Raw genomic sequence first — 144,179 nt, 5'->3', positions numbered from 1 at the left:
AGGTCTGGTACATTTAGAAGCACAGGTACTACCGACCTTCTCAGAAAGAAATAGCACTGCTCTAACCACTAGGCCAACACTCCCCATAGGGAAGTGTTTTGACATCCAAGGGAGTCACTATTTTTTTCCCAAGAGTTTTTCACAATCTGTTGACTGAATTGATAATTATCCACTGAATGATTGGTTGTCTCTTGATGTCTATAGCTGCAAACTCTCACCAGTAGGCGCTGTTCACTTTGTTTATGGTGCTAAGGTATATACGTACAAATGTTTGGCTGACAACTATTAGCTAGTGCCCGCCTTCCATAATACTCTTTAAGCCAATCGTAGACACGATAATCACAGTAAGATTCATCTTCAGCTTCTTGATTGTTTTCATAAGAGAAACTGTCGCTATTTTAGCTAAAACCATGTCAATTGCTAAATCGATAGGAGAGTCCTCCAGTGTACCCATGTTTGTAATGATCCAGCAATGCCCTTCTGATTGTCATCATTCCTACATGTCCCGCCCCAAAAAACACTGCTGGCATGTCATTGGTCTGACTCGCTGGTTGCTACAAGACGGACGTCTTAGCAGGAGTCTTTTAAGATAGATTTGTTGTGAGACTGAAAACTCAGATCTTGCAGCGATCCAAGTTGCAGAGCAAGGGTATTTACTGGTAGCTGCTGACGAGTGATGTGTTGAAGACCCCAGATCTAGAGGCTTCCTTCTAAAGAATTGATCACATATCATCCTAAAAGTATTAAACACTTTTTTGTCTGGACTTATTTGACTGCTTAGCGACAGGCTGATTTGAATAAGAGCAGCAAGAAATTTTTGGTTTTCAAGTCAGTAGATTTAACAGTCAGTAGAACATTAAAACTGAAATATGGCTGGAGTTGACGTCTGTCATCTCAGCCTTTCATTATGTGACACCAATGAGTAACAGAAATTTAAAAAATATATATTTTGCCACATTAACATTAACATTAACATTTTTAATGTTATTTAGACTCTAATTACTTTACACTAATTATTGTGTATTTCTAAAATGATACCATTTGTCATTCCTGTGTGACACAGCTTGAAAAAGCTTTAGGAAAACAAATAAAAGCGCTATTGTTGCACACACACCAAGTATCCCTTTGAAGTGTTTAAAGGGAGGTCTAAATTGTGCTAATATGCTGTGTCACATTTCAAAGACAAATTCTTATAATAATGGCTCACTGAAACACAGCCATTCGTGCACATTAGGATACATTTCTAATGACACAAAGCTACTGTTTGAATGTAATACTTTCTCAAGTGAGCGTATTGACCCCGCAAGGATTTGAGGATTAAGGAAAGTTATACCCATGTTGCACACAAACATGAACATAAAACTATTATTTACATAATGAAACCTAATTATTAGGCTGTGTTGTTTACAACGGACAGATGACAAATAAAAAATGACTTTTTACTTATATATGCCAGCCTGTAAAATGATTTAAAACCTGTGAATGCAATCTGATGGCTATCAATCCTACTGATTAAATTGAGACTCATATTTAATGCTTCTTTCCAGTTCCCAAGTTTTATAACAAGCAAAATAGATTTGACAGAAATGTGAGATAAGAAGAGTTTGAGATATATATCGTTACTTATTGGGTGCACCATTTCAGGATCCTCTGGTGCCTGAATATAATTAATTCCAAACATATGGCTAATAATGTTAATGTCAGCAGAATGAGGCAAAGCTTAGAAAATGAAGAAATAATAATTATAATTTTCATACCCAATTTCCCTAGCCAATCATTGCTGTCTTCTACAGGCTGCTCTGCCATTCAAGAATTATTCCCAAAGTGTTGCGCATACGATTGTCTAGGATGATTGATAGCTCTAATTTACCTCCATGAAACATCTAATATGAAAGTCTGAATAATGCATAATTCAGTTAGCAGAACTGGGAGCCGGGAATGGTATATGGTGCATGCATGAGGCAAATTCACATTGACAAACATGCCAAGTGCATGACATGTTCTGATGCAAAAGGTGTTATGAAATGGGATGGTGTGGATAAAAATAACCTGACCTGTTACTCTGTTGTAGATATTTTTAGTGCCTCTGAACAATTTAGAGATTGTGTGGGGTCATTTTTTTCCCAATGGATAGATGGCCTTAAATGAAGAACAGCTTCATACAAAATGGATTTGAAAACATAAATTTGTGATTGGGGAAAGATATATTCCAATTTTCTCTTTTTTTTGTCCTGTTATCTAGCTGGGGAATTAAATGTGAAAAAAGGTAACTTGTCAACCTGACATATGTTATTCTGAGATGTGTTCTGATTTAATAAAATTCTGTATAATGTCTTAGAAACATTGGATTCTTTAAAAAAGCAAATAACTATAAAATGTGTTATAGAACAGGAGCTGCTGAGGTGGGTGTGGCTCCAGTCTTCTGTAGCCTCCGTGATTCACAAGGCTGGTCACAAACATCTGTGATCTGATGCCTGAGGCCTTTTTTGCAGGCTTTGAAAAAGACCCTATAGTGCAAGCCCTCAACAGAGACAGTAACATTGATTCTTTCAATCGATTCCCTTAACTATTCCTGCTTTAGCATTTCTCTCATTCATATTGCCATTTCAACCAAATATTTATTACAAAGTCTTCTATAGAAAATATAAATATGCAATAGCTTACTCTTAAAAGAAAAAAAATATACAGTATAGATCTTCCAGAGTTTGCTGTGGATACAGTCTGTGTGTACATGCCAATACACACATATGCATGGAGGAGTTCAGTCAAGCAGCTGGGAAGCAGTGCGATGGTTGACCTAGATTGGGTGCTGGGTTTGAAGGCAGAAGAAACCATATGCATACAAAGTCAGAAATCTCTACACCAACAGTCTATGAAACCAAGGGAACAGACTGAAATAATACTGCTTTTGATTTTCCAGTTTCTGAATATGTTTTTTTTTTAATGATGTTTTTTGCAGAGTTTAATAAGGCAGTAAGAATAACAAGACTGGAAACTGTCTTATTATTATTGTAGTAGAATATTCCAAATATATTGTCTGTACATCCAGCACACTATTATTTGGCAATTTGACATGAATAACTAAACTTAAATACTCTTAATTCTTGGTGGTGCTTCCCTTGACTTTAATGAACCTTCCGACTCTGCTGATTATCCAGAAGATCAACAAAGACAAGTACGACCACTGGCGATAACAAATGCAATAACAAGCTGTGTATAGATAATGAAGTTTCATAATCTAGTTTCATCACTTTTACTGGAAAGCTATTATATTCCTGGGCTTATTAACACATCTGAAATGATGCTGTCACCTCCCAAAGCCGCAGCTGTCGGCAGGAAGCCAGTTTACCACAGATTTCACTCTCACTTTTCAAATCAAGGATGTGAGACACAGGAAGTTGAAGGAACTCAACCCCCACAACAATAAAGACGAATCAGATTAAACACTGTGCAAAAAAACAAAACAACTTTATATTGCTGTGGAAGCCTGGAGATGTACCGGCAGCCTGCTGTGTAACCCCAACTTTTATTCAGGTTCTGCAGGGATCTCATCTCCACCCTCCCGCGGCACTCTCGAGGATAAAGCGGGCGTAGCTAATGGATAAATGAATGGGCAGACGAGGCCAAGTGCTAAAGAGGATAAGAACTCCAGTTAACCAGGAATTAAACAAGCAGACAGAGGATGAGAATGAGCCTGGAAACAAGAAACCAGGAGAGATTGTGGGAAGAAATCAAACATTAATTCTTAAACCTCTCTTCTCTCTTTTCTCCCTCTTCCCTTTTATCTTTTTCCACCTGTCAAAGTAACATCCACTTCAAAATGTCTTTTAAACAGTTTTACACAATTTATTGATGTTGTTAAAAAGATTGGAATCTTGAAGAAGGTATCAAAAACTGTTAAGAATGCTTTTAAAAAAGACACAGGATTAACATATTTTAAGGTTTTCTTTAAAACATAAGTTGCAAATAGGACTCATGCAGTTTTTAAACCATTGAGATTTATTTAGGGCTGTAACTAAAGATTATTTTGATAATCGATTAATCTTTAATTAATAAGAAGACTTTTTACCAATTTGAACGAGGTTAAACTACAACATATCTACTTGAGAAGTTATGGATAGAGCATATTGACAGAAATTTTTTTTTTGATTTTTTATCTTAAAGTCAAAATATATATATATTTTTAAAAATTTTATTATAAAGGAATTACTGCTTTAAGTGGGTCACTCTCTCAGAAAAAGGCATGTTTTGAAGTCTCTATACTTCAGTTAACTATTAATTGATTACTAAATTAGTAAATGATTATTTCGATAATCGCTTAATCATGATTAATCCACTTAAATGAAGTGTTGGTCCTTTTGCAATTTACCTAAAAATAACTTTAGGGCCGAAATAATTAACAAAATCCGTATTTTTTGTTCAAAATCAAAATATCCCATACATGTTGAGAATGAATAGCTTGCTAAAAACTGAGTGATTCTTTAGTTACCTTTACAGCCTAAATCCAAAGACAAAAATTTACAAAAACAGAAATATATTCAGTCCTATTACCAGACACATAAACAATATTTATAATATTTTATTATCCATACACCTGTGACAAAATTATTTAAAAAAAATGATATACTTGAGTCCCAGTATTCTCTGGCATAGGTACATATTGAATCAACATCCCCAAAATTTGCATGTAAAATGTTATTTTCAGTCACTAATATAAAAGCCTTGAGACCAACTGGCAGAACAGAACTTATAATAACACAAAGCATGAGCTAAACCTTATTTTAGTAGCAAAAAAAGGCCAGTCCCCCTAAGCATAGCCATGCAATAATGTAGTGACTTTCTCTATAACGAATATAAACCCAAAATAGGTATATTGTAGTCTTATCTTATTAGAAGAGTAGGAACGAATAAATAAATCAGCTGCATGAGGGAAGGCTTCTAAGAGACTAAAGCAATTTACATTTCGCAGCTTTTTCAAATAGTTTCGCATTTCAGAAACGCATTGGGCCGGATTTATCAAGATCCAATTTTGCGTGCAGTAATTTGCGCTCGCAAAGTGGAATTTTGCGCGAGGGGCTGAACCATGGTTTGCGGGTGATTTAACAAGAGCGATTGCGTAACTGGTGGAAGGTGCAAAACTGTTGGAGACGCCCTATTTAAATGATGGTTTTGCGCGTTTTGTGGTTTGCGGCAAAGTAGTTTGTAGTTTGTGCAAACTAGTGCATTAAGAAATTTTAATCTTACAGTGACACCACCCCCTCCAAAAAAATAAATATATATATATATATATAAACTTTGGCAACCTTTATTCCCTAAGGTGGTATGTGGCTGAATTTCTACTTCACCGCAGTAAGAAAAAAACACACAAACAAAAATAAAACAGGTGTTTTTTATCGGCCTGTAGAAAAATGCACATACCAAATGGCTCACAAGAAGTGACTGTGGATAAGATGACTGCATTGGCATGTTGCTCCACAGGCGCAGGGTGTCGGGGTTCTCCGGTAGGGCGTCAGGGCGACATGGCATTTAGAACGTCGGACAGCACTTCTGAAAAACGAGATTGGGAGATCAAATGTTGCAAGGAGTTTTGTGATATCTGGTATTGCGTGGGTCCTCCTTGTGGCTGGCTCCAAATCCATTCGGAGTTCCCCCAACAGCTCCAAAATGGCAATGCTGGATAAACGATATGTTTTGATGATCGTTTCCTCGTTCATTCCAAAAATATTCACACGGAGTGAAAAAATGCGTTCTCTGCGTCTCCTTGCTTCATTTCGATTTCTCCTTCTTGCGACAATAACCGCTGCCATGTGTGCGCAATTACGCATACAGACCATTTGCACCTTCTTTTGAAACGTGTTAAATATAGAGTCAGATACCGTTAGCAAAATTGCTTTCAGGTTTGATAAATCACTTTGCGAGTGCTAAATTAATATATTTACATGTTATCCTCCCACAAGACGCACTTTTGCGTGTAAACGCCCTATATTGAATATTCATTGCAGAAAAAGTACTAAATGGATAAGACACGCTATTTAGCACGTTTTAAAGACCAAATCCTTTTAGCACGCTGTTGATAGATCAGTTTGTACATTTTTTTGCGTGCGCAGTGAAATAGCTCACGTTTTAATACACGCAAACCTTTGATAAATCCGGCCCATTGTTTTTTGTTATTGATGTGACTTTGAGAAACGTTTTTATGAAACAAAACACCATTTGGATGTAATATGGTCCTTAGGGGAAAAACAACCAAGGTTTGTTTTTAGTTTTTATCCTCTTTTCTTCAAAACATCCATCAACAAAGGTTTGTTCCCTGTCCTTGCTGGCAATGATGCTGACAAACAGCAAAATAAAAAAGATCTATTAAAGCAGCTTTTCTGTTAATATAAAAAAAAAACATTTAAAACCACTAGATTTTCATTTTACTAATGAAGAGTGTAGCACTTAGACAGAAAGTAAAGTTAATCACTTTTGTACAAAGAAATAATCAAATAATTCACTAGTGCTTTTGTCTTGACACATGATTATCAAGCAAGTGCTAATGGCGAAATTCTGCATCAGTATTCATTCTTCCAAAATAACAGTGCAGTGCAGCTCTGGGTTAGGGCACTTTAGCAGTTCACTATCCTGTGTTAATGTGAATATGAATACTTAAATACTAAAAAATAACTTAGTTATTTGTTTACAGAAATATTATGTTCTTGTTTTAGAAAAATAGATCATTCTGGCTTGTGCATTAAATAAATAGCTAAATACAAAAGCTCAAGGCCTTTGATTCTGCTCTCTGTTTCTACAGTGTATCCATGGTTATAAAAAAGGCCGGGCTTTTTCCCCAGCTGCATTTTCTTTTCCCACTAATATGTTTTCTCCCTAATACTATCTGATTTCTCCTTAAAGGATAAAAGCAAGAAGAGGTCTTTGACACAGCCAGGGCAAAGTGTTCAGATTAACTAAAACAAACTTTGCACACAAGCAAAAGATAACTTATGGTCTATTACAAGTAGAATTTGTTTATCGTATTCAATACCTTCTTCTCAGGGTCCATTGTGTGATCATTGTGCACATTGATATCTATGAAATGTCAGAATACATTACTCTTCAATCATTTCTCACTTATCCTGCCAACATTATCATTCAAGTGACTTTTGCAGAGGCCTAATCTGCTAAAGCCAAAGATGACAAGCATTCAGAGCAAACCCCAGCGAATGGAAAGGATAGTTTGACAAAAGTGAGGGAAGTGATTCTAGCTACATTATACTGTATATCAAAAATGTGGATAGAAAAGGCGAGGGAAGATGAAACTATATGAAGGAAGACTTGGATGAGGAGCAAGGAGCATATGCTGTGGTTCATTTGATAACTTTGACCATAGCTTTCATTATGCGCTTTCCTGTATGTGGAGATATGACTGACATTCAAAGGGAATAAGGAGCAACATTTACCTGGGTGTTATCTCTGAGACAGCAGACATGAGTCGACTTGTGATCTAATAAAACTCTGTGATGGCAAAAAGAAGATGAGAAGGGAAAAACAACCGTAGAGTAAAATGGGTGGTCATTTCCTATCTGGATGGGTTTATTTTATTATTATTATTATTATGGCCTCTATTTTCTTAAAGGTTGAACATTACTTACTTTTTCAACAATTCTGCAGGATATTTTGTCTTGTTTTGTTCTTACAAAAAGATAAACAACTAAAATCAGCCAAAAGCAGCAGCTCAAAGTAATCATGAGTAAAGGTACATGAGTAAAACAATCCTATAATTTTTTTTTTTTTATTTAGACAACAAAATCAAGCAGTTTTTATACATGAAACTAATACCCACGAGTGGTTTAAATCCATACTTTTCTGTGAATGTGTGGTAGAGATCACTCTTTTTATTCAACTTAATCGAAATCAGGAGGTTCTCATGTCAGTGTTTGTAAACCTGTTCAACCTAATTGTACAATTTTTTATATTAAAAAAATAAATGTCCACCTTATGAATTAAACCACTCAAAAGACCTCATTTTGAAATACAAATTGAAATACACCCAACTTCCTATTCAAACAATATTGTGAACATGCAGCTGCTTCAAAAGTGACTGAAAAGCTGGCCGAACTGTTTCTATTCCCTCCTCTGGGACTATTTTCCATTTATGGTGCTCCCACAACTTACCGCAATATAAAAATTTACAACTCCCATCCAGAGTAGTGGCCTCTGTCGGCTGTAAAACTCACCAGACGTAAAACATGTTATGTATAAAACCTGAGTGCCGGGGCTGTAAGGTGGCATGACAGGATATCCCCCTGAGACCTGAATAAGTGAGATTGGAGGTGTGGACATCAACACATCAGATCTCTCATATAGGCATTAACTGTCATGACAGTTAATGCATATTTAATTCATGAGAAGTGGCAGCTTAAGCAGACACAGATCTACATCTCTTTTGCATAAAGCATTTCTAAGCTCTTTACTTCGACTTGAGTAATTATAACTGAAGTCTAACCTTAGACTAAAAGTACAGATAAGTATTCAGCTCCTGAATGGCCTTCATTCTGTATGACACATTTTCAAAAATGGTTTTGTGCATATCACAACTTTTGCAATTTTATATTTATTTGATACATTTCTGAATAGCCTTTTCACATTTGTCTGATACTAATAACAAAAAAGCAGAGCGCTACTTTATTAAGGTAAGCTTTTGATATCAAAATTCAGAGTAATCGTTTGCAGATTATTCCCTATTGTCAACTTGAGAGTTAAAACGTTTTATTGCAGCTGACTGATGAGGTTAAAAGTCATATTTTAATTCTATCAACTAGTTTTTGTCGGATTAAAAATAACATCTATGTGCTGGAGTGGCCCAGCCAGAGTCATGACTTGAATCTAAATTAGAATCTGCAGACGGAGCTAAAGATTAGGGTGTTGGAAAGGAGGCCATCCAACCTCAAAGACATAGAGCGGATCCCCAAAGTGAAGTTGTCAAAATACCAGCAGAAAGAAAAGGTTGGAAAGCAGTGATAAGAGATTGGATATGGGGGACCTAGTTTTGAATCCTGTTAGCAGGAGATGTTAACGGCCAGATCTGTGTGCAAAATGTAATGACTTACTGTGGTGCCTCCTGAGGGGGGCAGCTGTAAGGATATGGGAAGAGCACAAATGAGTTTCAAATTCTTTTTGTATTTTTTTTTTGTGTGTGGCTGTTTTTTTTTATCTGTAGAGCAAAATCTTTTTTGATGCAAGTTCTGTGGAGAAAAAAAAAGGATGACCTGATATCTGAACAACCTAAAGTCACACTTTGTAATGCAGAGGAGACTGGATGATCAAACCCCTAGAATGATGCAACATAGACTGGTAAATCCAAACTAAATTCCAGACTAATCTCCATAACTGTTGCATCTTCTCATATAAACAGATACTTCAAAATTATTCTACACCTGGAGGAAACGGCAAACCTTTTCTTGTTTTTGGTTGTTTTTTTTTTGTTTTTGTTTTTTTGTGTGGAGAGCAATGGCCTTAGAGAAGATTGCTCCTGTGCATTTTAAAGATAATGGATTAAAAATGTCACATCGCCTACAACAAACAACTTTACAATGGTAAAGATCTGGTCCATCGATCCTTGACTAAGATGAACGCCACAGTGTTTCTCAAAGATATAAAGTTTTACAACCCACGAGCTTCACTCAGAGAGGCCAAAAATAGTATAGTCTCCTGTTCCCCCTTCAGAAAATATATAACCCCAGCTTCCCATTAGGAAAGAAGCCATATTAAATACACTGGAGGGTACATTTTATGAGCATAGACATCCAGTGGATATGGTAAGTATATTCTGAAGTATTTGTATCCAAGACATAGAATACAATTTAAAGTCATGGCAGCAATGGAATAAACAGACTGATAAGAAAAGCTTGGATGTTAATTTCATGCTCCCCCAGCTGCGTTGAGCTGAAGTCTGCCTGCTGGTTGCGTTTGATCCCAGTGAGATGCTACACATCTGTCAAAGGCAGGGAGATCCCTCTTGGACCCTGTAGTCCCACTCATATCAGCATGATGTCATCCTACTGCACTTCCTCACTCCCTCCTTTCTTTTACTCCCAAAACACTCCCCACCCCCAATTCGGTCGCTTGTACCACTTTCTATCCACAGTTTCCTTTGTCTTCATGCACAAAATACAGACAGGTAATTGTGCCATCCTCTGAGGCCTTATCTCTAGTTCAAAGAATAGGTCTGTTCATTTAGTTGATGTGCACTGCTTACAGTAACGTACCTCATCAGTTTCTTTGTTTTGCTTTTTTTTTCCAGAGCTGCCACGCCCATCTAACCAAATATTGTCAGTAAATTTACCCCCTCTTAAAATGACAATTTACGTTCAATAATCACTTTTAAGAAACACTTTGCAGCAAGCTGAATAGAAGATCTGTGTACATTTGTAATAAATGTGCATGTGCATATCTGCATGCTTTGTTCAAACATGTGCATCAGGTGTGTGTTTGTGACAAAAGTGCTGCTGTGCTAGCATTTCTGCTCTGATGTCATTGTCCTATTCTCCGTCTTATCAGCCGCTAAACACATTCTTCCAAACCAGTGCAAAATCCTGAAAATGTATGTGTGTCTGTTTGAAACACGTTCAGCCATAATGGTGACTGTTTGTCTGGCGAGGCTTGAATAAGTCTGTGCGTTACATTATGGGTAAGTATGTGTGTAGAGAGCGGGAAATAGGAGGAGATGGGATAGGAGGGGAAGAGAGAGGAAGAGGAGAGGGAGAGAGATAAAGGCATTTAGTGCAAACTCTCTTTGGATCCAAAAGCCCCTGGGTGGCACAGAGGAGTTTCCCAGTGTTAATCTCTGTGTAATAACTGAATCAGAGAGAAAACAATGGCCCAAATTCACAAGCCAAAAGGCCTTGGGGCAGCTGGTTAGTCTGTCTAAATGTGTGGGGGGGCAAAAAAAAAAGGAAAGAAATAGCTGTTTACAGAGGCATTTGAAATTACATATGTTTGATTAAATATGGCAATATAAAACTATTTGCCTGGTCCAGTGAGGAAATGTTTAAATATGACTTTAAAAGAAGGCGTGTCAAATCCAGGCCTTTTTTCATCCCTTAAAGCATTTTTTTCTCTCACATTCCTTCCAGGCAGTTGTTAAAGTGATCAGACTCATAACATGTCTAGGTCAAAGAGGTATTTGTTTAATGCATATCCATTATGGCATTTTCTTTTCCTTTTGTTTTAATGGCAATTTCCAATTCCACAAGATCCAACTGGGTCCTCTGTTGTATTGTGATCTATAGACTTTAGATGCCACTCGAGAACAGTGAGCTCCCTGAATATCAGTGTTTCATGACGTGGCACTTTATACTGATTGATGTTGAAGCTACAATACAAAAAACCCAGAGGAAATAATTAACAATGTGAAACTCGACAAAAAACTCTAGACCAGGGGTCACCAACCTTTTTAAGGCGTAAGAGATGCTTTATGGGTACTGAGTCATAGGACTCAGTACTGGTGCTGTCAAGGTAGGGTGGAGATTGGTTGAGGTCCCAAATGAGGAGATGAGGAGGCAGAGATGTGATTTGCTGATTGAATGAAGGAACACATGGCAACAGAAGCGTCAATCCAAAAACAATAAACAGGAAACCAAAAAAAAAAAAACTGGAGCCGCCAGGAAGAAACACATATAAGGAGCAGGTAATGGAGAGACACCAGCACTGATGAACTACATATAAGGGAGACAGAACCAAGAGGGGAGTAATCCGGAAATTGAGAGCAGGTGTGGACAGAAGAAGCTAGATAGGAGCGAAGGGGAAAGAAAAATGGCACCAGGAGGCAACAAATAGCAACCAGCGAAAACAGGGCCTACCTTTAGCTAGAAAGGAACCAGCAATGAGAAACTGCATAAGAGAGATATAAATTGGAGACTGAACAAAGAGTAGGCTAATCAGCAAACGAGGAGCAGGTGTGGATGGAAGAATTTAGAAGAGAGCTACTGTAGGGGAAGGAGACTGAAACAAGGGGGCAACATAGGGTAAAAAGAATACATAAAAACTCAAATACAACCATAAAACAACACAAAATGGAAATGAAACCAATGAAAACTCAAAAGGAAAACTTAAACAGAGCCAAAACCTTGACACAAATTAATGAATTTCAACAAAAAACGGGTCTAAAAAGGCATGTTTTTAGTTAGCCTGTAAATACACCGACACTTCACACAAGCTACAGTACCACAATATAATACTTTGTTCTGCTTTCTGATACTTGAGCTACCATAGTAACCAAACACAATCCAGCTAATAGTTACCATGGTTTCTCTACAAATAGAGCTTGTTTGCACCATAGACTTTCTTTGGTAACCCTACTGACCCATAATGTGTCCTGTGGTGCATCCAATACAGATACTGCCTTTTGTCAAATGATTGGACCAAGATACATTTAGTTTTTGTATCTCTGTGTTTGTGTATATCATCTCCACCCACAATATTTTTATCAGCAGCACACACAGCTGGAAGCTATCTCGTTGAGCCACACCAGTCAGCTAACAAAGAGTATCCACTGCTGAGCGGGCAGCTGAGGGCAGCGGGCCTCTGCTGGCGGAGACCCTGGCTGCCTCTGACCTCCTGCTGTTGTAGTGAATGTACCATAATGGAAGAAAAAGGAACACTGCCTGATGTTCAACGAGAAAACGGAAAATCAATTGGCCACACAGCAGGATAGCCCAGCATCCCATGCTGTATAGGAAACAGAAAAAAGTAGGTTTATTTACTTGTCATACATCTGTATGTGGTCACAGTGCTTGTTCCAGTGCTGGACACGCAAGTGTCTACGTCTCCTCCTTCACCTCAATGACCTATCCAAATAATGTTTTATGGAAGAAAAAAATAAATTGGTTTGTTCTTAAAAAAGGCTGGAGCAGTTGTAAGTATTGTTCTTATGTAAACACGTAACTCACCAGAATTAGCCTGCCATTCTCACCTTTTAAACTCTAAACATTTAAGGGGGAGGGTGGACTGTAAATTTTTTGTCTTTATATACTCTAATAATGCCAGAGGGAAATTACTTCTCTGCATTTAACCCATCCCCTTGGGGATGCAGTGGGCTGCCATTGTGCGGCGCCCGGGGAGCAGTGTGGGGTTAAGAGTCTTGCTCAGGGAGCCAGAGTGGCAGTATGTGGGAGTGGGGGATCAAACTCCCAATCTCAGGATTCAAAGCACTATGCCCTAACCACTAGGCCGCCACTCCCCCTCGAAAAATCAGTCAGGAATCTAACTATGTCAACACTTCCTTATACCTTTTGATCCTTAATAATTCATTAGCTTGATCAGCTAATATCAGCTTGTTTTTAGACTTTTGTTTTGAAGATAAATCATCCTCGCAGTGTCAGGGTGTGTCAGGGTGGATCCAACTTCTTCTTTTTACAGTAGCTACTTAAGGGTCATGAAGACTCAAGTCCAAATGTTAATGTTTGGGGCCATAAGATTCTGTTTTGCTCTCCGAAACTTTAAAGTCTTTCTCTGTGATCTTTGGCATATTATAAGCAGGCTAAAATGGCTTTATTCTCATGACTCGACCTGAAGCCCTTTTTTTTATTACAGCACCTCATAACCTTAAGAGAAACAGCACTCTGTGTCAGCTAAGTTGTTTTTTTTTTGTTTTTTTTTGCTCCATGAACAATTTCTCTGACAGTTGCGGCTAACACTTTCATTTTTATTGATTCAGTTTCAAAAGAGTGTATTACTTTCCAAGTATTAATTTAATAATTAATGATTGCCATTTTCAATTACCGGTACCTTGAAATATCAAACCTTTTTCCTGTCTGAAAAAGTTCAAATACATATTTTCCTGCCCATCAATTGATTATTAATTTGCCTTTTCCAATAGCTTTGAATCCCACACCATTAGTGCATCACTGGATGAAACATCAGGGGTCTGTCAAGTGCTTGGGTACCCACTGACACTAATATCACTAACAATAGTCAAGGACCATTTAAGTAGTTTCTGATGTCAGTGTGAATCAAAAATAGCAAACAAAGCTGTTTGATAATCAACATATTTCCCAATCCACCACAGAAAGCCTTTTTTATTTCATTTCATCTCTCGCATTCTGTTGAAAACTTGCACAAATAACATCTCTGTTAAGATATGGCACAGTCAGACTAATCACTACAATTGAAACATTAAGAATATATTGAATGGAAAAAAGACTTGAGTAAAGTAGTACAGATAGCTGTTTCCATCCAGTTCACAGAGCAATCCTCTGAAGAGGTCTATGACTTGAGCAAGTGCAGTAAAACGCTGGTGAAAAATGTCTCGCTTTGAAGCAGTCTCTGACCGAGCACCCAATGGGATTCATAAATGGCAAAAGCCACACACTGAAAATTACTGTCATTTAAAAGTGAGCTTTTGTGGAAAAACACTAATACTGACCATCCACAGAGAGCAGTGGTACAGATTAGGTAGCCTACCTGCAATAAAAGTAATCCCCAGGCTTTCTTGCTGTGTCTGTGAAATCAATATCATTTTATTTACATCTAATGGAGAAACATATACAGTCCACTGGAGGATAAAGAAAAGCTCTCTGGGCCAGAGGCCGCACTATGAAAACATCTTCCATCATCTTAAATCTGCAGAATAGATCTGATTATAAGAACTATGTGCATGTCACACAGGACAACCTCCAGAAGTGAGCAAAACTCTCTGCTTCCATAAATTAGGCTAAATTATACAGAAAAAGTTCGCAAAAAAAGTTATCCCAGATACCCTAAAAGAAAAAGAAACCAGTTCCAATTTAAATCCAGCTGAGTACAGTCCAAATCAGTCCAGCTCAGCTTTCTGGTTCTTTGAGTTATGTCTCGGAGCATGTGTCTGCGCATGATGTCTCGGCTGCCCGGCGGATTTTATGTGGCTCTTATGATCAATTGTTTGCCTCTTGGTTTTTTGAGTTAGTATCAGCTTGTCTGTCTGCAATCCACAGAGAAAACGCTGGAGGAGAAAAAGAGACAACAGAGTGACAGAAATGGTGCGCATGTGTCTGTGTCTGGGCTTTGCAATTTCTCAGCTTTTTTTTTTTTGTTATCCCTTTGAAAGCCTTTCTTTGACGGATAGAGACTTTCACTCCAAACTCTGGCACAGGCCCAAGTACAGCAGATTTTGAGCCTAATTGGTCTAAACGACAGCATGGGGCAACTTGACTTATCAAATGACTAAAACTATTCAGTTTGAGTCTGTTTATCTCGTTTTATCTGGAACAAATTCAAAAGTAAGAAATCATAAAGTCATAAAGGTTACACATGCAGATGTGCCAACTATTCCACAAGCAAATCAGATTTAACAATTATCACTATTTCATGCAACCAGTCTTTGGCTGTAACCATCAAATCCCTTTATTTCTATTCTTAGCTGAATCAGCAGAGCCTCTGTCAAGTACTTGTCTTCAATCCGATCAAACATTGAAGACAGACATACCTTTCCAGACCCTTTTTTTTCTTCCTTGGGTATCTGCTACAAACGGTTTAAAACAAGTGGTCTATGCATCAATATGTAGAAGTTCTGTATGACAATAACAAAACCAAAAAAATGCTTGGTTTTATTTATATTTTTCTGACAGTTTAATTATTAAATGTATTTCAAAGCACATTTCTCACATGTAAGAGACAACTGAACTGGTGCACATCTATCGTGTTGTCATGTATATACATTGTAAGAAATTCATGAGCTGCACACAAGTTAATTTATATGCAGATAATATCAACACAGTGTTACTTGATGAATTATACACTCCACATGCAGCCCATAGAACTTAGATGAGTGAGGTCAATGTGAGCTTATCCTTTTATAGTCTGGCCCTGATTTAAATCTGCATGACTAACTAACACAAAACAACTAAGGAGTCGTACAAAGCAACAAGACAATGGTACTTCTAAGCTGTTTGGTGCCAAAAGAGTATGCCTGATGTTCTGAGTTCTGTACATCCTTTTAAAAGCTACACATTTTGAAGGAAACTGCATTTGAGAGCAATCTGGTGGGGGGAAAAAATAGGTCAGCTCAAGAAGAAATTTCATCTGACAGTCATCATAGTTTGACTTGTTTCACCTCTTTTAACATTCCATACTCTTAATTAAACAATTCAGCACTGTGAATATTTAATTTCAAGCAGAGTCTGACAAGGTCATTTGGGACCTTAAAGGTACACTATGCAACCGGTGTTGATTTTCCAGCAAGGCGAAAGTAAAAGTGCACTGTCGTAAATATGCACAGCTGTTCTCCTGGTTTCTCCGTCAAGCCAGGCGCGGTTGTTTTGAGCTTAGCAGACAGGCGAACGCAATGAATGACTAATGCTGCATTCACACCGCAGCTGGCGCGACAGAAGCAGCGAGTTTACATGCAAAGTCAATGGTTGACGCGCGTCAAGGCGTAGCAAAAGGTCCCGCGGCGCGTTTTGAGCAGCAGGCCCAGCGCGTCTGAGCAGCTGAAGCAGCGCGTCGGGTGCGTTTAAGCATCTGACGGAGGGAGAGAGACACAGCGCTGATGATCACTCCTCTTAAACAGTTTATTGACGCCTAAATTAACTTAAAATGCAGAAATCTGCCGGCAGAATATGCAGTTTGGATTATTTAGATGAAAACCACCTACCAGCTGCCGTGGTGAACCGCGAGGAGGCGACCCGGCCAGAGGCTGCTGATGAAGGGGTTCCTTCTGTCGGCGCACCGCTGGTATGTGGGGGTCTGAGCGGCTCCGACAGAAAAAATATTGAAGGCAGGATAATAATCTGAATGAACTGACTGCACTGATTACGTTTTCAGGTGTATTTTCTCATTTAAACACATATTAAAACTACTTTATTCCAAATGATCACAGCAAATATAGCTGCAAGGCAGAGAAAGGATAGTGAAGCTCCGCCCAACGCGCGTCAGACACACTTTTGCACCGCGCAGCCAGAGCAGCAAAGCTGCTTCAGCCGCGCGTCAGAACTAACTGGTACAAGCAGCAAAAATTAAGCAGCAGACGCGATTTTGCTGCTTTGCTGCGTGAACGTAGCATAACTGCACAAAGATCGCCACTGTGCTAGCAACGAGAATGCTTTTAACTGGGGGCGTGTAGCAGTTCTCGCCGTAAAGCAAGACTGACTCTCACGAGACTTCTGAGCCTGTGGGTGTGGGTCGGTGCTCCTGCAATTGCAAGTGCAGTATTTCCCCCACAGACCACCAGGGCGGCCGAGAATACCTTTGTTCAACCTGAAATGACTCATTTAATCATCCAAAACGTTATGGAACACATTACTTAACTGAAAAATGTTGCATAGTGTGCCTTTAAGCAGAAGTTGGTTGTGGGGCCCTTCAGTTTTGAAAATCCTCATTATAAATACTGCTTTATTATAGATTCATGAACTCTTAGTTTGAAAGAAAACTTGAAAGTAGGGGTGTGGCCTGATACAATATAGAATTTTTCAGTTCCTAATATTGCATTTGAAAAATAATTTTTTTGTACCTAAAACAATGTGGGAAAATGAGCTACCTCTGCACCCCCACTCTGTCAGATAGCACGGTTGAGCCCTTTGGCTGCGCGGTGCAGTGCCATATCTGTTGTTGAGGCAGTCACATAGGAAGATGTGGACTGACTCAAACGGCAAACAACATGAATACCAAAATAACTAAATCATCAATATCTTCTGATGAACATACACTATATTGCCAAAAGTATTTGCTCACCTGCCTTGACTCACATATGAGCTTAAGTGACATCCCGTTCCTAATCCATAGGGTTCAATATGACGTCGGTCCACCCTTTGCAGCTAGAACAGCTTCAACTCTTCTGGGAAGGCTGTCCACAAGGTTTAGGAGTGTGTTTATGGGAATTTTTGACCATTCTTCCAGAAGCGCATTTGTGAGGTCGCACACTGATGTTGGACGAGAAGGCCTGGCTCTCAGTCTCCGCTCTAATTCATCCCAAAGGTGTTCTATCGGGTTGAGGTCAGGACTCTGTGCAGGCCAGTCAAGTTCATCCACACCAGACTCTGTCATCCATGTCTTTATGGACCTTGCTTTGTGCACTGGTGCACAGTCATGTTGGAAGAGGAAGGGGCCAGCTCCAAACTGTTCCCACAAAGTTGGGAGCATGGAATTGTCCAAAATGTCTTGGTATGCTGAAGCATTCAGAGTTCCTTTCACTGGAACTAAGGGGCCAAGCCCAGCTCCTGAAAAACAACCCCACACCATAATCCCCCCTCCACCAAACTTTACACTTGGCACAATGCAGTCAGACAAGTACCGTTCTCCTGGCAACCGCCAAACCCAGACCCGTCCATCAGATTGCCAGATGGAGAAGCGCGATTCGTCACTCCAGAGAACGCGTCTCCACTGCTCTAGAGTCCAGTGGCGGCGTGCTTTACACCACCGCATCCGACGCTTTGCATTGCACTTGGTGATGTATGGCTTGGATGCAGCTGCTCGCCCATGGAAACCCATTCCATGAAGCTCTCTGCGCACTGTTCTTGAGCTACATGAAGTTTGGAGGTCTGTAGTGATTGACTCTGCAGAAAGTTGGCGACCTCTTCGCACTATGCGCGTCAGCATCCGCTGACCCCGCTCCGTCAGTTTACGTGGCCTACCTCTTCGTGGCTGAGTTGCTGTCGTTCCCAAACACTTCCATTTTCTTATAATACAGCTTACAGTTCACTGTGGAATATTTAGGAGCGAGGAAATTTCACGACTGGATTTGTTGCACAGGTGGCATCCTATCACAGTTCCACGCTGGAATTCACTGAGCTCCTGAGAGCGACCCATTCTTTCACAAATGTTTGTAAAAACAGTCTGCATGCCTAGGTGCTTGAATTTATACACCTGTGGCCATGGAAGTGATTGGAACACCTGATTCCAATAATTTGGATGGGTGAGCAAATACTTTTGGCAATATAGTGTATATAGCACTAGCTTTTTATCTATACATTTAATTTTGATAGCTGAGAACAATATATCACAATACATGATGATATTGCAATATTATGGTAATATTGAGCCATGACCCAGGTATCGTAACATGTATTGTATCGCAACACCCATGCCGATACTCCCCCTACTTGAAAGCGTGGTTAAATGAAAATTTTAAAAGATTAAACTATGCTTAACCTGACATTTTTTTCTGTTTTATTATTCTTGATAAAACTAATAGAACAAAAAAATATATGTTGTTAACCTAACCTAACCTATCAGAGCCATGTCTTAGTAGTGGGATAGTTAGCTTATGACTTGGCCTAACTCTAATTTTAAGCTTTCAAAGATTATTGCTAATCTTTACAGGGTCTTTGTTGTTTTACTGGTTATGTTCAAGAGCTAAATAAAATCCTGGGTAACTCTAAGATGAGGCAGGTGTGAATATTATGCTTACAAGAAGAACAAATTGCAGTTTCTTAAAATATCTATCTCTAGCCCCTTGTTTGGGGCTAGAGACAAGGGGCTAGAGACAGAGCCATGGAGATTGGAGGATTCTGAAAACGCAATTGTTGACAATATGGTCAATATTCCAAAGAGCAATGGCAATGCGTGGAGCTTCAACGGTTCAAAGCTTAACACCTATTATTTTAGTAGAAGATGATATTTAAGTTATTCTACTCATCTTTGATGATGCAAACAAAAAGTAAACACCCATAAATGGTACATATGAGTCAATTGAATATGATTAAAACCGGCTGTATAGTAAAAAGAAAAAGACATTTCACACGGGTAAAAACAGAACTATAATATGAAGTACAACTTCTCAATCAGTGAGGGTTTTTTTTTTTGTAATGGTTATGTATTTTGGTGAAATAATTACAAAAATATCGGATCTGCCTGTATTTTGAATGAGCTGCTGAGCACTTTCACTGAACCAATAGACACCATAGCAACCTACAGTAACATGATTGGTGCAACTGTCCTATCTCTATGGCTCTTCGATTAGCACAATGCTTTGAATGTAAATGTTTCAGAACAACAGGGTTGATTAGAAAGAAACTCTTCTTTCTTTTAAACATGAAAGTACAAACAAAATAAGGAAATTTATTCTATTAATCTGTAGGACTTTATTTAGTTGCGGGATAATACTTATATATTTTTATGTGGGTTTTTTTTTGTCTTTTGGAAATTTGTCTAGGGATAATGATTCAAATGTTATAAAATGAAATGGTTACAAATATGTAGTTTGTACCCAATATTTTGTTTAAATGAAAGATAAATCTCAGTCGGCGAGTCTAGATTGTTTTAGAACTCAGAACTTGATGTCCTGAGATCCTACAAAGACAATGCCAAATTATTTCTTATGCATTGGTAACATATTATTACACAAATCTGTCCATGTGGACATGAAATCCATGTGAGATGCAGTTACGTTTAAACCTAAATGACACCAATCTAACAGTGCACAGGTAGAAGAGCATGTTTTGTTGACAGGTAAGCAGCTGTATATAACAAAGGATGCCCCAGGAGGAGTGGAGAATAAATAAAAAAGCTGAATGCCAGGACGGAGTATATGCAGCTTACACTGACATGAGCTTTGCACTCAACAAGCACATTGTGTAGCTGAAGAGAAAAGCTGCCTTTGTTAGCTCAGGGACTGTGAAATGAAATCGAATAATGTGGACAGCAGGAGCAGAGGCTCGGCTGCGGGTGTATCTCTCCACTGTCAACACACATCAATAAGCGAACTAATAAAACACCCCATGGTCAAAACATTATTTCAGCCGCTGTTCTTCTTTCAGACCCGCTGTAACTCTTGCAGCTAAATCCTCATTCCCCTTCTCTCTCAGATCCCTGCTTCACATGTGGATGTGGTTCCCTTCATGCATCCACTCTTATTTTCAAGAGCAGGTGAGCTTACTACCTGACATTGTCATTTTTTTCACCAGGTGACTACTTCCTTTCTGTTTCTCATTTATCCCTGTAAATCCCATTGGACACATATCTAAGCACACATAGATCCATTAGAACACAAAGAGCGATACAATGAAACCTTTTAATCCATAAATGTGCTCTTGCTTCTCTCTTTTTTTTTTTCTGCTGGCCTTTCAGTTATTTCCATCATATCTGTTTCTCCAAATGTGAGAAACAATTTGATTGACAATAGATGTAGCCACAGCTGACAAGGATCTGAGAGTGCTGCTGATGGATTGCTGATTTAATCACAGGTATCTGGTTGGGCATTTATCCCACTTGGCTGACCTGAAGCTTTTAAGACAGAAAGATCACTGTGAGCGTGTTTATCAGGGGATAATAGAGGTTGTAGATAATTTGTGATGATGATTTTTGTTTTACTTAAATGTTCTGTATCATGTTTTTTTTTTTTTTGCTTTCAAAAGATAACTACAGCCATGAAAAGTATTTGATTAAATATATCACATTTGCACTACAGAGTATTCACAATTATTTTTTCTGTCGTTTTCAATCTAAAATATTAGTGGATTATGTGGAGTTAAGAAACAACAGTTGAACTTTGGGGTGGCTTTCCTTCTTCAGACCCTAAAGGATTCTTTGTAATTAATTAAAGTAACATTTGCGCAAAATACCATGTAAGAGTACCTCTGGGCACTAGTTTATAACCATAAAAGCAGTTGCACTTGAGATCTTAAAAAGAAAATTCACTGCTGTGTAAAAAAATCTCTTGTCAATGAGACTGGAATCAAATGCAAAGACTCTGAACTTTATATTTCTCTACCTCTTGATAGTTAAAACCAGTAAATGCAACAGTTTTAAATAACCAATAACTTCAGAAAGGTACTTTCATTAACTACAGAAAACTTGGCTTTCAGGACTTGTCTATCATCGAAAAAGATGAGCCATAACTTCTATAAATTATAAAAATGTAGTCAAGGAAGAAACCCAACAAATAACAAAATCAACTATTAACTGTTAGTATACTGTCTTGAATAAAGAGTTTAAGACCAGCACACAGTCACTATTATTCTTAGCCTTCAGTGTTCCTTATATACTGAATATTACAGTACACTGTTAATCATAGTTGAGCAGTGAGCAGACCTATATATCAAGTTTATGTTCAATGCCAGTCAGTGACATTTGGTCAAGTCTAAAACTAAAGAAGAAAAGAAAAAGAAATCATAAAAAGCTAATTTCTTTAGAGGCATCGATTTGTGTTAGCTTACCTGTCCTGGACATCTCCAACTCACACACCCCATATGTAAAACTTGCATGATTACAATAACAACAAGAGGATAAATTACATTATCACTCAATATTATTAATCTCTACCTCCAGGAGTCTAGCACAAATGCTTTCCAGGTAGCCCTTGTGAGCTGAAGGTTCAGAAACATATAGGTCTGAGTGCCAAATGTGTTTCCACATGGGAAGCAGACTGTTCTTACTTGATATAATTTTGTTTTGCCCTTGTTTAGCTAGAGTCTGCAGTAAAGTGTGGGTCAAAAGAAAAGACAGGAAAAGAAGCATGCACATGCTCACCCACTCGCACTCAGGCACAGGTGTTCATACACTATATTGCCAAAAGTATTTGCTCACCCATCCAAATTATTGGAATCAGGTGTTCCAATCACTTCCATGGCCACAGGTGTATAAATTCAAGCACCTAGGCATGCAGACTGTTTTTACAAACATTTGTGAAAGAATGGGTCGCTCTCAGGAGCTCAGTGAATTCCAGCGTGGAACTGTGATAGGATGCCACCTGTGCAACAAATCCAGTCGTGAAATTTCCTCGCTCCTAAATATTCCACAGTCAACTGTCAGCTGTATTATAAGAAAATGGAAGTGTTTGGGAACGACAGCAACTCAGCCACGAAGTGGTAGGCCACGTAAACTGACGGAGCGGGGTCAGCGGATGCTGACGCGCATAGTGCGAAGAGGTCGCCAACTTTCTGCAGAGTCAATCACTACAGACCTCCAAACTTCATGTGGCCTTCAGATTAGCTCAAGAACAGTGCGCAGAGAGCTTCATGGAATGGGTTTCCATGGGCGAGCAGCTGCATCCAAGCCATACATCACCAAGTGCAATGCAAAGCGTCGGATGCGGTGGTGTAAAGCACGCCGCCACTGGACTCTAGAGCAGTGGAGACGCGTTCTCTGGAGTGACGAATCGCGCTTCTCCATCTGGCAATCTGATGGACGGGTCTGGGTTTGGCGGTTGCCAGGAGAACGGTACTTGTCTGACTGCATTGTGCCAAGTGTAAAGTTTGGTGGAGGGGGGATTATGGTGTGGGGTTGTTTTTCAGGAGCTGGGCTTGGCCCCTTAGTTCCAGTGAAAGGAACTCTGAATGCTTCAGCATACCAAGACATTTTGGACAATTCCATGCTCCCAACTTTGTGGGAACAGTTTGGAGCTGGCCCCTTCCTCTTCCAACATGACTGTGCACCAGTGCACAAAGCAAGGTCCATAAAGACATGGATGACAGAGTCTGGTGTGGATGAACTTGACTGGCCTGCACAGAGTCCTGACCTCAACCCGATAGAACACCTTTGGGATGAATTAGAGCGGAGACTGAGAGCCAGGCCTTCTCGTCCAACATCAGTGTGCGACCTCACAAATGCGCTTCTGGAAGAATGGTCAAAAATTCCCATAAACACACTCCTAAACCTTGTGGACAGCCTTCCCAGAAGAGTTGAAGCTGTTCTAGCTGCAAAGGGTGGACCGACGTCATATTGAACCCTATGGATTAGGAACGGGATGTCACTTAAGCTCATATGTGAGTCAAGGCAGGTGAGCAAATACTTTTGGCAATATAGTGTATCTCATCAAACATATCATTACTCACTTGACCAGACAGCGAGATAATACCACGTTGCCGTTCCATCAACTAGGGATGAGGCTGACAACAATACACCCAGGCTGCTTTTTGCCATGTAACATGTCATTATGCCAAGTCTGGCTTGTCTTTCCCACAGACATCAGCTCCAGCTTTTTTTCTCTAATTAGCAAACATATAAGGTCCTTTCAACTCTTTTTTTTTTTCAAAACCAATTGAAAATTAGAGCACACTAGCCACAGCGAGGAAGCTTCCTAATTACTTTCTCACAAATAGATTTCATCTGATGGGTCAAAGAGGTGAGTAATACTGAAAGAGAAGGCATAATCATGCTCCAGAAATGAACAGATGGGCAGCCAGGACATAAGTAAGACAACTTTGTACAAAGTATGAAAAAAATACTGAACTACATGCAGCAACACACATTTCCACATTATGTCATGTATGAAACATTAGAACACGTCATTCATATATGATAGATCACAAAAAATGTTTTGCTTCCGCTTCAGATTTTTTAAGATAAAGGAAAATGATACATGGTGTAGTTTGCATAGGCTTTCAGCTATTCTTAACTGTGATATACCTGAATAAGCAGTAAAAATCTTCTGCATCCTTAGACTTAGACCGACCTTATTGGTCATTTTGTACACACAAGTGTAAAAAAAGCACAAGAGAGTGTTAGTGCAGATCCTTCTTCAATTGTGCTTATAGACTTTATATCCTTTGCTGCTACATCCATGCGGCTATTTTTTTCTTCTTCTCATTTTTTCAATGAATTGTGTTTTTATTTGTTTCTAATATACATCCAGATATGTCTATTTGGGGAGTTTTCTAGTCAGTTGTCCATGTTAATTTAATTTATTGTGATTATGGCAATTTGGCACCCACACAGTATATATCTTCTGTGTTGTGGGTTTTTCTTTGCCATTCAGTCTATTCTTATCTTTGATTCATGCTTTTTAATTGAATTTCCTTTTTTTTGTTTGCATCTAGCATGCCTCAACTTCCCCCCTGTAGAACAATAAGGATATTTCTCCTCTTTTTTTCCAAGTTCACTGAAACCAATCACCAGTGACTTCATTAGAAAATAGGATCCACCTGTGTGTAATGTTATAGCCAAAATGAGCAAACCAAAAGAAAACACAGAAACATTGAATTGATGCTCAACGTACAAATGCATAGTGTTCGTGTGATTTATAGGGAATAAAAATATTTACTTGGATAAAAAGAAAAAAAAAAAAAAAGAAAAAGAATTAATCAGTTTTAAAAACCAAGACTTCAACCAAAGTATTAATAAGATCTCACTAGCACTACCTACTCTGGATATCTTACTCTTCAAAACGACACTTGAATGCAACTCATTAGATTTTCTTCATGATAAACAAAAATTGGTTCAATATTGTGGGACTTAAATGAGACAATTTTCAATTCAAATCGGAAAAGATCTGTTAATACACTTTTGACTGATTGACTGACTGATTGATTTATAAAGGGGAAAGCATAACCTTTATAAGGCTCTATGTGCACAGCACTCAAATACACACAGGCTCCAACCTTAGACTACATTTGAAATCCAATTACAGATCTCAGCGCACATAAAAAGGTCACAACCATGAATATTCATATCAGTAAAACTAACAAATGTGTCACCACCCAAGTCACACACTCACAAGCCAACTCTTAGGCTACATCCCACGACATGCCCAGAAAATAAACTTGATCTATGCTCCAGCAACCATCTCTCTTTGATGCTCAATTAATTATTATAATTATTTCTGAAATAGTCCTAATCTGACCCTACTGAATACTTTTGGATTATGTTAGAAAGCTGAATTATTTTACTGGTTGACACTGTACACACACAACAACATGATGTCACAATTTCTACAGCCTGACATTCATTTTTAATCATGTCATTAATCATACGATTCTGATTCTAGGAGCACAAAATGTGTGAATTATCTCTATTTGAAACTTCATGTACAATTTCAGCCTTGATTAAACAAGAGTAAATCTACCATAGCCTCAAACTCCTTGAGTCAGGTTCTTTTATTCTATATAGAATAAATGCATAGTTTAAAGCTGAAAATAAGTGACATGATAGGTATATTTAAACATCTGAAAAAAAAACTGCAAATGTCATTGGTGTTTGTCTTTAAATATCACCACCCTTATCTCAATGTGCGTTTAACGATTAAACCCACAATCTGTGCATTAATACTGAAGGAAATATTAAGTTGTGTTATCAGTGACCCATATGGACAAATTTGATTGAAATACCTAAATACCTGATCAGACTGAAAAAAAAAACATAATTTGCAAATGTTATCCGAATGTACATTGGTGTAAAAGTATGAATGTAACATTTCAATACTTCATGTTTCCGTGACTACTAATCAAGCTCTTTAGACACCCATCACTAACCTTTGTAACAGCTAGTATGATTAAAGATCACTTTGTGGCTGCCAGTTAGCATCCAGCATAGTGCCACGAATCTGCAATCAATAAAGTCCAAGGTGTCGATTAACTGTCAGATAACTGCCTGAGGCTCGAAAACATTGCACAAAGAGATTCATTGAAAGAAAGATGAAAGTAAAAAAACAGATAATTTAAGTTTATTAGCATCAAAATGTTAACCATTCAGTATTCTGTAAGATGCATCTATTTATGCTCGTAATGTAAAAGTTATACAGAAATTTTGACGCAATGAAATCATCTGGCTTCATTTTCTGATTCATTTAAATGGATCTAATCATTTATAATTCATTTAAGTTAATTATTTCCTGAATATTCCCAAATCAAATTATGCTAAAGTGAAGCTTTCTTGCATCTGTGATGGTGATACAAATTAAAACAGCAACACAGCTTCTTTGATTTCTGGTTAAAGGCTAGGCCTCAGTAAATAACAGAAGTTATGGATTTAGTGAAATGTTATCAGTTAGACATATTTAGATCATCTGAATGGTATCTGGAAAGTTAGGAAGCCCTATGTAGAATGATTAAATTATTAAAAAAAATAAAATAAAGTTGCTGTTTTCTAATCCTTCAGGGCAAAAACCAAGGCTAAAATAATGAATATCTCTATGTGCACTGACTACGACAAATAGTTAGCCTTGAAGACTTGAATCTAGTTTAAGAACAGAAAAAAGCTTGGCCATTATCAGTGCGATACACCAAACTTCACTTTGACTTCTCTGATGATTAAATATTTCCATGTTCACGACAGAAGCAGCATCTTCTAAATCCTCTCTGACCCTGTTCTGGAGGACGACTATGATTCAAACTCTTTCACCAACATCAACATTATTCAGTGTGTAAAAGCAACTGCCTGGCCAGCTCATCACTGTGGCTCGTTGGACTGTCGTCAGCACTCCATCCCGTGGTCGCCTGACAGTATCCCCTCCGTCCGATCAATAGGCACTGGCGGCCAGCCTTGCTCCCCTCTTTTACTCTCCCCCCCTTTCCCTGGCAGCCACAGTAGAAAGACTGCTCTGTTCTGCAGGCGCAGCATAGTGATTAGGCATTAGGCCTGCGCTGCTGTGTGAATTAGCCTAATCTGTGTCCGTGATGAAGGACGAGGCTTTTCATGCCCACTGGAGACATTTACGGGACATAAAAGAAGCTAATCTTTAGGAAATTTGGAGAACGGGTGAAGAAGGAGAGAGGTTGCACAAGAATAGTTGAGATAGTTCCCACATTGATAACTCCTTTGCAATGCTCTTTATCTGTTAACAATAAAAAAAATCTGAAGTTTCTTGAAGATATGTTGCTTGGAAAGTATTAAATTAACCATTAAAGTACTTGAAAAGTGCTGTTTTTAAGCAGGATGAGTATCTGTGTCCCCTTATACCATCACCAGAGGTCAGTTTGAGGAGAGTCACATGTAATTGCAGTCTCCTTGTCTAGCATTTGCTTACCTTGCAGGTGGAAAGTTGCTTTACCTGCAGATCTTGGCCCAAAGTTTATAGTAACAGGAGAGAGAAAAAAGTGAGGGGGTGGGGGGGCTGATCCTACAGAGCATGCACTTCAGCAGCACAGATTTTGCTCCTCTCATATCTGTGCATCAGCTGTCAATCACTCTCTACCCCAGGATGTGACAAGCATCAGTCTGAACATGGACCTACGCCATGCCCTCACAGCAGCTGAACCCCCCCTCCCCCACATCATCTTTAAGATATATTGTGTGCCCTTGACAAACTGCCAGAACTCAGTCTCTGCTCCTGGAGATGTCTATTGATCAAAGCATCAAGCAAATTGGTTAAAGGTACAGATTCTTCGCTCTATACTTTAAATTTCAGCAAAAACTTTTTCTGCCATGAGGATTTCCAGTTGTGCAATTGTCTTAATGAATTAAATGGAAGAGGATAAATGTGCTGATCTTTTTTGTTTACATTGTGTTGCACTTTTTACCACAACCAGCTGTAGATTTAGGTCAGCAGTCATGAGAATCTTGTCTCTTGGACAATCTGAGCACATTTGGAAGCATTTCACCGAAAGATGCTTCACAGCAAAGCTGCAGCAAAAACAATGATAAGAATAAAAACAATGAGCACCATGCACACATAAACAGTCTCTAAACTGTGTCCAGCAAATAATCCCAAATTTCCAGTGCATTTCCTGGCTGCATAGAAGAACCAAAGAGCAGACTTTAAAGACACGCGTTTGGTGAGCTGACAGCTTCTTTCTAGTTAATCTCATTCAGGATACAACTGGAAGATGAGAGCAACGACTTACCCAAATGAGATTTTGGCCGCTTTCAATCTTCTCCTCGCTCCCCTGCTGCCTCTGATCCGCCCCTCTTCCAAGTCAATCCGCAGTGAGCTTAGATCAGATCAAAAAGGAAAGGTGCGCCTCTTCGCTGCGCCCTGCGTCCAGAGTTGCCGTGTGGATGGAAGGAGGACCATTTGCCGGGATGCTGTGTGCGGGTTAGTGGGGGTGCAAGGATAAAGGCATCCGCAGGGAGGATGAGGGAGGGGGGGTGCGGAGGACGCAGGTGAGAAAAGAAAAAACAAATGAGGCTTTGAGTAAAAGCGGGGAAAGAAAGAAGACGGATAGGCAGGGGCGCAGCAAAGCACTGCAGCGACACGGAGAAGCGGCACCGGAGAGGGTGCAGACAGAGGCGCTCCGTCTCACCCTCGACTGTCACTCGCGCACATGCGCGCGCGCAGCATCGATTTAATAGAAGGACGCAGAGCGACATCTTCAGGTTGGAAGTAAGAAGAATAGGGAGACGCCTAACGCTCATTACGCCCTCTGAAATCCCTTTATGTGTGAATCGTGAAAGCATTTTTTTAATAAAACAAACAAACAGGCAAACCAAATACTGTTTCTTTGCTTCAGAGTAAAACACAAGTAGCCTATCTATATGTGTCTTATTAGTAATCCTAATAATAATTTTCTTTTTGACTGACTCAAATATTCCTGATCCAAGATTAAAACTTAAACAAATTTTAAAATCTTTTGTTAAATGCTGATTAAAACAGATGGATCCCATGATAGGATTTTTGAGGGGGATCCTCTACACAAAATACTACATCACAATTGCATCCAGACCAGCCCCCAGTTTTGGCATCCTCTCATTTCCCAACCCCCCTCCTACACACTCCATGGCAACCAGATCCCAGGTGGGGTTGTAACTATGATAATATCTCCTGACCCACTCCATCATCTCTCTACAGCCCCAGTCCACCTCTGGATTTCTGGACTTCTCTGTAATTCACACCTCCACCTTCCATCTCAAGGCCAGCATTTGCTGAGCGTTTCAGTTATGTGTGGCTATATCATGTCAATGCTGCTGACTCAGATGGGTTAAGGGTGGACTTTTTTTTCCCATTCGTCCTTCCCTTTTGTTTTCCTTTTGCTTGAGTCAGTGGCGGATCTAGGGGGCGGCTACTTGGGCTGCAGCCCCGGATGTTTCCCCCAGAGCCCCGGATCTCGCTTCTGAGCTGATCTGAGTAAAATGTGCAGTACTGGAATTCACCAGATGGTGGCAGCATGCACAGCAAAGCAGCCTGTAGCATTCCCGTGCAGAAGAAGAAGTTCTCACCAATGGCTGTTGCTAAACAGACTGATGTTCCATGGATGTGAAACTCTGACTGTCCAACATTAGAGGTGCTTAAACCTGGATGGGAAAAGGAAAAGAAACAATTAAAGAGCTTTGGATGGGTAATAAACACTAAAGTTAATGAAATTAATTTAAATCAGTTAGATATATGTCAGACAGTTCCAATAACAGCAATTCCACCTTGGATACTTCCTGATGCTAAAGTTGATCTCTCATTATTAGAAAAGAAGGAAAAAGATAAATATCATATTATGAATAAATATATAGTACAAGAACACTTAAATGACTATTATAATTATATACAAATATATACAGATGCATCAAAAAATACTGCTAATAGGGTAGGGATAGCATTTATTATACCACAGTTTCATATTAATGTTGGAAAAAGGATTAGTGATGGAGTTTCAGTATATACCGGTGAAATGCTAGCTTTGCTTTTAGCAGTTCAATGGGTGGAAGAGGTAAGACCATTAAAATCTATCATTTGCTCAGATTCCAGTTCGTCATTAGTCAGTTTGCAAAATAATCAGTCAGTCAGTAGACCAGATATATTACTTGAAATACAACAAACACTTTACAGAATAAATATGATGGGGCTAGTGGTAAATTTTGTTTGGGTTCCGGCACATAACGAGATAAAAGGAAATGAAAGGGCAGACAGGATGGCTAAGGAGAGTACCAATAAGTCAAGGGTAGACATTAATGTTAGTTTTGGTATAACAGAAATAAAGGGTATAATTAAACAAAAAGCAAAAGAGAGGTGGCAAAAGTTATGGAATGAAGAAAAGAAAGGAAGGTGGCTTTATAAAATACAAAAGAGAATTGGACCAATGAGAAGATCAGAAAGGAACAGGAGAGAAGAGATTATTATTTCTCGACTTAGAATAGGACACACTGGATTGAATAGATCGTTATTTTTGATAGGGAAACATCAGACAGGGAAATGTGACTGTGGGGAAGATGAGACTGTGGAACATGTCATTTTAAATTGTAGTAAATATTCGATACAGAGAAACAGGTTAATAAGGAAACTTAGTGACATGAAAATGAAACTTGACATTGTCGATTTATTGCAGAAGGAATCAGGAAGCAGAGGATATCGGGTTATATTTGAATTTTTGAAACAGATTAGGTTGTATAATAGGGTATAGTTTTATTTTTTTTTTATTTATTTTTTTTTTATTTTTTCTGCCATGTAGTCCACACTCCATACCAGTTGGTGGCGGTAATGCTCACCTAACGTTTTTTGCCAACCGCCAATAAAAATCATTAAGAAGAAGAAGAAGAAGAAACTCTGACTGACTTCCAGACGTTGTTTGTCCCGGTGTTCTATGGAATTCTGTTCCCCTTGTGTCGGGAGCGCATTGAAGCCAGAGAGGCGGACATGGCGGATGGGACCATTTTCACGACGGGTCTGATCGATTTCTCGCTAAAATCAGCTATAATTATGTCACGGTTGTAAGATCCAGTTGTTGTTTACAAAATTGTAAAATAAATAAATAGACGAGGACATTTTAAGCTATTTTGTGTTATTTTAAACGCCAAGAAAATCGTCTTTTTCCAACTTTTGTAACTTAAACCTGACAGAAATAAAAGTCAGTCACCAAACACAGTTTTCTAACAAGTAGTGAGTATTTATCATTTTTCATTGCTGATATCAGAGGACGGAAACCGGCTGATAGCAGGACACAAATATTAAGAGCTCCTGAAAAGATGAGAGTTTAGACTTTCTGATTTATCCCCTTCTAATGTAAAATATGACAGATTACTGGATTAAGGACATTCCTAGTATACTACATGATATCACACAAACAATTTTTGAGAATCTGGAAACAGATGCTTTTTACTTCCCAAAGATACGGGAGGAGGAGAGACTTGATGTTTCAGCTGCCTGAAATAATCCGTTCCTCCTCCATAACATGGGAAGAAATTAATTTACCTGCAGGACTTCAACTGTGTTTATTCATTTATTCATATTCCTCTGGATTTGGTGACATTTGATAATTATTTGCCAAAGTTATGAGAGGGGATTCGTATATTTTAGCCACCTGATATAATCAATCCCCCCTTTGATGATCTTTATGAAATATATTTTCTGTTTAAATGTTTATCTAACAATTCACATATATTCCAAAAAAAAAGTTCAAACCAAAACCACTGGACTTTGTTTTCCAAGTTTGAAGATGTTTCTCAATTCAAAATGTCTGGAGCAATGCTACTGCAGACATTTGGAATTGAGAATTAAAGTACATTAAGTAAAGATAATCAAACCAACAACTATTTTGGATTTTAAAACATAAAATAATAAATGTTTTAAACATATATGAAAAATAAATGACAGTTTCAAAGGATTTGTCTATTTTTTTCCCATGTTATGGGGAAACAGATCAGGTGGCTAAAATATATTATTTCCCTCTGATAACTTTGGCAAATAATGATCAAATGTGACCAAATCCACAGAGTTAGTTGTTGATGAAGAGAGGAATAAACACAGTTAAAGACTTGCAGGTGAATTCATTTATTCCCATGTAATGGAGGGGGAATTGTTATGTGTGATAGCATGTAGTATAGTAGAAATTTCTTTAATCCAGTAATCTGTCATATTTTACATTAGAACGGGATTTAGAAGAAAGTCTACTCTCTCATCTTCACCCTCGGGGCTAAGCCCCTGATCTCCTAGAATCCTAGATCCTCCCCTGGCTTGAGTGTTTTTTTCATATTTCTTTTTTTTATCAAAACATTCTCAAAAAATAACTGCATGATTTTCAACCTCCAACATCATATTAATGTGTCAATCCAGACCGATAAATAGCCTATTATTGGTATGAGATTCCTGCGCCATTCAACATTTCTTGAATTTAGTTTTCAATACAGGCTGTCTGTGCCAGCAAGCAATTCAGAAAATGAAACGGAATGTCTTCTGGCTTGTTCTAAAAGTAGAACACCAACTTAAATTTGGTCAGCTAAGAGTGTCTTACGCAGTGTTGGGATCTGGAGATCTGCCACCTGTCTCCAGCAGAGAGCGCTGTGGGCTTCCTGAGCTGGAGTCCTCACCACACCTGAGGATCATCAGCTCATCAGAAGTCCACCCTTCATAAGCAGCAGTCAGACCTTCCTTCGACGCCGCAGTGTTGACCAAATTTAGTTAGCGAACCTGAGCCTCTAAGAATCTAGGAATACTTGTAGACTCTAGAGAGAAACAAGCATTTCTAATCTGTCTCTGTCTTCTTTGATCACAGGAAACCCCTCCGACGTCTGAAGCTCTGGATAAGATTAATCTGAGAACCTGCCTGCCTGCCCAAGTAAGCCAAACCTGAAGATCTCAATCTGGATTCCTCCATTAGCTTTCAGAGGAAGAGCTTGGACACAAACCCAAGATTGAAAACTCTCCAGCTCGAAGCGAGACGCTGCTGCTGCTTAACTCTCTGCCTCTCCAACCATCTCCGGACCCAACCGGTTCCCTCTCTCATTGGATCTGTCAGAACCTCTTCAGGTACATTAAAGAATTCAACTCTGTCATCAAATCATCAAGCCACAAAGCTAATCAAACTCTCATCTCTCCAGATAAGAATTAAGACCAGTCCCGGACCTGCACCTGAACCTGTCTTTATATTCTCTGTGTGTTTCTCAATAAACATTGTTCAAACTTTTACTCAGTCTCTAGTAGTGTTCTGCGTATGGGTCAAGTCCTTAGCCCATCATGACAGAACACTGCGGCCAAACACAAGACCCAGCAGAGCACCTCCGAAGGCGACTTGGGGAACAGGATGCCCAAATCCAGGGACAAGCTCAAACCCTTCGTGAGTTGAATGCTTATGTTGAACATCAAAATCAGACTTTACAAAGATACGCTAGCTATGTGAGAACCGCTAACACCGCACCAGCAGTGCTTCCTGTTTCTGAACAACGTCCGCCTCAAAGGTCAGAGACGATGACGTCATTTCCTGAACTCCGTCCGAGTTTACCTGAAAGATTTTCAGGTATCCAGTCTAAATGTAAGGGATTTTTGTTTCAGTGTTGTTTACTGTTTGAGAATTCACCTACCAGTTTTCCTAACGACAAAAATAAGATTTCTTTTATTCTCTCTCAATTCTCAGGACGAGCTCTTGAATGGGAGGAGGCCAGATTTTCATCTGAAAATAGTTTTTCATGCACTTTTTCTGAATTTTTGACTGAATTTTCCCAAATTTTTAACCAGGATTCAGATCAAACCATAGATTCATGAGCTTTGCTTAGTCTGAAGCAAGGAAATCAGACAGTAGCAGAGTTCTCCATCAACTTCCGGGTTAAAGCCGCTGCTTCCGGTTGGAACGAATGCGCACTTAAAAGTGCCTTTTTTCAGGCTCTAAACGATAACATCAAGGACGAACTAGCCACAATTGACGAGCCAACTAGTTTGGAGGATCTGATCCGGCTAACTATAAGATTGGATAACAGACTCCGAATTAGAAATAACTCTAGGCAAAGAGACCTAGGATTGTCTGCTTCCACTCCTGCATCTAACCACACTCCTGTTTCTGTTAGACCCCCAGAGTCCAGTTCCAGACCAAGGATTAAGAATCAGTCACCCCCAGCTCCTGCTAAAATCACTCAATTTTCCTCCTCATCTGCAGAAGGGGCGGAATTTGAACCCATGCAGATTGGACATACAAGACTGTCACCTGAAGAGAGACAACGGAGATTCAAGGGAAATCTTTGTCTGTACTGTGGTGAGCCTGGACACTTTATTGCTTCCTGCCCGGCTAAATCAAAAGCCAGGGTCCGTCAGAGGATGTGAGAAGTCTGACGGACCATCTAAAGACTGATAAATTTCCTCGTTTACTGTTACCTGCAACCCTGTTTGTTTCCAACCAGACTCTAACTTTATCTGCCTTCATTGATTCTGGGTGCGAGAAGAACCTCATAAACTCGAATCTGGTCCAGCAACTGAGGATTGAAACTGTTCCTTTGGAAAGACCCCTCAGAGTTGCTGCTATTGATGGAAAAAGATTACACCAAGTAACTCATCAGACCCAGCCATTAGAGCTTCTCATTTCTGGAAACCATCGTGAGACTCTAACCTTTTTTGTTTTTCCCTCAGCGTGTTCCTCCCTGGTGCTCGGATTTGAGTGGTTGGAACGTCACAATCCCCACATCAACTGGGTTGAACGCAGGGGCGTCTCTAGGTTTAAGACACAAGGGTGGCTCAGCCCCTAGAAGATAATGCGCGCGCACAGCGCGCGCCGAATTTTTTCAGTGCACCTGCTAAGGCGTTGTCTAAGACAAGGGTGTAACTTTGTGTTGAAAGTTGGTGGGGACGGCTCATAAGGAAAGGGAGCTACCTGCGCGACGCCTTTTTTTTTTTGTTGGAAAGGATAAAGCCAAAAAAATGCGAATAACATTTATCAATTTAATGCTTACAGTTGAAAACATAACTGTTACAATATTCACTTATATATTTTGTGCAAAAAATATCACATAAATCTAAACAGACAGTACAAATCAAATAAATATATCAATTTTGTAGAACATTTATTGACAGTCAATTTTGGGTCACTTTTTAAAATTAATTTACTTTTAAACCAGGACTCGGACAAGATCTTATGGGACCTTAAGCAGAATATGATTTAGCAACTCCGTCTTTCTGTCAAGAACATCCACCAGCAGGGTATCCAGGGGGGGATTTACCATTAGGCAATACTAGGCAGTTGCCCAGGGCCCCAAGTTCTGGGGGCCCCATAAAACTCTGTTTCCATGTATGGTTAATACAACTAATCCTTATTTGTGCACATTAATTATGTTTTTGATAAAAATCCTTTGGCTAAAATGCCATCAGAACGCTGATAAATAGAGAGAAAAAAGGGACAAGAAGAGAGGGACAAAACCTAGAACAGATAATGGATGTCTATTCTATTAACATTTCTCTATCTGTAGAATGGGTCTGTTTTATGGGTTTTCTTCTCAGGGGGCCCCCTGCCTGTCTTTGCCTAGGGCCCCAAATTTCCTAAATCCGCCCCTGAGGGTATCAATACTGATTTGATAGAATCTGGGAGAGTGGACTATGTTCAACCATCCATTTTCTTTAACCTTATCCCTCAGTGGGATCAGGAGGTGCTGGTGCATATCTCTAGCCACGTTCTGGGTGAGAGGTGGGATCACCCTGGACAGGTCACCAGTCTGTCGCAGTATGTTCAACCAGCTTAAAAGTAATCGGTAATCAGATTTATTATTTGCACTTTTACTAAGTGAACTTTCTAACTCCCTTAAATCTGAAATGCCAATGCCAAAATTGTTTAAATCTTTTATCTTTGGACCCCCTGCAGAGTGACGTCACACCTGCAAGATCCTATCCTTACCTTCCTGCTAGATTGCAAAAAGCAGCTTGCTCATGAGTTGTTAACATAACACGCTAAATCTTAAATGTACGTGTACATATAAAAGAAAAAGGGGCGCAGTGCTTGCAACTGAATGGCAACACTATCAAAGTCAGGAAAAAGTTTTAAGTAAAGCCGGGATTAAAACAGTAGCTACAAGAAGCTTCAAATAAAAGGTGTTCTTTATGTTCAACCTAAACACCAACTCCGATAGACCATCAGTAGAGCAGGTGTTTAAATTAATCAATCACTGCTGCGAAAGCTTATAGCAGTGAAAGCTAATATACCACAGCCATCACTTAATAAACGCAAAATAAACAACCCTCTAAAAACGGAAAACTGTAATGGACTGAAAGTCCTGTTTTTTATGTGGGAAATTATTTGCGTGTGTTTTAGTATAATTCTGATATATTGGCGCTGTTGTCTGTTTCTATGGCAACGATACTGATTGTAGTGTAGCTTAGAGACCTGCATGGGTCGAGTTTTACCAACCCGCACCCGCCCGAACCCGTTAGGATGACTACCGAACCCGACCCGTCACCCGCGGATATCTTCAATTCAAATGTTATGGGGAGAGGGCGGAGGGGGGTGATGGGGAGAAAGCGAGAGGCAACAGATTCTTTTTTCTGAGTTTTTTTGTCGGGGTTTGTGGACGGTGAGCAGCGGGGAGAACTTTTTTTATTTTCTTTCTGAGGAGCGGCATGAATGGGGTTTTAATCAGATATACACAGCACCGAAAGCAAAATACGTGTACAAAATATTGGTGGGGACATGTCCACACCAGTCCTTAAGGAAGTTACGCCTATGATTGTTCAGATTAACTTGTCTTCTTTATGGCTTTTATTCGGTGCTTTACTGCATTTGTTTTGGGAAAATATGAGGAAAAAATAAATACTGAAAAAAAATATATATTTTTTAAAATCGCAAAATAATTATAGGGTGGCTAATGCCAAAGAAAGGGTGGCTGAAGCCACCCTTAAATAGGTCTAACGACGCTTATGGTTGAACGCCATATCGAGTCTTGGTCCACTTCCTGCCACAAGTCATGTCTTTGTTCTGCAGCTCCTGCTGTTCAGTCCCCTGGAGGTAGGGGGGAGATGGATTCTCCTGACCTTTCTTCTGTCCCTTCCGAGTATCATGATCTGGCACCAGTCTTCAGTAAGGTCAGTACGACATCTCTTCCACCCCACAGACCATATGATTGTGCAATAGACTTATTACCAGGAGCCCCTCTTCCCAGCAGCAGATTATTTAATATCTCCAAGCCTGAACGTGAAACGATGGAGAAATACATAAATGAATCTCTAGCTGCTGGTATTATCAGACCATCTTCATCTCCTCTCGGTGCTGTTTTTTTTTTTTTTTTTTCGTGGGAAAGAAAGACGGTTCCCTTGACCCTGTATTGACTACAGAGGACTTAATCAAATAACCGTAAAAAATAAGTACCCACTTCCACTACTGGCATCAGCCTTAGAACCAGTTCAAGGAGCTACGGTGTTCACCAAGCTTGATTTAAGAAACGCCTATCATCTCCTTAGGATAAGAGAAGGAGATGAATGGAAGACAGCCTTTAAGACCCCCATTGGCCAATTTGAGTATTTGGTCATGCCTTTTGGTCTTACTAACGCTCCTGCCTTTTTCCAAGCCCTGGTCAACGATGTCCTCAGAGATTTTCTAAACGTTTTTGTTTACATCGATGACATTCTGATCTATTCCAGGAACCTCTCAGATCACAAAAAACACGTCCGCCTGGTTCTTCAGAGGCTGCTCGAAAACAAGCTCTTCGTTAAGGCTGAGAAATGTGAATTTCACCAACCATCGGTTACATTTTTTGGGTTTGTGCTTGAAGGCGGCAGGTGAAGCCATCCGAAGAAAAGATAAAGGCAGTTCTGGATTGGCCTACTCCAGAAAATCGCAAGCAACTTCAAAGGTTCCTAGGGTTCGCTAATTTCTACAAACGATTCATTAGAAATTATAGCCAAACTGCTCTACCCCTCACAGCCTTGACTTCAGTTAAAAAGACCTTCCAATGGACACCTGAGGCTGACACAGCATTTAAGAAACTTAAGACTCTTTTTTCCAGTGCACCTATCCTGGTCCAGCCTGATCCCGCTAAGCAATTCATTCTTGAGGTGGATGCATCTGACTCCGGTGTTGGAGCAGTTCTTTCACAACAATCTGACTCTGATCATAAAACTCACCCCTGTGCTTTTTTTTCACGTAGACTCTCCCCGGCTGAGCAAAATTATGATGTTGGAGACAGAGAACTACTCGCCATCAAACTCGCTTTGGAGGAATGGAGGCACTGGCTCGAAGGCGCCGAACATCCAGTATTAGTGTGGACTGATCACAAGAACCTGGCATATCTCCAATCAGCCAAAAGATCCAATCCTCGTCACTCCAGATGGTCTCTGTTCTTCTCCCGTTTCAATCTCATCATCTCTTACAGACCCGGTTCCAAGAACGTGAAACCTGATTATCTCTCTCGTCTGTATTCCTCTGATCGACCTGAGACACCTGAGCCTGTTCTTCCCTCTTCGTGTACTGTTGGAGCCGTCTCCTGGGAAATCACCGATCTCATCAACTTAGCCCTGGCCTCCTAACCTGACCCAGGTAACGGTCCTCCAAATAAGACTTATGTTCCTTCTTCAGTGAGATCCCGCCTCATCCAGTGGATGCACACATCCAAATTCTCAGCTCATGCTGGCGTAAGCAGAACTGTTGCTTTGATCACACGTCATTTTTGGTGGCCGTCCCTTCACAAGGACGTGAAGGAGTACGTACTGGCCTGTTCCATCTGTGCCAGAAACAAACCCACCCACCAACCACCCTCTGGATTGCTCCGTCCTCTACCTGTTCCTACCCGTCCAGGGTCCCACATAGCTGTGGATTTTGTTACCGGTCTTCCCATATCCCGAGGTATGTCCACTATTCTCACGATTGCAAGGTCTCCCTCACTTCAGGTTACCACCCTCAAACCAATGGACAGACGGAGAGGATGAACCAGCAACTCGAGTCCACTCTCCGCTGTCTTACATCTAATAATCCTACTGACTGGAGTCAGTTTCTGACTTGGACCGAGTATGCTCATAATACTCAAAGATCTGCTGCAACCGGTCTGTCCCCTTTCCAAGTGTCTCTAGGTTACCAGCCCCCGCTCTTTCCCGCAGATGAGAGGGAGATATCAGTCAGGTCCGTTCACCACCATATCCGCCGCTGTCAACGTACCTGGAACGAAACCATCGCCGCCCTCAACCGTTCATCCGCCAACAAAAAAAGATTTGCTGACTCTAGGCGTCGCCCTGCTCCTGATTATACCATTGGACAAGAGGTATGGTTATCCACTAGAGATATTCCACTAAAGTCCATGTCCAGAAAACTCTCTCCAAGGTTTATCGGTCCGTCCAAGATTGCCCAAATAATCAACCCATCTGCTGTCCGCCTGCACCTGCCATCATCTCTGCATATCCACCCCACCTCATGTGTCTCAAATAAAACCTGTCATCACCAGTCCACTTTTTTCATTATGATATCACTTATTTATGGCGGCACAAACTTAAGATGTATTTTATTTTCTGTAGCAGTGATGTACAGGAGTTTGAAGACAACAATGTAGTCCAGAAGGTTTTATTTTTCTAAATCCCTTTATAATACATACTAATTCGTTTTACTTGGCTATAAATTTGTAATAGATTAACAGCCTAAACGTCTTTAAAGATAGATAGATAGATAGATGATAGGGTCATTACTTTTTATTTTATGTATATCTTACTAATTAAACTTACAAGTCTCCAATTCGTGCTTCATTTAGAAATGTCCACCACTAGATGGCGCCACATAGCCTAGTGATTTTTACATAGTACATGCAAATGAATCTCTAAATAAATGCACCTTTTTTCTTGTGCACAGCTGTTGATGTGAAAAAAAACACTGACAATACCCTTAGATATAAACAGACACCAACAGATTAAAGTTTTATCATTTCATAAATAGGGGTTACAAAATAACAGAAATATTAAGTCACAAGGATCTGGTCCAAAATTATCTGGTCATTTATCCTGAAGCATATCCCAAGTGAAACTAAATGTTCCTTTAGAAATATTTGATTTCATTCATGCAGAACACATTCACATACCACTTCCTCAGTTACTCACAAGTTATAGAAACAGCTTAATACAACTCAAACATGAAGGTATAACTAAGATGAAGAATGAGGAACATGTTTTTTTTTTTTTTTTTGCTTAGACGAGAGACTTGCGCAAACTTGGCAAGTCAAGTATGATTTCTACACCCTTTAATCAGATATTGGTCAAATTTGGGTTGGATGTGTGCAGAAGGAGCTGCAAAAAAAGAGGTTTGCAAACAATATCAGCAAACATAAACCAGTCGATGAGCTCTTTGCAGAGACCAGCATCATTAGACTGGGTAAAGAGGCATGCAGTACATGCATGACATTGCTTTATTCAGGAGATTCCTCAAGAGGCAGGTATGCAGGCTTCCTTCAAGTGCAATGTCGCAAGTCCACTTGAACTTTTCACCACGACATGCTCTGCATCTACAGCAGAAAGTTACAGTTTTGCTAATAAATTGAACATAAACCGTAAAGTGTATAAACCTTTAGCTCCCGAAGAGCAAAGGTATGTTTATCTTCCAAGCTAAACACATAGCAGATAACCTTTCGGTAAAATTCTTTTGTAATTGAGTATTTGTTCCAATTAAGTTTTGTCTTGTAAAAACCTACAATAAAAGTGTGAGACCTCTCATTCATAAAATATGTTGCACCACAGCTTACGGGAAATGGTCACAGAGATGTATTTTCATTTGAAAATTTGGGCAACAATGCATTCCAGTAAAGTCACGCCCTCATATCTCTCACCATCAAAGCTGCAGAAAGTCTGTCTTTCGCACACCAGGGATATAGCAAAAATCAAGAAACATTACTTCCCCTTTGGTTGCAATTTTATTGAATATTAATCAAATAAGTTAACATTCAGACACAGAAAATGTTTGTATTGTAAATGACAAAAAAATAGGGATAGTCACTCTGCATTAACAGCAGTGAAATTCTGACCTTAATGCAAAACTCAGCAAAAGTAAACAGTTTTTGTTTATTGAAGATATTATAATCAGTATTTGGGTTGTTTAGCATTTCAAGTCTGCAGGACAGATGTTGCTCAGAGAGAGGCTGCAGTCTGATTTGGTGCGTGCAGACACGTGAAAACAGGGGAGATGTCCAGGAAGTCCCATGGAGAGCCTGAATATGGCTAAGAAATGTAAGCACATGTGTTCTGCAATATCAGGTGAGTCTTTCCATAGGGCTTTTGCTCTGAAAAACATAAAGAACAGGACATTAGATTGCTAAAAATTACCGTTAGAAGAGGCTTGATTTATAACTAGTACAGTTGGACATCCTGTGGTCTTCAAACAGCTCAATATATAATACTCAGAGCTGCATTAGGAATTTGCAAACAGGTGCGACTGCAGCACTCTGCACTGGCCACACCCCCAGTAGGAAGCTCTGCAACTGTGGCAACAGGTAAACAAACACATCTAGTATAATCACTCTTCAAAACCATGACACAGTCTCAGTGCTGAATTACTGGAAATGGAAACAGGTTTAAAGATGACCTAAATCACAAAATAAATAAATTCATTACTTAAAAGTATAGTGGAGGATGTTCTTTGTCCGGGTGAATCATCAAAATAAGTGGTCCTCCTAATTGTCAATCATTCTGGTGATATGTTTACGTAAGGCCGACCTACGTGCTCATCCCCATTTTCACTTACCGGTGTTGAGTGGAAAAATTGCAAAGCTTCTTTTGGAAAGTGAGCTTGTATCAGTGATGCAAACAGCAACTTTTAAACAGAGCGTGCACAAAGAGAAATTGGCTCGTGCATGCTCTTGCTCATTTTAAATAGGCGTTCCCTCTCTGGAGCAGGTACAGGGGTGTGCATGTACATTTTATTTTAAAGTGGAGAGGCGGGTCTTTTCAAAAATCCTCCAGTATGCATTTATGCATGGACTGTGTGCTGTTTAACATTTTTCATTAAAGACTGATGAGGTCATATACACTGGCCACCAACCTGGCCTTTACCGTACAGCATATAGAACAAAAAGACTGCAGTGAATAGGTGAGATGTTGTTGTTACAGTAGATAGGATTTTTATACACAGCAGTTTCTTTTTTGTAATTAAGAAAATGAGAGCAAGAGAAGCCTTTCTGAAACATGAACTACCTATATCGTCAAACAGGAGGTAAATAGAACTGGTACAGCAGAATATAGAATGGAAGAAAATATTTCAACAAAAAAAAACTAACAAATTGCAGCATACTATAATACAGTGGTGGTTTCTCACCCAAGGCAAAACCCACTCCGTGAATTTCATTAAATGGATAGTCAAAAATGCATCGTCTTAATAAACTTGATAAAAGCAGTTATTAAACTGCATCAAATATGCGCAAAAATGTGCATCAATTAATGAGCATTTTGCACATTAATCAGCTGTTGAGCCGCTCTGGTACGCAATCTTCTCCCCGGTCTGGAGCAGCAGCTGCCTTCAGTCTCTAGGAGAAATCCCTGTTGAGGTTTCAACCTCGGTCTAGTGAGGTAAGCAGCAATAAAGTAGAGCTCTGATTGGATAATACGCCAAAATACGTCACTTCCAGTGAGGATAAAGCTCTTAGGCTGTGTCAGAATGTCCACCCTCACCCCTAAATCCCTCTATCACTATATAGAGCAGGGAATATATAGTGGACTTGGACTGACCATTCGGAGGGATGATCACTACTTTTCCCTTGCCATTGGTCACGTTACTCCAGCTTCCTGCAAGGTGAATGTGCCATCTTTTTTCTTTGTCACCACCTTCGCTACCCGACAGCGCAGCCACTGTTACAACAAATCCCATGAGAGCTCTCGCAAAGCGATCTTGGATATACTGTATCTGTTTGTCTAGTAACCATGGATGAGCAGTACTTTTCAAGATGCATTGTAGGAAATTTCGAGTCCACAATTTTTTCATCCGCTAGACCTTAGGACACTAATTTAAAATGCCGTAACCGCTATATAGGCGGACATTCAGACACACCTTTAGAGGGTCTAGGGAACAGGACTGGGTCGTGAAGCTGGTTGCTCGATGCTGATTGGCTAACCTGATTAAGGATTTTTGACTGGCAGTTTCCAGACAGTGAGAAGGTTTTCCTCATGAGTTGGGAGGGAAAAGTGATAATTCAGTCATCGTGCTGAACTCTTGCTGTGGTTTCATGAGTTTATTATTTCAGAGCGCTTCACAACAGCTATTTTCACCTTTTGTACTGATGTGTTTTTTGTATTTCAACAACTGTCAAAGCAATATGTGATGTTTAGATTTAATTAACACCATCAAGCCTCTCCTGAGACTAGCAGCTGCCATTACTTCAATAAGCCAGTCGTTATCTCTGCTCTCTGTAACCTCATGACTCTTCAACATAATATGAAGAATCTGGAGATTTTGAACTGGAGATGAACCAACACAGTATTTTTAAGGCCGATACCGATGCCGATAATTTTGACATCAGTCTAACTGATCCCTGCACTGCAAAGAATTAAAATCTTTCTTGAAAAATAACTGGGGGGTTACTAAGCAGGTAAAAGTGAGACACTTTGCCACTGAATTAGACAATTTATATTTAAAATAAGAAAATAAATTGCATTGCCTTATTTCAAGTTCATAATGTTTTATCTTATTTTAAGAGTAATATGACTAATTCCATTTTCAGATCATTTTATTTACCTGCTCAAATTAAGGGTAATTACACTTATGTTAAGACATTTTGGCACATTTTAAGACAGTTTTGCAGTGTGATATTTACTGACGACTTTTAGGGGCCAATTTTTGATGCCGGTTTGTTTTTTTCTTCCTCCATTTACATGGTAGAAATGACCTAAGATAAGACTGGTTACACAAGTCTCAATTCAAAGAAAAAAAAACATTATTAACAAACCAAAAAAAAAAAAAACATTAGCACTGGATAGCAATTTGTGGGAGGGGCAATGCATGAGTTTCACTGCTCAAAGCAATAATGAATCAGCAAACTCATGCATGATTTGGCTGATGCAGATACAAAAAAAAATGCTAATCCTTAAAAATAATCCTGACTAACTCTTATTAATGTTTTTGTTTTCTGAAACCTGAAGGGTTACTTTACTCAAAGATTTTTCAGCGCGTTACCTATTAGAGTTTTCACCCTAAATGCAACAGGATCCATGTAACTTCATAGTAGATTTTTTTCTTATAGTAGTAATACAGCAATAATATCATCTTATATGTATCAATAAAATATTAGTCTGCCAAGTAAACTAATATTCTATATTTAAACGTAAGAAAATGCATCTTTGCTCCACCAACTGGTAGAAAGGGGTTTGTTTGACCTGATTGTTAAGACAAATTATAGGGAATTTGTACCCAACAGGCAATGGTGCTGGTAAGGTGGGTCGCAACTCATTGGTTTTTCTTAAAATTCCAAGCTAAATAATGAGATTTTAAAAATGTTTGACTTCGTAAATAGCATGTGTTAAAGCGCTTCCCTCTTTGCTTTTAATCCACGTGGACAATTTTACGAGCAGCAATATGCCTTAGGTGTTGGAAGGCAACAGCAAAATGTGTGTGGCAAGATTGGATAAAAACCAGCCAGAAACTTCAGCTTGTTTACTCTATAAAAGCCTTCATAACAATTACCGGCCACATTTAACTGTGGGCTATAAAGTTTGATTTCACTTTAAGACCAAATTGAAATATTTAGAAAAAATATATATTGCTTAGATTGAAATTACTTTTCTATACCTATTATTCTAGGATTTTTTCTCCTTCTTCAGATGCTGTTATAGTGAAAATGACTTAGCACTCTGGTCAGTCAGCAGGGAACTACTGATTGTTTTCAGGTGTTTGGTCTTTGTTTGCATTTGAGCAAACAGTTTAGTTAAGTTGTTGATCCACTATATGAAGCTGTTGCTTATAAGGACAATCTGGAATTGTTCAGAATGAAGAAATCTCTCTGAGAAAAGATGAAAAATTTCAGCTAAGAACAATTATTTTTTTCTTTTAATCCACCTATCAGTCCCTTAGTCATTATATTACAATTATTGAGAAACATGTTGTAGTTACTGTAAAAACTTCTTCTGAAACCAGTTGAACATGAACACTGACAGATAAACAAGAAACAAACTGGAACACAACAAATAACCCGCAAAAAAAAGAAAAATCTAAAGAACAAATCCACTGCATACTTTCTAGATATATAAAGAAAAAATATTCTCAGCGTAACATTTCCTTCCTTTCTCAAATCTGTTGTCCAACATTTAATTGAAGGGCTTCCATGTCCGTCAACATCTCTGAAAAGTGAAATCAAAGCCTTTCCTCTCATAAGGTTTAATAAAAGTAGATAAGCACTGTGAAATGCCCCAAGCTCAGATCAGTTTTGATTACAGTTTGTTTTCATATTAGTTATTTCCAAGAATTATGGCTTTACTGAGGAGAAAATAGGCACTGAGCCAAAATGTATTTACAACACGAATTAGATATGCTTTCACTGTGGATAGTTTTTTTTTCTTTATTGCGTTTCAACAAAAAAAATTTTGTTTCTTTACAAGTATCCCCAACATAAACAGCCTGAGTGTACATTCTGTGCAGATGCTGATTAACAGAAATCCAGAAAGCCAACATGTAGGGCAGCTCTTATGGCAATGTGTAAACCATCAACAACTCTCCATTCATTGTACATCCAACATGTATGTGTCTAAAACATGACTGTGTCCACAACAAACAATAACAGATAGCTAAAGTTCTTGAAATTCTTACAACAATGTTCTCTATACAAACTCAGCTGTGCACACTGATAAAACTGAATGTAACAAGAGAGAATGTAAAGAGTCAAAATAATCGCAGAGCAATTTTCAGCATCTTTGAAATCCAGCATCACTCAGTAAATCCCACACATACTTTCTAAATGAATCACGACACACAAGGAAACAAGAAATTTCTTTCAGGGGAACATCTTCAGGTCGTGTCTGCTGTCTTGATTAAGCCCGTCACGTTTCAGATCCCACAATGCACTGCTCCCTAGCAACTCTGTCATAATCTGATGGATGTCTTTAATTAGTGCCGATTTCGACACCGTAACTCACATCAAAATAAAAAAAGGAAAAGAACTCCCTGCCTCACACAGGCATGTGTGTCCACAAACACACTTTAATAACGCTGTTTATTGAGGATCAGCAGAATCTAATCAGTAGGGACCAATGCTGATATGTTAATAGGTCATAATAGATTCATATGTCTAAAGAAGTAGGTAGAAAATAATATTCTGCAAAATAATCTAGTCCTTTTTGTCAAACTGTATGGTTTTTTTTTTCTGTAAACCAATACGCTAAATAAATACTCTCTTTGAAGAAAGCTGGCAGACAATTACATAGAAAGTAGCACCAGCTAATCAGTAGTTCCTCCAACTGATTAGTTTGAGAGCTTGTAGGTAATTTTTTAATAGCCCCAGACAAACATAGCAGGAAACAGAAAGTCCGCAGCCTTGAAATAACTTCCCAGCAGTCATAGCCCCAGCTAGGGTTGAATCCATACAGCTTCCCACCTGTTTGAAATTGGAAGCCAAAACATTGTGTTCTTCAGAATACTGAAACCTCTCACTGTCTTTGTTGGAGAGAAAAAAAAGGATGTCTCTGATCTACGCCATAATGTCTGTCCTGATTGTAGTCAAAACTTGAGAAATATATAACAGTTTAACAATACTCTGAAACCTCGTTTCTAGATGTTATGCTTGGCTGGAGAACTTACATTCTCAAACCAGATAACACATTTCCCGTCTGCGAAAAAAATTTTGTCGAATTCAGCTCTCATCCATCATTAGTGACACTGAAGTTAATAACAGTTGGGAGGGTGAATGATTTATCAGATCAGCACTCATGGCTCTTAACATTTAAGTTCTACATCTCTAAAAATGTCAGATGTTAAAGCATATTCTCATTAATATTAAAGTTGCAAAAAAATATCAGCTAATCTTTTTAGACTGCTATTTAAAGTTGGTCAGCTGTGACAAGTCTAAATGGATGATACTAAAATGTTGGCAATCGCAATGTACTACAACTGAACTGTTTTTTTGTCAACACGTAAACAGCAGTGGTCTTCCAACTAGATTCATGAGCCAAAACCACGTCAAACCACAGCGAATGATGCCACTGACATGTATGCATATTACAACCTTTATTATATAAACACACTTATTGTCATGCATTATTGCCATTTATTGCTTTATATTTTTTATGGCTGTTATCTGCTTAGGTCCACCAGGCTTGCTGTACACCGGTGTTTTATTATTTGTATTGCTCCAAAGGACAAATTAGTGACCTCAGGAGACTAGATCAAAGGTTAAGTTTTATTACATTTTAAGGAAAAAAACAGAAACATTTTATGTGTTTAAAGGTTATCCTTTGGTCATATTCAAGATGCCTTATTGTATTTTTTTATTTTAAAGTCCTCAAGTCAGAAGTATTTCACTATTTCCTCATTGATGAAGTCTTAGTGAATATTATAATTGATTCTAAGAGCTAGAGGTGTAGACTTAGGTCATGTGACTTTTAGAATCAAGGCGGTCTCAAGTTACAAATTCAGTGACTTTAGACGTATCATATAAAAATAAATCAAGCAGACTTTGAACCTGGCTCAGACTTTCACACTAATGTCTCTTGACTTCCCTTTTTTCTTGAACCCTTTGACTTAAAAAAAAAATGAATGAAGAGAATGTGTGTAAAAAACAAAATTTCAGCCACACATCAATGAAATCATGCCATGTTATCCCTCCCCCCTCCCTTAATTTCCCAGTATTTACTCCTTTTGTTGGTACTATCACCATGCTGGATTTACTGTTCTGTTTACCTGCTCTTCTCCTAATGACAGAAAGGACTCAGGCCATGGAAGAGACATCCCGTCATCCAGCACTATCAGGGAGATCTGTGCAAAGATTGAAAAGAAAAGAACAGCTGCATGTGGCTTCAACCAAACAAACAATGCAGCAAAATTCAGTACCATGTTAACTCCCTTTCAGTTACATTTTAAACCCAGGTTCACTGGTCTATTACAGCTACTTTGTATTTAAAGGTTTGCCACAAAAATCACCTAAAAATCCCAGAATACCATGTACCGAGGCCTTAGTCCTCGACGTGGCCGACCCAGTTTCGACTCCGGCCTGTGGTCCTTTGCAGCTTGTCACTCCCCCTCTCTCATACCGCCTTTCCTATCAGCCTCCTGTCCACAAAAAAATGAGCCACTACTGCCATAAAAACTCAAAACTAAATCCCAGAATGCACCTCTGTTCCTGCTGCTGCATCATACAAACAACACCATAGCCACTGGTTTTAAACATTTTTCATATTTCTGTCATGTAGAACTCAGAATGTATGTCAACCATAATTTTCTCTGTTTATGATAAAGTTTTGATCTAATCTTTTCACTTTTTTTTTAGACTCACTAATTGGTAACTTAGGCAATGAATCAAAGCAGAGAATTGAGGCGCACATTACCTTGTGGAGAGTATTTATACTCTCATCTTGGCAGCCAAAGGTGATGCTAACTTATTTGAATGTCTTATCTATTAAAGCTGTGTGTGTGTGTGCTGCAGAGATCTGCAGCTTAGGTGGGATAATCTATTGACAACTCAAGTATTAGTTCAGCTCTGCAAAAGTGTGGTCATTTTGAGAATGAAAGAAAGTCCTTAGTCCTTAAAACCCTGAATTTATACACTTGTGTTTTGCTGTCAATTAGGTGATAGATTAAATAGTTTTTTTTTTTTTTCAAATCAACATTGCACCTTTAATTAGTGTGAATTTGTTTAAGAAGCTAATGACTAAACTCTAAGGACTGACATGAAACATTTCATCTTGACATTTCAAATAAACCTAATTCATGCAAAAGTTGACTTGCTACACAGTGTCGTGACTTGTAAGGCCTTTCTTTGCAATAAGAAATCAGTGTTAGGAATTGGATGACAACATGTGTTCTTGAATAGTTAGTGTTTTATTTATTAAGGTGTTTTAATTTAACTAAATTCTTTAAAATGTGTTTGCTGCACCTTCCCATAATTTGCTATCTCATTGTTTGGACAAAACAAAACTGTATTAGAATTATAATTCAAAAATTTCTTTTGGACAACCATTGCTTTTCTTTTATTTTGAAAGGTCAATATATTAAGTATTGAAACATTATCTTACTTTACAGAACTGGAAGCTTTTGTCTGCAATGTTTCATTATTTAATCTTGTATTAAGATATGAAAATATATGGTTAATTATTTATATAATTTTACATAAATAATTAATAATTATTTATATAATTAACCATATATGGTTAATTATTTATACTTTATGGGCTGCTCAGTGGAGCAGTGGGTAGCACTGCCTTGCAGCAAGAAGGTTCTGTGTTCGATTCCCGGCCCGGGGTCTTAACCGCATGGAGTTTGCATGTTCTCCCTGAGCATGCGTGGGTTCTCTCTGGGTACTCCGGCTTCCTCCCACAGTCCAAAAACAAGATTGTTAGGTTAATTGGCTTCTCTAACTTCTCCTTAGTTGTGAGTGTGTGAGTGAATGGTTGTTTATCCTGTTTGTCTCTGTGTTGCCCTGTGATGGACTGGTGAAGATGGATGGATGGATGGATGGATGGATGGATGGATGGATGGATGGATGGATGGATGGATGGATGGATGGAAAAAAGCCTTAAACTGACATTGTACTCAAATTAATCAGATTACAAATTTTACTTATCAGCTGTAGCCAATGAAGAAGACAGTTATCCAACCATCCACAAAGAAAACTGCAATAGATGTAATAAAAACACTCTAGCACTTTCCAGGTCACTATATAGTAGAGTAAATAGGGCACCGGGACACTGACCTGCCAATCAATTTTAAACCATTACATTAAAACAATGAAAGACTCAGAACAGTTGTTAAATTTAAAAAAACTCAAATAAACCAGCAACAATGCTGTATCCTGAGAGCTTAAACTACAATCATGTATGTCTTGTTTAATTTAATTTTAAGTTTTAATGTAATAAAGAGCTTACCAGAATCTCTTTCACAACTGGCCTCCACTGACTTTCAATGGGATAAAACCGTCAGATCATTTGCATAAACAAAGAAAAGGACAACCATATTTCCTATGCATGAGCTCCAAAGGAAACATATACACAGCGAAAAGTGAGGGCCTTCAGAGGAGCAAAATCCAGCCAGTTGTAAGGAAAAACCTCTGCTAGAGAAACAATTTAAGTACTGCGCCCTTAAACCCAAAAGACTGACCCAAGCATCATGGTCCACCGTGTCAAGAAAGCAGGATTATAACACAAAAATCTCTTGAGTCTCCAGGTAATAGCAGACCACTAAAACTCTAAGGCAAGCTGTTTTTAAACTTGGACGTAAATTTGTATTTTCTATGAGGGACAATAGATGCATTTATATTCTCTGCTACATTTTTACAAAAGATCCAATATATATCGGTATTGTATGGTTATTGGCCAATATTGATTTAAGAATATCAAGATTGGCCCAATATGTAAAACTAGACCAATATTATCAACCAATGTTTATTTCTGCTGTCAGTTTTTCATTGTGTTCAAAGGGTAGAGAAACATATGATATATGGTGAATATTGTTTATTGGTCATAATGGCAAAAATAATATTGTTATTGGTTTAGACTTTAATATTGGTGCATCCTTACTTTTTTTAGAATATTTCTCCCTAACTGGGTCAGATCAGTTTTTCTAAAAATAAAATATATATATATATATGATGGCTTCATACTGTAATTCCTTGAAGAACTTCTTATAATTCAGGATTGCATCTAGTATCGGAGCAGACCTGTGCTTTAAGATTTTCAAGCTTTTTGGACCATTTGTCAAATACCTATGTGTGAACGTGTGTGTCTGTGCCCAAGTAAGTTACCTTGTGAGGACAGTGCAAGGCTAATTTCCCAGGAACATGCAACTTTTTGGAGACTTACAGGTACTCAACAGTAATACTTTTTGACACAGCTGGTCAATGCCACAACCCGACCTTCCCAGCAGCAGAACCACCTAGCACCAGGCAGGAAAAACCTCACAAGTGTTCCAAACCTGATAGGCAGCCATTAGCAGAGGCAAATGGCTTCCCCTCAGACAGGTCATGGGAGCAAAGACACAACTAAATTGTGGGTCCACCTCTGTTGCCAAAGCAAAGGAAACCTTAAAACCTAGTTTACCACCAATGAATCCACAATGTTACAACATAACCCAAGCACCCTGCAAAATCACCACCCCATCAGGCTTCCCTCCTTTAACCGCATTAGAGCCAAAATACCTAAGCTGAACCAACATTCTCCTCTGAGTCATTGCGGGTGTGTAGGGAAGTTCAAAATTAAATTCTCAGGGAGTTCATTTTGAAGCTGGAAGGCTGTTTGCTTTGTATCTGAAGCTGGAAGGCTGTTTGCTGTGTATCTCTTGGAATTTGGTATGGAATTTCAACAATCCCAAAAAACGACCTTGATGAAAGATTAAAGATCTTTGAACAAAAAAAAAAATGAACAAAAACAACCAAAAGTGAATTTTCAAAAGTGAATTAGGTGTTTGTTGACACCTAAACATTTGTGTTCGGTTTGCCTGGGTTCATCAGAGTTCTCTGTGTCAATCCTTCATCTTCCTGCAAAACTATCTTCATCATTCCGCAGCAAATTTCAACACTTCTCTGACTGAATGCTCAAAAGCGCGTCTACAATAAATATCAATTGAGATTCTATGTATTTATTGTTTATTTTATAATTATTGGTGAGAATATTAAATGTTTTAATGTCATTTTTGAGTTAAGTTCTACAAAGTGACACAGCAAAAAATGTTGAGGAAAATCTCTAGGCCAAATAAGAACGCGATGGACCTGCACATGCCGATAACTAACCCTGCATGCTATTTTGTAAAATGGCCTAAAACATGGAAGTGGCAGCATCATGATGCATGAATGTTTTTCATTATCATTAATAGATGGAGCTGAACACAGGGTAATCTTGACTGTGAGCCTGTAAGATGCTTATCTTATGTTATACAAAAACCTTTCAATCTGAAAAACTCACACGGAAAGAAAAGACAATTAGAAGAGTTTTATTGATACTATTACTTAAGTCTTTGGTGCTCATACCTCGGAAGGAAACACTAGCGCAGAATTTGCTTTGTTATGCATAAACAGGAGTGGAGAGGATAAAGTTGGTCAGTCCATGATTGCTGGCTGGCGAGACTGTGTGGGCTGCATGAGCTGATACTAGTGCATCACTCTGGGATCTGGAAGTCCATCTTGGATAACACTGGAAGGTAAACCTATCCATGATTAGCAAGCATGAAGTGACAGTGGAGAGGAAAAACTCCCCTTTGGGAAGAAACCTCTGGCAGAACCAGGCTGCCTTTTGTGAAATTGAGTCCTTTTAAGATGAACTATGGATGCTGGCTGATCTGTGACAAAGGTGAATAGTAATGGTTTCCGCCTAGGCTCCATTTTTAAAAACTCCAGACATAAATTCAATAAGCGATCTCTACCGGTGCCCTTTCAAGATACTCTCCATATTATTAGTCTGGGCTTCAGCTATTTTGTAAAGAAGAATGGGCAAAGATTGCCGTTTCCAGATATGTCAAGCTTGTAAATACATCTCCAATAAGACTTGTAACCAAAATTGTGGCAGTAGATGATCAATATAGATGAACAACAGCCTGCCCCACTATCGACTAAGGGCAGACTATTGAGTTTTCTGAGTTGAAATTTGGTAACATTGTGTTATTTTTGTTTCACTACTATGTAATAGTTTAACAATTTGTGAAGTTTTTCTTTTCTTTTTTTTTTTTACAATACTACATTTTATGATTAATGGTGTAATCATAGCAAATAGTATAAACAGCTGCACTGAAAAAATGACCCAGAAATAAGTCAACATTTCTTAAATTAAGTGTATTTACCCTACCTTTGGGCAGGTAAATAAGATGATCTGCCAATGGAATGAGCATTTTTACCCTTAAAATAAGATAATTAGATAATATGCACTTGAAATAAGACAATGCAATTGTTTTTTCCCCTCATTTTAAATGTAAATTGTCTTTTTCCATTGGCAAAGTTTCACAATTACCTCCTCACTTCAAGAAAAAAACGCACTTATTTTAGGAAAACAATGACTTGTTGAGATTTACATTTTTTACCAGTGTCATGTTGTGAGATGTAGAAAAAAAAAAATAGGATAACATCAAAGCTTCATGCACAGTGTAAGCATGACAACCTTAAGCAATTACGCAATGCATAAATGACATTTGACCAAAAGGCAATAACACTGATGGTTTTATAATCCTGTATCAGTGCAGGATCACACTAGTGCTTGAATCCACTACTCCCAGAGAGATTTATGAAGTCTGCAGCTCCCGTTCAGTGCGCAGTGCATCAGCAGAGCGCCAGCAGCTGGCTCAAAGGACGAACAGCAGGTTGCCAGACTGAGCCTCAGAGCTATTTTAAACCGATTTCTCTCGTTCAAAAAAACGGTGATGTCAGCAGAGACTGGTCTACTTGTTGGATGAATCTCATTCATGTGGTAGTAAAGTCCTCTCTTTGCGAGGACGGAAGTTAAGTCACATGCGCATTGACAAGCTGGAGGGCTGCGTAATGGAGATCGTGGGAAAGGACAATAATTTGTGAACTGCGTACGGGAATGTCAGGAGGGAAGCGTTCGTTTGATACCCCGTGAGGGCACCCAGGTGAATCATCTGAGCAGCAATGAAGACGCACCTAGCAGCGTCTGTTTCCAGCTTTAGCGCGCACGGACTATGAATGAGGAATGACCAATGGTAAGTAAACCTGGGCTTCTTAAGCGCTCTAAAAACCAATCCGTCGGTGACGCACAACAGAAATTTACCCCAATTTAAATGCTAGGATAATTTTAACACCCAAGATTACGAAAAAAATGTAGTTTAGATAAAAGGCGTTCATTAAAAGGAAGGTGGAATGCAACATTACAGTGAAACTTACCCGCAGCCACAAGCGTGCGCAACCGTCTCTCTGCCTTCTCAGCCGAGCGACTGGCGCAGTTGCTTTAGGTTGTGGACTTAAATGGCTTTCCAAACAGGGGAATTCCGTATGAATTACTTCCCATCTGCCAGTCAGAAGGAAACTGATAGTTTCGGGATTTAGTCTAGTTAGGAAAGTTGTTATCAGGTTTAGAGGACGCGCCTAATAATCCTCGCCAGCTGAGATTTACGACAGTGGAGTTAAGAGATAATCACAGGTAGACATTTATATGAAAATAACCTGTAAGAAAAAAAAAACGTGTAATGCAAAAGCGTGGGAAGAATGACACTTATTTCTAAATACATTACATAAGAGCCTACTAGTTCTGGTGAATACCTTTTATCAGATTTTAGGTTTAAGCCTGGTTAAAACCTCATTTGGTAACTCCAGCCTTTACAACTGGAAAAGTGTATCAGTAAAATTGAATGGTTGTAGCTTTGTTAATGTTAAGCAAAACAAATGTTTTCATTAAATGCATCAGATGACCTACCTTTACATACTGTAGGCTATAGAGCTGGAGCGGTGCGACCTATCTCTCTTTGAAGTGCGCTAAAATATTGCTAAATTATTGTAAGTAGGTGTACTAAATACAGGAACTTACAGCTATGCTGATGCACATTCTAAAGTAGCTGCATCCCATTCATTTTCCCCCATTGTTTAAAAGAAAGCCTTAACATTAGTTGCTAAATATATTACAGCAGTTTTTTGTTTGTTTTTTTCGTTTTTTTACAAGGATGTTCTTTTTTTTTAAGGTGACTAAAAGTTGAGTTTGTAAACCTTCCAGGTTCTGTGTGATAAGTAAAAGCTTCATATTCCTAATAACTGGTTTTGCCACCCTTGGTAGGATATGATGTTTGCAAAAACTTGTGAATTGTGAAGGAAGTTTGGTCCACTTTTTTTTTTGCAGAGCTTCCCTGATTCAGCTCCCCTGTTGTTGTTTTTTGTATAAACAGCCTGTTAAAGGTCGTGCTACAGCATCACATAAGTATACGGGACTTTGACTAGAGCACTGATTCCCAAAGTTGGGATACACACTTATATTAAACTGGACAATATAAACGATAACTGTTTTTTGCTTATATAGATAAAATATCACAGCCATCACCTTGATTAATGCTGTTTTTGTTACTATGGGTACCTGATGAAATATTTGTATACTGATCTATATTTTTATGTCCATTCCAGTATAGCATTCCAGTATTATTTTGTAGGTCAGAACCCTTAATGTTTGGAAACCACACTGTTCCAAAACCTTAACGTGATGTTGTTTCCTACAATTCAAAGCAGAAATGTCCTAAATGTTTTGGCACACTGTCCTTTCTTTGTAGCCAAACTAATTATTACTGGATATTCTCCTTCAATTGATGCTTCCAGTGTTTATGATAAATTATCTATGTCCTGAAACAGCAATCTAGACTGTCACGCCATGTTGTTTAAAGGCCTTGCTAGTTTTACACCAGCTGTAGAGGAATATGCAGATTCAACAAGGTTAGAATTATGTCTTCCCGGTCCGCAGAGTTTTTCTTTAAAGGCCTCAGGTATCATCAAGATGATGTATCGCATACTGTATTTGACTCAGAGCCTTTTTTTTGTAATTTTCGGTCAGTATTATTAATCATTGTGAAACTCCCTGTTTTGTGGCATTTTTGACTTTTTTTTCCCACAGTTTTCACAGTGCTGCCCAAACTAGCAGATAGTGTCCACTTCCTATAGCACGTTTTGGAAGTTTTTAAGTGGTATTATAAAATACAAACAAAGTCTTTTGTTCTTTAGATTGAGACTGAGTTAAATGTTGCTTAAACTACAATATGAAGTAAAACATGAAAAAGAAGGCTTGCCTAAAGATGAATGTTGTATCAGCACTGAATCATGGCTCTGCAGACATGATTGAATAAATAAGAATTATACTTTACTTGATTATATCTCTTAATTGAGTTTTGTATGTAACAACAGTGTGAAAAGTACGCTTTGTGTTTTTAATAATATTTGTGCAGATGTGAAGTTCTTAATGCAGCCCTGTCTTGAAACTAATAAGGTTTTATTGCAGCTCTATGCAATATTTCAGTTTCTTTTTTTTGTTTGTTTGTTTGATTGTTTTTTGTTTTTTTCAAATTGCAATTTAAATATATTGAATTGAGTAGTGAAGTTTTATCCCCAGTTGATCAAGCTGGAAGCTAAGAGTGTTTCATTCATCTGTGCATTGCCAGATAAAGGAAGTGAGATACTAAGGACACAAAATATCCTGGCATTTCAGCACTTACTGGGGTTTAATGTTGCAAAGAGCTTGCTCCAATTTTACATGCATGTCATTTGATTACTCCAACATTTTAAGGTCATGCCAATTTCGATAAAGTACCTTACTAGTTTATGCATCAATGTCTCTGAATTTTCTGTTTGCATTATAGATTAAAAACTAGTTTACTAACTTTTCTTTATTATTCTCTTCTCCATTTTCCCCACATATATTGAAGCCTCTTCTTTGCATCAGTCTCCTTGTTCTTGTGCTTCTACCACTGTCACTCTGCTGTGACAAAAACTTATCGGCATTTCAAGACCTTAGTATGATTTTACCAGCACAAATGGAAAATATCGTAAGTATCAATGAGTTCAAAGAATTTTTGGATGTTGTCTATGAAAGAGGGACAAAAATCTCACTGAACAAGCAAAATATATTTCAATTAGTTAAGAATTTTGTGTCAGTTTGTTTATTTTGAGATTAGGTAATTAAACTTTCCAGAAAGATACAAACGAATCATCCTTTTTTTGATATTGCAAATTGGAAGATTTATTGCTAAATCTCCGAAAGTAATATCTATTTTTTTATTATTACTGCATATTTATTATTTTTTGTAAAAACCCTGGGTTAAAACACAGTGATGGTTATAATTAGTAATTGTTGTTTTTCTAATGAAATAAAACGAAAATGAAATTTCCAAGACCCAGTTAGAAAAACTCTAAATACAAGTAGAGACGTTGGAACAAATTTGCTAAAACTGAAGATGAGACTCTAACAACAGCATAGGTAACCTAATATTAGAAGAGTCTAGGGTGTGTGTGTGTGTGTGTGTGTGTGTGTGTGTGTGTGTGTGTGTGTGTGTGTGTGTGTGTGTGTGTGTGTGTGTGTGTGTGTGTTTGTGGGGTGGGGGGGTCCCCCGATATAGTGACTAGTTACCTGTTATGAAAGCGAGTAAACCAAGACAAGGTAAGAAAACAAACTAACTGTTACTTTTTAATTTATTTAAGAGGAAAAATCTGACAAAGGAACTGAAAGACATATCCTGCCAAGAGCTGAAAAACAAAGTGCCAAACTGTACGGTGCAAACAGAGGAAGCTGTGAGTATAACTTGAGTTAGAGATTTGGGCACACCTTCTATCCTCCTTCAGGCGTGCCTGATCTTTTCACTGTGACACTACAACCCAGTTTTTGTAATTCCTTTTTTTTCCTTCCTCCTTAAAGAATGCAGACCTTTAGAAACAGAAACAATTTGTACAAAGGAGCCCTGTTTCTGTAATACAAGCGGAAAGTTTTTTAGTGAAGTTGCTGATATATAATTGAATGCAAGTGTCCAAACCATCATCTTCTACACAGTTACTTTTTTCTATTTATTGTAGGTTAACATAAAGTGGGGACTCTAGCAAAATGAATGCAGATCCCACTTTCTTGCAGAAATATTAGCAGTGACTCACATATGATTTTCCTGCAGGATATCATGGAAACCTTGTTCTTGCAAGCCTGTGATATGCTTCGTCTTCAACCGATGAAACAAATGGCTGGAGATATCCTGACGTCATTAAAGCGCCATTGTCCTGTAAGTGCCCAAAGAGGAAATCAAACATGAGAATGTTTTTTTTTTTGTTTTTTTTCCTATGTGTTGATCTCTTCATGAGATGTGGAATTTATAATATTCAAACGAATGTTGGCAGGCTATTCTGTTTCCTTTTGTCAGGTAGAGGGTGACTCATCGTTCCTTAGTCATATGTTACTGGTTCATTTTCATAATGTATATGAACTGGCTTTTTGCTGCTTTGAACTAGGTAGAAAACATCCAATTCTCAGCTGGAAACTGAGAATCATGTGATTGTTTCATTTTATGTTTTCCTTTTATGTCGCCTTTAATTGTCTTCTGACTTTAGCTGCTATATAAGAAAATGTGAAACAGCACTCTAAGGTTCTTTCTGGACTTAATGAAGCCAAGATCACGTTTCAGCAAAATGCTACCAATGGTTCCTCCTCTCACTAACAACCTTAGAGGGCTGGTTTTCCACATTTTTTCTTGTGCATTAACTCTAACACTGTGCACCAACCGGCTCTGTCCTTTTTTTTCTTTTTGGAGTTGTGCGCACTTGGTTTACTTCTATTGTTGACTTACTCTTATAATTAAAAGTTAACATACAAGCATGGTTTTTAACTAATACATGGTGGAAAATGTCTCCTGTTGTCCCTGGATAAGCTTTATTTACACTACTCTCATGCACACTGTTTTAGCTGTGCGGAATTTCTATGAGATTTGATGATGCAGCCTCATTGTTGAAGTCTGAGTCATGAGCTTTATCAAAGTCAAAGCCTTTGTACTTCAACAGGCTTTGTACTATTGCCTCACATTGTGGCATGGTTTAAGAACTTCTTTATTTGATCTTAGACTAATTTATGTATTGCTGTTTGGATTAACACAGCTGATTTATAAGGTAGAATAATCCTGACCTGGTTGGTTGATTTAATCAGCCAGATATCCCTTTCTATTTTTGTCTGTGAGCGTAAGAAATGTATGAATAAAACACTTTATGTTTTATTCCAGTAGAATGATCATATATTACCTTTTTCTTTTTTTTACTACCTTCATCAATAAGTATGTTTTCAGTTTTGTTTGGTGGGTTTGTTAGTTAGCAGGATTAGTTGAAAAGTTCTGAACAGATTTTGATGACAATTTTAACGGGAGTGTGCCTCGTGCCAAGGAATGATTCATTCAATTTTAGTGATGATCCAGATCATTAATCCAAGTATAGGAAATTTTTAAAGGATAGTTTGTGAGATATGGATATTTGGAGGAACAAGCTGTTCCCCTAAGAACCAGAGCAACTGTGACCATTGACAGCTTCAGCATCAGATCAAAAAGTCCTGAATTATTATTCCGAAGAAGTCAAAGTCTCCATTTGCTGATCAACAAATAAAGCACAGTGCAGATCAAATGAAGAAGGCGAGAGCAGAACAGGCACCAAAGAAACACGCCTTTCCTTGCTTGTAGACAGATTTTAAGGACATTTTTCAGAGGTGCGCCTCACGCCAAGGAACTATTCATTTAAACCTGGAAATGATTATTACTATAGTTGCAAGTCATAATTTGTGGCAAACTCTGCGGCTCTGAGTGCTCTTGTGAATTCGTTTTTTGCTTTATTTGTTTTTACTGATATTATCTAAACTTTGCTTTATCTACGTATATAGCACTTTGGCCTCTGTGTATGTTTTAGGTGCTCTATAAATAAAGTGGATTGTTTTGGATAGGCATCCGTATGAAGTTCTCGTCTGGGGTAAAAACTCAGCAGTTGACAAAATAAAACAGGTAAAAGATAAAGTATGTATAGTGCTGCAAAATATTGGTTGTCTTTGGATTACCTTGAATTACCTTTAATTCTTCATTTAAATGTTTCATATGTTACAAATAACCTAAATAGTTTTTTTTTCTAATAGGGAAAGGTATAGTGACCTTCTTTCAGTCAGCTGGCTGGCAGTGGGGGTGGACAGGGAGGAGCAGTGCTACCTAACTCTATAATCTATACAAGTCTTTGGCATCTCATTAAAAAGGAACTTTTGTGAGAATGGTACGGCGTTTTCACAATTTCCAATCCACAGAGCTGCTGATACATGGTTTTCTTTAATGCATTGTAGGCTGCACTATTAAAAAATGGGGATTAGACAAAAATTTAACTTTAAAGCTGAATAGATTTTTAGGAAAACCAAAATTCCCTGTTTTTTGCCTTTGATTCTCTGCTAGTCGCAGGCGTCTGCATTTGGATCATGTTTTTCTACCACATATGCTACATTTGCTGTAATGTCACCTTACATAATAATATTTCCAACCATGCTTAACATTAACTTTTCTTTTTTTTTTCTTGTCATTTCAATTACCTGTAATATGTTGCTTATACCTGTCAGACTATACCTTATGCGTATAAGAGCGGTACAAGAGCCGTCATGTGCAAAAGTAAACGCAATGAAATATGCGTTATAGTCCAACTGCCTAACTGAAGCTATTTATTGCGTGAACAGCTGCTGTGTGGCAAACATAAAAAAAGACAAAGGAAATTCTTTGTTGTGTTTTTGAGAGATCTGACTGCCATTTTACCATATTTGACTGTGTGGATGCTGAGACACAGAGAGCAATGATGGAGCAGGGATGTTAACAACTTTCCAGATTACATTTATTCAGCACTGAAACATTTCAAAGCAGCTTTTAATCATGTATGTCAGCACCTTTCCTCTCAACTCCAAAGGTAGAACACTAGATGCACCCCAGTGTATGGGACTGCAACAAGTGCAGATTATCATATGCCTCTATACGTCCTCTAACTCTGTATATTAAGGAGTTTTTATGTCTCGCTGTTTCTCCACCGTGCAGTAACATTATTTGGTTTGCCAACTGCTACCACTTCTTATTGGGTTGCACAAAGTTGTGACAAATGCGACTTAGCCTTTGTCGTTCCTAGAACCAACATATGAATATAGCACGCGTGTGACCTGGAAATACGGAGCAGATCCAATGTTCATTAGCGCAAACAGAGCATCCGCATAGTTCAGAGTGAAACAATGTTATTACAGAGTCAGTGATGAGTTACCTGAATAGAAGTTGTATTAATCATGTATAAGTGTTGCATATTTGCAGTTGCATACATGGGCATTTTGCAGTTTTCCAACATGCCCAGAAAAAATCCAAGGCCCCCATATTTGTTGAGAGATTAATTTAAGTATGCAGAGGTTTCAAACATGTATACAAGACTGCAATAGATATTTCATTAAATAGCAAGACAGATTCTAGCTTATGTCTAAAATGTAGATATTCTTAGATTTGTAATGTTAAGACAATTTTTAAACTACACATTTGGTGTGTATGTATGTCCATTTTCCCTCTAGACTCATTTGTATCTCTATCTTTATTTAACAGACAAAACACCCCAAGTTACACAGAGGAGCGACGCCAAAAAACCGAGCGGGGAAGAAGATGAAAAAACTTTGCAAAGCTAACGCAATTCTGTCTTCCATGACTGTGTGCTACGAGAAGCTGAACATGCTATGCAGGACATGAGACCGAAACAAAAGAAAAGCTGCTGTCAGTCTCTCTGCACTGGGCTGTCGTTTCGGATTAAGCAAGAAAAAGCTTCCAGTTAATTCAAGCTTTCCTGTAAAATATCAGTGTATCCGTCTTGCTGCTGCTTTGGGAGTTGCACGACTACTGACTCTTGAGATCAGTTTCCAAGCTAAACAGAAACAAGTCACAAGCGAAATGAAACAGAACTGCTCTTCCAAGTCTGACAGACTGAACTTTCTCACGGTGTGTGAAGGAGGAGCCTTGAGCTTTATGTTTCAGGTGCTGCAAAGAGGAACTTATACAAAAGGCATTTGAAAACATTTAGACAGTGGTTTAAGATGTGTTCATTGAATAACCTATTTCAGAAGATTAAGTTAAAAAGAAGCATTCGTGTTTTTACTTTCGGGAAAAAAACCTGGAAATATGGTGTTCAAATGAAGTTTTGCTTTCACTTTGGAAAAGAATGGCCTGACTAGTCCCAACATATTTTTGTTATCTCTGTTATCTATAGCCGGTTGTTTTGGGCCATTTCACGTCATCAGCGCTGTCTTCAGTGACAATGTGTTCATTACCTGCTTGCAATGATTGATATATTAAAAGCATATTTTACCACAGATGGCTGAGTGCAGCTCAGAGGCCTTATTACTTATGTGGGAGACATCGGAGAGGCCTTTCCCACAAGTTTAACTTGTGTTTAATGATACTTTTTTCAGTTAAAAAAAGACAAGTCATGCTCAACCAGCAGCCGTGTAGTATTTGTATGAGAAATGTAAAATAATAATAATGTAGGAATTCAGCCTTTGCTCTTTTTCTCTACTACTACTCTCATTGCTTCTTTTTTTCAAAGGTACTTTAATGTAGCATTTTAACCAGATGAAAGGTTCATTTCTAAGTATATATATATATGTTGTATATGAGATTTCATTGGTTTCCCCTTCTATATTTATAATTAAAGATTTGTTTGTACCTATGACTCTAAATAATTTACTATAACATCCTTTAATTAAAAGGTCTTAGAAGCAAATTACGCATGAAATTACATATGTGAATTAAAGCAAGTAAAGCTCCAAAACTCTACATTGGAAATACAATTGTTTGCATTTGTTTTCTGTTTGTCAGAAAGGCATTGAGGAATATTTTTTAGGTGGAACTACTATTTTAAATGTCACCAACTCAGATTTATTGATGACTAAACAAAGAAGAAAAAAATATATATTTCGCCTTTTTTTTCCTAAATAAACACTGCAAAACACCATGAAACCCTATTTGAAACTCTGGATGAAGCCTCAGACTTTATAGATCCTCATCTTGACTATAACTCAAGCAAATTTGGAACTAATAAGTTGAAGCATATTCGTTCCACAAAGGTTTTAGTGAGCAGTATGCTAGTTGGAAATGTGATTTTGTCAAAGTGGTGCCAAAAGTGGCCAAATGCATTTTTCCACTCATAAAAGGGAATCTGGCAAGACAAATATGCTGATTTACATTATTGGAGACTTTATGCATAAGGCAAAACCTTCGCTCCTAAGATCTAGCCATTGTTTCATTGAAATTTGCAATTGAAGACACAATTCATCCTCTGACATGGGAGCTGGCTCAGAGCTCGTCTGTCATGGCTGTGTGTTTCCTGGACGGGGCCGCCTTTTGCAGCTGCTTTTTGTGTCTCTGCTTCTGTCTCCTTGAACCCCAGTCGGCCTCTGCAGATGGCCACTCACACTGAGCCTGGTTCTGCTGGAGGTTTCTTCCTGTTAAAAGGGAGTTTTTCCCTCTCCACTGTCGCTACAAGCATGCTTAGTGTGAGGGATCGTATTTGAGTCAATACAATCAACTGGTTTTCCTTGGATAGAAAACTGAATAAATTTGACTGTATGGTCTGGTGAACTGTAAAGTGCCTTGAGAGGACTTGTGTTGTGAATTGGCGCTATATGAATAAACTGAATTGAATTATATTACCAAACTGACTAGAAAATAAGAATAACACAGCAAGCTTGAAATGGTCTCACATACCTCGCGGAAAAGGTCTGAGCCTCTAGTTTCCATAGATACTTGCCATTGGGGGGTGGGGCTAAAAATGAATACCTGCTGTTACATTACTCCCGCAGTCATACAAGTCAGGTGGAATTTGTGAAAAGTATGTTTTAGAATTTTTAAAGCCCAATTTGAAAGGCATGTGGATGAAACACCATGTGACTGTGTTTAGGTCATTTCTATAAATAGATTTACATGAGCAGGTATCAGATGGGTCCAGTACCGGGCCGCTGGGCTCAAGGGGTTAAGGCCTCCATTTTCTTATGCAACAGTCAGAAAGGAAAACCAATCTTTTTAAAGACATTTATTGATGTTTGATATACATAGCAACAAGCGCACAACCAGATATAGTGTTAAATGCTGCTAACAGAGCGAAAAAAATCCAACTCGTTTGGTTTATTTAAATATTTCTAATTTTGTGACATGTTAATTTTTCTTATTGTAAAAAAAAAAAAAAAAAAGAACAAATAGTTTAGGCAGAACTCATAAACGTAGACTGAACTATAATGGGCTTAATAGTGACTCTACAAGAGGAATTTAAAAAAGTTGCAATGCAATGCATTTAAATGTTTTAAACAAATTTAAATAAACACAGAGACAAAATCCTCAAATCAGTTCATAAAAATGAAATCGATTAAGAAAATAAATAAACGCTACCATATAAAACACTGAAAAAGAGAGGGAAAGATTCAATGCTACATTTGTCTTTAACTGTAGTATTATTGGACATTTTGCCACTAAAATGAAATTAAATAGAGCGCTAAGCTTTTATATCTAATTTGTATTAGGAGTAGCCCCTGTCTAGATAAGAAGTGATATGCTACAACCTTTTTTTTTCCATTTTAAAAGCCAAGCTGCTTCTTTTTCAGTAGTCAGTGATATTGCACTTTTATATGAAAGCCTGTTTTTAGAGCGGAAAACTGAAAGAGTTTCAGGTTGGGACAGAAATTAAAGGGTAAATCAAACCCATCTCCAACAAGCTGCACTTCATCTTATTTTTGCAATTGTGCAAAATACTTCTAAAAGTGGATTTTCACACATTTGATCATCTCAGGATAGTAACGTTACTCACATAAATGAGAAGAGTTTTGCAAGTTCAGCAAAGCTAGGATAATTTGGTTAGGATCTGCACTCAGACAAAACAATCTAGTTGGGACTGTTGTCTTGTGCACGAGGCTTTAGCTGTGCACTCCAGCAACCAAAAAAAAATATCCAGCAGGGTGTGTGAAATCAAAAATGGAAAATTTATTTTTTGTCATTGTTTATCAGCTTTGGTGATATTCCTAACTGCAAATTGAGCACAGGTGCATCCCGACTTTCCTCTCCCTTCTCTGACTTTTGACCTCCATCAGATACACATCCTCCGGACCCCACATTCACAGCAAAATTTGGCCGATTCAACAGGGTACTGGGTTCCACAGGCGTGGCAGAATTTGCTCTTCAGTCCACCGTTTCCAGGGTCATTTCCACAGACGACGTCATTCCTGAAAAGTCAACAGAGGTGGAATAATTCAAATGACACTTAAATGAATGAGTCCAATATTTGTTCGAAGGTACCGTGTATTAAAAAAAACAGTCTCTTCAAACCAGTTAATATTGGAAACATAAATATGTAGGTCAACAGAGCTTGGATGGACGCAGTTCTGCAGAAACACCACAAGGGGGTGTTGAAGGTTGGAAAGTAATCCCACACATCTTGGTGAGTTTGAGGTGCTTTACCTAGATGTGTAGGTGTCAGCTTTCTTTTTGTTGGCTCCTATTCCAGAAGGAGAGTTCTTCACACATCCGTAGCCTCCACTTCCAACTCGGCTCTTACTTCCCACACTAAGAGAGGCAGAACACAGACAGGGATGTGACATATGCAAATCAGAGCGAGAAGCAGATCTAATCTTTATGGCTGCACACATGTAAAATATATACAAATCAGACGAACAACAAATTTCGACATTAAATAGACCATCAGTAGAGATTCAATAACAAAAGTAACTATATAATTTTATAAACCATAACATTTAAAGGCAACTGTAATAACTTTTCCCAGTGACATATCTACCATGAAAAGTAAAGTATTGCTGAACAACACTGGAACAATTGCATTATTAACTATGTTCAATCATATTTAATAAATTAGAAGATTATTAAGCTCATTTATTCTTTCAAGTCAAACACATCAAACAGATTAATTTCACTCCAACTGATTTTTTTAAGCCTTTATTGCTGTCGATCAAAAAGATTTCCTTCTTGCAGCTAATGAAATCAAAAATAATTAGGATTAAAATCTTACATTGAACCCAAAAAATAAATAAATGCATAAATCAAAGGTTTCAAGTTTTTTCTTAAAAGACACTTGACCTGTCACACAAACCCCATCAACGCTCATCTTCTGTCTCACAGAGGATGACTGTAAAATACAGTCAGAGCCCTGGACTCACCTGGATGGTGGGCTGCAGAGTCCAGAGGGATTCGCTCTGACTGTGCCTGCTGTGTTAGCCTTACTTGATGGGATTCCTTAAATCAGTGAAGGAATGAAAACATAACAAAAACACATAATTAATACAGGACAATATCATCTATTTGTGACTGACATTAGGGATGAAACTATTATTCATGATTAATCTGTTATTGAAATAATCGTGAACTACTTTAGTAATAGATTAATCGTTAAATGGAATATAGAGACTCTAAAATGTGCCTTTAGCTGACAGAACAATCCACTTGGTTTTCCAATTATACCAAAATTGTAAAAAAGATATACAAAAATGTTGCATTTAAGTTAAAAATACATTGATGTCTGTCAATATGCTCTATCCAGAACTCCTCAAGTGGAAAAGTTTGAGTTTCACCTGGTTTAATTTTGTAAAAAAACTTCTTTAAGAAACCTTTGGCTATCCGATTATTAAAGGTAGAGTGGAGGATGTTCTTTTTCCAAGTTGATAATCAAAATAAGTGTTCCTCCTTATTGCCAATCATTCTGGTGATATGTTTACGTCAGGCCGTCCTACGTGCTCGTCCTCATTTTCACTTACGTTGGTGAGTCTGACATAGTGGAAAAATTGCTAATTTTCTTTAGGAAAGTAAGCTTGTATGAGCGATGCAAACAGCAACTTTAAAACAGAGCGTGCACGAGGAGAAATTGGCTCCTGCACACACTCGCACGTGTTTAATAGGCGTTCCTCTCGGTAGCGGGTACAGGGTTGTGCATTTGCATTTTTTTTTATTTTTTTTTACTGGAGAGTGCGGGTTTTTTCAAGAAATCTTCCTATATACCTTTAATCAAAAAAATTATTGCTAAATGAATCGATTTGCAAAATAACAATTAGTTGCAGCCCTCTCTAACTGAAATTAACTTAAGATACATCTGAAAAGAGCTTTTTTTTCTGAATAGTAAAACATCTGCAGAGCAATAGCAGCTGCTACAGCCAGTGTTTGATCCATAAAGCAGCTCCATTTTCCTTTTTAAACTTCCAGATATCATAATAAACTCCAGTTTATGATAGTTTTCTATCTACAATATATCATCTATGCATTTATCAGAGCTGCTTTTTAAACAATCTAACTGGCATGTATGTAGTGTCTAATGGTTGCCATGGAGACTTGGTGAAAACGAGATGCAGCTCGACTGTAAGGATCTCGATCACAAAATTTTTTTTATGGTTTTATTGTTTATTTCACACAACCACCACTTGCAAAAGAAGGGAAGCTGTTTTAAAGCCAATTTCTGAGTACCTCAATATTTACATGGCAACAGTGAAAACAGTAACCGCCTTTTGGAAAATTTAGGGAACTACAACTACAGAAACAAGGTCAAGCACCCTTCAATATCCTCATCGTAGAGGGGGGAAATAAGAAAAAAGGGAGGTAAGTGGTTTTCCTTCGGCTACAAAGAAGTTACATAAAATAGAAAAACGGACATCAGCAATACTGTAGAAAAAAAAAGACCATAAGTCCTGACAAAAGCTCTGAGTCAAGTTATTCCAATTTAAAATCTACCACATAAAGCAGTCCACCATCTGTTGCCTTACCAGTGCTCTGTCCCAGACCTGATCTCTGGGGTAAACGGGAAGAGGCTGAGGGGATTGCTGATGCAGCAGGAGAGTTTGCTTTCTTTACAGGACCAGGAGGTTTAACCTGCGGCAGAACAGAAAGATTCCTGTAATAGATGAAACATCCGGCGCTATAATTAACAAAACAAGAATGAAGAGCTCTTATTTTGAAGTATCTACATATAAACTGAAGGGGAAAATAAAAAATAAGATGCCGCAGCTGGAAACAAAGTGCAAAACCGTTAAACATCAATAAGTTTTAAAGAGTTTAAAATTCAATTAAAAAAAACAGAAACGCAAATAATCAGTGGGACAAATTTGAAATGATGAATAAAAGCTATTTCCATGCATTAATTCATCAACCCAGCTGCATGTGCTCTGATGTTCTCGTAAGTTCGTGTAAAAAAAAAAAAAAAAAAAAAGCTGTTCCTTCATTACATATCTGTGGAATTCAAGACTAGACCAGAATTTGGCAGGTATTTAAAAAATGTAACCTGACAACAGCCAGATGCATGTCTAGCTCCGCCTAGCTCCACTCACATACATCTGGGACACCGCTCATTGAAAGTGATTTCCCCAACCAAATTTATGGTCTGGCCAATCAGGACGCAGGGCAGGTGTTTCCTGGATGTGACGTAGTGGAGAAGCGACCGTGAGATTCCAACAACAATGGCGGCTCGCATCGAGGAAGCAAGCGTTAGCATTGATGCTGCTATTTCTTCTGTGTTGTCCAATCTATCTGATATTGTTTCATTAAAAGAACATCAGAGAACGGCTTTGAAGGCTTTTGTTGGTGGAAACGATGTTTTCGCCCTTCTCCCGGATTTGGCAAGAGCTTGATCTACCAAATGGCTCCTCTGGTAGTTAAGTGTGACGCTCCCACAGCGTCACGGGTTAGCTTCGGTGTGAGTGGTTGAAATAGCACGTCGATAAAGATGACAGACAAGTGGCTTATCATATGCAAGGAGTTTTGATAAGGTCCAGCCTTCAGTAAAGGCAATTCCTATGGCGGTGTCCCAGATGTATGTGAGTGGAACTAGGCGGAGCTAGACATGCATCTGGCTGTTGTCAGGTTATAAAAAACGGGCTTGTCTGGAGATTGTCTGGATGTACTATCTAGAAAGCTGCCAGATCGTCTGTAAAACTCCTACCTGTGAGAATGAAGCATAGTTTCACTGGGTTGAAGTCAAATAAGAGGCCGGAAAAAAGCAGGATCTTTTAACAGGATCGTCGGGATTATCTGAGGGCAATTTTAGTAAGATTAAATAAGATTAGACTGAATCAAAAGGCACTCCATGTCTTGCTGTATTGGCCTTTTGTCCGACCATCACCAGGACAATGATTGCAGTCATGTAGGTCCAGACTGTCATCCCTCATTCAGATGTTTTTATAAGTCATTCCAAGCATGCCGTGTTCCTTTTGTTCTATCTTCTCAGGTACAGTTGATCTTCATTGATAAGCTTTCTTATGGTTGATTCGTATAATAACATATGAACTTCCTGGATTCTCGTTCCCTCAGTGAAAACTTATTTGTTTAGTCAGAAGAAGCGTGTCTTTCTAAACTGGGCTTTCTTTTCAGGTTTAGTGTTTATTACTCGGATTATCTGATTTTTTTAAAAGCACAAACTGTGTCCTCTGATTGTTTTACTGATTTTTTTTTTTTTTTTTTTGATGTGCATGTGTGTACCTGTGTGCGACTCGGAGGCTTCTTGGCATCTCCTGACTTGTTTTTATTGGGCATGCGGGCGGCTTGCTCCTGGCAGAATTTGATGTGTCTGTCAGCCGCATTCTGATTGAACCTCCGCTGACAGCACGGGCACTGGATGTAATCTAGAGAGCAGGTTAGGGAAACATAGTAGTTACCTTTAATAAAGAAAGTCCTTAAAATGTATCCATAGCTCATTTGCGCAACTTTTCTGATTTTTATTGACAAAACATAGAAAAAGAAGAGACAAAACAATACACTTTGTTACCTGGATCGTAAGATGGAGGAGGAGGTGGAGGTAGCGGCCCCCCATCCTTCACTACCTGAGTGGCGGCCTTGGCAGCTCGAATGGTGGCAATAAAGTCCTCATGCTTCTTGCGCCAATTGGAGGGCTTCTTAGGAGGCTCTGCCTGGCAGGGCGACGATATGGTAGCACAGTTGGTTTTCGATTAGCATGTTTGCGTAGCGTTTAACGGTATAACAAAAAGAAAATATTTCTTTGCAGCCTCGATTTCTAAAAAAAAAAAATCTTTGAAATATTTCACCTAAGGCAGACATGTCCACATAATGCCTTTGATATACTGAATATAAGCAGCGAATGCAGCAGTGTTGCTTCTTACTGTCAGAGATTAAGAAAAGAAAACTTTATAGCTGCAGTTCAAGCCTTATCTAAAGCTAATCATTTAAGACAGAAATAGTTCACCGCTCTATGCCTGGACTGCATCTGTTGCAACATGATAGCTTTGCAGACTTCTTATTTCCTCCTTCAGTTGTGCTGCTTTAAGTTTATTGTGTACATCTGTTTGACAAATGGAGCCGATTCCGAGAAGAAGAAAAAAAAATTTATCCTTTTTTTTTTTTTCTTTATTCTCATTGCATGTCCTTTCTCAAGACCACCTAATCTGAAGATGTTTCTTGACTGCAAGACAGCAAAGCAAATACATACAGAAGTCAACTGATTGGCCTCATTACAGACTGCAGGACATGACAGAGAACGCTTTCATTTCATACGGAGGTTTGAAGCCATGTTTTCTAAAAGCAAAGCCTTTGTTTGACAAGTTTTATCGACTTAATTGCAAGCAGCAAAGATTAGCATTAAAGATCATGACGCAAGACATCTTCACATGCTGGCAGTTGAAAAGTTGGACCAAAACAGAAAAAAGGCTGCTGATTTTCTCCTCATACTGACACCACAAACAAGAGTTAACATGCTTTTGACGACTTAACACCATCGGCTCAAAGCATAGATGTCAGTATCTACAAAGTCAGAAACTTTTGCTCAAAAGCCTGGAAGACAAAATCAGAAAAATTATGCATCTATGAAAAAAAAAAGAGAAAGATGTATGAAAAGAAGGAGTCAACAGAAATGAAATGCAAATAAACTTACTTTCTGTGAGGCAGCTGAGCTTTGAGACTGAAATAAAATTGATAATGTTTTACATTGGAAAAAAAATCCTATCATCACAAGGTAAAAGCTACATCCTGCATGGAAACACAAAAGGATTTATGTTGAAGTTGTTAATCAGGGTAAAAAATCCCGATACTGGGAATATTTTAACGACTTATACCAGCATTATATGGATAGCAAGTTTTAACTACGAGCAGGTGGATCTTCAACACCCTTTTGATTCCTTTACTTGTTCAATTCTTATAGAAAAATATAGCATATATGTGCAATTTATATATATATATATATATATATATAGCTAGTTTTCATTGCATTTTCATTGTATTTCCAACAATAAATGAAAAAAGCTGCACAGTCTTGAATAATTTGTAAATTTTGTATCTCCTTCCTCTCGAGGCTTACCTTTGGTTTGATCGGTTTTAACGTGGAGATGTCTGTTCCCTCGGCTCTCTGTCGGCTCGAATCGAAAACCTTTCTCCTTTTAGTTGCTGCCTTTTGGCAAATTTTTGCATGCTTTTCCTGTTGGAAGAAAAGAATAATAGATCCATGTGCTGATAAAAGTACATGGAGATAATGGAAATATCTGGAATATTTCAGACTAAATCCTTAAGTTAATCTACTCACATAATAATGACATTAGCCTTTCAAGCTAAAAAATAATATGCAAACATCTTCTAGTCATGCTAATAGACGTTGCTAAGTGGTTTACAAATGGTACTCTGCAATCGATGCGATAAGGAGATGAGAATCATTGAAATCTGTATGCTTGAATGCTGAGGAATAATCTCCCTGTACGTTTGAAAAAAATTTAGTTGAACATTTATTTGGATCATGTAAAATAGCTCTATGAAAATCTCAACAGATCTGCTATTTATGTTACTGATAGACACAAAAATATATTTTTTTCCCTTTTTTGATAGATAAAACAATTTTAATGAAAGGCATCAAAACTTTTAAGGTACAAACGTGATTATGATATAGTCCAGTGGTGTCAAAAGTGCAAATATTTTTTACTTAAGTAGAAGTATAGATACTGCAGTTTAAAAACACTCTGGTAAAAGTTAAAGTATCAACTTGACCTCTTTACTCAAGTAAAAGTGAAAAAGAATGTGCTCCAAAAACTACTTAAAGTATAAAAGTATTAAGTAACCTTTAAAAAAAAACAGTCAGATGCCACTATGTGAATTGAAAGCTCTATTTTTGGGCTATTTCAAAAAAATTCTTTGAGATAGGGCCAAGGATGAGGGAGGTCTTGTTGGTCTCCGTCTCCCAATACGATCTCGCCTGCGTCCGACCTTTCAGACATTTCAGCATCTTTTGCTGAATCCTACATTGTAGCATGGCACAGACAATTCATGTTTGCAGTTTGAAGAACACCTGCTTGCTTCTGATGATTTCCTTTAGCTAACCAATTAGTGTTTGCGTTATATGACTCATCCAATTACACTAGTTTTCACTAGATGTGGATGGCGCCAATGATCTACAATGGATGGCGCACATGACGTGGATTAGATATTTAATAAGCTGGTGAGGAAGGCCACTTCTGTCCTGGGCTGCCCTCTGGACTCGGTGAAGGAAGTGGCTGAAAGGAGGATGCTGTCCAAACTCACATCCATCATGGACAACACCTCTCACCCCCTGCACCAGACTGTAGAGGAGCTGAGCAGCTCCTTTAGTCAAAGACTTAGACACCCTGTCTGTAAAAAAAGGCGCTACTGCAGGTCATTCATTCCTGCTGCCACCAGACTCTAGTCTAATGCACTATAACCACAATAACTTCTATAAAAACCACTGTGCAGCTATATTATAGTTTTTTTATTTATTGACTGTGCAATATTCTGTGCAATATGCTGAATGTGCAATATATGTGAATAGAATAGTCATACCATTACCTCACCGTTGCTCCTTACCTACTACACTTTAACGTAAAAGTAAATCCACCTGTATATAAGCAATCCGGATAGTACATATTTTTATTTTTTATTTCTTATTTTTATTTTGTTTTTCATTGTGTGCGATACATGTACACTTGCACCTTAATCCTTATTTATCTTGATATACTGTGTATACCTGGATATACTGCATATATATATTGTTTATTGTTTATTCTTAATGCACCTTTTTCCTCCTTGTTTGCACCTTCTTTGACTTCTATGTCAATATGTGACAAGTGAATTTCTCCGCTGTGAGATCAATAAAGCTCATCTAATCTAATCTAATCTAATCTAATTTGTAAATATTAAACCGAAGCCCAGAGTAACAAGTAACATTTTTAAATGTAAGGAATAGAAAGTACATATACTTGTGTGAAAATGTAATGATTAGAAGTAGGAAGAAAAATAAGTAATGGAGTAAAGTATAGATACCTAAAAAGTGTACTTAAGTACAATAAAAAAGTATTAATTGACACCTCTGATATAGTTAGGAAAGCAGCTTAATGGGGTTTTTTTTATCATCTAACAGGCTTCTTCCCTTTTAACTTCAGACTTTTTAGACCTTAGACAGATTTTATTTGTCATTTTGTTTACACATGTGCAAAACAAAAAGATATTTGATTTGGAAACAGCTTTCTGGACAATTTCATCTTTTAATAGTGCAGCCTTGAAAAATATTAAAAATGACTGTAAATTTACAGTTGTAAGATTTATATATTATATATTTATAAATATATGTAACCAGAATAGTGTCTAAAGAAAAAACAAAGTTTCATCCAAATATTGTGTAGTTGTTTTTATCCGAGCAGCTGATTTTCTGTCAGCTGATAAAACCAGAGGAAAATGTGATTGCCTAGCAACATCTAACACTTTCAGTGCAGTAAGGGCCTTAAAATTATAAACTGGTTAGTTCAAATGAAACCAGATCATCAGCAGAATTTTCTTGATGGGTGCAATGTTGTTGTTTTTTTTTTGGTTTGTTTGTTTGTTTTTTGTTTTTGAGAAATCTTGACGTGTATGAGAAAGTATGTGTAAAAAGATTTATGTATGTATTGTTTATTTACCAAGACTTTGGGAAAGAAAAACCTTTTGCAGATTTTGCACTGGGTCCGATCCTCAGCAGGAGGAGCATCAACATCTGTAAAGACAGAAAAACTCTTAAACTCGTCATCAAACTCATAATAAGACAATTTACTTATATCTCTATACTCGCTGTTGGTTTCATATATTTCATTTAGACGGTTTAGGCTTTAACAAACCAACCACGATCTAATATCAACTCTAGATTAATATTACATTTTAACGAATGCTACAAATAAAGAACAAATGAATTCATTTAAAGTTGAACATTTCTGAGGGAGCAAACCTTCTCAGTCATTCATTAAATGCTCAGTGGATAGCATAAAAGCTAGCAGAGGGTGAATCACACCCAGCCATTCGGCAGCTAGCTCCATTTCTGATCCTAACATTACCTACTAGCTATTTCTGAGCTAAATCCCAAACAAAGGTCGCTTTCAAAAACCGTTAAAGCAAACAAAACTGGGATATTCTACATGGTCATTCTGAATGTTAAACGCGGAAATGATTAGAGTTTGACTTTGGTGGAAAAGAAACTATCCAGAGAAAGAAGTGGACAGCTAGTTTCTACCTTCAAATTCTTCCATCATTAGGTTATTCTCTTCTCAGATGCTGCTTCTGTTGACGCCAGACGGTCCAAGGTAGCAACGACGATCAAGAGCATTCCCTGCTACACACTTCCGGGTTTGCTAAGAAAAAAAAACACAAAAAAAACAACTATGCGTTAAATACGTATTGCTAAAAGTGAGAATACAAAATCACCACTAAATTATACAAGAAAACTAAATATTTAGAAAGGAATATCACATCTAAATGTATCCTTTTTATGTTTTGTCGTTTTCTGTTCTGCACATTTTACACAATTTTTTCTATTTTAAACTTTATTAACAACTATGACAGCCCTCTCGAAGAGTTTAAAAATCAACAACGAAAAGAAATGTAAGAAAAGAAAACGACATATTTAAAAAAAGAAGAAGAAAAATGGGGGAAGCTAAATAAATTTCCCAATCCTTATAGCTTTAAAAAAATAATGACAACATGGGAGATACATAGGAAGTTAGTCAAAATAGTAAAAAAGAGAAAATGTCATGATAAATCCATACTTGATTTATTATATTTATAATTTATGTATATGATATGTATGTAATCCATACATTTTTGAGTGAAATTAAATACTGTTTCAGTCACAGATACACATTGTGCATTGATTTCTACCCTTATTACAATGAAAATAACATTACCCCAAAAAAGAATAACAATGCTGATCATGTTAGATAGAAATGAGTCCAAGTTGCCCATATTATAAATACCATGAATAATTCAAAAGGTGAGATATTATACATTTTTAGTGATAAATGGCAGTGTATATTCAACCAGAAATTAGTTGACAAAGGACATGGCAAATAAATAAATGCTGAGTTGTGTCATTTACTGAGTCACTAAAGGAATATAGGTCTACTTCAAATTTAAACCTTCTCTTTAAGTATATCTCATTAATGGTTTTAAAATGTCTTTCTTTGAATTTCGGAGAAACATATTTACAAAAAGCCTTTTCCAAGTAATAAAGATCTTAATTAAAACCTTCAAAGCCTTCCTGAATAATAGTCATGAAAAAAGGAGAGATTGAAAATTCGTCTTAATGAGCCTATTTTTAAACTTAATATCTATCCCTGCTGGGGCTGCGAGGGGTGCTGGTTCCTATCTCCTAGGGCGAGAGGCGGGGTCCACTCTGGACAGGTCGCCAGTCCATCTCAGGGCAACAGAGAGACAAACAGGACAAACAACCATTCACACTCACACCTAAGGAGAATTTAGAGAAGCCAATTAACCTAAAAATTAAAAAAACAGTCATGTTTTTGGACTGTGGAAGGAAGCCGGAGTACCCGGAGAGAACCCACACATGCTCAGGGAGAACATGCAAACTTCACTCTCTTATTCACTAACATTGATTTTGGGGAGAAAGGTTGTGGGAAAAAAATATTATTTTCCAAAAAGAGATGCCTTGATTGTGGAAGCTAGCTAATTTATTTGGTAATGTGTTTATTTCAGTCATATTTTGAGACAAAATCCATTCCATCTAGCTCCTTAAATCTCTGGGCATATGTAACCAAATTGAATAAGATTGAGCTAAATAATCTTTGAGCGTATTATTTTTAAGTTTCCTACGAGTGATTTAAAAAAATAAGGCTTTAACATCACTTTAACATGCTGACTCCTTTCTTTTAAACCTGTTCTTATACTATTCCTATATACTTCACTCCTGGTATTACACTTACTGATGCTATAACAGAATAAGGACATAAGTGAATAATGGACATTATTAATTGGCTACCTTTGATTTATTATTTAAAAACAGGCCTGCCTTATCTGCAAATTGACTGATTTTGAACTCTTAATCAAATACAGTTATGCCTTTTTAAATTGAGGTCATTTAGGCAAATAATTTAATTCTTAATCTGAACAACTACTTCACTCCTACTACAATCAAACATATAATATTGAAATAATATAAAGGAAAAGAGAAAGAATAACAAGAAAATGAAAAATTAACTTGACATTATTCATACTTATAGCAACCAGCTGATTAACATCACTGTTTTCTGTTGATTATCTTGGTAGCTAGGTAGCTAAAGGCAAGCTTATCCTAATCTTGGATTAGATTATTGCTTAATACATTTTTCTACCCTATAAAATATACTGTTCAAATAGCCTGCTAGTATATTGGAATAAAACTTGTTGTCTTTCTTAGTTTCTTATAGATACAGCATGTTTAATCACTATGTGCTTGTTATCCTATGAATCGATAAAAAGTCAACAGTTGCAAATGATTTAATAAGTTACACTACGCCCAATTTGAATCAGGCCTTTTTTTGTTTTGTAAAAGGCCTTAAGGTTATGATGACATTTGTTGTGTTCTATAAACTGTACCACTTTTATGTAACATCTTTTATTTCCAAACTAAGAAACCGGTTTTGTACTGTCTTGTTGACATATGTTGGGTCAAGCATTGAATTGCAAACACTTGGAAGTTAACAGATTGCCAGACGGAATGTGTGAATGACAAGATTCACAAACAGCTGCCATGAGTGAACACTGAACAGCTGCATCTCTGCCCATTACAATAAGATCACTGTTCAAAATCTGGCTGTCCCCCATTTCACACAGAGACTCACATCCATGGATGGTTTTTAAGTCATTCTGAGAATCTCCTTTAAATTCTAAACTCTTAATAAATAAAAAAAATGTTATTTTAATGATTATGATAGACAGTTTTGCATGTTATGCTTTAGAACTGCATAGAATTTGGAAAGCGAACCTAAGGGTCTTGAGCAAAAGCTGCTCCATATTCTTAAAAATAATAACTTACGTAGTGTCTTTTTTTCCTACAGTATTTCAGAAATGTAAAATTTTTTAAAAGACTCGTTAAAAACTGAATGATGATTTAGTCCCGGTTTTAAAAGGTTGGCCAAATGCCAATCTAATAATTATAAAATTATAAATTTCAAGTCGAGTTCAGCAAAGGCGGATTCGATTAAAGGTATTTAGATTATGTTCCAGAGAATTCTTTCATCAGCATCCAAATTTAGTTTAGATTAGAAAATGCCTTTTAAAATACTAACCAACTTCATTAGTAAGCCCTAAACCTAAGGTTATATTCACACCAAGAAAATCCTTTAGTCTGGACCAAAAGCAGACTTTTTCGAGGGGGTTTCAGTGCAGGTTAAAGGGCATTTTATTTCAGATTAAAAATTTGACTCACATTATATCCATACCTGATTAAGTTCAAAAATGGTTTCTGTAGTTAGGTTGGATCGAGGTTGGTTTTCATTCAGACCAGGGTTAATTTTCACCCTTGCTGTTCTGTTTAACACTGATTCACATACAGTTTTTGTACTGTGTGCAAAAAAAAAACAGTTTTGGAAACAACTGAGATTCCTTGACTGTGTTCAAATTCATGGGCTGCATCCTCCAAGGACGCGGTGTACCTGGACTGGATCCTTTGAAGTCCTTGTAAATAAGGAGACCGAAGAGTTTTGTCTGTGGATTCAAACAGGTCTATCTTTACGCCATACGCTCCGTCGCTTAGCAACTGTGACGGTTGACACACAAAGCAGGAAAAGAATGAATACCGAACTTTTCAAAACTTTTTCTTTTTCTTTTTTTATTTTTTATTGTAAAGTGAACAAATAAAAGCAAATGCAATGAACCATAGTCAGTTAAATAACATGCTGCTGTCATTTTGCACATCTCTGATGTTGCAGAACTGCTATTTTCAAATATCCATTACTGCAAAAATTCATCAAATATTCTCCAGGTGCACAGTTTTATATTGTTAAAACACTTTACAGTACAGTATTGTATTGTTAATATTTTAACTCTTCCCTATTATGTTATCTATCTTATACATTTTTCTAAGGTCCACATTTGTGTGACCATTTTTAATAATCTTTCTGCTGCTGTACATTTGCCCATTGTGGGACAATAAAGAGGTTTTCTATTCTATTCTTTTATACTCTATTTTATTCGATTCTATTCTATAAAAGGGGTCGAAAGATATACGTAAATCTAAACAATGTATGTATAAAAAATATATCTGCAAAATCTCCAATATTCAACAAAAAAAAAAATACTTAGTTAAGCAAATTGTACAAAATAGCAATTAAAAAATAAAAATCCTAATAGATTTATAGTCCCCACACTGCAGATATATTAGAATCTGTCCTTAAATTACAGCCAAATCCATTTACAAAGTAACAGATAAAACCCTTTAGATAAACCAAACCTTACCGCCACATATCTGAATCAATAACCATTGAAACAACTATTTTCATTCATTTTAGACGGAACTATTCACAGAACTATTTAAACTTATGTTTTTTTTAAGCTGAACTTCCAATATTCACTACTGTTTGGTGCATCTGATCACGGAGCAGCTAGCTTGCTTTGTCTGAATGAATCCTGGAAAACCCAAGGATAGCGAGGATACATCAGACCCATTCTTCAAATCGAGCAAAAAAAAGGACGCATTTGTAGGGCCTATAACGAGGAGTGTTGGAATCCAACCAGACCTCGGCGCTGCGCTATGACATCATCGGCCTTCGAATCTGTCCTTAGAGAAAGCATCCCATAAATTCGAACAGATGCCTTATTTTAGGAGCTGGGTGTTGCCCCCTAAAACAGTAGCGCCCTGAGCAGTGAGCCATATTCAAAATCGGCAATAAAAAAAAGCTGATTCAGCCTCAAACAATGCGTTGCTTTATATTTAAAAATTTTTAATGTCTTTTTTTTTTAAATCTAAATATAGTGCAACTAGACAACTAAATGTACATTTACACCAATGAGGTGATGATGCCCCCAAAATAAACTAACGTAAAATACAGGTTTTATTTTGAAATAACAAACCGGAAGCAAAGTCCCTCTCTACTCTAGCTTTACTCCATGAACCCCTGCAGATGAACCCAAAGGGGGAAGCCGAGGTTCTAGCTTTCATGCAGACTGACCCTTGCGAATATTCGGAAACATTTGAGTCCAGACAGGTATATATATGTATTTCTAACCATGCTGATGATCACGTGGTGCAGGGGCTCCACATGGATTAATGCATGCAGAGTCTGTTTGCATGCTTTGTCTGTATGACACTGACCTAGCTCTGCCTTGCATGGGGTCTTTGTCATCAGAGAGGCAAATGGCCGGGTTATAATAATAGATATCAGCTGGAGGCTCACGATTTGCATTTATATTTGCACACATTTATTAAAGATAATGTAAAAATACTTAATGATGAGCACATAAAAACCAGCTTATAGTTGTTGTTTTATTTGTTTATAGTTTGGTGTTTGGGTATAATGAGGTTAATGTTTGTACTAGATACAGTCAGCTGTTATATGGAGACCCATAAACATAGATGATTTTGGTTCCAAGTTGGAGAGATAAAATTATATTTGCAATATTATTCTAACAAACTGTATGTGCATGCATTCACTGTAATGCAGTATCGAATTTGAATGGGGCCCTGAGCTGAATTTCATTTTAGTGACCACTTGCAGATAAGACTATTATCTACCAGCCTCAGCTCTTCCTATTTGTTTACACTTGGCAGCATATTTAAAGTTAAGGCTTAGTCCCAGCAATTAATTGCACACACTGATCATATGACAGCCACATAGTGACATAATATATTTTAATGAATGGATTAGAATTAGGGATAAAGATTTGCTGAAGGGGAAACATGCACATAAATAAAGGAGATTTGCTAAAAAGAAACAGAAAACTGCAGAGATGGGGAAAATGGGTAATCTTTGATTGGTTAAGTTATGTTGTTTTTTTTTATATGTGTGATATGGCTCATTGTCCAGACAAAACAGTCTCATGTCTAGAACTCTGGATTGCATCTGAATGTATATAGCTCATAACATAGTACACTTAAAATGTTAAATAAAGATTTCCCTAAAACAACAAACAAGAAATTGTAACCGTAGATCGAAACAACTACTACAGTCACTAAAATAATTAACTGTAAATATTCTATGTGATTTAAATGGATTTCTGCCTGTGGGTTTTAAGCAGCAACACCTTTTTGGGGAGTAGAGTAAGTTTGTAGGTCTCCATTTTTTAATCTCTATGCTCTGCCAATGCAATCAGTGCTGATTATGTGTTTGGCAGCACAGCCAATGAAAAGGTATCAGTGACAGATCAGCAGATTTTGTCGTGACAGAGAAGGCAGAGCGGTCCACTTGTGCATTGCTTCGATCGTTAGCTTGGGGCTGCATTTGTGTCTAGCTAGAGTAATTATCTTAACAGTTAAAACACATTTCATTACATATGCAGAGAATATGTATGACTGAAGCTACTTAAAGACAGAGAACACTTAAACTATTAAATCACTACATTAGATGCATTTTGTTTAGGTTAACGTATTCATGTTTCCCTATTAAAATACTTATATATATATATATATTAGAAGTGTGTTTGTGTAGTTTATGAAGCTGCAGAATAATCATATTTTTAGTTGGAATGAAAGCTATAGACAGAGTAATAAAGATCTGGTTATCTATAGTTTTTCCTCCAGGAACCCACAGTTTTTAAAAGGAAATGATCCTTCTGACTTTGCTGTTTTTTTATGTCGTCTGCTACGTCTCTCGCTTCCATATTTTCACAGCCTCTGTCAGGCTGTGCCAATTTGGAAACTGTGTTGAGAATAACAGCTGATTAGGAGTGTGCTAGAACAATGACAGATGAGATGGCCCTGGTCAGTCAACACCCACAGGAATGAATCAGGCAGCAGGCGACTTTCCTGCCGATCTTATACAAAATCACACTTTTAAGTGAATGAGGATTCCTGAGGTCGTGAGTCTGAAACTCACTCCCACAGACTGCCAACCTGGCTCTCTGAGCAAGGCCCTTAACCCCTGATTGCTCCCTGGTTTTTGCACAATTACAGCCCACTGCTCCCCAAGGGGATGGTTTAAATGCAGAGGTAAATTTCTTCAATGTGAGATCAATAAAGTTCAATTATTATTTTATATTCCTGAAACTTTTATTTTATATATCTGGTTCTAAATGATTTGCTTTTTGGGGGGAGATTTCAATGCAGGATTTCAATTTTTATCTGATAAAAAAAATGAGATTGACAGAAGTAGTGGAAATGGAAAAACAAAGCTTAAGGCTCCTAAAGAGCTGCCTCCTGCAGCTATATTGATACAGAGAGCTGGAATGTCAACAGAGGGCTTTAACCTACATCTAAGAACTACACAGATCTCTACTTACTCCATTCTAAGGGGACTCCTCTTTAACTACCTGTTTAGTTGCTCTCTGCATCGGTTAAACAATAACCCCATCCCCCACTGGAGTGTATCATTTCCATCTCTGTACAGTTCTTTGTACCCTAGACTGAGATTAGATTAGATTAATCAGGGATTAGATTGTGAGTTAATAGGGAAGAGAGAGGCGTATTGAACCAGCACCTGAGTGTATTTCACTTTCTCCTGATACACACATAGTTGTTAAAGAAAATCGACTGTGTCTTCTGGTATAATCTGGGATGCAGCAAAAGCTACTCTGCGTGGTTACCTTATTTCCTACTGCTCCCACCAAAAAGCGGTTTTAGCAGAGAAGAGAAACAGTCTCGAAAAAGAGATGATTAGATTGGAACAAATACATAAACAATCACCAACTTTGCCAAACTTTAAGGCACTATTGGCTGTTAAATCTGAGCTTAACATAGACTACAACCGCCAGGTTCAGAAACTATTACTTTATACCAAACAGAAACACTATGAATTTGGTAATAAATCCAGTCGCATGCTTTCCCATTTATTAAAAAAGCAAGATAACAGTCGCTTAATTAGTATAATAGGAACGCAGAACGAGGAAGTCACCCATGACCCCATAATTATTAATAATACTTTCCGGGATTTTTATACATCTCTCTACAATACAGATATGGCTGACCCGGATGATATCTCCACTTATTTGAGCAGTATATCTTTACCTTCTGTCTCGGGAGAGGATCGCGCCTTTTTAGATGCTGCTATTACTCCAGAGGAAGTTTTGGCTGCAATTAAATCCATGCCAAACAGAAAATGTCCGGGACCTGATGTGTTTCCATTGGAATTTTTTAAGTTATTTTGGCCAGAGATTCAACCAATATTCATGCCCGCTATTAATGACATTTTGAGAAATGGTATCCCTCCCTCGTGGAGACACGCCTCTATTAGTCTTCTTTTAAAAGAAGGTAAAAATCCTCTGGATTGTTCCTCCTTTAGACCTATTAGTTTGCTTAACGTTGATTATAAAATTGTGGCAAAAGTATTGGCTCGGAGATTGGAAAACATCCTACCTAAAATAATAAACCCAGACCAGGCAGGGTTTATAAAAATGAGATATGGCACAGACAATATCCGACGTGTTCTTAATGTTGTTCAGTACCTTAATACTCACAAAGAGCCAGCAGTAATTGTTTCCCTTGATGCTGAGAAGGCTTTTGACCGAGTTGAATGGCAGTTTCTTTTTCAGGTGTTACATAAATTCGGTCTGGGCCCAAACTTTATCAAGCTGGTTAAAAGCTTTTATTCAGACCCAACAGCCTCAGTTAACACAAATGGCTTGATGTCTGAGCCCTTCGAGATCCATAGGGGCTGTAGGCAGGGATGCCCCCTTTCACCCTTATTGTTTACATTGTTTATTGAACCTTTGGCCGAGATTATCAGGACTAATCCAGATGTATCTGGAATAAATATAGACGGTAGAAACCACGTAATCTCATTATTTGCAGATGATATATTGTATATGTGTAACCCTGAGAAATCAATTCCAGCTACTCTGGAATCTATGACTACATTCAGTGCATTGTCAGGATATAAAATCAATTTAGGAAAGTCTGTCGCCACCCCTTTCAGCATGCCCCCAGAAAGTCTCACGCAATCTCCCTTTCAAATGTCTACAAAAGGTTTCAAGTATCTGGGTATTTTTGTTACACCTGATCTGAATAATCTTTTTGGGACTAATTACTCTCCTTTAATACAAAAGATAAAAAATGATTTGATAAAATGGGCTCCCCTGCCAACTTCTCTTTTAGGGAGAATCAACACTATAAAAATAAACATTCTTCCACGACTGAACTATTTATATCAAAACCTTCCCTGCTATCTATCTCCTGCACACTTCAAATCACTAAATTCTCATTTATCTCGTTTTGTCTGGAACAACAAACATCCAAGAGTCAAGTTCTCTATATTAACTAAGCCAAAACACCTTGGAGGTTTGTCATTACCTTCCCTGCAACTTTATTATTGGTCAGCACAACTTAAAATCGTTTCTAATTGGTTTATGAACAGAGGGAACTCTTTGTGGCTGGATTTGGAATCCCAATCTTGTTTCCCTAGCAAACTTAACTCTCTTTTCTTTATAAATGGCATAGATCAAATACCCCATCTCAAAAGTAATTTTATTGTTTATAATACTTTACTGGCCTGGCGAGATGTGAAGAAATACTTTAATATCTCTTCCACCCTCTCCTCTTGGTCATCGTTGACTTTGAATCCTGATTTACCAGCAGAAATTAGAAGCATTGGATTGTCTGAATGGTCATCGAAGGGATTGTCAAATATTCTGGACATATTGAATTCTGACTCTGTTAAACCCTTTGAACAAATTAAAGCTAATTTCAATATTTCTAATAGAGATTTTTATAAATACTTACAGATTCGTCATTTTGTGAACTCTCTCAGGAGGACAGGAAAACTACGTACAAAATTGTCTGAGTTAGAGAATACAATTGTTTTGACCAAATCTTCTAAGGGACTTATATCTAAGATATATAGTTTGTTATCTGGCTCTGACTCCTCAGGTTATGATGCCATGAAGCTGGTGTGGGAGTATGATCTGGGATTGACGTTCAATCCAGCAGATTGGGAGGAAATCTGTGATGGGGTTTTCCCTAATTGCACTTCGCTTTCTATACACGAGCAGAATTTTAAACTCTTCTATCGAACATATTACACACCTGTTCGCCTTCGGAAAATGTTTCCTGATGCTTCAGATCTCTGTCATAAATGCAGAATACATAAGGGCACATTTATTCATTTATTTTGGTCTTGTGACTATATTCAAGTCTTCTGGAAGGCAGTTCATCTGGTGATACAAGAGATTATTGGTAAACAGTTCTCACTAACTTCCTCCTTCTGTCTTTTTAATCACACTTCAGGGATTTTCTTTAATGCAGATACCAAAAATCTGCTTGCAATTCTCTTATTTCTGGCTAAGAAATGTATACTACTGAGGTGGTCAGCATTACTAGCCCCTACAGTCGATATGTGGTTATCACAAATGTCTGCTATTGTCGCAGTTGAAAAACTGACTTGTGACCTTCATCAAGAGTCGGACAAATTCCGAAGGATATGGGACCCGGTACAATCTTTTTTACAGAAACTGTAAATTCAGTTTTTTTTTTTTTTCTTTTTTTTTGATTTTTTCTCTCTATTTTTCTTTCTTTTTTTTTTTTTTTTTTTATTCAATATACCATACATTTGGTTGTCCGACAGTGTGGACCACTTTGAACCATGTCTGTTTGTATTTTGTGTATGTGGGCTGTATGTATGTATGATTCTTTTTTTCTCTTTTTTTTTTTTTTTTTTTTTTCTCTTTTATGTGAACACCGCAGTGCTCCTTGTTGATTTGGGGTGGGTTGTTTTTGTTTGTTTGTTTATTTATTTGTTTGTTTGTTTTTGTTGATGTTTATATAAAGCTGTGAAAACTTAAAAAAGATAATAAAAAAAAAAAAAAAAAAAAAGAAAATCGACAAGGATTTTCTGAATTTCGTTATTCCATCTTTAGAAGCTGCATATGTTCACACCTCTCCTTTGATCTAGCAGTAAGTGTCGCTCTTTGTGTGTGGATAAGGTAATGCTATGGTGAGGTGTGTGAGCGATGACGGATGTGGAGGCGACCTACGAGGACTTCATCGCTTCTCGACGATCTGGGCGCAGGAACGCCATCCATGAGATCGCAGGAAGCGCGGGGGTGCAGGGAGCAGCCGACCTGTCCCAAACTCTAGCACAGCTTAATATCAACAAATCTGGTAAGAAAAGGAAATGTAAAGCCAAACCGAGCTTTCTGTAATACATTTGGAAGGAATCAATGAATCGATTCATGCATGCAAGATTTTGTTGTCTGTGTGCGAAAACTTTAGACATCTTAACATCTCCCACGGTGTAAAGAACGCCTATTTTGTTTAAAGCAAACATCTGTCACAGGCCTGTATCTGTGCATAGCTTCATTCCCTCAAAAACATTAAGAGAACCTAATGTTTTCCATGATATAACTTTATCTCAGCTCCACTCAGGTTGGATAAGTCAGCTCTAAAATATAATAGGGATGAAAATGTTTCCTGCTCATGAAACTCCTTATCTAGCTTTCCCTGTTTCTGTCTGCTAGGTGACGAGGAAGATGACACCGAAAAAGGCCAGGACTCTTCACCAAAAGAAGAGGAGGCTCAAGCTGAAGGCTCCTAAGTGGTAATGGATGCCATGCACTATGATCCCATAATACTTGGGGGTTTGAACCAAGAGAGAAATGCAAGAAAACTCCTGATTGCCATCATCCCACCAGCATTTACCATCAGTCCAGCCACCTTTATGTTAATAACTAGGTTTCTTGCTTGTTTTATTTTGTGCTTTGTTAAAAACAGACTGGATTTGATATGTAAAGTTTGTATAGCATGATGTAAACTAAGCCAGGTCCTTCTATTCTGTTTGTAGTCCTGAGTGTAAAAGAAGAAAGGAAACAGACACAAAACAGGTTAATTAGGGGATTTTTTATTTTGAGGGAGTCTCATGTTTGGATAAATTAAAGCTTGCCTCCCTTCTCCCTGTTCTGCCTTGACTCAACCAGCATTCATGCATCTGAACCACTCCCAGGAAAATGTGACCAGGGACTAAAAACACTGCCCTGAGACGCCTGCACACACGCTCTCCGTCTGATGCTGTTTCTTTGCTCTCTCAGTAATTTTCTGTATGTGTACTTTTTTTCTTTGAGCCATAGATCTGGTTTAGCTACTTAACCGGCTTTGTTGACTCTCTTTCAGTCCATCTGCCTCTGGGAATATTGGCTGCAGCTGATGGAAATAATGATTAGTTAATGCACTTTTAAATCAGTGGAAAGTAGCATTTAAATCTCCAGTTTTCTAAAGCACACAACAGGTTAGAAGTCATGTTGAGAATTTTTTTTCTGATTTCCAATTCTTTTTTTTATATCTTATAGTAATATTTTGTAATGTAGCTAACTCCTCCATCATTTGCAGGTGGATTATTTTGCACAAAAAAAGTTATGATTTGTTAATTCTTGGATATTATTTTGCCATTAAATTTGGATGAAACACTTAAAACACACATCTTTACTTGGTGATTTTTTTTCTTACTGCAGAATTATACCTTTTAATGTGTATGAGGAGCGTATCCCCTCTAAAATGCTGATCTCCATACAGTACTGCCATGCATCATGTCTACATGGTTGCTTCTTTGCTGTCTCATTTGGAAAAATTGCACTACTGATGCCACTCGGATCAATCATGGGTGGATTAAGATTTACTCTTTCATTTTGATGGAGTCACCTTTGGCTTGCACTCTCTTAAACCTTTACGTAGTAAAATAAGAAAAATAACCAAAAAACTGTAAAAGTTCTTTGTTTTGTTGAAATGAACTGAAAATTTCAAGATGCACTCAAAGTCTTTGTTAAATCCATGATGTGAAAGAATTTATTTAGTGATATTTGAATGTCTGATAATTTTCTCCTATCTAAGATTATTCAAGGGTATTATTCAGAATCATTTTGTACAGCAACTCAGGTGTAATGAGATTTTCTAAATGATCAGAACTGTTGCATTGCCACTGTTTTGAAATGTTTCTAGTTTCTTGACAGCATCTTTGACGCTTTGATATTTTCTCTTGTGATTTGTAATTTAAAATAACTGCAGAAGTGTGGCGGTGCAGAAGCTGGTGTGGTCACTGCCTCCCTCTGGTGGTCAGAACCAGCAATTAATTAGGAGCCATATGACAAACACTGTTTGAGATACAACAGCATAAAATACTTTGTCCATTTATAGCTGTGCATTTATAGTGATACAATGCTTGATGTGTTTGAACTGTTTTCTACTTACTGATTTGGTTTTCTATGATGGGCTCGCTGTTGAACATGAGCTGTAATCCATGTTTTCTCTTTGTGTGTCAGTGGAGGGTAGTATGCAGACATAACAAGCAACTTTAGGTTATGCCCAAAATGCACATTTATTGACCGCCACTAATGTCCATTAAAAAGAAAGTTGTCTAAGGAATCAGCCAGAGTTATACCATGGCCTTGCTGGTGTCTTAAAGTGTCTGATTTTTCTGAAACCTGCTAAAGGAAAAGTATCCGATAATGCATAGAGGTTTGTGAACATGTTTGTTAAATGTAAAGCTTGTAAGCCTGAATAATAAAAAAATAAAAACAATTCCAGCTCATGCACTATAATTTTTTTCACACACTTGTCAGGAGGCCAAGCAGTCTTGGAGGTGGGACCCAACCTGGTTGAAAGAAAAGTTTTCAGCTGACAAAACTTTAATTTTTTCTGGTGCAGGACATCAACCAAACCACACCAACCAAGAACAATGGCAGTCATGTTTCTTATAAAGAGGAGGAACTAAATTGGAAGAAACAATTTTTAAAAGGATGTTCAGCTTCACAATAAGAAGAAAAGGAAAATTTGGTTTAAACAAACAACTACAGTAATTAAGAAATACTTTTACCAATAAATACAGAAAACAAATATTTTAATTCAATCAAACCAAATACTCAAACTCAAAATAGAAAACACCATGCATCAGATAAACCTCACCCCCCTTAAATTATCCAATGGTGCAGTCCTGTATGCTCCTGCTTGGGAGAGTGAAACAGCAGAGGTGAGTATTTCACAATATGTTAACTCCGTAATCCATGAATTTCCCTTTTATTAATAGTTAAACAAAAACAAAATATTGTAAAGTGAAATAAATTTACCTTTTTACAAAAATGAAAGCAAGATGTGGCCAACCAAAGAACCACAACCCAAACAAATCCACTTCACCCAAAACAACAAAAATAAACCAATGTAGAAAAACAAATGCTGTGTTTAGCTGCTACTTTGGCCAATATACATGGTTCATTGTTACAGCATGAAATAAGCTATTTATGACCTCGCCCCCTAAAAAATATAGAAAAATATCCCAAATGAATCAATAAAAGTAAATGTTTGTATGCTGATGTCAGCACAGAAAGTGAACAGCACTGTATCCGCCTTATTTATTTATGCTGACAGGAACTGAAAATAATGGGCCATTGATGACGTCCGTGCATTAATTGAGGCAGCCAAATAATTTTAGCTGTTTTTCCTGAACAATTTGTAAATAAAGATTCCAAGAAAAACTGTGTAATCAAACAAGGGAGCCAAGTTTGGGTAGAGATAAAAGGTTTTATTTAATTCAGATATCAAACTCAAAAGAAGATTAAATCTGCATTCACTCTAGTGGATAAACTAACATCAGCAACATTGATTTACATCAGTGTTTGTGTTGATAACAGTGCTTCTTTCACATGGCAGCTCTTTTGTTAGACTTACAGGTAACCTCTTAAATGTTCTTTGCTTCTTTGTGAGCTTTGATTGCAGTTTGGTAGTTGTTGGAATGAGGAGATTCATTTGATTTTGGATTAAGAAAAAAGAATTTGACATAGATGTTTCTTTTGGATCTATATTTTACTACTTTTTGACATTACTGTTTCCAGATGGCTTCACAGAGAAAAGTAATAGAAAAATAAAACACTTTAGAGAGAACAATAATAAAAAGATCACTTATTGATATAATAAGGGCAACATAAAGGATGAACGCAAGGTATAACGATTCAAAATAAGCTTCACTCACAATAAACATAAGACAAGATAAAAATCCTATTTGGAATTAAATACCCTAATGTAGCTTTAAGGACTCCGGATGGTGAAGGGGGGGCTTTAATAAATTAGAAGATGTCTCTTCTCTGTCATTAAGTCTTTATTTTATTCAGTGAGTCACTAGTGGGCCTTAGCTATGAGAAGCACTCTACTCTTTGATTCTCTGTGTTAAAACTTCTGCAGCTGTGTTCCAAAATCATTGCATAGCTGCTATAGATTTATTTATGACATTAAAAAAGATAAAGGCATTCCTTCAACATAAATGAAACAAACCAATATGCTTTGTTGTCAGGTTTGGCATTAAGCTAGTTTGCTTTATTTTGTCACACAAAAAAAAACTCCCTGTCAAAATGTAATTTCATTGGTTATTTTCTTAATTACTTTTCAGTCTTTTAAGTGAATTAACTCTGGATACTGTATTTCCCATCTTTCACGTGAAATAGCAAACAAAAACTGAATTTGTTTGTTTTGTTTTCTCATTGTAGTAAGTTCAGAGAAATCTTCCAAATCCTGGAAAATTTAGAGTTAAGGATGACTGAAAATTAACATACTATAGAAAAAAAGCTTGAAAAGGTCAAGGCCTAGTACTGATCCTTGGGGAACCATGCAGGTAGTAAAGATATGAGTATCAAGGTCAACAGTGCTGCTGTTCAGAGATCTGGAAATCTGTTATTGGGTTGAGCCTGAAAGCCAGATGGTTTCTGTAATGGGTTTTAGATGAGTTATTTCTTTATCCTGCCAAGGACTGGCTAATCAACTTTTTTCTGTAGAGGTAAAACTTATTAGCATATAAAGAGATACATCATTGTTGTGAATATTTGAAGAAAAAGAAGTACATCTTTGTTAGTCCTGTTTGGTAATTAAAAAAGTAACAGCTTTGCTATCATTTCTAGGTTAATCATTTAAAAGCAGGTCAACGGATGCAATGCTTTGAGGGAGGGGTGGAGTAAAAGCTAATCTTATGACATTAGTTATGCTTTGAAGGGAAGTTCCAGAGTTGCTGAAAGAAAAAGTTTAAAAGTTACCTTTATTGCTTTTCATGAAGTTGGAGAAATGATTAAATATAAAGGTTTTCATTTACAGGTTTGTGCTGTGAGTCATAGCAAAAATATTACAAGTCCTGCTACAACTTGTAGTGTACATGGATTTTATTTTTAACTTTCTTTTCTCTCCTGCTGTAATTAGAATAATGATATAATAATACAACTCCAAACTTTCACATTGTCTTTAATGGAATAAGATGCACATACATAATAACAATATTGCAGACATATATGTGCTCCGTGAGGAACTTTGTTCCATGAAAAAAAAATAACATATCTTCCATTTAAAAAAATAGAACTGATAAAATATTGCTTGAGAGAATATTATTACATAAGTTTTCCGCAGTTTTAGGGTCGAACCCAGCACACACGCTGACATGGTAACAAGGGAAGTGAGATACAATGACTCACAATGGAAAATGAAAAATAAAAGTGACCTGTGAGGTTATGCGGATTTAGGCGATCCAAGCAGTTAAATGTGTGGGGTTTAGTTAACTGGAAGCTTGTCTTATGCCGATTAATTCTGCTTTGGAATGAAAATTCCATGCATGTCCTTGTAGAGCTCAGCGTTGACATACGCTCTTGCAACTTCCTTGAACGTTTTTCCATCGAGGATCACGAGAAAACTTGACTGGCCTGGTTTGGAGTTGATGACAGACGACAGGACCACTCCTGCAAATTGCAAAATAATTAATGAAAAAAAAAAAAAAAAGAGGTACAAATTAGTGCCAAGTCCATACACAGATCACAAGCACACAAGTGAACAAACATTATTGTCCAGCTTCACATGTGTTTCCTGAACACCCACCATCGTCCTCTGACTCTCCATTTGGTCTGGGGACAAAAATCGGCTCTGAAGGCCAGCAGTTTTCTTCGTTCCAGTACAGCATTGTCTTCGTCTTTGTGTCAAACTTGGCAATCTAAAGGAGATAAACATGTTATGATACATATTTAAACAACAGTATTATATGGGCAGCAATAGGTCTCAGAAGGAGCAGTTTGGAGTTACCCATGGAAATATTACCGCTCTCTAAATCAAATTGTATGTGCATTACAGTATTCTAATGTATGCTATAGATCCTAAAACATTTCCATATTTGTAGCATTACAAACATAAATCCCAATATAATGCATATTGCTAATATTGTACTTGAATGTCACAAAGTGGTATCGAAAAACAGAAATAAAGTCTAAATAGTTTGGCAGGCATTTTTATTCAACCTTTACTCTGATATCCCCAGATGAAGTCAAAAAACAAACGTTTCCAGAGATTTCTTTCAAATTAACCTGGTAAAGATCATAAAGCTAAAGGAACACAATAAACAGGCTAGGAATAATGTTTTGGTAAAGTTTTGAAATTAGTTAAAGATTCCAAGCTTCACATATTTTATAGAGCATTTCTTAATCCATCATCTGCAATTAGAAAAAGGATGGCACAACTGCAACACTACGGAAACATGAAGTAGAACACTGTCTCCATGAATCCGTCCTTCAAATGCACAATCCCCATGTTGAAAAGTGTTTGTGGTGTCTTATCCCACAGAAGTACAGAAAAATATATTAAGGTTTGTGGCTTTTATGTAAAAAAACATAAGAAAAGGAAGTATCAATAGTTTTTCAAGTAGCACTCTTTCTGATAATAATAAATACCCTTACAATTAAACGTGAAGTTAGATTTCAACAAATACAAAAATGGCATATTTCACTTTTATCATATAAGTAAATGTTTTATTAAAAGTGACATAAATTTGGCCATCTAGGTTAAAGCTAGGATCTCTTTCTAGATCTCCAATCATTCTGTGTTGAACATTTAATTCTAGAGTTAAACATTTTGCAGGGCTGTCAATCAAACAACTGCCCCTTCTCCTCAGTTGAGCTTCCCTTTGCGGAAGATGGACTTGTGACTATCTGCTGACTCAAATATTTCTCCTGGTGTTGAAATACCGTGAAATGAGAGAAATCTCTATCTCAGTCCAACACAAGTGCCCTGTAATAAACTTTCACTCCACTCAGATTACATTTCAGTTAAATAGATACTGAACTGGAGGTCTTTAGGTTGTTAGTCAGCTTACTTTTAACTCTTATCCCACAGCATTGTGATAACAGCTGATATAGCAGTGTTGTACAGAATGTCCAGCCCTTGTTTTGTAAACCTGCATCTTCTCACGCTATCGAATACCAGACATGAAAACTGTTTTTCTTCTTCTCATTGTGTTTTAATGTGGAAGTGGACCCAGCGGACCAATTCCAGTTTCTCTTGTGCCAACAGGTATTTCAAACAGCAAAGCTTTAAGATGATTAGGATGCATTGGCAGGTTGGAACTTCCTGTCCACGTCAGTGGAACAGTGTTGACAGGAAGAGTCTGTTTCCCTAAATCCAGGTGCTTAAGAGATCTTAAGGGGGAGTGGGGGGCTCTGAGTTTGAGCCCCACTCCCACAGACTGCCACTCTGGGTCTCTGAGCAAGACCCTTAACCCCACCTTGCTACCCCACGATGGCAGCCCACTGCTCCCCAAGGGGATGGGTTAAATGCATATGTAAATTTCTCCAGTGTGAGATCAATTAAGTTCAGTTATTTATTATTTATTATAAGAACCCAACTCTTCTATAACATATAGTGCCATAAGAAATCTAAAAGCTGATTTCCAACATTTCAGCCTCTCAATATCCATATAATTTTTTTTCAAAAGAGCAAGAAGAATCACCTGCTTTGACAGTGCAGATTTCTCAACAATGTTGCCGTACACAAACTGGTACTTGTTTCCGTTGTAGTCATAGTTGATCCTGGGTAATTCAAAATCTAAAATAATAGACATAATATTATCATGATTGCATATATGAAGCGATAAAAAGTGGTTTAAGGTTGAAAAAATAGATAGTTAAAGCAAAACAGAAGGAGAAAGCATCATCAAATTTCTAAGTAGACAAAATGGGACAAAGTAATTGACTGTTGAGTAAGAGACAGTATCTAAAGAGAAGGCTAGACAAAATAAAGCGAAACAGCAAAAACAGCCCAAGTATGGCTGTCATTTAAAAGTAGGTCATGTAAACACTGAATAAATGGTGGAAAAAATCAGGAAGAACCCTCTTCTAATTAGTTAGGAAACATTTTAAACATCTCTAAATAGTTCAAGCATCATTTGAAAGTGCTTCACCAAGTTAAGCATACCTTTTTACCTTTATCACATTTTGCAAAAAAAATAGCACAGCAGAAAATATAATTTTGACTCAATGTGATAGATATCAAAAAATTGTACAAATGTTTTAAATTTTTTTTTTGTGGAGGGTGGTCCTGGTATAAATACAGCCTTTCTGTGAAGTAAACAAAGTGGTTGTCCTGCTTGGGGGTGCTTCTCTTCTGCAGGGACTATGGTTTATCTTATAACATTCCTCAAGAGTGCAACACAGATAGTTTAGCTCTGTACTGCATGGCTTTACCTTCGCAGAGCACCTCTGAATGACATGTGAATTTGCCCTCTTTCTCCTTCACGGCGGTGGCTGTAGTGTATTTAAGTTTTACCACATTCTCTCCAACTCCAAAACCCTGAAAAAAAAAAAAAAAAACCCAGATCTGATGATGATAAACCCAACCACTTATAAATGGGCTTAAATTCAAAATTTCCTCTATTTCTGTCTTACGGTTTCTGCTGTTATAGGAAGAGCAAATCTTCTGAAACTTGGTTGGGTGTAGACCTCACTTGGAGTGTCAGCATCCTTTTTCAGGTTTTTCAGGTAGAACATATCATATAGTTTGTCATCGTTGTAGGCGATGACGTCAAAGACGATGTGACCTTCATCCTCAAAGGCGTTCACGTGATGATAAATGACCATCGATTGGGTGTAGTACTTCACGTCGACCTGTTTGCCGGTTCTTCTGTCAATCAGGTGGATCAGAGTCTAAAGCACAAATAAGACATTAAGGAAATCACACTTATCCTCTCCTGCAGCCGATAAATCTGCTTTAAATCCTTACATTTTCATCAGGGCAGAACTTCATGCAGCTCGCCCAGTTCACTTTCCTTATGTAGGCTGTGGCCATCTTGAGAATGTCCAATTTGAAAGGCTGCTCAACGAAGATGATGTAATTGTCTGTGAAGCCAATGCTGTGGCAGTAGCTCGGGGAGAGAAGAGACCGGCAGGGAATAGTAGAAATCACCTCCAACTTCTTCAGAGCAGGAACAGTCTTGCCTTTCTCTGAAAAGTGGTAAAAACTTTCAGGAACTGTAGGTAACAAAGGAGACAAACTGAGTTCATTGAAATTATTATGCCATTCTATTAGTGTTAGGAATTCAGTTTGTGTGGGTTGTTTGTGTGTTTTTCTCTCTCTACCACCAGGTGGTGCCTTTCCCTCGTTGGGCCTCCCTGCACACCTGCGGCTTGTTGGATCATCACTGAAGGAGTATTTGAGCAGTGGGCTGTCATTACCTTGACGCCAGGGTGTTTGCCAGTTTTGGGTACTCTAGCCAAGCTGAGATTAGCAGAGTCTAACCTAATCTTTGTACTCTGAGTCTTATCTATTTTTTGTCTTTGCTCTTCGGCAGGAAGCCTTCCTGAGTAACTGGATACCTGGGCCTTCTCCCCCTGGAAGGATTAACTGAGAACAAACTGAGCAGGGGAAAACCTCCACATGATCCGTTCGAATCCTATTCGGAAATCCAGGGCCAGTCCGCTCATTAACTCCTCTGGGTCCAACGCTTCTCTATCTGTCCGCCCTCCAACGAGTTCCCTCTTCTCTGGATAAACCCCCACAAGCCGGATTCAAGGATTGACAAGAGCCCCTTCAAACGTGAGTCCAGTAATATTCAAGCCTCAGTCAAATTTCCTATGAAACCTGAGCTGATACTGTGGTATCCCCTTCAGACTTTCCAGTTCCGGTTCACTGTTCCACAGTGTTCCAGAGCCAACTTCTGTGATTCATCTACATTTAATAAACCTGTCAAAGTTTTTCCCTTGGTCTCTGAGTGGTCCTCTGCAAGTGGGTCAGATCGCTTAAATCAGTGACAATTAGGAAGTAAACATCTTAATGGATTTGATCTGGGTTAGAGTTCAGTTATCACCCTGAGCTATTTACTTGATTTATTGATTCATTAAGACCAATTTATTGAATATTTATCATGTAATATATATGCATAGATATATGACCCCTTTATTTACTTTTAATTGATAGCAGTATCCCACTTTTGTCCTGAGAAAGACTATTTTTCAGAATGAGCCCCAAATACAGATCTTAATGTTCTCTAAATATTTTAACAAGCCTGAGATAAAATCCTTCTTAACATATCCAGTGTGGCTCATAGATTGTTAGTGAGGCACTCATTTTTAAAGGCACCCTTTATGATAGAGTGTAGGATAGTATTGTGTGTTTCCTCAATTGTCTCAATTGTTATTGATTCTTTTTATCTCACTCAGCCTGTCAGAGTACATGTCTTAATGTAACACTATTTTCATAGACTGATAGTAGTAGGCAAGGGAAATGAAGTGCTCAATGAATCGTATAAATATTTTTGTATTAGTTTTTGTAAGGGGTTAAATTTTTACCAGAAAACAATGCTTCATTCATAAGGCCTGTTTTCATTTATGCACTTTCCAATAGTATTTTATACAGGTGCTGGTCATAAAATTAGAATATCATGAAAAAGTAGATTGATTTCAGTAATTCCATTTAAAAAGTGAAACTTGTATATTATATTCATACATTACATACAAACTCATATATTTCAGATGTTTATTTTGTTTAATTTTGATGATTACAAATGACAACAAATGAAAATCTCAAATTCATCATATCAGAAAATTAGAATATTGTGAAAAGGTTCAAAATTGATGGCCCCTGGTGCCACACTCTAATCAGCTAATTAACTCAAACCACCTGCAAAAGCCTTTAAATGGTCTTTCAGTCTAGTTCTATAGGCTACACAATCATGGGGAAGACTGCTGACTTGACAGTTGTCCAAAAGACGACCATCGACACCTTGCACAAGGAGGGCAAGACACAAAAGGTCATCGCTAAAGAGGCTGGCTGTTCACAGAGCTCAGTGTCCAAGCACATTAATAGAGAGGCGAAGGGAAGGAAAAGATGTGGTCGAAAAAAGTGTACAAGCAAGAGAGATAACCGCACCCTGGAGAGGATTGTGAAACAAAACCCATTCAAAAATGTGGGGGAGATTCACAAAGAGTGGACTGCAGCTGGAGTGAGTGCTTCAAGAACCACCACACACAGACGTATGAAAGACATGGGTTTCTGCTGTCGCATTCCTTGTGTCAAGCCACTCTTGAACCACAGACAGCGTCAGAAGCGTCTAAAGAGAAACAGGACTGGACTGCTGGTGAGTGGTCCAAAGTCATGTTCTCTGATGAAAGTAAATTTTGCATTTCCTTTGGAAATCAAGGTCCCAGAGTCTGGAGGAAAAGAAGAGAGGCACTTCATCCACGTTGCTTGAAGTCCAGTGTAAAGTTTCCACAGTCAGTGATGGTTTGGGGTGCCATGTCATCTGCTGGTGTTGGTCCATTGTGTTTTCTGAGGTCCAGGGTCAACGCAGCCACATACCAGGAAGTTTTAGAGCACTTCATGCTTCCTGCAGCTGACCAACTTTTTGGAGATGCAGATTTCATTTTCCAACAGGACTTGGCACCTGCACACAGTGCCAAAGCTACCAGTACCTGGTTGAAGGACCATGGTATCCCTGTTCTTAATTGGCCAGCAAACTCTCCTGACCTTAACCCCATAGAGAATCTATGGGGTATTGTGAAGAAGATGCAATACACCAGACCCAACAATTCAGAAGAGCTAAAAGCCACTATTAGAGCAACCTGGGCTATCATAACACCCGAGCAGTGCCACAGACTGATCGACTCCATGCCACGCCGCATTGCTGCAGTAATACAGGCCAAAGGAGGCCCAACTAAATACTGAGTGCTGTACATGCTCATACTTTTCATGTTCATACTTTTCAGTTGGCCAACATTTCTATAAATCCTTTGTTTTTATTGGTCTTCAGTAATATTCTAATTTTCTGATATGATGAATTTGAGATTTTCATTTGTTGTCATTTGTAATCATCAAAATTAAACAAAATAAACATCTGAAATATATGAGTTTGTATGTAATGTATGAATATAATATACAAGTTTCACTTTTTAAATGGAATTACTGAAATCAATCTACTTTTTCATGATATTCTAATTTTATGACCAGCACCTGTAATTGTTTTTACTAATAATAGATCACTTTATACTGAGCCCCATTTAGAACATGGTGAGAAACAAACAGTTTAATGGATCACAACATTGTTTTTGCAAGATCCTGACTTTTGTTGATATTGTTGATATATTAACATGGGTCATTGCAAACAAAAAAAAAATAAAAAAAATTTAAACAATCCACTGGACTTGGTTTCCAAATTTCGAAGACGTTTCACTTCCCATCCAGGAAGCTTTTTCAATTCAAAATGTCAGGAATAGTATTGAGTTCGAGGTTTTATACATGTTTTCAAAACAAAAACAGGGCCTTGTTGGGCTACTGTATAAAATTTATAGATGTGATTTTATAGTTTAGACTAAATAATAAATGTTCCAAATCAGCATTGGAATTGGCCATGATTTTCATAATTTTGGTCCAGTCAGCTTCCACTGCCAGCGGCTGGGTATTGTACGTCATAAATTTGAAAAACAAGGTTTCGAATAGAACCATTCCTTCTAAGTTATCTTTCCTATATAGTCTGTAAACTGTATTTAAAAAAAAAATTAAGACTGTTTTTCTGATACATATTTAGGCAGTGCCTGAGAATACCTAAACAAGAATAAAGAAATAAAAAAAAATAATCATAACTCAAGCTATTTGCATGGTTTTTCTTCGTTGAATTTTTGGAAAGAACCTTGTAACCAAACAGCTTAAAAAGGCTCTATTTAAATGGAATCCACCTTTATGCAATCGATGCTGTCTTGCAGTGCCGATTGCATGAAAGGAGAACCTTGTGAGGGCATGCAGCACTTAAAAACACACATTTAGCATTCTGTGTCTCCCTAAATCTCCCTAACTCTCCATAAATTTGTACTTTCGGCACAAATAAACCTTTATACTCTGACTGATTTTGACATTTGAACTGACAACAGTTGTATTGTTGATGTACTTTTTACCAAGAAAAACAAATTATCTCAGAACTCTGTTTAAAAAAAAAAAAAAAAAAAAAAAAGATAAATCCAAATCCTACACGCTTTAAATTGTAGATTTTTTTTTAACTAGAAAGGATTTGTCTTTTCTAGTTTTAAAAAGTGGCTGAGAGAAATAGGTTTCTGGGTCGGCATATTTACATTCTAAGGTTAATGTTATTGATTACTTTTATCAGCCTGTCAGAGTCCCGACGCGCACTAAAGGGCATGCACAGACCTCGTTCTCTCCTTCGGTTTAAAGGTTTCATCACTGATATCTGTAATGTATGTTGGATGAACTGTTGCGTAATCACGTTAATCATTAATGTCTGCCATGTGCTCTGTTTTCTTCTGCTTTTATTTACTCTGTGCTTAGCAATTCATAGTTTCATTACAGTCTCAGTACAGAGGAGTGTTCATTTTTAATAAACTCAACTTCAGCTGAAACAGGGCTCTTATCAAAGAAATCGCTCAAGACTAATAACTTAATCATTGTGCAATGAGACAGATTGCATTCTCAGACATGTGTGCAGACAAGCTTTGTAGAAATGGAAACCTACCTTCAATTTTTTTTCTAGATGATCTGAGGACGAATCTCAGAAATGCACCGTAAAAGGTTATATCTTTTTAATTCCTCCTCGATTCTTTCAATTATGCAATAAATCCTTGTGAGTCGTCCTGTATTATATCTTAATCTATGCAGGATATTCCATTAAAGAAAAGGTTACTAACATTGGCTCCATGCCTTCAATTTCACGATAGAGCCACATACCTTACCTCTATGCTGGGTTGTGTTAACAGATTAAACCAAATTTCTTTCTCTTCGCTGAATGAAATAATATTTCATGTGCAGCTTTCTTTATGCCCAACTGAATGAAGCCAATCAGGTATTTTTTAAGATTTTTTTTTTATGCAGTCGCTGTATTTTAATATATTAAGCTTCTCACGGATGTGTAGCTGTGACCCAACTGCCTCAAACTTCCAAATTGTATAGCTTGTTATAATAAAGACTAAGCTATTTCAGTTTTTCTTTCATTTTTAGATGTATATTAAAGCTCCTTTTTTACCTAAACTGTTCTAAAAGGCCTTGTATAAACAGGTATCTATTCTTGAGTTAAATAGTTGTGGGGGATTACTTTAATCTGTGGTTTAGTCAAGACAGCAAAGTGTAGCAGCAGTCTTCATGATAGGTGCTGTTCCAATAGTGCTGGCAGAAAGGAAGGAGGTAGGAAGAGGAAGCAGGATGCATTCAGCATAGGAACCCCCTGATGTTCTTATCCTCTGCATTGAAGCTACGTGGATTCCCACAGCCCTTTGGAGGACAGGGCATGTAAACACAGCCTACCTCACAGAGTTAAACAAAAATAATTTTTTTCAAGATGTTTATTGTGTGAGAAAATTGCTACTGTGTGCATCTTCATATGTTTTATAATGGAGAGCTTCAGATTTTTTCATCACTTAATGATGTCTGGTAGGCTGAGGGCTGTCTGTATTCAGCACATCAATCTGAAGGTCCTCTCCTTTCTTTGATAGTGCTCTCACCTTTGAGACCATGAAACGTGGAGGAATAAGAGCTAAATAGGCCATAGGAGCAACAATTCGGATGGACGGATGGTTTGATTACTTCAAAGCATAGAGACAGCTCTCTTGAGAGTTTATCTTGACTTGATTTTTTTACAAGTAAAATAGCCGTATCTTATGTCTCAGCAGCTGGTACAAGTCATGGATGTGGCGTATTTCTGACAGTTTAGAAAACAAGTTTATTTTTTCTCTTTTTGCTTAGACCTGTGGTGTACCTCAGGGCTCCATTAAGTGATTTTTTCTAAATGGTTTCTTTAGAAAATGAAATTCTCTTTATGGTTTTATTACTTATCTTTGACACTTAGTGGCATGGCGCCACCATATTTATCTGAACTATTAGACCTTTAGAGTATATCCAGAATTTAAGAGTCTAATGGTGGTTCAACATTTCTAGATTTTAGGTCAAAAGTAGAAGATAGAAAGTGCCAGTGGTGGCAGCTAATCTATGGAGCAACCTACTTTAGGACATTAGAGTTACATCGACAGTTCATTGTTTTATGTGTGTTAAAAATCTGTTCAAACACCCAGGATTTTAGTTCCCTTGGATCAAAAGTAATTAAGGTTTTATTAAGTAATCATATTTTTATGTTTTTTTATTTAATCTAACTTAAAAAATGTTATTGTTATGTTGTTTTATTGTATGATATATTTAACCCTTTATGCTTCTGGGGATTTGATACCTTGGTCAGCGAAAGCCGTTTTAAAATTTGCCATAGAAAAAAACTTTGACTTGACAAGACTTTAATGAAATGAAGCCAGTTAACTTCAACAATAACAGAAGTTATTTTGTTTTTCATAGCATATGTAACGTTTGTCATGAGAAATTATTTTATCCAACTGAATGAAATGTACTAAATTTATTTGGGTTTTCTGCTTGCATCTCTATCAGAGGTACCTGTATTTGTGCAAGATGCAAAACTTTAGTAATTAAACTGGTACACATTAAATAAATCTTAGGTTCACTGTCTGATAAGCCGAAATTGTGAGGTTGATATCAAATGAGTATTCAAACTGAACAGAGAGAGATTGCCCCTAGGTATAACCTCTAATTCTGACCACACTCTGAATCATGAATAGAGACAATTTTTATCAGGGAATGATAAGAGGGTTACAGGGTTTCACAGTTTAAAAAGGTGAAACTGAGGAAATGCTTTTGCACATTCGTCAATATTGGATCTAAACACAAAACATTAACCACCATCGTGCAAGACAAATATCAGACTTGTTCTGACACTACAGGAACAACTAATTATATGGTATTGGCTAGTATTATATCTTATTATACGTCGACCGAGCAATTTAAGAAGATTTTGACAACCTACCTTTGGCTGAAATATTCGGAACTTTAAAAATTATGTATTTGGTTTTCCCCTTCTCTGCTATTGAAGTTCCAATGTTGTAGGCATTGCCTTCTTTGTCATAGTGCGGATGAGATGTGGCCAGGTTCACCGGCAGGTATTTCAGGTAGTCCACCTAAATGATCCAAAAAATCTTTAGGTGTGCAGAAAACATTTCACCTGTTGCAATTTTCATAGTAGCTGGGACTCTATAGGGTTACCTTTTCTTGGGTTTCAAGAGTAACAGGATCTATCTTGCGGATATAGTTGGTTTCAGCAGTGGCAAAATAGTCATTTCCATATCTGATGATGTTGCTAGTGCCATTATCAGTAAAGTCTGGCACAGTGTGGTTCAGAAAAGTGATCGCCCTGAAAAATAAGTGAATTACAGTTGTGTGAAGGTTCAGCACAATGTAAAAAAAATAATAATAATAATACAAATTCCTATTAATAATTTTTTTTTCATATCATTGCATAAAATAGTATTAAAGGACAATAATCAGGATAAAACTCTAGTATAAGAGATATAGAACAAATACATAATTGGATAAAAAAAAAAGAACAAACAAAGTAAATGAAGCAAAGACAAGAAAAAAAAAATTCTTACTTAAAGATAAAGTTTTTGCTTGGGTCTGGATATGCCATTGTCCCCATTTCAGACACCATTATTCTGTTTGCATCCATGTTGGAGTTGTAGGTGTCACCTCTAAGGAATCTACTTCTATGGGTAATTTCTCCTGTAAGGTTCAGAAAGAAAAGTTTTTTTTTTTTTTTTTTATCCAGATGATTAGATGTTTAAATAAAAATACTTTACATTGTTTGCCTTACTAACCATCCTTAAATGAGAAACTTGTTATCAAGGACATCCCGTCAAACCAGTGCTCATAACTCGTGTCCCCCACTGAGAAGATCCCAGGTCCATTACGCAGCAGGGTTCCTTGTAGCCAGTTAGGAACGCTGCCTGTTGGACATTAAAACAGAAAAACTTGCACTATTAACTTTCTGTTTGCGATCTAAATTCCTATAAAAAGAACTTCATAAAACCTTATAAACCTTTGATATCTGTTTTGAAAGGCTCCGGCCGCTCCGTGGCGTTTTTGGAGAAGTCCATGGTGTCTTTGGAGAGCGGTAAGGCGCAGCTGGGTCGGAGTTTGGACAGCAATGAGCGCCACCTCCTTTAAAGCTCTCTTCTTGAGGGGGGTTGGCAAGTAGACGTAGTTATATTATCTTATCCGCCTTATCCGTGTGTAACTTCATTAAACTCTTCTGTTATTTTGAATGGTATAAATTGCAGCTCAATTCTTGATCAAATATGCGCACTTTGCCTTTTTAACCCAACTCCAGCCTACTGAGTCCACTTTAGTTCTTAGTTTTATTTATTTTATTTAAGATAAAGAACATCTGCTGATTGACCCATTGTTTAATCTTATTTTTTTCTTTAGCATTATTATGTTGTATGTTATATTTGTTTTATTAAAACCACTTCAGATTATAATTAACACAAATAAATGATTTTATTTTGTCTAATAGCACCATTTGGTCTTATCTGCTCTTATCAGCAAGATTAGAAATGTGCTTTATGGCCTTTAATTACAGGAACTGTGCCCTGTATTTACTCTATAGTGACTGAACTATTTCACTGTCATGCACTGACTTTCTTGGAATGTCATGTAATGAAGACGGAAGGCATAGATCACAGCATGATGGTAGGATAAAGTCTGTATCTACATGCATCTGTCTTTGGGTTGCGAAAGCAATAAAGTTCACAGAAAATGTCACGACCCCGTGTAAAATTCTCTAACAAATTGAGACATCACTGTGTTTATTTATAGAGTTTTTTTATATCTGCAGATACTGAGTTTAGACCAACTTATCAGATAAATTGGTAGTATGCTGCACGTCTCAAGCTGGTGCGTAGTGTACAAATACGTGTCTATTTTCTGCTTTTGTATATATATATATATATATATGTATGTATATATATATATAATTTTATATATATAAAATATAAAATTAAACAATGTCGGAAAGATATGAGGAAACAAAGACAAAGCGAAAACAATAAAATCAAACAATAAACATAGAAAAAAAGATATGTAGGATGCTCTTAAATGCAGATCAATTCAGTAGTAAGATAAAGGATCCTGAAGGACCAACCCATTTCAATCAGCAGAGGTTCAGACTGTACTGGCATTAAACTTAATTTCTGATTGTTATCCTGCACTTTGGCCCTAAAGCCAGTGGGATATTATATCTAGACACGAGAAGTCAGCCCTACAATGAATGGTATTTCAGTTTAGTTACTGAGTTACTGAAGTTCCCCTCATACAATCAGTGTTATTTGACAGTATCAGCAAACAGGAGGTTTAACCTTGATGAGCTTTAGCTCATCTAAGATGACTGAAAAATAATCTAGAAACTTATATTTTTGTTTTTAGATTTTTGTGATACATTTTATATCATAAAACAAAATTTAATAATCAGACAAGGTAGGCTTAAAGAACAACAAAAAGATGTTTTCAAATGATTTTCAGTTCTCAATAAACCCTGACTGAAAACATAACTGTCCTGACCCTATGTGAGAGGGTAATTGCTCCATAAACCTAATAACCTTATGGACCGATCTAGGCAGCAATAAATGCGACAAACGGGTGTCATAACTGCTGATGAATCTTTCCTATCAATGTGGATGGATTTTAGCAATCACATCTGTGCAAAGCTACGTCAAATAATCTATACCGGACAATTATTAATAAAAACAGCTAAATTAAGGTTTATTTACTAGGGCCCTTCAAAACCTTCTGTGTTTTTTGTCAGACATTTAGAGGTCGGTCTGTTGCTGTGCCATTGTCCTAGTGCATAACCCCCAAATGTTTAGTTTAGGATCTCAAACTGTTTTCCAGGACATCCCTGATGGATTTCCTGAGCAAGTTCAGGTTCTATTTATGTTCAAATCAAAGAAGAAATGTAGTAATTTCAGACTGCAAAAATAATACAAGCCTATATGTTTGTGTTTTTCTTTCATGTAGGAGCAAGGGGGAAAAATCTAATACTTTAAAATAAAATTATCATGACCTAGCACATTATAACTATGCTAAAAAAAAGCTCTTACAATATCTATCACAATATTTTAACCATGGAAATATGCAGAGACTGCAAAATAAAACAAAAATGGTGTTTGATGCAGTTTAACAGCTTTCTTACCTTGTGAATAAGTTACCTGTGAATAAGGAGGTTGTAGGTTTGATTTGAACTTCCCATTGTGTGTTTGCCCCTGAGCGAGACACTTAGACTGAGTAGCCTACCAATCTATATAGGTGTATGAAAGTGTGCCAGTTTGTAAGTAGAATTGGGTAAATATGGCTACACTTCTAATTGCTTTTTGTGGTCAGCATGTCTAGAAAAGTGTAATATTAACTCAGTCCCTTTACAGCATGCAATAAAGATTTTTTTATTTTATTTGGTTGCATACATAAAATTACTATTCAGTAGCGCAGCTACTGTCATTTAACACGAGATTCTTGCAGCAAGAATTTTTTGGGTTCAGCCCGTGGTCTTTGGGGATTGAGTTCGCATGTTCTCCCTGAGCAAGGGGGGTTTTCTCCAGATACTCCGGCTTCCTCCCACAGTCCAAATAATGGCCGTTAGGTTAATTGGCTTCTTTAAATGGCCCTTAGCTGTGAGTGTGTGAATGGGTGTTGTCCTGTATGTCTCCGTGTTGTCCTGCAATGGACTGGCGACCTGTCCGGGGTGTACCCCGTCTCTCGCCCGTAGACAGCTGAAGATAGGGACCAGCACCCCTCCCGACCTCGCTTGGAATAAGCGTGATGGAAAATGCATGTATGGATCATAAAGTTTCTAATACTTACATTTATGCTGTAGGCTTCCCTATTATATTGTCAGCATATATGGAATACCATGTTACTATTAACTGTGTTCAATTTGCTCTCAATAATCATAAGTTTTTCCTCTATTGAAGTCTCTTTAAAGTTGTATAATTTTTTAATTAAAAATAAAAGAAAAAACATGGTAAATCTTTAGATGTTGCTCCGATTTGTCTATGATTATTCAGTAATCCTGATACTGCAATTAGCCTTATGATCTGTGGTTCTAGCAATATTTACTTAAGAGAGGACCAGTACATAACTACAGATATGTACACACGTGGACGAAATTGTCTGTACCCCTTGTTTGATTAAATAAACGCCCTCATTGCTGACAGAGAAAATTTGAATAAGGCAAAGGTACTATAAAATAAAAGCTCAATGAAAATAAACAAATTAAAGCCAAAAATTTATGTTAAAGTGCTTCAACAGAATGATAAAAAAACTGAACTCATTAAACTGGACAAAAATGATGGTACCCTTAGCTCAATATTTTGTTTTACCCCCCTTCTGAGACAATCTGCAATCAAACACTTCCTGTAACAGTCACTGTGACCTCTGTTAGCTCAGGGGTGCTTACGTCCAGTCCTCAAGAGCTAACATCAGCGCATTTCTCTAGAATCCCTTTGATATTCTTCAGATATCATTGTACCCTGCAGAGATTCTAGACACACTTAGATAAATCATTGCAGTCCCATAGCATAACATAGCTTCTTCCATGTTTCATATTTGGCACAGTGCTTTCCATAGGACCTTCTCCCCTCATAAATTTCAGTCTGGCTTTTTTTATTTCTTTTCAACAATGGTATCCTCCGTGATCGCCTCCCTTTGAATCCATTTCGGCTCAAACAATGATGGATGGTGCGATCTGACACTGATGTTCCTTAAGCAGGAACTTCACCTTTAGTTTGTTTAGATGTTTTTATGGGCACTCGCTACCAATTATCCGCTTTTTGATTTGTAATCAGTTTTCATCATGCAGCCACATTTGGCTACAGTCCCATGGATCTTAAATTTCTGAATAATATATTCAACTGCAGTCATAGGGACATCAAGCTGGTTATAGATGATCTTATAGTTTTTCCCTTTGACGTACTAGTCCATAATACTGTTTTTTCCCCAATATCTTGGGACAACTCTTCCCTTTCCTTCCACTGGTCCATGTTCTTTGGAACAGACAATGTCACCAAGCAGCACAATGATAGTATAGGCACACTGATTACAAGATTGTAGACAACTGTGATGCCAACTGGTTGTCATACCTAGACTTAATAGGCCCTTTGGTCACATTTTCCATCTTTGCTAGGGGTATCCTCATTTTTGTCCAGGGCAGTTTCAGAAGTTTGTTTTAATTTCAAATATTCTTTTACATTATAGTTGATAATGTCTGACTCATTAGCTAATTTTAAAATAAATTTACCTGTCAGATTCAACATACTTCTGTGGCCATTGTGGTTTTTCTTTAATCAGACGAGTTTCCCACAATTTTGCCCACTTGTGTATATCAAGGATACCATACTTTATCTGAACATGAAAGTTAATTGTATTGCATTGGTCATTTACCTGAAATCCCTTCAGGTGGATAATGAATTTATCACATTTGTTGGTACTGTGTAGAAAATGAAATGTCTTCACAAGGACTGCATGTAAGAGAAATATTTTTTCTATTCTATCTGAATTAGCTAAGTCACAGTAATCATGAGAAAGCCTAAATAATTGTAGATGTTATCTTTTTGAAATTGGTTGAAAAAAAAAATCTAAAGAAAACCCACATACACTAATAAATAGCTTTTCTTCAAATGTTTTCCATTTTGAAAAATTACCTGTTAAACGATTTTACATGAGCAGTAGAAATTGTAAAACAAGACAAAAAATATACAGAAACAGAACATCGCTGCCATCTAGTGACTTAGACAGCCAAAAGAGACATGGACAAGCTTGGCAAAAACGTGTACTGACACATTTACCGGTAATAAAAAAAAATTAAATAAAAATAGGAGTTAGCAGGAAAAAGCATAACTTAAAACAGCTGTGCACAGTAGATATTAATCAAGTTGCGATAAAGGCAGTGGAAAATAACTTGTTTCTGCACACAATAAAACTTGAAGAATGTCTTTAGTTTTTGTCTGGAAAGGATTGGCTATGCCTTTAACATATATATCAAAAGTTGTAAAAACAGGGCATATTTAAATGAACTACACACAACACAAGAGTTAATTTGGTTTTTATTTTCAAGAATAAATGAAAATGTGATGGAAAAATTTCTATAACCAGTACATTCATAGAATGTCACATAAACACTCCAACTACTCTTGATACTTTCCTTAAAAGGCATCAAAAACAGAAACAACCAACATTTCACAGTTGGCAGAAGCAACGACTTCCCTGTCCCGAATGCATCGTATTGTCTTCCTATTCCGTCAACACCTGTTGGAATAATAACTTAAAAACAATGCAACACGTAAAATTCAAGATGCTTATAAGATTTGTGTTCATTTGCACTGCCCAGATCTTTATAAACTGTGCTGATTATTTTCAAGTATTCCCTTACTGTATATTCTGTGCTGGATAATAGTATCTGCTTGTTCATGTTAGCATCACATCATTTTCTGTGGACTACATTTTGTGGCACAGTACAAGAATAAAGTTTAAGTAAACATTATCTACATGTAAGAGAAATTAAAAGAGCAAAACTGGTCTTCACAAATGTATATGCTAATTTGTTTACAATGCAGTCCCCATGCAAAGCCACATGCAGTTACAGAAGGTGCATGAAGACGCCCATGTTGAGCATACACAACCTCGCACACTGAATTCACCCTGTTTCCATTCAGATCAACCTGATGTCATTTCCACTGAATCAAGTGAACGACTTTTAGTCAAAACATTCTTTATGATTATTCACCTGAAGACAACATCCGGCACATTCAGCACTGCCAAATCCTTCTGAACAGTTTGACAGAAATCAACCATGTAAGCATTTCACGCTGGTGAAAAAAATGACCAATTAAAAGAGATTAAGGAAATAAATCTGATGGTTTACATACCGCGATAGGTCACATCATGCAGAGAGAAAAAACTAAAATTTCAAAGGGAACATAAGAAACAAACTCCACACAAATAAAAAAAAATTAAAGAGTAAGAAGAAAGGAAGAAAATTAATCAAACAGAAGCCCTGCCACTTATAGCTGGTGTTGAAAAAAGTACAGAACAGTAAAGGCAGATATCACATTAGAAGGGACTTGGAAGGAACACAGTTTTAATCAAAAACAACAAAAAACGTTTTTGTAATTTTTAACGTCCGAAAACAGCCACTGTTCAACCATAGTTTGTTCTGAAAAGGTAAAAAGAAATCCAACACTGAGGACAGCAAGGCATACTTAAAAGTTTACAATCCTTATTTTTGTTTAACTGCAAATCTAATAAGAGCTTTTCTTTTACTGTACAGCTCATGGAAATTCAAGTACTGAAAAACTTGATTGGGCTGAAATCCGTCTCAGAAATGTTCCAATTCTTTTTTTTATTTGGGCAAATTACAACCATCAAACCAGTTTAACCAATAAATCTTTATGAGCTTTCTGTATATCTGTGCGTTAAAAATGAAATAATCCTGAATCAGTTCAAAAGAACAAACAAAAAATAAGTATTTGTTTCCTCTCCTAGTATGAATTAAAGATGACTCAAAGCAGACATTCTGTGGGTCCAAGACTTTTTAAAGCTACTGTATGAAACACCGATGAGCAATGTCTTCTTTGCAAATAAAATGGTGTTAAGGTCAGATGATTTACTGAATTTTAAATTCCATTAAAAAAAATCCTTTGTCATTTGTAAAATGTTGCTGTATGGTAAAATCAAGTTTGTGTCTGAAAGTGATAAAGTACAAAACTGTAGGACTCTTGTTATCAAAACAGGGCAGACAGAACGATGCCAGAACCCTCAACAAATCTACATTTTATCATAAGGTTTTTAATTTTAAAAACTTTATTTAGGCAGTGCAATATTAACTTGAATAAAATCTGGTGCTTTCCATGCATCATTTAGCTAAGATCAGTGGGGGCTCTGTATTTTTTTTCCCATCCTGAATTGACATCAGTGCAAACAACCTTCCACTTTGAAGTTTCCCTTTTAGCATTACCCAAAGTGCTTTACAAATCATTTATCTTTGACATATTGGTTAAGGTAATCCTTTTTATAAAACTAATTTGCCCTGGCACCAGCAAGACAAAACAAACAAAAACATACACAACCAAAGTACTGACGCCCGTTCAACCGAGCTTCTTGGTTTGATACTCATGCCAAGGTTACCGAGATGAGATGAGATGCATACCTACCCCTCTATGTGAACGTAGCTCATTCACTAAGCATCTTAATCTTGTTTGACGGTTTGCTGGCAACAAACCAATGGCACCGACCATCATTGTTGACTCACATTTCTCCATTTTCCCTCTTCTGCTTCATCAGCAGTAATACAACAAAACTAAATGTTCTGTTGAGCAATAAGCATTAAAAAAAGGTAAACTTTTTTGACAATTTGTCGTCGGGCTAACAGTCCTTTTGTTCAGCAAGGATCTGTTCTCCGTTTGTGAATCTTTCATGCAAAACAAATTGGCCATGCACAGAAAGTATTGCTTGAAAGTCTCATCATGGCTTGGGTGCGACCACTTCACTGGTCCATTAGTAAATCTTAGAGACTCTGCTTTTCCGAAAAAAAAACAAAAGAAACAACAAAAAAAGAAAATGTCCTCATTACATTCGGTCCTGCAGGGTTTAATCCTGCTCTGCTGCCATGGTAGCAACCTGAGGGTCCAAACTGCTACTGGCAGTGCACTGAGAGAATGGTCTCTTGTCACAGTTTGTGTCACACCTCTGACATCCGACATTAGTCCGTCTTCCCGTTCTCCTGAGGAGCTGCAGCTTTGCTCTCCTGAGCCGATCGCAGCACCTTATAGCAGCCGCGCGCAATCTTATGCATCCACATGATGTTCATTACGTCCAGACAAATACTGGAGCAGATCCAGGCGAGACGCCCCCCCCAGGGCACCAGGTAGAAGGCCTCTGTGCCGTACACTGCGTACATACGACCGTAGTAGACCGGCATGACTGCGATGCGGACCATGAAAAAGACAACTGCCATGGCAACGCCATTTGCCATATTGGGCCGGGATGACTTGGGATATCCTAGTACCTCAAAGAACCAACTGAAATGAAACATATTTTTGTGAGAACACTGATTGAACAGGGCGGGAAAATGTAAACACTAAAACATTGAACTAAACAAGGCTACTTTTTAAAAGTTAGTCTACAAAATGCATCTGCAAAAGAAAACAAATATCCCATAAATACATTAACATGTGTTTTCAGGTTAGTGAAGCAGGTGTATGAATAAAAATGAAAAAAACATTTGTTTTTTTTATTGGTTTCTCTGTGATACATCAGCCAGTATAATTGAAATTTGTACATTTATCATAATAAAGTTTCAATCTACTGATGAACTAAAATTCCACAGTAATGAGATCACATATGCAGGTAAATCCCATCATTATACTCCAAAGACAAATGATTTTAACCATTTTATTTCATAAGAAAATGTAGCCATTTAATATTCTAAGTTAATGTTATTCTAATACATATTACAAAATACCTTAAAGATAAACTTTGATCAGATCAACGTAAACAATAGAACGAATCAAAAATATATCAATGCCAAAATTTAAAATATGGGAGTTCAAGAGGTTTAAAAAAAATAAAAAATTTATAAAGGTGAGTACATCCCTCTCAGTTAAATAAATATTTCATAATATAATGTTTAAGCAGAGTTCACCTGATTAAGTGTTTAGGTGGCTTTAGTTATACACCAATTAAAGTTGAATAGGTCAAAATTTTCAGTATTCAATGGGGAGATCCTATCCTAGAGTACATGACCTGTCCCCTCAGATAAACTCGAATAGAGCCATTAAAACTTAACCCCAGAGGAAATTCTCAGGTGAAAACATCAACATTGTTCCTAATCAGCCATTTATTCTCTCTGGTTTGATGAGACTCTTAGGCTTCTTGAATAATCATCATAAAATGATAAATTTGTTGTTTTTCCACAAACTGGAAAGAACAAGATATAAGTTTGTGTTGCCTCGGAGTATTTATGCTTTGTGAGAAGCTAAGCTGTTGAATTTATGAAATCAAAAGCAGCATAATTGAAGAGGAGGCGTTTTTACAGAATAAGGAGGAGAAGAGCAGATACGTCGGAGTACCCCGCCTTACGCCCATAGACTGACAGAGAGGCAGCGGCCACACAGCGACCCTGACAGAATACACTGAACTAAAGGCAGAAAACGTTTCTACTCGTTACGTACTCTTGCAGAGTACATAAAAAGCTTTAGTGTTGTAAGGTCTCAGCATGCTCAGCATCATGTCCTGATGTTGTTGCATCATCTGGCTTAATTGGTCTCAAGCTTGTGATACAGCAACCAGATTTGGAGTTGCATAAGTACAGCTTAAGATAACTACAAGAGTAACCTGTAAAGTTCTAGTGAGCTTCGTTAACAAGGCAGATATTTTTTTGGTGGACACGATATATTTGCAATATCAGTAGTATTTTCTCTTAATGGTGTACTCACTTTTGTTGCAAGAGGTCTCAACATTATTTACTGTCTATTGAGCTAATTTGAGGGAACAGGACATTTACGCTGTTGTACAAAGCTGTCAATTGAACTGTAGATTATATAGTTGGGGTCATATTATGTGTTGCTACATGAAAACCGAACAAAATATGTGATGTAAAGGGGTGAGGGGTATTTTAAGAGCTACTATTTAATGGGAACGAAAGTACAAATTGCAATCTCAGAAAAAACTGTGGTTATTTGTCCTGCCTATAAGTCTAGTTGAATTATTCTGCACCTAAAGTAAAACCAAAAGCAGAATAACAGTAATTTAGGTATAGGAATGTTTGTTTTCTAATATAGAAGCTCAGAAATAAAACTACTCTTTGAATGAGAAGATAAGATTATCTTTTACCTAATATGAGGAAATAAAAAAGGCAAAAACAGAACTGTTCTTATACCTCTTGAAATCTTACAACTTCGATAGAAATCAGAATTATATCAAACTGACAGGTCAAAGCTTTAAAAGTACCAAAGATTGGAAATCAAACACAAAATCCTAGTTGGTTAATTTAAAATGCATAAATGCATTTCTTTTATAAAAAAAAAAAATCCCAAATGATAACATGCATATATCCAAGTAATAGAAATACTTAAAATCATTGGAGTCATTTCCATTTAGACTGGAGTCCAAGGGAAACCTTTGAGCATCGTACATAGAGGTCAGTACACAGTATAAATAAGCTATTTGTCACTACAGGGGTTCTTGGAGTGTTGCTTTATTTCTAACAATTCAGCAAACTTGTTTTATCTTTAAAGATTGATGAAGTTGGAGATTTTCTGCAGAGCCTGAATTTCAGTTGTTTGCTAATGAGGTAAAGACAACATTTATAATAGAAAAAGTTCATGCATTTTGTTTAGATATTAATACAACCACTTTTAATTGAGCTGAAATCCACTTGGCAAAATGTAGAAAATATAAATGAATATATTAGGAACAGATCAATCTCTTTAGATTATGAGGGAATGGCTTTTTTTTTTTTTTTTTTTACGTCAATACTTAAAGCATTAAAAAAAAGAGGTAAAAGCCTCTAAAGTCTGTTCTGTGTTCCAAAAATAATACCCCATATAAAGATTTGAGAGATGCAGTGGCCTAAGAAACGATGATTAAAAGTAAGCAAGTACATACCGCTGGTTCACACATGGTGTGGAAAACTCAGCAAGCAGACGGAAGTTAGCAAAATAAGGCAACATTCCTTCGCCCTGGAAAAACAAGGTAGGCACAAGAAGATAAAACATGAAAGCGACAAACACTGAAACATTGAGTCACTTGGGTCAGCTGCCATGAAGCCCATGCGTGACTTCTTCCATACAAATACCACTTATCTCACCATCAAAGGAGAGCTCCAGCTAAACTCCTCAGGAAAGAACCAATTTCAACAAATGTACAAATTTCAATTTCCATAATGTAGATGGGGGAAAAAAGAAACAAAACTGCTGCTGCAAGGGACTTCTGTGCTAAAAATTTCATCCAATATAGATCCATATAAAAGACCTAACAGTTTTCCATTTCTAATTCATATTTATAAAAGTTCTTAATTTGATGAAAATAAAAAATACTCCTAGGTGTACAGAATATAAACATGATACCAAAGAGGTAAGTAAACCTTTACTATTCATCATGACATCTAATTAACTAAATATAAGCCAGTTTTAAGCCAATTTCACTAAATATTAGTCAGCTGGAAAAGTTGTGCAAAGACAGCCTCTACAAATATAAACGTCAAACAGAACTAAAGGCCAGAACACACCGAATCCGATTTTGCATCCGATCCGACAGAAAATTGTGTCGGACGAGGTGGTGGTGTTTAGCGCTCATTGAAAGACAATGGGGATGATCCCACCCAACATGATTTTATTCAGATGGGCTTAAGTAGGTACGACTGAGATAGACCACAAGTCTATTTTAGTCAGACTCTGCAGCAATTCAGCTGCAATTTCATGGGTCTGCCATGAAGAGAGACACAGTTACAAAGTAAAACACATCCGCTTTGGGGGAAAATACTAAATAAAATCTGCTGATCAAACAGGGACAGAGTGAGTTTTGGAGTCGCAAATCGCAAATAGTAAGCAGGAGTCAGGACAGACTCTAGCAAACACAATCAATGAAACTTAAAAAATATATAATTTATAACTTTACCCACGATGGCAGTTCAGGAGGACAGAAAACTGATAACGCAGTGATCCTCTATGAGCTTTGCAAAAACAATAAGGGAAAGAAAGCGCAGTTTGTCAATCTTTGAGGAAAAAAAATAAAAAATAATATATATATATATATATATATATATATATATATATATATATATATATATATAACTTAAGGAGGTAATAGTGATCTCTTTGAGCCTCACAAAAAACAAAAATGAGGGACAGACAAAGCAGGTAAGCGTGCAGCGTATCTCTCTCACCTCTATTAAAACATTGAAAGAGAAACTTCGATAAACTTCATAGATCTCTCTCTGAGATTCAACTCTCACTGCCTTAGTCGGAATAAAAACCATCCCATGGCATTTATTGCTTCGATTTTCTTTTCTTTAGATGTAGATCTCATTTTTTTAATACAGGTATATGAGTACCACATCTGTTCTGATTTGAGATGCTGCAATGGCTCTCTTTGCTTAAAGAATGTGCTGGTGTTTTTGCTTTCTTTTAATACCTTTTAATAATCAAAGTCAAATGTGGGAAATAGTTTTAATTTGTGTATAGCAGAGACAGAAGTGAAAAATATCTGCTCAGATCTGCTCACCCTGCCTAGTCGTAGCCTCTCTATACGCAGTCAGTGTGACATGGAAAGAAAAAAAGAGATTAAATTCGTACGCAACCGGTGTGTTCTGGCCTTAAGACACGAAGGGCCGATTCACCAGACAACCTTGGCATGACTTCTATAGAGGCAATAAAATTCCCTTCCCTCACACAGGGTTTCCAAAGATCACAATCAGCAAATTATTGTGATCATGTACCTTTTGAAAAACCTGTAAAAACAAGAGGCAAGATACAGGGATGCCAACACAAAACCGTGCATTTTTGCACACAGTGAGGTAATAAATCAGTAACTACATATCATACAGCTTGTATTTCATATGCACAAATCAAACCCAAAAAATACGACAATAAAAACAGGAGATGATGGGCATCTGTTACATAGATATTACAATAAGCCAGCCACTGGTGAGGGAGCAATCAAAAGCCATGCAGAGTAAACAGCATTATACTTACAGGCCAATCATTACCATGCTACTAGCTATATGGTTTGAATCCCTTATATTGAAATAAAGGTGCTAACATTGCACCATTTTAAATAAATTAATTGTAAGTTGTGGTTGAATAATGTGCATTAGTGAACAGCATCTGCAGCAAGAAGCCCTGACTCCTCCAACTGAGACCTTAAGTTTAAGTGGACCTAAATGTAAAATACACACTGGACAGTTAAAACATTAAAAAACTCACAAATATATTAAGGTCACCTCGCAAGCAGCTTTGACTTTTATACCACACTGCAAAAGTATTCATACTCTTTTGACATTAACTTACATTACAACCACAAACTTTAAGATACTTTATTCAAACTATATTATTGTACATTTTTACCATTTAAAAATCAGTTGTGGCTTTCATGTGAACTTGGCTGGTCTGAGTAATTAGAGCCACCTTTTCCCTTAGAGACTTTGTGGGGGTTGGTCCCCAAAAGATTTCCACATATAAGGACTTAACCTGTTACTAAAATGTAAAATACAGTATCTCCAAATGCAAAAAGATTTTAAAGTATTTAATTGGATAAAAGGCTTGGACTTTGGTTGGGCCATCTTAAATAAATCTACTGTAATCTAAAACAATTGAGTCAAAATTGGGTCCGACAGCAAAATCTAAGCCCCCCCCCCAAAAAAACATTTGTCAAACATTAAACATTAGAAGTAAATGAAACATAACATTTTAATAACAGAATTAAAACATAATAATAAATAAGAAAATATTTTTTCCTCTTCATAGTACATAAAAATATTCTATCCTGCATCAGAAATGAGAACTTTCCTTAAAAGACCTTTTCTGACTCTTAAAGCAAGTTTTTCTTGCCACTCTGCCATGAAGTACTAATTTGTGAAACTTTGCATGGAGCTGTGGATCTCTGCAGCTCCTCCAGACACACCACAGTCCTTTATATTTCCTTACCAGTAAATTAGGATAAGCAACCACATCTTGATACAAAACTAACTTTCAATAAAACAGGTCTAAGTCCAAGTCTTGATTTGCTATACTTTTGCTTTGCTATACTTTTTGTATTTTTGGATGACTGCTTGCTCTTCAAGACTTTCAAAAATCTTCAGACAGTTCTTTAAGTCTTATGCTGCCATCATCTGATCTGCATTTAGAATACCTAAAGAAATGATGCTAATATATATATTTCTCCCAAGATAAAATCCAAAGGAAATATTCTAGTTTGTTTTTGTAACGTCACAAAGGCAAACAAATCCAAAGGGTAGGAATACTTTAACAAGGCCCTGTAACCCGTCTGATCAAATACTTACCATCGTAGCTGAAACAGAACTTGATGATTGAAACATACTTACAGGGAGTTACGAGTATTGTATTGTAATGCATCGTTTAAGGTCACCCAACTAGCATGAGCAGGCTAGTACCCCTAGGAACTGGTAAGTCCATACTGTGACTGGGCATCATTCTGCTCAGTACAACACAACAGCAATAACAGCAGACAAGACAGGAATAAAGAAAGTCTCCATCTAGATCGTGGCCTGCTCTGTGCTTACGAAGCGACAAAAAGAACCCCCTGGTAGTTTTTGCATGAACAAAAGATGACACACCTGAATATGTGAGTTTTAAAGAGGGGCCTCTCTTGTTAAAGTCAGCAAAGGACATAGAGACAGATATATTAGAAGGAAAAAAAAAAGAAAAGCCGATTGGAAGCAAAGAAGGAACACGACACTGAAGAGAGCATGCATTTAATGTAGATAAATTAATGACTAGTTTATTTTAAAAAAAAACAACACACACAAAACACAGATTGGGCTATGGTTAAACTATCAGTGTCTTAAATTTAGATCAAGCTGTTTGGGACTGATAATAAAAACAAAGCAACTAGATCCCTTAGAAAGATGCACTGAGCTAGAGAAACTAGTTAAATAACTTGGGCTATATAAACATTCTAACTTCATCTGACGTGAACAACATGAACACATTTAACAGATTGACTAATGAGACTGAGACAACATGACGGATCCGACTGAGAACACAATTAAATCAAATATGAATGACATAGAAAACTACAGCTCAAAAAGGCTCTCGGCCTTCTATTTTTGGAGTTACCAAATATAAAAAAACCTTCCCTCTGCAGTTTAGATGTCGCCCAAAAAGACAGTGATGAGTGTCCAGTGACAGTATGGCCTCCTACATGCCACAGCTGCGTACTTTCTTTAATACAGGTGCTTGCTTTCTTTCTGCAGAGGAAAATCAGCCTTATTATCAAGGCATTTATTATTTCTCTTTATCAGAACATGAAAGATGTGCTTTAATGCCAGTTACACTAAAATAGAAAAAAAGTGCAAAAAAAAGCAAATGATTAAAATGAAAAGAGTTTTGAGTTAAGATTTTGTTTTATAATTTAAGCTTTATGGGGATTTTTTATAATCCAGCTGTTCACCACAGCTTTAAATTAATCAGCTAAGACCATACAAAGCAACATAGGGAATATATTTAGATTTAAAAGTTGTGTCAAGACTCAAAAGGCAAAACAATGAACGCCGTTTGTCTAGAATGTTTTTGCCTTGTATTGGAGCAAATCGATCTGTTCTAGGAATCATCTTAAACCTGCATCATCCATTAACCATTATAGAAAAAGAGATAAATAGGTAATAAATAAAAAAAAGTGAGGAAGCAGAAAGCTGAACTGGACTCTGGTACAGAAAACAGACAGGCATAAGGTACTGTACATAAGCAGGTGAGTCAGAAAGTTAAATATGCTGTGATTGGCATGCACAGTAACAAGAAAAGGGACCCTGCCTGCGTGGTATGTTCAGTGCTATAAGCATGCACACAGCGAGTACAGATCAGCCTTCTATGGTTTGAAGCTTGGGTGGGGGTTCATCTGACATCAGAACTGCCAGAAGGGGTCAGTAAAACAAAACAGAGGAGCACAGAGATTGGAAAGGCAGTGAGAAGGAGGGGGGGGGGGGGGGGGCATCAGCCAGTAACATCACGGAGCATTCCATGCAAAAATTACCATAGTCATCCGTTTTCTGTAATTATGCACCAGACCATGTCGACCTAGAGGGTTTCGGACTGAACCAAGAGTGAACAGCAGGGCAGCCAAACCCAACATAAATATATACGCCGTCATTAAAGAAAAGGGGACATATTTAAACTAGAGATTATCTCTTAAAAAAAAAAAAATAAAAAAAATTTGTTAGGAGAGCAGCTCTAGGAAAGAAACGGTTTGGACTGATGCCTAGCAGTCCTCTGATGATTAAACTGCAGAAATAAGATGGCCAAATGGGTTTCCATACATGACAGAATACGTCATCTCAAATAGCCAAACGCTGACCAACTATAATCATTCTCCATTGCAGTTGAAGCCATTGTAAAAGTTTTTCATGCAACACAGCTTGAGATTAGCATACATTATAAATCGCTCTAATCGGGTATAAAAAACACTGCTGTAAGGGGAAAATGTTGATGGTACCAACTAATCCGACCAGTTAAAAGGGGGGAAAACAGCTGTTCACCCTTGGTTGTCTCCTTCCCATCTTGCCTGCATATTCTGCTATTGGACAATAGGGCACTCACCAGTACATAGTAGTAAGCATACAGTGCTGCCAGATGGTGAACTACAAAAAACTTGTCCCCTATCGCCTTCCAATAGTAAAATATAAGCAGCAGATCTGAAAAATAAAAACACACAAAAAAAGCATGTAATCGTGATAATCCATTTAAATGGAAAACTATGGAGGTAAACTAAATGTTTCCTTTACCTGATATGAGGTAGCCTGTTGTGATTGCAACATTAGTCTTCACCAGTCTAGGATCTCCCCTAATAACACACATTAAAAAATTATGTTTGAGACTTCTTTAAATGTAGATGATAGCTAGGTTGCAGTTATGGTTTAATCTCATTAATCACATTTTTTCTTTAAATATGGGGGACACCAAAATCCTGACCTTCCAAAGAAATTCAAACTCACCTTTCATTGAGCATGTTTTAGAATAAACCACTAGAATTAAATTATTGGAAATTCTGCAAATCTAAAAAAAAAAAAGTTAAAAAATAATTTTGAGCTCCTTGAAACCAGTTTAATGCTGTTTTCTCACTAATTGATATTCAGAAATATGCATTTCAAAGAACTGGGCAAACAGTGCTGGATACTTGTGCTGCTAATAAAGACAAGAGCTATCAAACAGCTTCCACACAGAGCAGAGCTCCTTTAAAGCTCCACCTCGCTCTATGAATCATTGCCACTACAGGTGCTGGTCATAAAATTAGAATATCATGAAAAAGTAGATTGATTTCAGTAATTCCATTTAAAAAGTGAAACTTGTATATTATATTCATACATTACATACAAACTCATATATTTCAGATGTTTATTTTGTTTAATTTTGATGATTACAAATGACAACAAATGAAAATCTCAAATTCATCATATCAGAAAATTAGAATATTACTGAAGACCAATAAAAACAAAGGATTTATAGAAATGTTGGCCAACTGAAAAGTATGAACATGAAAAGTATGAGCATGTACAGCACTCAGTATTTAGTTGGGCCTCCTTTGGCCTGTATTACTGCAGCAATGCGGCGTGGCATGGAGTCGATCAGTCTGTGGCACTGCTCAGGTGTTATGATAGCCCAGGTTGCTCTAATAGTGGCTTTTAGCTCTTCTGAATTGTTGGGTCTGGTGTATTGCATCTTCTTCTTCACAATACCCCATAGATTTTCTATGGGGTTAAGGTCAGGAGAGTTTGCTGGCCAATTAAGAACAGGGATACCATGGTCCTTCAACCAGGTACTGGTAGCTTTGGCACTGTGTGCAGGTGCCAAGTCCTGTTGGAAAATGAAATCTGCATCTCCAAAAAGTTGGTCAGCTGCAGGAAGCATGAAGTGCTCTAAAACTTCCTGGTATGTGGCTGCGTTGACCCTGGACCTCAGAAAACACAATGGACCAACACCAGCAGATGACATGGCACCCCAAACCATCACTGACTGTGGAAACTTTACACTGGACTTCAAGCAACGTGGATGAAGTGCCTCTCTTCTTTTCCTCCAGACTCTGGGACCTTGATTTCCAAAGGAAATGCAAAATTTACTTTCATCAGAGAACATGACTTTGGACCACTCACCAGCAGTCCAGTCCTGTTTCTCTTTAGCCCAGGCAAGACGCTTCTGACGCTGTCTGTGGTTCAAGAGTGGCTTGACACAAGGAATGCGACAGCAGAAACCCATGTCTTTCATACGTCTGTGTGTGGTGGTTCTTGAAGCACTCACTCCAGCTGCAGTCCACTCTTTGTGAATCTCCCCCACATTTTTGAAGGGGTTTTGTTTCACAATCCTCTCCAGGGTGCGGTTATCTCTCTTGCTTGTACACTTTTTTCGACCACATCTTTTCCTTCCCTTCGCCTCTCTATTAATGTGCTTGGACACTGAGCTCTGTGAACAGCCAGCCTCTTTAGCGATGACCTTTTGTGTCTTGCCCTCCTTGTGCAAGGTGTCGATGGTCGTCTTTTGGACAACTGTCAAGTCAGCAGTCTTCCCCATGATTGTGTAGCCTATAGAACTAGACTGAAAGACCATTTAAAGGCTTTTGCAGGTGGTTTGAGTTAATTAGCTGATTAGAGTGTGGCACCAGGGGCCATCAATTTTGAACCTTTTCACAATATTCTAATTTTCTGATATGATGAATTTGAGATTTTCATTTGTTGTCATTTGTAATCATCAAAATTAAACAAAATAAACATCTGAAATATATGAGTTTGTATGTAATGTATGAATATAATATACAAGTTTCACTTTTTAAATGGAATTACTGAAATCAATCTACTTTTTCATGATATTCTAATTTTATGACCAGCACCTGTATTCATTATCTTGGTTTTTTTTCCCCCACTTTCTCTCCATCTCACACACCAGGTTCAGTTTTACTGTTGGTTTTAGCTCATGAAAGAATTGTAGCTTTGCAGATAAAATGTTGCAAAAGTGTATGAGAACTTTTCCAGATGTTTAACACCTTATTCTGTGTGGATGAGCACAGAGCACTGAGCCAACAGATTCCCACTGACCACTCAGCAAAAGCAGCATTCATAGTGAAGCCCGTTTATGCTTTGTTATTCTTTATAGTTTAAAGTCATTTTTAAGGTGTAGTGAAGGATTTTCACAAATTTTTGATAAGATTTGCCCTCTCCACTAAAATAAAAATACAGATGCACAACCCTGCACCCGCTTTTTAAACGTGTGCGAGAGCATGCACGAGCCCATTTCTCGTTGTGCATGCTCCATTTAAAAGTTGATTTTTTCATCACTTATACAAGCTTACTTTTCAGAAGATTTGCAATTTTCCACCAATATTAATAATAAATAATTTAACTTTATTAAGCCCACACCGGAGAAATTTTCATCTGCATTTAACCAATCTCATTGGGCAGCAGTGGGCCGCCATTGCGTGGCGCCCGGGGAGCAACATTTTTTTTTATTATGTGATTTGTCAGACTTCATTAAGCCAGGATGGGAGGTTCAGTTGTTGAAGGAGTGCTATCTTAAAGACAGAGTGTGAAGCTTAGACCCAATCCTACCAGGTGGGGTTTCTATGATGGGGCCGGGCTCCATAATACAGTTTTGGAAAACTCAGTTTTTACCAAGCAGGTCAAGCTTATGGCACCTATTTTATGAAACGTGGACCTAACAACCTTCTATATCTCCTCCCCTTCACTTCATGGCAGACGTTATAAGAATAGATGGGACATCCTTTCATGAATGAAGTCTAAATGACAATTAGAGACTTGTATTTTAATTACTGTTTTTTTTTTAACTTCATTTCAAATTATTTGAATATGTGTAACCAAAACTAGTTTGATTGAAAATACATGTATTCCTGGTTTATTAGTGGCTCATGGTGATTTTCTTCACTTCTTATATAACAAGTTGTCAGAAAATCAATCATATTAGAGAAGAGATATAGAGATAACATCTGCTCTTTTCAAATATGTGGTAGGCATTGATTAATGGGAGGCAACACTTCAAGATAGACTGATAAATATATGAAACACTGAGATTTTTGCCTGTCAAAGTTGTTTTTTAAAATTATATCATAAGGTGCATCAGCTGAATAGGTGTAGATTTTATTTATGAAATAAACCAAAATTATTTCTAATTAATACAAGTGTCTTTTCAGTAGAAACAAACTTTTGAAAAGGTTGTATTTTACATTCTAAATAGATGTTCCAATTCAGCTTGAGCTTCTTACAAAGTCTAATCTACTCAATAACACTAAAAGTTAAGAACAGTGATTGTTTCTTTTAATCAGCAGCAATCCTATGATGTAATATAGGGAAATTAGAGCGTGTTCACTTTCATTGTCACCAAGCAGTTAAAGGTCACAAGTCAGTTAATGTGTTCAGGCTCATCCAACTGCAGTGAGCTGCCCTACAAACATCATCCAGCTTTTGTTGACCTATGCACTCCAACAGACCATGCTACTGCGCCACGGCACCAACTGCTGTAAAATGTCAGAGAGGTTGTGACACACCAGTCCGAATGGCACTTAATCCTATAAAGTTAAATTATTCATGGCGCCAGTAGTCAAAAGTTATTGCCGTTAATTTTATTAACATCAATACAGTTTAAGCCATGTATTCTTTACTATAGGGCAGGAAAACCATTTATCTGCATATGTTCATGCAGATAATGGTATGGTTTTCCCATCATAGCTTCTTTGTACAAATATGCTTCTCCTATTTATCAAAGAAAAAAAAAAGAGAAAGACTTAAAAAACAGCTTTAAATCAAACAGACGATGAGGTTTGAGGTCTCACCAGACTGGATCTTCATTGACGGCATCATCAAAGAAGAAAATGTAGAGACAGAAGATTCCCACCAACAGTGCATGGAACGTTGACACAGTCCTGGAGAAAATAAATGAAACGTACGGCAGCATTAAAACACTTTCGGAAGGGCGACCGAATACATCATGGAGCTTAAGGAAGTTAGTTTATTAAATGTGCCTTGGAGGGGTCCTTTGGTTCCCGAAAGAGGAGTTTTTAGTATTCATAGTGGATCAACTAATTGCTTGTCATGATTGCACACTGATTCCAGCCAATTAGACTGAGAGATTAAATACTGCTGAAGGGTCAGGAAGAGCGGCACTGAGTCCCAGGCAGTCATTAACATTGCCAGACAGCCCAGCAGTTCTCAGCAGTCACTCAGCGAGACAGAAAGACGGTAACTTGGACTATAAGGCTTCTCAAATTGAATCTGGAGAGGGAGGAATTTCTACAGGGATCCCAAGAGCTAGGATTCATCAGCATTAATCATTGGGTTTCCTCTACTCTTCGCCCACAAGGATATTTCAATTGAACTAGAGCTCTCATGAGTAATAAGTGAAGGATGAAAGGAGAAAAATGAGGATCACACTCATCACGCTTTTTGTGGTGGATGTTGCAAAGCATTAAGTTTCACATCTCATCGAGGCGCAAACATGATCCCATCCCAATTTCTGGTTTGACTGAAGCTCCTGTCGCATATCAGCAGAATAAGCATTTAGGGAAGAGCATCAGAGAAAGATAGAATTCCCATTTTCTATCATTTTACACAATTTTTTGTTGGCTTTTTATTAGGAAAAACTTCAAAAAAGAGAATCAAATAAGTGTTATTATGAAAATAACCGTATACCAAAATATCCAACTTTAACATGTATATCTGTTTAAAGAAGAAACTATTAAATTGTAAAGAGGAAACAAATTCCAAATCCACTTTTTGAGCTCTTAATGAGTTTCTAGAAGTGCTAAAGTGTTATTCTCTACTAGGGGTGTAAATATTAATTGTTTTGTATAGATGCATCAATCCAACAGCCGACGATCCGATGCATCGACACGTTTGCAAGAGTATTGATTCATGTTTTGTTCTTTGTTTTTTTCCTCCTGTCTATTTTTATCCACTTGCTCTTGGACGTAATTCTGACTCCCGTGCTACAGTGGCGCTAAACCTATTTTGCCCTCCTACCTCGCTTCCTTTAGCCACTTCCTTCTTTCCACTTGCACACACTGGCATAAACAGTAGGCCAGACAGACATAGTGAATGAAGTACAGGACTTTTTTTTGTTACTTAATCTGCTGGTGCACTTATACACTCATTGCAATACTTTTTGATGCAAGGCCTTTCAGAATCTATAACACAGAGGCATTATTATTTTTCAGTGAATGAGGTTTTCATAGGCCTGGCTGGCGTACAATTTTGCTACTCCTGTTATTTGCTGTCGTTTCTCAAATACAATGCATAACGATATTACAGCTTTCATTGCTTTATTTTACATTTGAAACATTGTCTAGCCTGTAAGGTATAAAAAAAATTAACCATTTAATCGAATCGAATTGTGGTGTATTCTTGAGTATCTAAAATAATCGAATCGTTGGGTCAGGAAATTAATACTGAATCGAATCGCTATGATTTACTACCCTAATCTCTACAGGTATTAAATAGTTCTCTTTATATGCTGTTTGAGTCATATTTTTCAATCTGTTCTGTTTTATTCCCCATAACATCTGAGTTATGCTCCAGAACTGCTAAACAAGGTTATGGACGCTTCCCAAATTTGAGAAACCACCATTTTTATTTCTCCAACTGAATTTGGTGTCCAAAAGCTACAAAGATGCCAAAGCTGTGATTAAAGTTAGTTCATTTATATAGCACCAATTCACAACTCATCCTCTGCAGGCACTTAAAAAGTCCATTAAATCAAATCATACAGGTTATTAAAATTTTATATCCAAGGAATCTCAGCAAAATATTATTAAGTCAATGACTTTGTAGAATGTCCCCCTCCTGGCAGAAGACATTCTCTTGCATTGTGCCATTGACTTTGCAGCAATCCCATCATAGCGAGCCTTTAACCAGGTCAGCCTGGTTAGAGGCTGGCTCCCACTGATTTTCCACTGAAAAGGCCTGGAAATTGACAGTAGCATATAAAAACAGGAAAAATGCTTGGAGCAAAAAAAAAAAAAAGAACCCCACAGCATGGTGTTACCTCCACTGGGTTTCATGGCGGAGATGTTGTGATCAATAACATAATTGGGAGGCTTTGACCATAATTAAACCGGCCTCCTACTGCTGAGCTCACTGATTAATGCACTTCTTGCCTAGTCTGTCATTTTAAGTGGATTACGATGTCTTAGATTGGTCATAGTGCTTAATTCTTTTAATTATCAGATTAGTTGTGCTATCTGGACTTTCTTTTCCGCTTATTAACTCATATTCTTTGACAAACCAACAATTATTTCACAGAACAGTTTTATGTACGTAAAAGATGAAATTACATTCAAAGAAGGACTTAAATTTTGAAGTTAGTTGCGCCGAATTTTATATCATGATGTATTAGTGAGGGAGTGGCTAAATGTTTATAGTGTGGAATGATAGAAGAGGCTTGATCAAGGATGGAAACACATTTGTTAACTAAGTTCTGAAGTAGCGAGTATTAATTTAATTTGCAATATAATCACAATATCAGAAAATGCAATTTTTAAATCACAGAGGCACTCAGTGGTTATATTACATTTATACGACACAGTATTCGGGCCAGGCTAAATTTCTTTTTTTTTTTTATTCAAGAATAAAGCCATAATATAATGAGAATAAAATCATAAAATTACAAAGAATAAAGTCATAACATTATGAGAATAAAGTCGCAATATTATGAGAAAAAAAAAAAAACAAAAAACAAAAAAAACATCTTACATTTAACAAGACTAAAAGCCTTTTTTTGTTTTTAACTCCAGTCCATAAAGAGGCGGTAATATGTTTAAAGTGGATATGCTTCCATTAAAAAGTGCAACACCTCCAACTAGCATGCAGATCAATGTGTGCTAGTCAGAAATAGGCACTTTTCCAAACAAAGGTTACCGTAAAATCTTGCAAAAATCTACTCTGAACAAGCAAGCTTTTAAGGGAATGAAAAAAAACTGAAACCCTGGAGTAAAACATCGACATGCTTGTTGTGGTAAGTACAAAGAAAATGTATAATAAAATCCCAATTGCATTATTGGTTGAAAAGAATCCCCATTTAAACTTTTAGCAAAATGGTTCAGGCCTACTCTTGACATCTCTGGAGGGCATATAACATCACTAATATTAGCCTACAAAATACAGTAGGCACAATTTAACAGATTGGAAGACATTGATTAAAATCTTGGTCCATAACTGATCTGTGCTCTGTGCCTCCTGCTTATTACAGTCAAACATATGGCAACATTAAGCTTTGCATTGCCTGGTTTGCATAAAACAGTCTAATGCTGTGTGTTTTACAGCATGTAAAACATTCATTATGCTGAGCTTGACTTTAAAATACTAAAGTAAGAGAAACAAAAACAAACTAAAAATAACCAATATTCAATGCTTCTAGCAGTTTAAAAGAGTCAGATGCAGAAACGTTGCACATCACACATTGACTCAAATGTGTGAGTCACATAGCAGTGTCACAGGAAATCTGTAGGCTGAATGTCAGCTTATGTCTTTGAACGCAAACCTCCCAGTGGTTAGCGTAAATGCAGAGAGGAACCTTACAGCCTCTGCTGTGCAATGGGGATGCAAACAGGTGCGTTACAGTTACCACAGACGTAAATTAATCTCAGGTCACCTTGAGTTCCACTCCACCTTCTGCTTGTCACTGAGGCCCAAGAAGCCGGTGCTGATGCGTATAGACAGCCAGGGGCTGACTCTGTGGAAGAGCCACTGGAAGGTGAAGAAGCTGGTCACCGAGATGGTGAGGATAAGCTGGCTGAATGGGTCCATGGCCACCCAACACAACTAAGGGAGGAGATAGAAAAGAGATCAAGGTCAAATACAACTGATTAAAAAAAATGGGTAGTTACTATAACACTAATAAAAACAGATCTTATTAAACAAGGTGCTGTTAACACCCCTTGGACTCTGAGCTGCTTTCTATCTAAAACATTCCTACCACCTACTCAGTTACGTCTACAGGAGGTGTTACGCAACATAAATGGGACACAAGTAGTACAGTTCCACGACAGCATTACATGACAAAATCCGTCTTCAACATGTGTCCAAAAAGCGGTCACTTTCATGTTCCATTTTTATTATTATCATATAATCCTAATTGCTTTGGTTATCAGTCAGAACGCACTGTAACCCATTCATATCAGGCATTTAGAATACCCCAGATGAATAATCTGTGTTCAGTACAAACTTGTGTTTAGATGCAACAGCTTGTAAATAATTAATCATTCAAGGTGCCTGTTATTGTGAGGGTGACAGTACTGACATCCGGAGGATGTAGGAAAAAAAAGGAGACTACCTGCTTATACACAGAGGGGAAAGGCGATCTAAACTGCTATGCACATGCTGATACATGGCCTGCACATAAAATGTCACTGCAATGTTCTCAAAGCTACAGATGGAGCTGCTGCTGGGGAAAACTGGCCGCTTGTATCTGGCCTCATTCGCTGTCACTGAGTCACTCTGAGTCACTCTGAATGATAACCTCTGAGAAAGCATGATGTGTTAACAGGCACGAGTCCAAATAAAGGCAGCTTTGCTCATTCAAATGCTGCCACAGAATTACGGTTGAATAATACTGCTGCATGGCTGATAGATGGTTGACCCAGGCATCAATAACGCCACTAAAAGCTAAATACATGTTCTATTCTGTGAGGCCTGGAACAAATACAGCTGTAGGTATATTAGCCATATGAGTAGTATGAGATCTAGGATGGAAAAAAATGAATTGGAAAATTCCAAAATATAAAACAGTTAATTTGAAATCATATATTTACTGTATAGGAAGAAACAAGACCCTTAAGCTCAATGTCTGACTTCAAATCAGACTAATCACTTCCTGTTTTATGTAATTTTAGCCAAATAATTCATCTACCCAAGGCAAAAATAATAGGGAAAAATGTTTCAGAGTTATAATCTATTTTGAAATTCAGAATTTTAAATGCATTTTGTACAGTATTATAACTTGTGCTCAATGGAAACTGTTTGGGTACGCTGTACCCAAACAATATACATCACTCAAAAAGCCCCTTAAGCTAACCTCTACATAGCGTCAATTCAGTTGAGCAAGGTGGAGTAGCTACAACTTATCAAAAGTGAGTGACGCTCAAGGATGTTCAGAGGCACAGATCCATTTTTTCCCCCGATCCAATCCGATACCTGGGCGGAGCGTATCGGCCAGTACCTGAAAAGATCTGACACGACTAGGGCTGGGCAATATGACCTCAAATCAATATTACGATAAATTGGTCAGTTTTACCTCGATAACGATAAATGCATGATAAATAATCCAGCTCTTCCATTAGAAATAAAGGCATATGCAGGAAATGCAACTGATCTATTTACAATTTATTTACTGAATAAATCACATCACATATTACTTTCAATTAAAGATTAAAGTCTTGTACCCACTGAGGTTTAAAGATTCAACAATGACTCATTGAACAGGAGAAAACGTTACCTCTCTTGCAAACAGTTTTGCACAAAGTTAATTGAGCCTTTTGCACATCTTTGAACTCAGCAGCATGGCTGTGCTATAGATGGTGGAGGTTAGATGTGTTACTTTTGTAAGTCCCAACAGTTTTTAGAGACATTTTGCATGTCGTTTTTTTTTTTTTTGCCTAAGATCTATGGTGTAATTTTGATGCCACCAAAATGAATGTGCAGTGAGAACAATGTGCATCGTTTAAATTTGCACACCCTCACTCAACTCTGACAACGCACTCTCGACTTCTCTGCACGCTCAGCTTAATCTCTGCTCTCGCTCAGCTCCACAGGATTAACTGATGTAATTTAATTTACAGCCATGTTCGACACTTCTTCACTGGACTCAACTCCAAGTCTCTTTGTTTACACTTCTGAATGGATTGTTGGAGTCACATGATTCCCCAAACACTGCAGTGTCTTCAATGCGAAGGAAATACCAACAACCAGCGCACACAGGAAAAACAGCATATTAGGGTTTATTTCTTTTACCGACATGAGAAAATTGTCACCGGTTATCGTAGTGAATGACGGTGTAGGTACCAGATTGACTCGGGCTGCCAGATTGACTCGGGGGCCTGCGCCTTTTGATGACGTCATAATATGGCAACTCCGCCCGTCACTATATGGCAACGCCACTCGTAACGATATGGCAACTCCACTCAAACAAACTACATTGCGCCCGCGGTCTCTATTTGTCACAAATCTATTCTCGTTACAAATGGAGACCGCGGGCTCAATGTAGTTTGTTTGAGTGGCGTTGCCATAATGTGACGTCATCGGGAGGCGCAAGGCCCATGGCGAATTCGGTGACGTCATTGGAAGGCGCAGGGACCATGGAGAATTTCTTCGTAAAATTGTCCGTTTACAAACCGCAATCCCGCTTTCGAATAAAACCTACACCCCGCTATAATTACTTTAGTAAGCTGTCCAGACCAATCAAAATGTTTTGCGCAATTGTGCAAACGTTAAAACAATTATGTATTGTGACGTCATCAAAAGGCGCAGCCCCCCCCCCGAGTCAATCTGATAGCCCGGGTCAATCTGGTACCTACAACGGTAACGGCAAAAATCCGGTTTATGGCCCAGGCCTAGACAGGACTGTTGATTGTATGATCTGCGTACCTTGATATGCCAGTGAAGAAGAACGTTTAAACGAACAAAATTAAAGTATAGAGAAGCAGCAAAAAGAAACAAAACTTCAATGTAAAGGTCATTTCAAAAAGATATTTTAAAATGCAAAATTAAGTACAGCACCTGCCTTAAAGCTGCTGTAACCGTTATGCTATGTATGATATTAATAAAAAAAAAAAAAAAAGTCACTGGATCCAGATCTGGTTAATTAGTCAGTATCAGAGCCAATATTCGATCTGGGCATTGGATAGGTACAGCTCAACAATAAAGGCGAGAACGTGATGACTTAAGTGGAAGACCTTGCACAAAACACCTGCAACGTGATAGGAAATGACATTATACCAATAAAGGGCTGGTTATACTCCGGCGTGTTGCAATGAGCTTGTCGCAGATATTTTTGATTTGTGCCCAATACTGAAGCGTGGTCCGGGTTCAACGCAACAACGAAAGAGGGACAATCAGGAACTAGCTGTTGGTCTAGATACAGCCCAGGCAGTGAGGAAGTGGGGGCACGTTTGTCCGAAAACGTAGGGACATGAGGGCGAAAAACGAGCGGGGATCCAGGTGGAAAAAAGGTACCAGTATTCTCACGCACCTCCCTCTTCTAGCTGTTCCAATTTCATGAGTCATTTGCCACAATGGCGGTCATACAAACAAAACAAGCTGGTAAGGTACGAAACAGGAAATACGCATAGTATAGAGTAGATGTAGATTTGACCAATCAGAGGCCTCCTGTCTGCAGCGCTGTCTGCAATCACCTACAATTTTGGAGAGGTGCACCAGAGTGTCTGCAGAAAAGGACGGGGGCACATTTGCGTTCACTGCGACACACAAGCAGACGACCTGGTTTCTGATTATAAATCAGCTTTAAGCAGGACTGGCTGTGAGGATTTTCAAGAGATAATTTAAAATTCCTTGAGGAGCAATCTAAACTTCCCGTTTAGAAGCGCAGTTAACGGCCCAAAACACCAACATTGATTTTTAATTGGCCTTGAAAACAGACAGCTATGTTACAGTTAACCACTTCATCAACACAAAGTGGCATATAAAGTTTGACAGTACTTCAGAGCTACACGTCATTTCTAAAGTTTTACATTTCTGTTCATTGGGAATCATAACTAGTTCATATGTCATCCTATTTAGAGCTTGCACCAGAGATTGTCAAAATATAATGGGCTACATGTCTTTAAATTTTACATATTGTAGAAAAAAACATGTCTTTGAAGGTATTGGACTTTTTTTAAGAAAAAGGCCAAATATCAATTATCGATAGAAGCAATCAACTTTTTATCACCCATTTAATTGATCATTTGCAACCCAGTCACAATATTTTTCAAGAATATGACACAATACTTTAAAAATTCTGCCAATGATTATTCACTAGGACAAACGTTGGTTGGGTGTGCCTGCCTCTCAAGGAGATTACATTTTTGTCCTTTATTAAATTAACTGTTGTGGTGCCCTGAAAAAGGCGATGACTGTTTGATAAACTGGTTTGGGTCTAAAATGTTTCTGCCTGGCTGATTTCTTGAGCTCCATCTTTTGTCAACGGTACTCCACTTCCTCATACTTTCGTTACATTAAGCTGCCAACCCTGTACTTAACAGATAGGATAGTCATCTCAAACTTACAGTATAGTCAGACACTTAAATTCTTGTTTCAGCAGATCATAAGATCTGTCCCCACAATGAAGGTGTTTGTCTACAAAAGCGTTTATAAAATATAGTTGCCTATTTTTGGTTCTTGGAGGTCGTAATTTCTGATTCATGTCCTTTGGTCAAAAGGCTGATTTACAATGTGAATTTAACTCTTTTATTCCAGATTCAGCCAACATTCTCACAGTGCCACAAAAAAAAATCATAAAATCTGTATACTTCCTAAACAGCATGATGCTGGAGATTTAAAAAGATCTCCATCGGTACTGGATGGAGAGAGGTATTAAACTAAGGCTGTGTGAATGGAAGTTGCTTAAGATTGAGTCATATAACCAAGGATTGATAAAAAAAAAATAAAAATACTACCACTGCATTATTAACTTCTTGTTAAACGTTAATACTAAACCATTATAAATATGCTGCAGAATCAAACAGGCATGCAATTCATGTAACAACTCATTGATATGTATTAAACACCAGGAATCCAATTTGAGATCAGACCGCAGAAAACAAAAAAATAAATAAATTTAAAAAGTCTCTTCTGAATCTTGAGAATTGGATACTACAAGGTTCCTTGAACATTTTTACAGACTTTAGACTAGGTAAAACTAAAAAGATTTAACTTGGGGAGTTCTGGATAGGGCATACTGATGCACAAAAATATCTTTTCATTCAAAAAAAAAAAACTTCCATGTAATTTTTTTAGTATAATTTCTGCTTCAATATGTTTTTTCTCCCAGCTAAAGGCATGTTTTAGATTCTGTTTACTACACATAATTATTCAAGTACTTAGTTGACAATAATTTCCATAATCGATTCATCACGATTGATAGGATTCTTTCAGCCCTACCCAATAGCATCCATGACGGCATTGCGTTACTAAACTAAAGGCGCAGCAGTCTTTTCCTGCTTCCAAGGCAGATGAGTGAACATCTTAAAAGCTGAGCAAAAGAGCACATCTTCAGAGAAGATCTTGGATCCAATCTAAAGTACCTTCTGCAGTATAATATGTAATCAGCGATCATACCACCCTGACAGTAGGACCAAATGCCTGAAATTGGTTATTTGAACTTCTTCAGATACGAAAATAGATTCACAAAGAAAATATTTCTCTAATTACAACAACAAAGTAGTTTGTCACTAGAGCCAGAAGACGACAGTTGGGAAACCGTGGTATAAACACCATTTGACCAACTGCCTACCCCAGATAATAGATTGCCCGTGGCCACTACCCAACTCATTGGCCCATCATAAACACTAAACCCTCCAGTATCCATCAGAACGGCTGGATCTGGGCACAGAAAATGATATGAATTCAGGATAAAAAAAAATTTTTTTTTGGTTTGCTTATGCTGCTCAGCTAACAGACAATGAAAAGATAATGCAACTGTTTTTGATATTTACTGAATCATATTTGGTTACTTTAACTTAATTATTTCATATTAGCAGGGTAGCACATAAAGGGCCGGATTTATCAAAGGTTTGCGTGTATTAAAACGTGAGCTATTTCACTGCGCACGCTAAAAAATGTACAAACTGATCTATCAACAGCATGCTAAAAGCATTTGATCTTTAAAACGTGCTAAATAGCGCCTGTGATCCATTTAGTACTTTTTCTGCAATGAATATGCAATATGGGGCGTTTACACGCTAAAGTGCGTCTTGTGGGAGGAGAACATGTAAATATATTAATTTAGCACTCGCAAAGTGATTTATCAAACTTGAACGCAATTTTGCTAACGGTATCTGACTCTATATTTAACACGTTTCAAAAGAAGGTGCAAATGGTCTGTATGCGTAATTGCGCACACATGGCAGCGGTTATTGTCGCAAGAAGGAGACATGGAAATGAAGCAAGGAGACGCAGAGAACGCATTTTTTCACTCCGTGTGAATATTTTTGGAATGAACGAGGAAACGATCATCAAAACATATCGTTTATCCAGCATTGCCATTTTGGAGCTGCTGGGGGAACTCCGAATGGATTTGGAGCCAGCCACAAGGAGGACCCACGCAATAACAGATATCACAAAACTCCTTGCAACATTGCACTTTTTTGCATCTGGGTCATTCCAGCGTACGGTTGCAGCGTGAGCTGGGATCTCCTAATCTCGTTTTTTCAGAAGTGCTGTCCGACGGGGTCGGGGTTCTCCCCCTGCGCCTGTGGAGCAACGTGCCAAATGCTGCGGGGATCTCATCCACAGTCACAGGCCAATACAAAACACCTGTTTTTTTTTTGTTTGTTTTTTTTTACTGCAGCACATACCACCTTAGGGAATAAAGGTTGCCAATTTATAAATATATATATATATATATATATATATATATATATATATATATATATATATATACTTATTTTTTTTTTTGTTGGGGGTCACTGTAAGATTTAAATTTCTTAATGCACTAGTTTGTACAGACTACAAACTACTTTGCCGCAAACCACAAAACGCGCAAAACCATCATTTAAATAGGGCGTCTCCAACAGTTTTGCACCTTCCACCAGTTACGCAATCGCTCTTGTTAAATCACCCGCAAACCATGGTTCAGCCCCTCGCGCAAAATTCCACTTTGCGAGCGCAAATTACTGCACGCAAAATTGGATCTTGATAAATCCGGCCCAAAGTGTTAAAGTAACTAAATACCAATAAGTAAATGCTGAAGGCGGTTGGATAACTTTTTTCAGTGCAGATTCACAGACAATTTGTTTTGTAAAGTAGATGACTGGTTAATAGCCACTTTATCCCTGTAGCTTATTCTAGATTTGCAACCTACACCACCACCAGACCTAGTGGAATACAGGAGCAACCAACAAAACCAGGATATTCAAGGTAATGCACATGTGAAATCTGACATAACACTTTGGAAACATTGGCATTTGTCTTCATAGCGATATAAATGTGCCGAACCCCGTCTAACGCTAAAGCCATAACTTGACCAACGAGACCCTTTTTGGTGGTAGCTTTGTTGGGTCTACAATACAGCTCGCTCCATCCCTGCAGAGATCGGCCATGAAATGTTGTTGGTTTAAAAACATTTTTATTAAAAAAAATAAAAACACACACACACAATGCACTGGTGGTTTTAATTTATTGTCTATTCAATTTCCAGTACTTTATTAGTTTTTCTAATTTTTTATTGTATGTTTTAGTTAGTTGAGATATGCAAGACTTGATTTAAATTAACTAAATTTGTTTTAACTGAAGTTATAGATTCTTATTTTTTTGTTGGAGATGCGTTGTTTATGTTTATTCTATTTCTGTTTCATTCACTACATATTGTTGTGGAATAGACCTGAGGGTTGGTTGGCATGCATTTCCTGGCAATGTGTCAAAAATGTTAGATTATTTGCCTTGGGCACTTAATATTAGTCATCTATAGCCAATTTAAATCGTTGCTCATCCCTAGACTTGTGGGGGTCCTCAGTTGTTTTCCTAATTTTTTGCCAGATTTCTTTAGAGTTTTACATGATGTCAAAGATGCACAGTGTTTGAGATGTTGCTTAAAAAAAAAGGTAAAAATGAGGGCTGAAACAATTAATCGTATTAATCGATTTTTGAAATAGTCAATTAATTCAATAATCAATTGTTAATTGACGTATACAGACTCTAAAATATGCCTTTAGCTGACTGACCAACTGATTTACTGATTGTAAAAAATATATAAACATTTTGCATTTAAGAAAAAAAAAAAGAAAGTGTCTTTGAATATGCTCTATCCAGAACTCCTCAACTGGAAAAGTTTTAGTTTTATCTTGTTTAAATTCATAGAAAGTCCTCTTTAAAGAACCATTGGCTATCAGCTTATTAATCCATTAATTGAAAAAAAACAATCGACAGATAAATCGATTAGCAAAATAATATTTAGCTGCAGCCCTAGTAAAAATATACCTTCATCTAACTTCAACTGTTGGAAACTACTAAATCGAAAGACTTCCACAGCATTGTGCTGCCAAATTATTTAATAGAATAGTGATCTTGGTGTATGTATATGTGTAAAAATCTACCATATAAGAAATGCCTCCAACTTACTTTTTTTTTTGGGTGGGTATCACTGAAAAAAAGAATGCATCGGCTTTTGGCATTTACTTAATCATATTTAGTTACTTTAACACAATTGTTTCATGATAACAGGATAGGACATGAAACAATTTTGTTAAAGTAACTAAATATGATTAAGTAACATGAGCTGTTTAGTTTAATTTAATGGATTCGGTGGAAAAAAAGTGTTGTTTTATATATTTTTTTTGTATACAGTTACTGTCCCATTTTAGGTGTATACCGCTGATCACATTGAAAAGATTCCATTTAATTAGGAGAGGATGTGAATTTATTGGCTTTTCATGGCAATCCACTCAGCAAATATGAAATTAATTCATGAAGCATCAGAGTGGGTGGTGCTGGCATGAAAACTCCACGCAGCAAATTAACTCAAGTGTATAACATAATATTTAGGTTGACCATGATGCCAACATATATCATATATAGAAAGGGAACCTAATAGTGATTAAAGGGCCATGGGAATACTAAGGGTGACTGATTCTATATTATTTTTGAAGCTCTTACTATTCTAGTATCCCTAGTAGGGCTTGGCAATTAATTGCTTTTGCAATACAATCGCAATCGTGGTGGAAAATAATCGCAATTTAGACTTTTTACCAAATCTTTCAACCCTAATCTCTAGAACTGTGCAGATGTGGATTCAAATACAAATAGTAATGGCTAACCTAAAATGACAAGCAGCCATGGGGTTTCCATATAAAAAATTATATATATATATATATATATATATATATATATATACACACACACCATCTGTTATTGTGTGGAGGGAAATTGGAGCACAACATCCTTATATACATTTCAGCTCATAGACCAGGCCTTGAAAATGAGTGCAAGAGAATCCCATGCACACGACTCTTGCATCTAGACTGCTGTTCTCTAGAACGCAAACAGATCTAAAATTAGCAGCTCTATATGTGCTCTGGCTTGTGGCCTGCAAATGTATACCAGGGACAGAAGTCCATAGAGGTCAATGCCCTTTTTCCTTCTACATTCGCACCAGTTTTACTGGGTCATTTATTTCTGTGAGGCAGTGAATTGAGAAGCAAATCTGATAATGTTTAAAAATGTAGTGATATCATTTAATAAAAAAGGAGAACTGGTATGTTTGCACTAACATAAACACAAATATATGTTCTGGGTGCTTATGAACCTTTTAGTGCACTGGTTAACCATAAAAAAAAAACGAATTAGATTATAAATGTTGTGATGGCAGTTCCAGGTGGTGCTCTTTGGCTGTATTTAATGACTGTTTGATGCATGAAACCTTAAGCTGGAGGGAGAGCCTGGGAGAAAATGAAACTTGTAAGTATTTAGGATGTTATTTTTCCGAGGAATATCACCCTGCTACCTTAGCAGACGTGCTTGCGTAACGCGTCTCCTAACGAGGAAACTGCTGTTCCACGAAAACAGAGAGCCGTTAAAATTGCCTTATTACGCAGAAAAGGAGAGGTAAACACGTGTTAAAGCAAGCCAGGTTCACACAGCAGCGACCTTCCAGATGCTGGAGAAATCTCCCCCCCCCCCCGGCCTAGTGGCGTCTCCTGTCCTTCCTTCCTTCCTTTCCTTGGAGGCTTTTATGGAAGCAAATCGTGGAACATGGTGGTCGGACTCACCTTGCGTCTTTCATTCAGATGATTTGCTCCCCGCTCTCACAGCTGCTTAAGGTTTCCAAGGCTCCAACGCCGAAGCGCGTATGTCGCGTGAACCGGATCCACAGCCATGTCGTTTCATTTTAAACCAGCGAGGAGCCGCAGCCGCAGCAGCAGCAGCCGGCCTCCCGCTCCGCGCTCACAGCTGACAACAGCGGCTGATGGAGACGCAGCTCCGAGCCTGCGGCAGCTTCTGCTCTGTTTAACGGGATTCCTGGCCGATAAGAACTGTGCATAACTGCTGCGGCAAGGCAGGCAGGTCAGGGCTGCTCGACTTTACACAAGTGCGGCTGGATGGGCGGGCGGGTGGGTGGGGGTGATATATATGAGAGGGGGTGGGGGTGGAGTTATGTGTGTGTTTTCAGTCGTAGGCGAGTGTGAGGTGACTCTTCCTTCTGCTCTATGGGCTCACATTTGATTTCACTTCTTAAAGCTACATACACTATACATATATCTATCTATATAGATAGATAGATAGATATTTATCTATATATATATATTCAATTCATTTTTTATAGAGCGCCAATTCACAAGACGTCATCTCAAGGCACTTTACAGTTCACCAGATCATCCAGTCAGATTGATTCAAAGTTTTCTATCTAAGAAGAACCAGTTGATTGCATTGACTCGGATGCAATCCCTCACACTAAGCATGCTTGTAGCGACAGTAGAGAGGAAAAACTCTGTTTTAACACAGGAAGAAACCTCCAGCAGAACCAGGCTCAGTGTGAGCAGCCATCTGCTGAAACCGACTGGGGCTCAAGGAGAAATATATCCATTATCCATCCATCCATCCATCCATCCATCCATCCATCCATCCATCCATTATCTGAATCACTTGTCTAAATTGGGGTCACGATGGGTGCTGGTGCCTATCTGCAGCTGTCTACGGGCGAGATGCAGGGTACACCCTGGACAGGTCGCCAGGCCATCGCAGGACAACACAGAGACAAACAGGACATGCAACTATTCACACATAAGGAGAGTCTAGAGAAGCCAATGAACCTAACCTCCTGTGGGAGGAAGCCGGAGTACCCGGAGAGAACCCACACATTAATCGGAATCGAACCCAGAACCTTTTTGCTGCAAGGCAAGAAGGTTCTGGTACTAATGCCCCCCCCTTTCGTGAAGATGTTCTACAGGCGGCTTTCCAGCCTGATGCATGTAGGAATGAATTGAACTGCATGCATCAATCTGGTTTATGGCAGGTTACCACTCCCTATGATAAGAGGTGGTTATGGACAAAATGTACCTGTGGGGGGCCTAGAGGGTGCCAGTGTTTTTCAATGGTGTACAGAAAAAGTTAATTTTAAAGGCGAATGCTTAAATTGCTCCAAGGGGTGAATCCGTTACATAATGCAAAAATTGTTCATCTAACCATGCTTTAGCCAAAATAATAATTTTGACCTTTTTTTAAGATATATTTACTCCAGATTCTGTTAGATTACTAGTATTCTATTGAGTACATTCAACTCAAAATATTTGCAAAACTCTGCCAATGCAGTGAGACAATTGTACTTAGAAGGATTTCTTGAATTTATTATAAAGATTCTAAAAAAACAGATCAGAAAGACTTTTTGATTAGATCTAAGATTGTGGGACTTGGTTACAAGGACACTTTATGGAAGTGCATTCCTTTCTATCAGTACATATCATCATAAAAATTTATTGTGTAGCTCCCCTACATGATAAATGTAAATTATATTATTCTATTCTAAAATTTAAGGGTAATGCAATTTCTTCAAGAAAAACTGACTTATGCTTTGATTTTGTAGTGGATGCTTTCAGCACAGCGGCCATAACAGTTGCCAGGACCAATTCTACAGGGGCCCTGGCCACCGTTGGCCCCAGTCTTGAACTGGCCGTGCTTATGATTAAAAACAGATGGAATACATCAGGTGTCTACCCCCCTGTGACCAAGAGAGCCATGCAGCCCTTGGCCTTATTTCATAGTATAAATAATTAAAAGAACATGAATACTATAGCATGAAAAGAGAAGAAGCACATTAACAGAGGCATATATGAGATTCCTTACTGCATTAAAATAAAATAGAAAAATAATAACTTTGATATTAAAAGTTAAATATTTAAAAACTATTAAAAGCTGAACATTTCTCTGGAAATTATTTCATCTGATGTAACTGAAATTGAACTATTATGATCACAATCATTCCATTTGGAGAAGAAAGAAGAAGTGTACAGATCTTTAAAATGAAAAGAAAAAGCTATTTTGGAATGGCAATACCAGGTTATTGGTGTTTAATTCTCAGTGAGGTGGGTGCCACCAAATAGATGGATGTATTAGGATAAGATCATCATGTGGAGATATGAAGAAGGTGCAAAGTTTTTTTTTTAAATGGTCAGCGATCCTAAGCGTCATCAGATTTTCAACAAAGTGTCTTAATGATAAGATGGTCAACGTTTTGGAGCAAACATCAGAGAGACCTGATTGCAATGGTATTTCCAAACAAGGGAAAAAGCTGAAACAGAGCAAGCCAAGCAAGACGGAATGGAAACATGACTCTGATGAACCATTTCTTCTGGCAGGAGGAATGTTTCCTGATCCCCCAAACGTTTAACTCAATGGTCATAAAGGTTTATAAAGTATTTCGACCAGATACAGAGGAGGTTAACTTTGCATAGTTTCTACATTTCTTTAAAAATTATACAAATTTATAGAAAATCCCTGGAATATTTCAGACAATTGGCAAATTTTTATATATTTTTATGAATTTATTTTGCCTGAATTAGCGTCTGCAGTGAGAAAAGAAGTCAAAAAATTTAGGTCTATGAATTTATTAAAGTCTTCTTTCACTTCAACTAATTGGAAATTTATTCTGTGTGATTCCACAGATACATTTTATAGACTACGAAAACATGTTCTGACCTTGCAAAGCCAATTGCTCCTGCCATGTACCCAAGAAAACTGATTAACTGTCTGTCCTCATTTCCTTAAAGCTTAATTCTTGTCTTGTCATGTGAGTAATATGACATATTTAGACTATTAACATAGATATATAGGAAAAGAGCATGCTTTGATCAGTATCCAAAACATCTGATTGAAATAAGTACAAAATACAATCATGCATGTATTTTATTTTTTATTTCTCGTTAAATATTTTCTCTTTTCCTTTATTGTTTGAGGTTTGCATGTTTGTCAAATATATTTAATGTTATGGGGATTTGCACACCATACTGCATGAAAGCAACCAAAAACAAAACACATATATCCTTTACATTTAATGTAAAAAAAAAAAAGTTTATGTAAAAATGTGATTTTCTAAATATAAATCAAACAAAAATAAAAAGAGTTGTAGAAAAGCTAAGACCTGATAAATAACAAATATGTCATAAGTTTAAGCTTTAGCCACCAAATACATTTAACCCAGCTTAAATTAACACCATGTCAAATGTTAGACATGTTGGCCTACTCTTTTTGCATTTGAAGGAAACATTTAGTCTGTCTCTAATAATAAACAGTATGCTCATCTTATTAGTTATGTCGGAAACAAGCAGGTTTGTCAGGTCTTTCAGCTGTGATACCATACACAGCTAAAGAAACTGTCAGAACAACAGATCTTTATCCTAAAATAAAAATATATTTCAGTTCCAAACTGAAAACACTGAAGCAGCTAGGAGCTAATGCATAATCAAAATCTATTTTAATTATTTTGCGTAGGTATTGATAATGCTGGTAACATTACAGATTAAATCTAATTGTAAGGGGATTACTTGGGACATTACCGTGCCAGTATAGTTAATTATATATATTAACTTGACTAGCCTATTGTTTCTTTAAAAATTTAATAGTATATATATATATATATATATAATGCTAGATTTTAAGCATGAAAAGAAACAAAAGGCTAGTCAAGACCGGCAGTGAGAGGGAGAGGAGAAACTGTTACTGACTGAAACAATCGTTTGAAACTCCACTGCCATCGGACCAACCGATGCAAACGATGGCTGCATACGGAATTTAAACCCCTCTGTTACAGGAATGTATAAGTGACGGTTTTACTGTTGTTTTCTTTTTTCTCTTTGAATAAGTTTCTTTGGAACCATCTACATTGAAATATTTAATTCTCATAGACATTACTATAAACACATCTGCACATAATTGCGATTAATAGTCGGTATTCTCATTTTTATCGCGCAAGGAGTTATGGGTAAATGCAGACCAAAACACATGTGACGTGTGACGTAAGCGCAGCAAAGCTACGATAAATTAATACCTATAAACATATAAAAACAAAAAAATATATATTTATAACTACCTTTATTGAATTAAAAAAGAAAAAAAACGCAATTTTAATCTAACCCATTTATTGAAAAAAGCAACATTTCTCCAGCATTCTATAACGCAGTACCATTGAGCGGCACATGATGGTGCTAAAACCCCGTGCTACAGAAATTGATAGACCAAAACAGTATGTCTATAAGGTTAAATTATTGGGACGTGCTGTTCTGTGGCATGCTTGACTGCTGAAAATAAATCCTGTCTATTTATAAGAAGTTCACAAATATACTGCAGTACTATACTATACTATACTATACTATACTATACTATACTATACTGTTTGTATATAAAAAACAAACAAACAAAAAAAAAACCTTTAAAATAGTGGGGCCTCAATTTACGGGAAAGTATACATTATTTTAATACTGCATTAGTTCATTTAAGCAAAGGAGTCTGTTTCTGTTATAGCTGTTAAATGTTTTTGTTTTCTTTTTTTGTTTGTTTTTTTTTTTTTTTTGGCCAAGCAAGGGTCTTGATCTCTAGGAATGTGAAATTAAATAGTAAAATGCCTGTACTTATATAGCATGTTTTCAAGTCAAAGGACTTGAACAAAATCCTTCACACTAAATCAGTCATTGAAGCATTCACGCACACACTTATACACGGTTGGTGGCAAGCTACATTGTAGCTACAGCTGCCCTGGGGCTCACTAACAGAACAATTTATTTTTATAAATAGTTAAAAAAAAATCTAACAGCTGTAAAAATATATTTATATTTGCATAGCTGCAAATAATTATTTGAACACATGAGAAAATCATTGTTAATATTTGGTACAGTTGCCTTTGTATGCGATTATGGGTCAATCGTTTCTTGAAGTTTTTCCCCAGGTTTGCACACACTGCAGGAGGGATTTTGGCCCACTCCTCCACACAGATCTTATTTCTTGCTTTTATTGTCATTACACTGTCACAAGTACAGAGCATCTAACTCGTCCCCTTGGGGAGCAGTGGGCTGCTATTGTGCAGTGCCTACGGAGCAGAGTGGGGGTTAAGGGTCTTTGCTCAGTGAGCCAGAGAGGCAGTCTGTGGGAGTTGGGCTTGAACTTGAACCTCTGGATTCCAAGCTCTATGCCCTAACCACCAAGCCGCCACTCCCCATTTTCTCTAGATGAGTCAGGTTTCTGAGCTGTCACTGAGAAACACAGTTTGAGCTTCCTCCAAAGATTCTCTATTGGGTCTAGGTCTGGAGACTGGCTAGGCCAAGCCAGAACCTTCATATGCTTCCAGAGATGGCAAAAGTACTCACTTTCTGTACTTGAGTAAAAGTACAGATACTTGTGTTAAAAAATACTCTGGTAAAAGTGGAAGTACTGATTAAACTTTTTACTCAAGTAAAAGTAACAAAGTACAGGCTTGTAAATTTACTTAAAGTATAAAAGTAAAAGTAGAAACCACTTTTTTCATGCCGTTGCCTACATTTTAAATGGATGTCTGCCAATAGGACTAGAACTACGTTGTGTTCATTTTTTAATCATCTCGTCGTCCATACTACTATGCTAACGCCACCGCCACCAAGCTGCAATGATTTGCCGCCAATGAATACCGCCGAATCTGTCGATTCATCTTGTAGTGGTGCGTCAAATGCAACATAGATTCCCATCCAATTAGATTGAATTTGGTATTGATGACGTGAAAAATAATAACGGTAACTCCAATGAAATGATTCAAAACTAAAGTAACGAGCCAATTTTTTAAAATGTAAGGAGTAGAAAGTACAGATATTTGTGTAAAAATGTAAGGAGTAGAAGTAAAAAGTCGCCGTAAAAATAAGTAGTAAAGTAAAGTAAAAATATCAGAAAAATCTACTTGAGTACAGTAACGAAGTATTTGTACTTCGTTACTTCCCATCTCTGTATGCTTCTTCCAGAGCCACTCCTTGGTTATCCTGGCTGTCTGCTTTGGGTCATCTTCATTTTGAAAGACCCAGCCTCCCCCAAAATCTTGCCCCCTTTCATCCTCTCCTTAATACAGCGCAGTTGCCCATGTGCAGAAAAACACCCCCATAGCATGATTCTACCACCCCCATGCTTCGCAGTAGGGATGGTGTTCTTGGGATGGTACTCATCATTCTTCTACTCCAAACATGGTTATTGGAATTATGACCCAAAAGTTCTATTTTGGTGTCATGGCTTTCTCCCATGATTCCTCTGGATCATTGGCAAACTTAAGATGGGTCTTGACATGTGTTGGTTTAAGCAGGGGAACCTTCCGTGCCTTGCATGATTTCAAACCATGGCGTCCTAATGCATTACCAACAGTAACCATGGAAACGGTGGTCTCAACTCTTTTCAGGTCATTGACCAGATCCTCCCATGTAGTTCTGGGCTGATTTCTTACCTTTCTTAGGATCTGTGAGACCCCATGAGGTGAGATTTTGCATGGAGCCCCAGTCCATGGAGATTGACAGTCATGTTTAGCTTCTTCCATTTTATAATAATTGATTCTAAAGTGGACCTTTTTTCATCAAGCTGCTTGGTAATTTCCCTGTAGTTCTTTCCAGCCTTATGGAGATGTACAATTTTGTCTGTAGTGTATCTGGACAGCTCTTTGGTCTTGGCCATGTTAGTAGTTGGATCCTGTATGGGGTGGATATGTTTCTTTACGCAGCTAACGATCTCAAACAGGGGCATATAATTCAGAATAATAAATGAAGTGGAGGACAACTTGAAGGCAGACTAACAGGTCTTTGAGGGTAAGAACTCTAGACGATAGACAGGTGTTCAAATACTTATTTGCAGCTGTATCATACACATAAATGATAAAAAAAAAAATAAAAAAAAATGTCTGACAGTGGACATGCACCTATGATGACAATTTCAGACCCCTTTATGATTTCTAAGAGGGAGA

At 37.5% G+C, this 144,179-nt stretch overlaps 5 protein-coding genes and 2 long non-coding RNA genes across 13 annotated transcripts in view; 2 read left to right on the top strand and 5 right to left on the bottom strand.

Moving 5' to 3' along the window:
* ctnnd2a (catenin (cadherin-associated protein), delta 2a) overlaps positions 1-28,846 on the bottom strand; it is a 300,110-nt gene extending 271,264 nt beyond the window's left edge. For 2 of the 5 annotated variants that reach the window (XM_038286751.1, XM_038286752.1), the window contains exon 1: positions 28,449-28,845. The gene's annotated coding sequence lies outside the window, so the exon portion shown is untranslated. Of the gene's footprint in view, positions 1-28,448 lie in introns of all 5 variants that reach the window. The other 3 variants (XM_038286753.1, XM_038286755.1, XM_038286754.1) reach the window with 2 other exon arrangements.
* Positions 28,847-41,327: 12,481 nt separating this feature from the next.
* LOC119784629 lies at positions 41,328-54,306 on the bottom strand. Its single transcript, XR_005280950.1, has 3 exons — positions 54,190-54,306; positions 48,054-48,128; positions 41,328-41,460 (listed from the first exon to the last, which is right to left on the bottom strand). It is a non-coding gene; the product is annotated as an uncharacterized LOC119784629 (long non-coding RNA).
* LOC119784628 lies at positions 53,562-57,984 on the top strand. The gene is made up of 4 exons (XR_005280948.1): positions 53,562-54,008; positions 56,700-56,819; positions 57,472-57,561; positions 57,933-57,984. It is a non-coding gene; the product is annotated as an uncharacterized LOC119784628 (long non-coding RNA).
* A 6,828-nt stretch (positions 57,985-64,812) lies between these two features.
* zc2hc1a (zinc finger, C2HC-type containing 1A) lies at positions 64,813-74,411 on the bottom strand. 2 transcript variants are annotated; one of them, XM_038286805.1, is made up of 10 exons: positions 74,296-74,411; positions 73,712-73,785; positions 71,116-71,232; positions 70,693-70,719; positions 69,574-69,715; positions 69,288-69,430; positions 67,580-67,685; positions 65,990-66,065; positions 65,277-65,381; positions 64,813-65,041 (listed from the first exon to the last, which is right to left on the bottom strand). In XM_038286805.1, the coding sequence occupies exons 1-10, from the start codon at positions 74,312-74,314 to the stop codon at positions 64,906-64,908; spliced, it is 945 nt and encodes a 314-aa protein (XP_038142733.1). In that variant the 5' UTR covers positions 74,315-74,411; the 3' UTR covers positions 64,813-64,905. The 2 variants fall into 2 exon arrangements, with proteins under 2 accessions (XP_038142733.1, XP_038142734.1); XM_038286806.1 differs by lacking the exon at positions 70,693-70,719.
* A 4,734-nt stretch (positions 74,412-79,145) lies between these two features.
* Positions 79,146-87,708, top strand: pkia (cAMP-dependent protein kinase inhibitor alpha). 2 transcript variants are annotated; one of them, XM_038286804.1, is made up of 4 exons: positions 79,146-79,261; positions 85,125-85,302; positions 85,659-85,738; positions 86,049-87,708. In XM_038286804.1, exons 2-3 carry the CDS (start codon positions 85,152-85,154, stop codon positions 85,733-85,735), a joined length of 228 nt encoding a protein of 75 aa, XP_038142732.1. In that variant the 5' UTR covers positions 79,146-79,261; positions 85,125-85,151; the 3' UTR covers positions 85,736-85,738; positions 86,049-87,708. The 2 variants fall into 2 exon arrangements, with proteins under 2 accessions (XP_038142732.1, XP_038142731.1); XM_038286803.1 differs by having other exon boundaries at positions 85,659-87,708.
* Positions 87,709-88,690: 982 nt separating this feature from the next.
* Positions 88,691-102,494, bottom strand: bco1 (beta-carotene oxygenase 1). Its single transcript, XM_038286764.1, has 11 exons — positions 102,341-102,494; positions 102,120-102,248; positions 101,895-102,024; positions 101,509-101,656; positions 101,273-101,423; positions 94,195-94,415; positions 93,861-94,118; positions 93,660-93,765; positions 92,927-93,021; positions 91,030-91,141; positions 88,691-90,893 (listed from the first exon to the last, which is right to left on the bottom strand). Exons 1-11 carry the CDS (start codon positions 102,396-102,398, stop codon positions 90,739-90,741), a joined length of 1,563 nt encoding a protein of 520 aa, XP_038142692.1. The 5' UTR covers positions 102,399-102,494; the 3' UTR covers positions 88,691-90,738.
* A 4,884-nt stretch (positions 102,495-107,378) lies between these two features.
* On the bottom strand, positions 107,379-137,326 carry LOC119784608 (TLC domain-containing protein 4-B-like). The gene is made up of 7 exons (XM_038286746.1): positions 136,996-137,326; positions 126,669-126,838; positions 122,857-122,946; positions 118,808-118,866; positions 118,623-118,717; positions 112,957-113,030; positions 107,379-110,369 (listed from the first exon to the last, which is right to left on the bottom strand). Exons 2-7 carry the CDS (start codon positions 126,821-126,823, stop codon positions 110,051-110,053), a joined length of 792 nt encoding a protein of 263 aa, XP_038142674.1. The 5' UTR covers positions 126,824-126,838; positions 136,996-137,326; the 3' UTR covers positions 107,379-110,050.
* Between the last annotated feature and the right edge of the window lie 6,853 nt (positions 137,327-144,179).

Source organism: Cyprinodon tularosa, unplaced genomic scaffold, assembly GCF_016077235.1.
Source record: "Cyprinodon tularosa strain WSP-4 unplaced genomic scaffold, ASM1607723v1 ctg23, whole genome shotgun sequence".
Taxonomy (NCBI): Eukaryota; Metazoa; Chordata; class Actinopteri; order Cyprinodontiformes; family Cyprinodontidae; genus Cyprinodon; species Cyprinodon tularosa.
This window is presented reverse-complemented; position numbering and strand designations above follow the sequence as displayed.

What these genes read in the sequence shown, in the direction of transcription:
- pkia (XM_038286804.1), top strand. Translation starts at nt 85,152, where the DNA reads ATGACGGATGTGGAGGCGACCTACGAGGACTTCATCGCTTCTCGACGA. An exon ending in GCTTAATATCAACAAATCTG is followed by an intron (nt 85,303 to 85,658) that starts GTAAGAAAAGGA and finishes TCTGTCTGCTAG; the next exon opens with GTGACGAGGAAGATGACACC.
- zc2hc1a (XM_038286805.1), bottom strand. An exon ending in TTTTCTTTCCCAAAGTCTTG is followed by an intron (nt 71,233 to 73,711) that starts GTAAATAAACAA and finishes TTCTTCCAACAG; the next exon opens with GAAAAGCATGCAAAAATTTG. An exon ending in AGCCTCCGAGTCGCACACAG is followed by an intron (nt 67,686 to 69,287) that starts GTACACACATGC and finishes GTTCTGCCGCAG; the next exon opens with GTTAAACCTCCTGGTCCTGT.
- bco1 (XM_038286764.1), bottom strand. Translation starts at nt 102,398, where the DNA reads ATGGACTTCTCCAAAAACGCCACGGAGCGGCCGGAGCCTTTCAAAACA. An exon ending in CTCTTGAAACCCAAGAAAAG is followed by an intron (nt 101,424 to 101,508) that starts GTAACCCTATAG and finishes TGGATCATTTAG; the next exon opens with GTGGACTACCTGAAATACCT. An exon ending in TGGAGAGTCAGAGGACGATG is followed by an intron (nt 90,894 to 91,029) that starts GTGGGTGTTCAG and finishes TGCAATTTGCAG; the next exon opens with GAGTGGTCCTGTCGTCTGTC.
- LOC119784608 (XM_038286746.1), bottom strand. Translation starts at nt 126,823, where the DNA reads ATGGACCCATTCAGCCAGCTTATCCTCACCATCTCGGTGACCAGCTTC. An exon ending in GTCAATGAAGATCCAGTCTG is followed by an intron (nt 118,867 to 122,856) that starts GTGAGACCTCAA and finishes GTGTGTTATTAG; the next exon opens with GGGAGATCCTAGACTGGTGA. An exon ending in AACAGGCTACCTCATATCAG is followed by an intron (nt 118,718 to 118,807) that starts GTAAAGGAAACA and finishes TTTATTTTTCAG; the next exon opens with ATCTGCTGCTTATATTTTAC.